Here is a 121,896-nt window from a genome sequence, read left to right as displayed (position 1 = left end):
TTTCGCTGTTTTAACTCTATCAAACCACTTAAATCTGATAAAATACCTTGTCATTCTTTAGTCATTACAAAACGCGCAGTGATACATAACAGATCTTGCTTCACCGAATATGGTTAAAAACAAGTAATTGAGTATCATTATATGTCAATAACATCATGGTGTTTCCAACATTGCGTACATTGTGAATGTTGTACTGTTTTAATAAGGTACCAAGAACGTTAAATGGCTTAATTTGCTTCATCGTCTGAATGGAAAGAAATTAGTAGCACGCATAAAGACCTGATCCTAATGTCAGTAGCACTTAAGCACAACTGGCTTTTATTTGAGCGAAAACATGGCTGGAAACGTGGTCTTTCCTTCGGGCAGTGGGTCGATCGATTACTGGGAAGTCCAAGGGGAATACTCAAATTCGATCGAGGCCCGCTGGCGCAAAAATCATCTTGCGTTTAGCGCTACAGTAATACGCGGACGCGAGGGCCGCGCGCCCATTAATTAACATCTCCATTAGTTTGGGCCCCTCGACGAGGCACCGGCTTTAAAACACTAATACTAAAGAGTGTGCACTAAAATTCGATTCTACGCAGATCGGGCTTGAACTTGATCAACTTAACGTCGTGACAAAAACCGCCAGCGATTGATTCAGGGGACGATCTAATGCCGCAAGCACTTTCTGTGTGTGGAGTTCAGGTTTACAAGAGTGCGATGTTAAGAGGGCTACGTTTTAAAAGTCAATTGTTCGAAAAGCTGTTCCGCGATTTTTTACACAGTGTGAAATTTGGGAATACAAAAGAATGGCGCCGAACATATTTTCTGAGATGTCATCACATTCTTTGTTCAGACATTGTACAGAAAATCCCCACACAAGTATCATTTTGACGTTGTTCATCCGAGGATCAGCCCTGTAGTTTGTCACTTGTCTTTCACTTTCTTGGTGACAATCTTCCTTTTGCACTCGGGACTCTAAAAGGACTTTGTTGCCCCTTTAAACTGACGTACTCTCTGCGTCGCTGTCGCTGAAGTTAGTTCGTGGCAACACGTTTTGCTTGACGCAACCATTCCCCAACACGGATTGCTGCAATAAAGTCATAGAGGGCGGAGGTGGAGCCAAATCGGACAGTTCACTGTCACTAAAATTGTCTTCAGCAATCAGGTTGCGTGCGCACATTTGTCTTTTCCGTGTCTGGATGTCGCCGCTACCAATCGGTTTTCCACTGAAACACACGTCAACCGGTGCTGGAAAATCGGACATCGCAGACGTTGCAACTGTCAGTGACGACATGTCACCGGTAGAGCGCGACGCTTGTGGACAAGAGCAGCTAACTTGGGAAACTGGCGTCACACAATGCGACTCGGTGTAGTTCAAGGCGCAGGAGTGCCGATTTCGACCGAGGGTTGATGATGATCCGTTGGAGAAGATCGTCGGGGGTCTTGGAGACGATCGTGCCTCCGAAAAGATGTTCTCAAGGCTCCTTGGTGCACGTGGATCGTTATCTATTCTATGCTTCTGACGTGAACAACCAACAGGGTGGCCCAACGACGAACCGGCGTCGGACCCTGACGTGGTCGAGCTCACGCAACGCATCTGCTGCCCGTTGAATTTAACTCTTCGCATTCTTTCCTCTTCATAGCTCGCCTGAGACTTCAAACCTCCTGGTGGTTCGTCATTGCTTTCTACGTCCACCGCCACCACGTGACCCAGGGTCGAACACTCGCTCATCGCGACCCGGCGTTTGTGCTCACAGCCATCCACACACTCGAATGCACCTCCATCCACCGTCCCAGTTTCTTCATCTTTACATGTGCCGTAGCTGTACAAATTCAAATTATGCCGATATAACCTTCACGCCTACATTATATATTACAAAAAAGGAATACATCACCACATAAAAGGTTACTGGCATTGCTTACTGATATTGATTGTCGTTTTCGTGCCTCGCGTACAAACTTTTCCTATCTTCTTCATCCCGTGTATTGTTGGACCTGCACATAATCGCGTTGCCGTTGACAACAAAACCGTCTGCGTGCTCTTGTTCGGTGGACAGGCTTGGTGGAGCGAAACTTAACCGGTTCATGTGTATTAACTTCATTTGAATCAGTTTGGTTACCTAGAACGAGAAGAATACCCATTAGGCTTTTAGGCTTGACCTTCCTTTCAACTTCAAGATTTTTTCTGTGTGCTAGACAAAGTGAGGGCATTTTAATTGCCATCTAAGTGGTATTCAATAAAAGTTATTGGATTACAGAAATGTAAAATATTTACTTGGTAAATTTTTACCTTCATTCCCAGGCAAATCACGTTCTTTCCAATGAAAATAGTCGAAGTCGCCGCAAAATTGTGGTTCAGAAGAAGTTCCAAGCGAATAACGCTTGAGCCAATGTTCACCACACACAGACTCCCAATGAGGTATATGAGCATCTTGTGTGGACGCACTTCCTCCTCCTCTTTGCACATCTCGGCCAGCGAGAGCGGCGGAAGAATGATGAGGACGATGTAGCAATAGAAGTAGACGAATCCTTCCACCAGGTAGGGAAGTTGCCCCTGTTCCGCTTCCCACATGGAGGACTGAAGCTCGAGGATGTCCAGAAGATCTATCACAACCCAGAATGCTCGCATCTTGACCTCCTCCAGTTCTCGGAAGCAAGTAATATTCTGTAGGTGGTCTGCTCCTACCAAGAGCAAATAAAGTCCTCCAATGAGAACAGCCTGAAAGAGCGTGAGCATCTTCTTCGCTGGCAGCGAGTACTCGCAGTCCCTGTAGGCGATATTTTCAGGCTGAATGCTTGGACCCACGACGTCCACACGGACTTCCAGGTTGTCGTCGAGCTCTCCGGCTATCGGCATGGCGTCGCCGAGAGGCGCGGCTTTGAGGGGTGCGCTGTTCACGATAAATCCGAGCGAGGAACAATCTTTACGCACGCTCTCCAAAATGAAATACATCTTGATGTCGAGCACGAACACAAAGAGGAACCACTCGATCATTGAACATCCTCGTTTCATTGTACGCACTTCGGTCCCAACCCAGAGAGCAACGTATCTGGTCGAACAAAATGTCGGTTAAAACGGCTCTCATTTATAGAAAATGTTAAAAACCTAACGTTGGAGAAACTGAAGATGCCTTTTTTAGGCGAAATATATTTTTCTCAATAAAATCTATCTGAGCTGTCCACAGATCGCTTTGTGGAATTTAACATATAATTATATCGATACGGTGTGCGATCGACAGCCTGCCAGGGGCCTTTGGTTTTTAAATTTATCCAGTTTTTTCGCATTGCTAACGATATGATTTTGTAAAAGCTAACGATATGATCTAGCCGTTGTGTATTTTGTACAGCTTTGTTGTGTAATGTGCTTAGGGGTACAAGGACAACATGGTAGACAAATCCATGTTTACCTAACCGGAACATCAACTATGCATATATTTTGAAATTGATCGACGCGACGCATTTCGCGAAAAACAAATTGTCATGCAGCGTGTCAAACTGCGTCGGTAGCTGCTTAATTATTCATAGAGCGTGCCGTGCGGTAATCGCTTGCAAGTGGTTGCCTTGCGCAATGACATAACCCCATTCGATCGACCTTCTATACACCACTGGAAGGTTGTTTTGGGTGACTGTATTGTGAAATTACATGAACCTTCAATTTCTTTAATGCTCCGTGTCGGTCTCTGGTCTATACCTATAGCACTTTCTGGTGCACTGTTTTGATAAGAGGCTGACTGTTAAACATTTATATCAGCACGAGCTTGATCTCGCTTCCTTAGGTGCTGCTGATTTGCAGCAGTAGGTATATAAACCTTGTGTTTTGTTGAACTTCCTCCCGCTTTTAATTTGAAGAACTGTTCTTCTGACATGAGGTTACGGAAGAACAGATCTTTAAAATTACAATGCCTGGCATCAAGTATTGCACTATGTTTTTAATTTGGTTGTCGCAAGTGTTGACGTGGTACAAAAATGGCCGCCAATCGATTATCCACAAATAACATCAAAACTAACGTACTCAGCACGACAGGCAAAAGTAAAATGCTTTGTATGGTGCTTTATAAAGACACCTGGCCCACGAGCGAAAACCTAATGGTGATGTTGCGCATGATAACTTAGGTTCGGATTCTACGGTGAGGTAATAGGTTAACATTTGCGGCGAACATGGATGAAGTCGAAATAACGTTGGGAATACGGAACACCGAAGTTTACCTGAGCACAAGCAGGAGGCATACGTCACCGATCAGTAACATGACAAATACGCCAGTCCTTCTGCTGCCGTAGTTCTGCTCTACCAGGTAGCCGTCCAGCACTCCCATGCCCGTCATGATTATCAGCGTGGTCACCACGATGTGGATTTTCCTCGTCAGCGGTTTTTCCTCTTGCGCTAAACGAATTGAACAGCTTGTTATAGACTTTCCCGCACCGGAAACACATTCTTATCCTTTAGGGCGATGGGAAAGGATTTTCGTGTTGCGATTGGCGACGCTCAATCAATAGTGACCGCAACAGCAGCAGTTGGGGTTGGGGGATTAAGTCGGCTTGGGGTGACACACAAATTATACTGGCGGCAAATTTAAGACTTGTCATGTGTGATTGTTATACAAAGTAAATAATTCTTTCGCGCCCTAAAAAATGCATGAATTTGGGCGTTTAAGCGTGATTCAAAGCATTCCGTAGGAAAGGTACAGAATGAGTTGTGTACTACTTGCTTACTTATTCAAGTACCTTGGTGATTCTCCATTTTGACGCTGTGAACAAGCGGCGATGAAAGCTGTTTCATTTAACAGTTAACAAACTATAGTGCTACAATAAATCTGCGCCTAAAGAGACGTAAACGACAAAAAATTTTATATGGTGATATTTCGAGATATTTTTGCATTAAATTATAACAGCTGCTGTTCTCTGTCTGTACACAATATCAAGTTCGCGCTATACTGGGTGTAAGTGATTGTAGGCATCGATTTCAGCAATCGATTTACCAAACTCAATTTTTACGACCCTTCAACCGCTACAGGACAACTCAGAAAAACGTCTGCTTTCCTCCAAACCAAGTTACGTGTCGGCAACCTTGCTACGACAAACATCTTACTGTTAATTTTACTTTGTCCAACATGTGGAACCCTCATCCGAAACGCGCGATACTTCCTTGCAACAGACACCGCCAATTCTATTGACATAACAACTGCAGTTTTTCGATTTGTTGAACACCTTTATTTTGTTGACATCCTTTTCATAAACCTTTCCTCGAGCCTTGCAAAATATGGGGTTTGTTTTTTTGCCTGCCTTGCTGATGTAAAATCCATCAAGACAATTACTTTCTTCGGATCCATTGCAAAACTAATTTATCAAGAGTATCTTTGACGTTGTTTTGGTGTCCCGTCGCCCCTATGGCCCATCGGTCACCGGCCATCAGCGAACGCCAAGAAACGAACCCGACGACGAAAAGAACAGCTTGGCCTTCAAATTAATTATCGATCTTAGTTTGCTCCAATTAGGTTCTAAGCAAACAAACCAGCAAGCGTTGGCGTCGACGCTTTCTTTCCAAACAAGTTAGTTCTAAACATTCAGCGCATGCTCATTTGCAAATGTACGGTTAAATCGGGAAAAGAAGAAAAGTCACAAGAACATTTGGTCGCAAAACACAGAAGGCAATTACGTTTCGGCACAAAGATCAATTGAGCTCAAAGCACAACTTTTCAGCGACAGCTAGGTTTAATCTTTCTTTTGAAGCTCAAAACCGAAGCACAAAACTTTGCATATAAACACTTAGTACGGAACACCCTTGCTTTCAGAACAACCCACATGTTATACCATTCGAGAAACTCTCCTCAATTCCCACTCCACTCAAATACAGTCTCTCGGTCCAGCCTGGCATAAACCTGTCACCACACAATGACTTGTTATCAGGTGTTGAGACCCATCTTGTGCCTCTAAATGCTGCCATCAATTATAAACGAGAGCGGGCGTTTATCGGCTACGCGCGATCGGCCCCAACGGAATGACTGTAGATGTTTTCCAGGGCCTCCGCGATGCGACGATGCGCCCGACCTAATCAATGTGATCAATACGTTACTCCGTCTACGTACATTGCATTGTGAGAAAGCACATATCGCCAAACCGTGAAATGCCTTTAAATTTATTGGCTGCGAATAATCAGTATTTTATGGTCTCCACGTTGATTTTGAATTGTTCGTTTCATTTAATATGCATCAATCTCTACAAGCTTACAAACAGTAAAGTGACGGTATCCGTTTGAACGCAGCCTACTGGGAGAAATTATTTTAAAATGTCAATAAGCGGGGTACATTTTTGTGTAGATAATATGTCGTGTGTTTTATGTAAGCACAGCGGAATCACATTGTAGAATATTGGCAAATTAAGGAGTACGCATTCATCATTTCCGGACGTAAATTGATCATTTATTCTTTCTGGCAGAGGTGTAGACATTTCAAAGTTTTATTAGAACGCAAAACCTTTTCCCAATGCGACAAACTGATTGGAAATTCACATATTACACTGTTCAACACGCAGTAGCCTACAACTAAAATTCACCAAAGAAGGCGGATATGTTGATCGGGATGTAACTCATTACCATACATATATTCCAGTATCATCCCTTTGAAACAAGTGCAAACTGTTCGACCTACAAGGTCTTGTAACATACGTCACAGGTAGCAGTGCTTGTATTGCGTAATGTTTTGCGTGTGTAACATACGTCACAGAAACCAGTGCTTGTATTGCGTAATGTTTTGCGCGCAGCTTTGCACATGTACTGCATAATCCCACAATGTGACCCAAATGATTGAGCCATCGAATATTCTCGAGTAAAGTGATTCATTCAACATCCTGTTTACCACATAAAATGTTCTCCTATGCTTATGTCACATCACACCTATGTTCTTGTATTATATTACTTCAAGCGCCTCATGATATCACGTGACATTATTGACCAATCAGCTCTCATAATGGAGAGCGTTTAAGAGCCCAGGTTAGACCGGTAAATTCATTCTAATCCATTCTAATCCATTCTAATTCTATTTGATTCTACTTGATTTTATCGTATTACTGTTACACTGCTAATATTACTGAGACTCTACAAGCTATTCGCCGGCTTGGGATTTATTCCCATAGCCTGATAATAAACTGTTTATTTGGAATCAGCGGTTTACTGGTGAGAACGAGGCAGAAGCAGATTTAACAATCGAAGAGACTCAATAACCGCTCAGGCCATCGAGACCCTGTTAAATATCTCTGAGACCCTTAGAGTTATTTACAGTCTTATCGGTGCACATTGGATCGACGTTGACTGTAAAGTACCACAAAGTAAAATGATTTGCACTATGGGTCTTAATTCTTTTTCTAACATCGCTTTTGATGTTTCAGAGTAGAGATGATTTTTGTAAACCAATAATTAGCATTGACATAATGTTGTATTTTTTCTCTAAAATGCAAAAATACTTCCACTTTAATTACATTTTAGTGTAAAATTGTCTTTAGTGACATATTAAACATGCCAACATCAGGCTTGCCACCTCAACAGACCATGCTAGCCGTAGTGACTTTTAAGCAAAAAACGTCAAACTTTTTGAATCAGGATAAAATGGCTTCATCAAACTTCTGTAGCCATTATCATTCCTCTGACTCGTATAATAACGAGGATAAATACGAAAGATGATGAAACCCATATCTTAGCCGAGCCCATAACGTAGAGTCACTTGCACTAACATTCTTTTAATTAAAGCGTTACAAACTTATATAACGTATATATATATTTGAGTGTAAGCCGCGCCTTATAAAGTATTTATTTAATCGTTTGTGCGGCTAATTTTAATTAACAACATTTTGTCTGGCGTCACAGGTTTCACTGACTGTTGATTTAAACCCAATCTTGCTCACTAATAACGTCAACAGAGGTTGTAGTTTGTTTGTCCACGTAAAAATTTTAAACGACACATTAGTTTTAACATTTCCCTGCGGTTTACATTGGAGGGCGACTTATATTAAATTTCTAACATCATTACATGCGGCTTTTGATTGAAGGTGGCTTGTGATCTAAATACCGTAATTTGTACTTTTTCATGTAAACAAAAAAAAGGAAAAATGAAAGGTATATTCTCAAGCAAACATACTAAACCCGAGGAAGTGGGATCTAGAGCCTCAAAACCACATCACAGCGAAAACTGTTCATTTTAAACAAACACAAACGAAAGCCTGAGGAGTCAAAACCAAGAGAAGATAAAACCAGTAATGTTAAGAAAAACAGTTTAAAGGATACAGATACATTCAAGCAATAAATAGTATTATATTAAAATATTTGAAATATTGAACTTTCATAACAGTCCTGCCAAGATACAGCTTCTACCGACAAGTATTTAAAATATTATCGATATCTGAAATAGCTCTACTGGTGTTACTAAGGGCGCGAGCAATATCAGCCGGCATCATTGTTCCACTTGCAGTCCACATTTCAGGCATTTTTGTGTTGGCAGAGCAATTTGATGGCATATTACATGTAATATCCAGAAATGAAGAGCCGTCAATCTCTTGGGAATTACTTTGAAATGAGTGTGACTCTTCAAGAGAGTTAAATAGATTGATTTTTTCTAACTCTTTGGATACCATAGACATTTTGTCAGAGGCATACATAGTATCATTGTAGAAAGGCTTGGTATTGCGCTCATCTAGTGAGCCTGCAAGCCATATTACCCAGTCACAAGTTGGTTTAATGTACTTACTCACACTTGCATCACAATGCAACAAATTGAAATTGGTGGAATAAGTGCCATCAGTCATGCGAAGTCGCCATGGCAACTCTTCCAAAACATTTGCCGAAACTTTAAGCTGTTCATATTGATAGTCTGACACAGCAACATGCACTGTAGTACCATCTTTAAATGACACCTGTACACTTCCATTGATAGCAGAGAAAGTGCCCAAATTTGGCAAAGCCACGTCCAAAGTTGGTTGCATAGTTTTTGAATTTATCGCAGTGCCTGTTGAAAACCTAGTTTCCAGTGACAAAGCATCATGCCAACAGGCAGCAGGTTTATTTGTCTCGGCCATGGCTTTGTTTTGCTCAATGTATGAAAGTAGTCTCACTGCTCTTAGAATTGTAGTCTTTAATTCAGGTTGCATTGGAAGGGCAGTGGGGCTGTATGTCCTCTCCAAATCAACTTTGCCACTGGCTTTGCAGAACAGAAAATGTTGGAAGTAAAATTTTGTTGCTGATATAGACTTTAAAATTGTATTATCAGGAAGCCAGACCTCAACACCAGGGTCACCAACATTCTTCATGCAATTTATCCAATACAGGGTACCATTGTTCCAAAGGATTTTTAACCAGTTGTTAGGGATTGTCTGGCACCCTTTTTCGCTTGGTAAAACCAATTCACCATCATTCTGGTTAAATGAATCTTGGTTGGTTCTCCATGAATGTTGGAACTGCTTAGGACAAACACTAGGAAGAGGTCTTGGAGCATGAGAACAGTCTAATGTGTTTTCCAAGTTTGCTGCAGGATCCTTGCCTTGAACCTTTAGGGCTTTATTCAAGGGATACTGCCAACCTGGTGGACAGAACTGGGTGGGGAAAATGTGCTTCAGCCAAATATAATCTCTCCTGTTTCCTTTACTGTCATCTTTTTCCCTTGGTGATTGTTGTGGAGTAGTTGTTCTGCTTGCACATGGACTGATCTTTGCAAGAAAATTGACAAAGCACTGCAAACCATTGTTGGAGAGAATAAAGGTGGCACCATCTTTTTGGCTAGATATTTTGACTGAACCATCACTAGCATGCTCCATTTTAGGGCAGCCATCATCATCAACCCAATAAAAACTAGTAAGGTCCCGGTATAAATGGACTACACCATCATCACTTAGATTTGTGAATTGGGAGGGAATGTACGGCCTTGCAGCAAAAAGATTACGAAGCTTGAGCCCCAGTTCAACTTTCTGCTTTGTCTGACTTGTAGCAAAGCGACACCTTTGTCTAATCACATTATGATGATCGGAAATTCCAGGGCAGCCATCAACTGATTTTATGAATTGATAATTTGCCCCACATGCTGATATTTGCACTGTAGTATGATCCTTGAATTGTATCTCAACGCTATCGTCAGTAAAGATCATAAACTAAACAAAAATATTGTTAGAAATATTACATTTTCTAAACGACAAATGGCTCCCAGTCACCCACCTGCAAAACGTCTTCTCTAGATAGCAATGAATTTACATACTCCATTGAAGGGTCTTAGTTAACACTTTACATACACTGAACGCTGCTAGTTGAATTTTGCTCGACTTTAAACAAACTCCAGGAAAAAAAATTAGACTATCGGCTCAAAAATTTTCGCAAAACTCGAAATCGAAAATACCCGCCAGGCAAGTGCGACAATCCCATGAGCCAAAATAAGTTACAACAAGTTCATAGTTTCTATATTGTGTTAATGCTGGTAAAAAAATAACTCAAGCCCAGGAAAAATACAATAGTCTCGATCAAAATTATCCGAAGTATATAAGCTCGGCAAGTCATTGAACAAAAATACCAGAGCATAACACAGTGCACAAAAAGCAACACGCAAACAGTTTGATAACAATACGCAAACATTGTTCATTGAAGGAACATTTTGGGGAGTAACTGCATTTTATGGACCCAAATCCGCATAATAAACATATTGATAATTATGTTTGATATCTCAAGTAAAGGAATGTAACGTGAGTGTTTCTGTAACTTTTGTAGTGGCAGAAGTGTTGACCACAAAGAGGCATTTTAGTATTTTATTAGGTAAAAATAGTGGTTCTCCAACTGACTTTTTTACATTGGAAATGCTATGATTGTTTTGCAATTATTGTGAGAAAGTTTCAAGACAAAATTGAAAATATTTATTTATTAGTTTCATAATTTTCGTGACACGATTATACAACAAAGGACAGCACGTTAGGTACACGCAATGGGCATTAGTCATTTTGGCAAATCACCATTTATTCCCTGTCATGGTATATGGTAAAAGCAACCGCAGCGCCATTCGCTTGAAACCTCGCGGCCGAAAAATTTCCCTCATTAAGAAGTTGCTTGCGGTTTCTTTTCCGCAGCCGGCATTGGAAGAGCTGCTTGTCGAGTTCAGCCTATCTGGGACCAGATGATATTTCACGATCCGCTTGTGCTCTTCTATCTTTTTCGAACAGTCTGCGAGGTGTAAGCGGATGTTGTACAACACAATAGAACTATATGAGTCCACGGCCGCTTCTCTCGTGTATAAAGAGGCTGTTATAGATGCACGAGCGCTCCAGAGGAGCCTAACAATCCATTAATTACGACCCACCATCAAGCGGGTAACCCTATATTTCCCCAAGTGGATTGCTTAATGGCCAGGAAAGCGCAGCTATTATTAGTTGCATTGCGATTTAGGTGCTTTCGCTGCAAGGAAATTTCGATCCCGTACGTAATGTATTGTTTTTTTTTGCGCTCGAAAGTTTCTGGAGCGAACTGAAAAGCGAAATCAGGACTCGCAGATCAAAACAACTTGAAACTAAGCTTTCGTGTCTAAGCAACTTTGTACACGAAATCGCGCAACTTTCGTACACGGTCCAACATTCACATTTTCGTTCGTGCAGTGATGGTTAGACGGGTAAACGAAACTTCTTCGCTAAACAGACGAAAAGTCATCGAAACAAACCGCTTCCTTCCCACATTCTCGTATTCAAAGCGACCCAAAACACCCAAAGAATTTTTTTTACAAATTACTTCTATTTTTAAGTCGAAGTTTCGTTTGGAAATTTTTGCAACGCTTCTGACATGAAAAAGGAAGCCCACGTTGCAGAGCAATAGCACGCGCAAGTCTATTTTCGTACCTTGTCATAGCTTCACATCCGTTGTATTTTCGAATTAAGGAGCTCTTCTTTTGTTGAGGACAATGCACATTTCACTGAAGGAGCTTCATAAACCATGTTCCACGATACAGTATCTTGATCTCTTCCACCCAATAAAAATGCGCTTTATGATCAGTACACAAACCCTGGTCACAAGATATGTTTATTGAGCCCATGTATGTCGTAAAATTCCCCCATTCTTAATACCACTGCCGGTTGATGCACGGTGATCTCATGGCTTGCAACATGCGCTCTTGCAGCAAACAGCACAGTCTCTTACGCGTGTCGATGCTCACGTATTAATTGCAGTCGAGTGTATTTAACGACGAATAAAATAGTCTGTTTTTTAAACTATATGTCGCGCATAAAGTTAGCAACGGTGGCGAATAGTGACGTTTGTTTTGCAAAACTGAAATAATAAAGCATGTACAAGTATGTATCTGGCACCTCTTGCGAGGTGTATGTACAATTTCATTGTGCGCAGTGTGGCTATAAAGGTAAGTACAATTGAGCACAAGAAGCAGTACTGTAGCGTTCTAAACTGGGCTGCGTGACCGCGCTGGTAATTTCGCTTATAGCATTGTCACATAGAGTCGTCTCTGACGTAATTTCCTGTACACGAGTGACGTGCAGGCCAATAAGCGCCCTTGCTTGGCCTTCGCTTATCGTAGGTCCTCCTGTACTGGCTCTGATTTAAAATTTATTGTCTTTTTCTAAGGAGGAAAGACGATGTGAAAATTCGTTTTACTACATAACCTATAACGTGTCAATCTTTACTACTATTTACGTGTTTCATATAGGAGTGTTATTATCAGTTGAAAATTATGATAAAATTTTCCAAACTAATATTTTAAAAAAAATTTGAATTTTTTTTATGTTTTAAGTCAAGAAAACCAGACAGATGCATTTCATTACATTTTGAAGGAAATGGCGCAGGAAATTAAAACATGCTTTTGAACACACAGGTGTGATCAGATGTATATTTTTTTAATAACAATAACCACTGGAATGTATAGGCATTCGCGACTGCTATGTACCAACTAGGTAGCAGATAATGAGAGCTATATCCCAGTTCGCACAGTCAGCCTTTATGATGATAGAGAAGTGAGGGCATTCCTCAACAAAACGAATCACTGCGAAAACAGCAACGCTCGCTTGTCAGGTAGAGGAAGGAAGCCTGCAATTCGTGCTCGTCGCTCGCCGAATATGATTCTCCCGCGCGCTTCTAACAGTGCATTTGCACACCGGCTAATAGTTGTCTTACACGGGCCTAGCAATGGAGAACTGTCATCGCGACATGTCAGTCAATGCTTGTGCGCACAAGGTACGAAGGAGAAGCAACGCGGCTTCACCAGCATCAGCGAAATCCCTTCCTCGTTGCTCGCCTATACAGTGGCGTCGCATATCTCCCGCTATCCCCGAGACTCTTGCATCAAGCACTCTTGCCCCTTTTGGCGTGTATTTTTTTCTCTCTATCACTCTCTCCTTTTCTCTTACTATCATTCCTTCCTGCTCGCTCAGTACCCGCCTCCCGCTCCGGCCTTTTAATAAATGTGATTAATGCAGCAATCTCGGCTTCGAAAAAATTCGCATTGCGATAGCAGAGATCAGCTTCTTCGCTCATCGCGGAGCATTCTGCATTTACGTACAGGCAGACGAGCTGTCACAGATACAGAAAATATGTAGCATCAACAACAAGACCCCTTTTGGCGGCAGCATGCAGAAGAGGGGACGTTGTCTTGAAACTGTAGTGGTTCAATAACTGTAGAGCGGGAAGAATGTTTATACTACAGTTCAAAGTCGGGGTGTAGACAGGAACCAGCAGCGCTTTACGCGGAAACTCGAACGCACATGCGTGCAAGTAAACGCAATACACTCATGCTCCAGTGACTTGGGTAAAGCAAAACATTTTATAATTTAAAGAATTGTTCTTACATGGGAACAAAAACCACCATTAACATTTCAACTGATTCGATAAGTTTGGGTTATGACAGGAGGTTAAACACAATCCGAATCGTGGGATTCGGATTATTCGCTAAACGTGGATGTCTATACAGTACACGTAAAGTTGCCGCACCAGACAGGGTTTATAAGTTTAGATAGTGGTGAGTCATAACATGGCGGCGGCAACGATTTGTGCCAAATGCCCCATTATGAAGCACGCATTTGCATTGTGTGTACAAAGCAATGCACGAACTGCGTTTAATTCAAAGGCGGGTTTAGATAAAACTGCACGACCTGCTGTTCAGTTAGATTTACACAATCCTGAACGTGGTGCAGAAGTAACAGCAATATGAAAAGGTTTTCTGTGGGAGCAAAAAAATCAGTTTAAAACAGATTATAGACAAAAGTTTGCAACAATGTTGAAGATTCGGTAAAGTGCTTTCAATAAAGGTAAATTAATGTGCTACTACATAGAACAGGATCCACTTTCGCGTATAAGTAGGCCCATCCAACGCGCATTAATGGACGGACCTTATGATGACGTTTTGCCTGAAACTTGGTTAAAGTTTAAACGTCGCTGGGCCCCAAAAGCTTTGCCATAAAGCTTAGGGTCACTGACAGTGCGTTCGGTAAAGTAATAGCCGGATCAATAGCAATTAAATGTTTTTTAGTGCGATGGTTGGTATCGAAAAACTGAATATACTATTGAACATTATTGTTGTTAGTTGTGTTGTAAAACTATAGAGCTCTTTTTAAATCTAACGCAAAAAAGCATCTATTGGGTTTAAAGTAGTGTCCAACTAAAGAGTCAACCATTTGCTTTGCCGGACATATTTAGCTCTGACGTATCACTAACGTTATTTCACATATCAGCAATGAAAACGTAGGTCGTTGTTGCAGTGTCTCGTTACAGGGGCTAGTGAGTTGGCAATTCAGCCCACAGGGCACAACTGCCGTTGTTGATGTTTTGCTGTGAATGCAAGTTTATCATCTGTCAGGGGGTTTGGCCGTTTCCAGGAATTCAACGCGTATAATGGGAAACGATGAATAAATTGTACGCGAAATTCAGCGAAAAACATGCGTGCGCATCGTCGGAATGACAACCAAGACGGAATAAAATCGCCAGTGTGAGTCTGCTTGTAGTGAGAGGAGTCGTAAAGGAAAGTAATCTTGCCCATATTGTTGAGGTCAGAAAAACGGTGAACTGGAAAGTAGAAAAAGTGCCTGTTGAAAACCACTTGGCAAAATGTTAACTGTCACAGGCGTGTGTGTCAATAAGAATGCGTTTTGAATTAATTATCAATTAATTTAAGCCATAAACAAAATTTGATGATGGATTTTTAACCGCAAGTTTTGTTGGTTTACAGAAGGATGAACGCATGTAGCAAAAAAAGAATGCTCAATGAAACCTTTCAAGATCTAAGCGCTTATGTGAATGGCGACAGTGAGATCATGGTACAGCAACCTACCGACCTGCATTACCTACAGAACTACCGCGAAGAGATGACGCTTCCACCATTGGAGAAATCTTTTCTTGGCGTGAGACACTCCAGGATCGATGACCAGTACAATGGACCTTGTCTTGTCCAGGACGATAGCACAGTCCTGTCCTACGATCCTTCCAAGCAAGAGGAAGGAGAACTAGAGCCGTTTTACATCTCATCTAATCAAGTCCAGGAGCAAAATGAAGCCACTCACTATCAGGGCAACATGGTACAGATAAACGGCATCACACAGTCCTGCAATGACTACTACTCGTCAAGTACAATGCACGATCCAACAAACTATGGTCCAATGTCGTTTACTGCCCTCTCGTTCTCCACTTCCAATCTAACCCTATGCTCCTCCACGGCTCCGAACCTTGTAGTCCACGATCGCGTTTTCGAAAATCCCACAACCTCAGCAGCCGCCACCTCAAATTGTAGCCTGACATCCCTCGAGAGTCTCGCGTCCTCCATCTCAACTTCCCCGCTTCTCGATCCGGACTTTTTTCGCTCGAACAAGCAGCGGCGACAACCCGGCGAAGGCGGCCGCGGGAAGCGCAACAAAGGGGCAAGGAGCCGAAGGGGGAAGAAGGGAAGAAAGTCGGAGTCCGGTGAAGACATTAACCTGGAGAAAACACCAGAGGGGGCTATGGGGGCCGACTGCAACAACGGATTGGAGCAAAATATGAAAACTGAGTGCAGAAAAGATGGGAAAACGAGTAAGGGGACCGGGTTTGAAGGACAGGTCGGGCATCAACAAGCATCAGCATTACTCGGTTCACGACGCGCGAGCGCCAGATCAGACGGGCCTGTGTACGCCGATCTCAAACCTACGAAAGGTATTTATACGATTTACCAAATATAGACAACAAAAGTACCGTTTGTCAGTGGTTGCATACAGGTGCTATATTATACTCACGCTGTTTGCAATCCGCTGTAATGGCACAATAACAAACATGCGGTAAACAAGTGATAAACGTGATTTGACCGCGTACGGCATCGGCATCCACCGTCGAATGGAATTTGCATCGTAATCTGAATTCTCTGGGTTGCTGTGTACAGTGTCGTAGTCCTACGTTGAGCAATATGATAGCATTACAAAGTCCCTGTCTAGCTCACGCGGATGCACGTGGCCGTCGGGCTATTTCGCTCTCTCTCGTTTGTTAAGTGAAGCGCGCGCAAACGTGACATGATGCGGGCAATCAATGCATGGGCTCGTGAAAAATGGTAGCTGTTCATCACAGAGGCCCTGCAACCGACTAGTATAAACAGGGTGGGGATGTTAGCTCAACGTAAAAAAAACAGACCCAAAGTTGCAGTCGGGTGCGGGCGTTCGCGGGCAGCGCCCCGGAATGGTTTGAGCAACTCCGGGCTCAAAGAAACAGAGTTATTTGTCAGCAGGGATAAAACGCAAGCTCAGATGTTGAACAGTTTGGGAAGAGCAGCGTTTCATTTATATTGAGAATACATTGTAGGTAAAGTGACTTTGATGGGATTGCGGATATAGAACGCCGGCGAGCGTGTGCCAGAAACGCCGGTGTTCCATCCCGCTCGGTATATATGCCGACGCGCAAAGTCACCTTGCGCGGTTTTTCGCCTATGGAAAAAAATTAACGCCATGTCACTGACTGATGTTGCGGGACCCTGTTGTCGTGTAACCTCCCTTGCGGTATTTATTACACCGCCTACAAGCGAGAGCTTCCGATATTGGGCGCCCTATCGCCATAACAACGCGGGCCCCCAGCTCCTGCAGTTTGCGCCGAGAACAATGACGATGATGTCCGGCTTGCGGATAGCTTTCTTAGTGCTTAGAGCTGGTGTGCATGCTGCACAAATAGGCGTGTGGAAAGCCTCTGGTGCAACCTGCGATACTTCAGTGTTTCGTTGATAAAAACATGACAAGATAGGGTTAGAGTATTCATTGCGTTGAGGAGAGTTGGCTTATATATCGAGTTGATTTCTTAGAGAAGCCAGTCAGGGCCATGTAGCTTTATTGTACGCCATTATACGCAATAGAATGGAGGATGTAAGGTGGTTCTTTTCACGTTCAAGTTATGAGGTACTGTATATGAAATTACGCTGCACCCGCTACAATAACACATGGTATCGGTCAAAGACTGTGGTAGAAGTATCGCTAGTATACGAACGGGATTTTTACTTCCGGCAAGCAAAACTTGGAAGGAGAATAGCTTTGACGTCATATATTTGCGGACCGCCCCCTTCCCCAATTGCTTAGGTCATGTGCGCGTAACTGCACATAGAGTGCGCCAGCTATCGTCACATGCACGTCAAAGCATCCTGTCTCCCATCCGCTTCGAAACAGTTATTAATATTAAGCAACAGGCAACGACCACTAGTCGACAAAAGCTCTTCCTATTATATTAACCTTGTCGGGGAAGGTCACCGCGGTGTTGCATGCAAATTCAGTCGGCAATGGGCAATTGTTCAGTTAGCGTGCTCCGTTTTGATTTGCAGGGCGTGTTCCATTCCAGGTTAAGTCGAAGTTCGAATGGCATAAGTTATTTTTTACAGAGTAAGGAATTTTTGTGATTTACAAGATTGCCGGCACGCGGCATTGAGTAAATATTTAAAAAAATGGTTAAAATTGAAAACTCCATGTCTTGTGCGAAGGAATGTGCACATTTTTTATTTGAAAGTGTCTTAGAATAAAATGTTGTTGTAATAGCAAAAGCGAAATTTAAAACAATTTGAATAAAGCTTCTAATCCACAGGGGGAACGGATAGAACAAGTGGTTTAGTGGTACAAGCAAACGTAACCCAAGTCACCCGGTTTCTCAAAAATGACAAATTAATTTTTAACTAAACGGTCATCTCCACTCTAAATACCGCAAGCAATTTTGCCAGAAAGGAAACAATTGATCATGTTCGCGTTTTGCGTAGATTCGCTGCTTAGGATGCGCATTTGACATTGTTGCGTGCTATTGCACAGAGTTGGGTTACAGATCAGGCTCATCGCCTGTACGTAACGGAGTCATCGCTGTTGTATTATGACTCCCGTACTGAAGTCAGTCCTGTACGTCAAGGAAGCAGGAGTCGCAATATTATTGAGAACTTACCACGCTACTACAGCATATAAGATATCTCGTCTCGCCTTGTGTTCCCTTACTAAAGTTCAGTTCAGGTTCTGTTGTTATTTGGTAAAGTTTTTTTTGCTTAACGATCAGGCGAAATTTCATTTAAGCCTTCAATCTCGGAAAGGTTTGATTTCCTTCAATGGCGAATTTGTTTTTGTACAACCATCGTAAGTGTTACTTTATCTATAGTTAGGCTAAGACATAAGCATGCTGCATCTGGAAATTCAAAATAGCTCTATACCGTGATTTTCCGTTCATGTGCGTTCTTATGACGAGCGAAAACCACTTATTACATTAGCGTGGAGGCTGTCACTGCCAAACTGGTTTAAAACTCCACACACTGTGGGCTGTTTGATCGCGACTCCTTGCGTAAGGTGATACAAATGGTGGCGCAGGAGTTGCCGCAAGGTACACGGGCTATATAGGATTTCCGACCACCGGTCGCCTGTGTTGCCCTCCTATAGTTTTCCCAGTGGCGGTAAAAATGCCTCGTTGTGTGACTGATGGTTAAATCATGATCCACGATACTCTATTCACGTTAGTTCATGTGCGGACACAATTCCTTTCGTTATTCTGTACAAAAGCGCCGCTTGGTGGCGTTCGAGTAAAAAAAATATTATTTGAACAAATAACATCACGTTTTTGCTAAAACATTTAACAAAAGGTGTTTTTTTCGAAATTTTTGTTTGAAACGATCATTCAATTATCCTTGCAGCGCAGTAATGTAAGTTTGGCAAAGAAAGGCGCAGCAACGGCAAAGTTTTACGGCGAAAAGATTCGCGCCACCGATTGTGCTTTCGATCATTTGCCGGGAAAGCGCCATTTCGCTCACTGCGCAATAGAAATTGCTTACGCCCTGAATAGGGATCGCGATTTTCCTGCCATTGTGTTCAACATGGTATGATCCGACTGACATGTGTCTCTTGCTGCAGCGGACTGGACAAGAAACACGCGTATGTTTCCTTCTCTGCTCATGTAAAAAGGAATAGCCGCAAACCTGCTTTCACGGCTAAACTTTAAGCAGCTTGTAAACGTTTTTTCCTGTAAGGGTCAATTTGTAGTGTTTGGCCGATGGATGCAATGTTTATTTAACGGCGGCACGTTCCGCTAGTTGGCAACAAACAAAAGCATTATCCCAAAGAATTTGCATAACTAATAGGCGACAATATTGTGGTGGAAGCAGCCCTGACATGACCCAGGAACACCGCAAAATCGTAAGATGTTCTCGTTTAATCGCGATTAATGAGTAAACTACCCGATCTACCACCGCAAAATCGTCACTCAACGATGGTGGCATGCAACACAGGTAGTTTTCTTAAACTAAACGCAATCACGACTGCTGGCGCTTCGCAAGCCAACGAAACCGACCCACAGAGGGACTCATCTTCTGCAAGCTTCTTCCTGTGCATTTCACCGGAGCTCGTGAGGATGCACACTGTGTTGGCTGCTGTGTATAGTCTAATGCAAGCGCCGCGAGTCCCACGATTTGTTTTCACATAAAAAAGCGCGCTGCGATTATGGCCGACTTTAATTGCGTGTGTGCAGCCTGACACAGAGCTGGTTGAAAGTTGCGCGGGTCTGAAATACTTGTCGTAAACAATATGACAGGGAGATGTGAAATAGAACTACAGAAGGTATTCAAGCATAAGCTGCGTACAACTGTTGAAAACTGTGAAGTGCAATTAGCGCTTTTTCCTCTGAAAAAATCCTGTGAACAGATTTTATTCTTTCAGTGCTGAAGTCGGACGTTTGTTTCGCGTAAACTGTAGTTGTCATAAATTGATCTGCTACCTGTTGTAAGTGACTGACATCTGTCAGTAATCATCTCATGCGACACTGAGCTTCTTGAATTTAAAACGAATGGCATCGCACCTGTATCATCAAAACGGTGAGGCGCCGCCTAAAGTCTTCTGTTTCCCTGGGCCAGAATACGGTAAGATATATTCCTTGGGATGACCAGGAATACAGAATAGAAAGAATAATTGAGACACGCATAGAGTTGTTAATTTTCATGTTCCAGAACTTGCTCGTTTGCATGCGGCTGATATTGTTAAGAATCCGCCGAACCATCATTTGTGTATGCAAATTTGACATAATGGACTCTCGGTGGTAAAAACGTGTCTTCTCGTATGTTACTAAATACTAACCACCCAATTCAAATGTACAAACAATATGTTTACGTTGAAAAGCGTTATAGTCTTTTGCAAGGTCGCTTATATGACTTTCTTCAATGAAAACGTTCAAAAATTACCAAATTACCTATGTACGGCGCAATGTTACACACACACTTTCGAATTTGCAGTCGCTTCTTTCTAGAAACAAAATGGCGGATGTTGTCATCGATACACATGAAGATTCGCCATTTTGATTTCCGCTTGTCTGTTTTCCAGAGACAAGCTAGCTTGACTAATTATAGGCGGGGATATTGATACAGCCTCTTGGTTGTATTGAAAGCCCATTATGTTGTTTGGAAATGTTATTTTGCACACAGTTGCCGGGAAGAAACCGTTTTACGTTTCGCTTTGCCGGGGAAACCACAGCGGTTTTAAATACGTATTACGTATCAGCATGATTAAAAATTAACCTTTAAGAGCACATGAAGTTTTGTTTTGAATTTATAAGAAGAGCTGTTGTGGACCGGACAGGTACCACAAAGTGGAATCTAGTGTGCCTGCTAGTGTAAAAGCTACCACAGTGCCACTGCAACAGCTGCACTGATGAGACCTCACAGGTCGAAACAGTGCGTGTACACACCCTGTCTGCAGCTTACCAATAGCTGTTGTTTTGTTCTACACATAATTGTGTTTTGGAAGAAAAACAGTTTTGTTCATACTTCGTTTTACTTGACATCACATTTATATTACCATAAGAAATTGGAGTTGGGTGTGGTATGTTTTAGGTAATGGTAAATGCTTTGTCTCCACAGCTGCTTGGCGTCAAAGCTGTACGGCAACATTGTCCAGTCCAGGCTCCGATTCGGGTTATTCGGACCACGTGGAGGCGCTGTGGGGTGGGAACAGAGTTAGTTTTCACGGCACCCACCAAAGACTCTCCATGCCACAAACAGACGGGGAACCTAATCAGGTTAGTTAAAACTCGACTGCTTAAATCATAAGCTCGTTTCACTACAGGTGAATAATGTCTAATTAGGTATTTTTAATTCGCGTTTGTATTTATGCGCTTAACTGCCCACCTGCTTACTAACCTTTCTAATTACAAACCGTTCAGTCCAATACAAAGCAAAACGCGCGGCATGCTATTTTAGTCCACTGCGCGAGGCCGAGACGCAGAAATCTGTAATTCGAACTGCGTCAGCAAGTGTCATGTTATCAATGCTGCTGCATCAGTTCAGCTTGTAAATCTACGCGCATCAAATCACTCCTGTAGCTCTGCTGCCAGCTACTATTTTTAGGAAAGAAATTTGAAGCAAAGAAGGGATAGAACAACGCGCAGTTACATAAGAGATTTAAAATCAAAGTTGACCTGAATATTTTCCGCAACTCAAGGGCAACTTAATGGATTTCCATTTTTCCACTGGAAGACGTGTCAAGCTTATGAAATAAGCTTCACAGGATTTATAGCATACCACCTGTTGTGAGTGGGTGAGCAAACACACGAACCGGGCAATACCTGCGTGTATCGACTGGGCCTGTTCCATTGTGTACGCGCACCTTTTCAGTGGCCGTCACTTCCTCTCATTACTTATGGCGTTATGCCCATGCCACGAGACCATACGATAACTTGTCACTAAGTAACCGTTATCTCGCCGTGTCCCACGCTTTCTGTCGATCGGGAGCGAATCTTTTTCCAGAACTGCACCTGTTGTTCGGCTGAGCTGTGCGGTGTCGGGTGTTTTGGGATATAGTTCTAAATTTGATGGCCGATTGCCTGCATCCGTTGGAACTGCACAGGGCTGGCCAACTGCACCACATCGCCATATCTTTAGACCGCTCGACATAATCCGGTTGGCAGAGCTCGGGCCAATTTTGTGGGGGATTATTTTGTATTTACAGCGGTCTAAATGAAACCGATTTCAGGGATTTGCAGGTGGTCGTTGTAAAATAGTTCACATTCCTACTAAAACCCCCGACAAAACCAACCGATAGTGTTGGAACGTAACTAAAAACACGGTGTTGATTTATTGCAAAGAATATTTTCTAAATACCAAAGTAACTTAAAAATTACTTTTTTAACAATAATGCAGATTTCTTTGCTTTGAAAAACCTGCCGCAATTTATAGTGTAGGGCCAAACACAACAGGACGAGTGCAAATACAACGCCCCTTATTAAAAACAATAAAATCAACATAACCGTCAGTGGGGTACAGGATATTGTTTACCACAACAGGAAATTATCGTCGCACGCCAACCGCCGGTAAAACGCATTTGCCAAAGTGCGCAAGCGGCTTCTACGCAACTTCGTGCGTCAGGAGGGCCGGGCGGTTCCGTCCCTAGGCGTGACGCACTACCGGTTCCACGGTCGGTTCCTTAAGCTGTCATGGATGCGATACATCAGGCGCCACCTTAATTGTCGACCGAGAGACTATGGGACAACAGGTGGGGAAGCGACAAATCCGCACTCACATAACAACGATGCGCGGAAACGGAAACTACAGGCGTGACTGGCTGTTAGTGGCCGTGTTAATCCATTATTTGAATCTCCGGTAGCGGACGCAGCTTCGCTAGAGGAAGACTTTTATTGCTCAATGAAAACGTCCCCAACCTGGGGTTAATGGGTTTACCATCGGTGGTTCGCACGTTCTTCATCCCATGGTTGTTTGGGGGTGAATTAAGATGAATTTGACATTTTATGGATGATTCCAACCAACAGAAATTTTGTAATACGCCTGTAGCAAAATTAAGTTTTCGCTTCAAATCACCGCAAAAAAGGCTCAATTTTTATTACCCTACATTCTTTTTTTGGATTACCCTACATTCCGAGAAAACCTGCCTTAAAAACATGGCAATACATTCCAATCGACATTCGATTACTTTCATGTTGTGCACACGTGGCAAATGCCGAATGAACATGACCAGCAAAGATGAAAGAGCTCTGTCCGACTAAACCTCGTTAATCCATACAAACAACACCCGACTGACATCAGTGATGAACTATACATAAAAAGCATTGCTCCGGGAGTCGCTACTAGGCAACTTAATCAAGTCCCTGTCAATCATGTACCTGCGTCGGTGGACAGCAAGCCGTCTTGTACTTCCCGGATTTCTGCAAACGGCTGCGACCCTTAATCGTCTAGGACGGGTGTTGTTGCTACACATAAAACCAAACCAAAATAAATGATACAGGCGATGTCGAGTTACAAGAAACGCGACACGGAATGAAATCCAAGTTAAAAAAGTTAATTCTGATGACACAATCTCTTTGTTGACGACTTGAAATGAATTCTTCGCTTCACAGCACACTCATATAAACCGAAACGATACAGACTGTTAAACAAAAAGACAACTCAAAACAGTAACAAAACATCGATTAATTTTCGCCTGTGAAAAAAAACACTCGTTGATGTTATTGAAAGGGACGTTATATCATCTTTGCAATACAGTTCTCCAGATCGATTGGCAGATAGCTGCAAACAAAAAGCGACATCGATATCATTGTCCTGAACATTTTCCTGTGAATTTTGTTTGTTTATCTTGGCATTTTGTGCAGGCATCCTACTCAGCAACATCTGAGATGACCGGAGGCGAAACTGCTCAACATTTCTACAACTTTGGCGGGAGTGCTGAGTACCCAGACAACCGCCTAGCCACCAGCGCTGCAGCCGTTCCAGAGGTTCACGTGTTTAAGAAGCCCGACGCCGTTCAACCACGCGAACCGAATGCTGGTTCCTTTTCACGAAGCGCCAATACACCTCATCATCATTCTCCCGATGCCAACAAACGGTACTTTGATTTGTCGTTTTAGTCGCCATCACTTCGCCACGAACTTAATCATGTCCATATAGGTTACTGAAAATGCACGTGTTAAGCATCCTAATTTATGACCAATCACAGGAGTTCGCAAATGCAGAAAAACAGGAAGATTATAACAAGCATTTATTTTTTTATTCGACAGGGGAAGTTTAAGTGAAAACAATGAGGTCATCGCCACCTACAGCACCAACAGCAGCACTGCCGGACCGCAGTTTGTTAGTTACGGTGGCTATGCATATCCAACATATGAGGGAGGACAGCATCAGCTTATCCCAGCATCTGTCAGTGAGTTTCAGGCCGAGTTGGCTGTTGCTCATGGCGAGAGCCTTTACACGCAGCTCAACGGCTCTCAAAACCCGGCAGAATTGAAAATGCTTCCCGATGGTCATCCGTACCACCGGAGTTCCACTACGCCCACCGAAAGCCATTCAAACTTGCCATATCTCTACGCAGAGGCGTCGGCGGTTGCACCGAATTTCCCGCAGCACAATATTGCCAACTCTGAACTCCACTCAAACGTGTCTCCAGGCGAGTTCTACAACCGGGAGCACTTCCAGTACCAGCACATGCTTCCTCAGGGAGTGATGCCCCTCGACGGAGCGTCGGCACTTGGCGTACCCAATAGCCAGGGCAAGTTCCCTCATGCAGCAGTCTTCGCCAACCGTCAGTATCGAAACCCGTTAGAGAATATCGCCGAGCGCGCCAAGATGAGGTTGCAGGACAAGGCCTACTTGCACGATGAGGCGATAGCGGTCAACCCGATTATCAATGTGCAGGAGCTCACCGGATACACAGGTAACATGGTTAGATTGTATAGATCAAAAGCCCCACACTTGTCGTTTGTCCAACAAACGGTGCGTCAAATTTATGTAAACGTCAACAGCGCTTTGAAGTTAAGTGACCACAAACTATTGCTCACAAACTGCGAAAGTTGGGCCTTTTAACGAGCCCTGAAAAATGACATTGCTGTATGTGCTTAGTAATTAAATGCTCTTCTGGCAAAAAAGAAAAACTAGTTGGGACGACGTTTCGGTCGTTATCCAACTGACCTTCATCAGGACAAATGAAGTCTAACGCATAACACAGCGATAAATAGTCAGGAGTGAAAAGAACAAAAAAGGGGCGAAAGAAGCACGAAAAAGCTAAAAGAGCGCGAAAAAACGTGGAGGCGGGCACAAAGCATTGACTGTAAGTGCATTTGCAATTATCAAACGAACAAGACCCGCAGAAGCTAAATAGCGTCCAAAAAACCTTCTGGCAGAGCGGAACAGCTGTTTAAGGTCCAATAGTTTCGCATAGATTGAGCGGAGGCTTGCGTTATCGCGGAATCGAAGATGGTTACACGGCAAATATGGGGCGGATGCTATTTGCAAATTTGCGTGAGTTTTCGGGCGAAAGCGCGGACAAAACTTTGAAAATATCCTCCCTCGCTTCTCGATTTGCACCACGACAACCCTCTTCCCATCCAGCTGTCGCTGACGCTTTGGGCGCGGCTCGAGTTGAAACAATTATAGTTTGGGTGCGGTTTGGGGTAAAAGTATGTGATCTTGATTTAAGGAAGTTTGGGTTTACCCTGTTGTGTGAACGGAAACTGGTAGCAATACACAGAAAAGCATGATTTCCAAAGGCATTACAACATTAAGTATTCGACTTTTGTTTGCACAAGTACACCCGTGACACTAGAGCTTACACTACTTGGTTTGTTAGCAATTGCTTTAACATTGTGGTTCGCCTCGGGTAATTTGTATCCAATTTGGTAGCCAGTCGATTGAAATCGACTACAAAATCACCATAAAATACCATAGTCTCTGTAGTGGCTAAATATAGCCAAGACCGTCGCACGTCACCAGCTGCATACTGGTGAGCCCTGATAGATCGAACACTTTGCGTTGTCTGTTTCAAAAAAGTAGACTAAGTCAATACATATGGATTCGTATGAGCGCAAAGCAAAAACTCCCCAGGACATGGAAACACACTTGGTGGAATCCGACATCCGGAGACGTAAAAGACCGATGGAAACCCCCAATGCATTAAAATGAAAATTTTTTGGCGCTTTTGTTTAATAACCGCGCTGTTAAATTCTGATGCCAGAGACGGATTGAGATTTAGTGAAACCGACACCACGGCCGATGACAGGACGAGTAAAGGCTTGAGAGTTGTACAAGCATGTATCGCGCCGCTCGTTTCACCGAAAAACACGGACAAGCTACGCGTGTCAGACGCGCGATTCAAGCTCCTTGCCATTATTTTAAAAGCACAGAGTTCTTATATCTCGGACCGGATGGCTTTAATTGTGGCCTCAATTTACATAGATAATTAAGGCGCTCATTGTTCGACTATTGTCGAATGTCACTTCAGACAACGTATTGTACGTACAGCAGCTCGTAGGCTTGTACTATACAGCTTGCCTTTTTCACATACATTTTTTGCTTATCTTTTCCTGTTGTAAGTTATATTTTATTAAAATTTCAGGCAACGGCCCGATTCAACTGTGGCAGTTTCTGCTTGAGCTCTTGTGCGACCCCACGTGTAAGCATTTGATCAAATGGACCGGAGAAACCTGGCAGTTCAAAATGGAAGAACCGGACGAAGTTGCCAAGTAAGTTGATTTCAAATATTCACTTGTTGCAGTGAGTGTTTTCAAAAAGAAATAAAATTAAAGTTTTAATTTCACTTTGCGACATCGTAAGGTATATCTAATTGTCTTGGAATAATGCAGTTCAGATGAATTCAACCCTTATGTTATATTTAAAACAACAACGTTTCTGTCATCTAGGCGCTGGGGTATGCGCAAGAACAAGCCGAAGATGACGTATGAAAAACTTTCGCGAGGCATTCGATATTACTACGACAAGAACATCATTGTCAAGTGCCCGGCAAGGTGAGATGACAAGTCGCTATCTCGATGCTTAATCACTGATATAGATACACGATTTGAGCTCCTATCGCAAGCGCACAGTTGGAGCGCGTGTAAGGAACGGGTACATTGACTTGTATTGAGGATGTTGCGAGCGCAACTGCTTTTGATGGACACCCAAACTCGCGCGAATTCGCACTTTCGGCCTCGCGAGCCGACTTCCCACATTCGTGTTCTGGGAATTATGTGCAGTGCTGGTTCCCAAGTCTTGCTAATTGTCCATTTGGTGCAATCGCGGCGAATGATAATTGTCACAAAACATATTCTGATCTAATTGATATCAAATCAGAATTTTAAATTTTAAAAGCTCCAGGCGAATTATTTTGCAAGCCTTTGTCTACAAACTGAAGACGAACAACCAAGAAATCTTTTGCAAAAAAAATATACAGAAGTGCCCAAACATAAAACGTTTCAGCAAAACCAACCTCCTGTGGATTACGTGTTTATACTTTATATAACCACGAAGAAAAGAGTTTTTTGTATTTGACAAACATGAATACCTAATTACACTAAGCAAAATGGCGGATGCTTTTGGGAGCGTCAAAAGGATCTTTCTGTGAAATTACAGAATTGCTGACAGACACCATATTTTTTTCCCTCCCTTGCATAACGATTGTTTGGTTTACTCTCATTTTTTCTGTTGTATTCCTCTCAGCAAAGTCATACCAGATTTTGAACCTGAGGAAGCGATATTAAGCTCACAAAAGCTCGTGCAAATGGAGTTTGTTTAACAGTCAGTCTCTTATTAAAACAATGCACCAGCAAGTACTGTAGGTATAGACCAGAGACTGACACAGCGCATTTGCGAAATTAAATTACATACCAGGCGTTTTAATGACATTTAAAACTTTGTTCCAGGCGATACGTATACAAATACGTGAACGATCTGGAGAAAATACTTGGAATCTCATCCACTCAGCTCCACAAGATGCTGGGGATCAAACCTCTTAATGAGGATGGGGAGGAGATCGTGACTAGCGACGTTGAAGTAAAAAGAGAGCCAGATTCCCCCCAACAAAGCTCACAGGGAGGTGGATCACCACAGGTCAACGCCAACACCCCAGGTATAAAAAAAACTAGGGCGCAAAAAGTGATGACAAGATTCAAAATACTCATATGTATTTTAAGTGCGCAATTTTATAGTAAACAACGGCGAAAAGTAGAAACACTGTGGGATATGTCAAGAAACCTTCAAGGTGAATAATATTCCGGGATACGTGAAATGTTGCGGAACACCACCATTTTGATTGGTGCCACTTGCGACATATACGACACTAGCGTAAACATAAACATCCTCATTTTAACAAAAATATTCGTTGAAGGCCGATTTTGTTATGTTGAGTGAATCGAACGATTTATCATTTTGCGCATTCAAGGATGATAAAGGTATCGAGAGAAAAACACTTAATATCGAGAGAAAAACACCAACACTATAAGCAAAGCGACAGGAAAATCATTATGCCAAATAACGTAGACGTTTGTCCGGTGCAGATTCAAATGACCAGGCCCGCCAAAACATACCACTCCATCCCGGTGAAGCAACGCCCACTACAGGATCGGTCGTGACTCGGCCTCTTTCCAACGGCCCATCGCCCACCATGCATTACCACCAAGCTCCCATGGCTCCGCAGCAACAACACCTGACGGGCAATGATACTTCCCCTGTGATAGGACACAACAGCAACACAGCCGCAGTTGTCAACCATTCCATGCCCCAGGTCGAGGCCGGGGTTTACACTTCGCCGCCGACTACACAACAGCATTTAGCAGGTACGGACGAGTGGTGACATGGCCGTTTTCCGGGAAGGAAGCGACTTATTGCTTGTTTCGTTGCTAACTAAACGACCTTGATCAATCGGCCGACGTTTCCCGTTGCGCCACGTGACTCTACATCCCTTGATTAAACAGGCGGTGATCGGAAAGGGTGTGAACGATGGTCTACGAAATGTAAACAAACGCCCCAGGCCATTTGTCGCACGTCTTTATGGGGGTATGATAAATGGATGCCTTGATTGTCTCACGTGCAATGATTGGGGAGTTGCTCTGATTGGTCGACTCACAAATTCGCGCTGATCACAACAACTTTTTATTCGAAGTTAAACCAAACCAATACCAATATCAATACCAATACGATTTTATAACCCCACATACAAATCGGGAAAAGGTAAAATTATAATTAAATAACTTGACAATCATGTTCATTAAGATTCAGTAGTTCAAAAAATTTTAAAACAATGTGAAACCTATAGTTTTAGCCGGACAATTGGACAGGTTCAGTGAATTCATCCAAGTTATAGAATCGGTAGAAAAACCATGCAGTGTTTAATGACAAATATCCGACTGCTTGCCATGTTCGTCCGTTGATAAGAGGAACCTGCCAGTTTACCCCGGTTTAAGCCTTCCCATGCGGATGGATATATCCTACACTTTAACGCGGTGTGGATCGTTATAATCGATTTCTCATTTAGCCTGTGGCACTTTAACGTTTCCCTGGTGTGAAGCTAATCAACTAATAGGCAAATAAGAGTTTGTGCCGGGAATTCATTGAGCAACTATACCTGTTTTGTTGATGTGCATCCAACCCTCTTGTGTTCATGCAGTCTCCACGCATCCCAAAGCGAACTTCGACGAATGGATCGCGGGTATTTCGACCAACTGCAGTATCCGCGGCACTGACGTTATGGAGGGTCAAGAAAAGGTGCAGCAACACCAGCAACAACACGTGGTACAACGCCAGCACTCCATGCCTTGCAGCAGGAGCTCGCCGTTGGTAGAAGTGCACAACTCCAGTGCTACGCCACCTGCCGGCCATGTAGTTCCAGATATGGCAAACCAAGCAGGTCACTACACAGCAATGCAGGGTGTCGACGACGCAGGCGAACTTGTGCAGCTCAGCACCAGTGCCAATAACAACAACAACAACCAAAGTCCGCATTCTTCGAACAGTGTCTTTGACAGAGAAGAAAGAATGGCACAGGAAGGTAGACGTTTTAACACAGGAGTTATCGTTCGACCTGAAGATCGCATGATGTACCATAACGGACGCCTTCCACTTTGCAACGGCCAGCAGCCAGTTTAACACACAGTGCGTGATTTCTAACTACACCGCGGTGCCATATAGTTGTTGGCTGGTTGGGCTCATAAAGCTGCAGTCGTACAAGAAGTGCCACGAAAAAATGTAGACTGGAACTGAGTTCAATGTTTGCCTTGCACCCAGTGAGTACAAACGTACTGCTGGTTATCGGTAACAGTCAATGTGCAATCTTTCTGAGCTACTTGTCTCCTTGTAGGTACCGTTATTTTCCCTTGGTACTACTAATCTGGCCAGATTTCCAATCATAATTTTTTTATGGTTTCACTAGCGTTTTTTCACTTCGTTTTTGGTTTGTTTTTAGTTGAACGCGCGTTGTCTATAGTTCGTCAACATTTTCAAGCGCTGGTTTCTCCTCAAAACGTTTCGTTTCCAGTTTTTAAACACCCTCTTTATTTCTTGTGCAGTGGTTCAGTTGCTATAAAATGCATGGGATGGCGTATATTGTACCACAACCTTATGCCGCCGTTACACATTGTTCTCATAAGTTCAAGCGCCCTGTGCGTGGTTCTTCCGGTGCCAAACGACCACTATTTCCAACCTATTAATTCACACATATAACCACATTGAACACATACGTCCACACATTTGATACAACATGGTTTAAAACACATCTACGACTCACGGTGTTTTGCTTAGCGTCTTACTCGTTGATTTCGCGTGGGTTTTTGTATTTGTTCTTTTCGCGTAATAGGACTTTCCGATTTTCTTCTGTCTTGCCAATCGACAAGTGTCGTAGCCGCTTATACGGTACGTTTTGCGTTGTTCGACTTTTGTACAAAGAAGACTTTTAGGTACGCTTATGCCGACGGAGAAAAATAATACCCCCAAATTGTCGCGCGCAGAATTTCCCGGAATGCGTTCGGCAGCTGGCCCCACGGACCAACAAGCTGGCGATATTTAATGGTTTTTGTTCCGCGGTACGCAGAATGCCTTTTTGCTTTTGCTTTTCTCCATTTTTCGTTTGATGTTTGTACATAGGCGAGCGTTGTAAATTTACATTATCCACGACGGAATACAATGCTTTCAAACGAGATGACTTTGCACTAACTTTCAGATTTGCATATAGAATACCGGATAATACCTCGAGTAATAATACTGATGAACAATTTACAAGAATGTGAAACAAGTTGCTTTACTTGAGCAACATGCGCTGTTCTGCCACAGAGGCAACATAGCTATGGTTTTCCAAAAATATATATCCGTTCTTACAATAAACAGACAGGCCCATACCGAAGAAAACATTGACATGTTTTATTTATTTTCGTTTCGGCAAAAACTCATGCCATTATCAGTTCAAATATGGCTGTTGGTTTGTATGACAAACTTGACATAATATCGGTCATTTTGGTAAAGGCAGACTAACAGGAGAGGTTTGGATTACGAGATCCCCCTTGTCTAGTCTATTGGATGTATTGAGATCTTCACCACATTAAATTTAATTATTCATGAGCGATGCCAGCATCGCATTTCGGCGCCCGGCCGATTTCGCAATGCGTTGCGGTGTATGATTAATTCATGCCGTCAAATTAATTATGGGTGGGGATGATATTGAACCGCAGGCAATTTGGCACCCGGCCGCAAGCAACACTCCCTTGAAACAAACATACCTGTGGATTGCAAATCAGATACAGTTTTAGTCTAAACGAGACGACAAACATAAAGACACTTGGTCTAGTTTATGCCAAAATGGCTTGGTATGTGCAAATTTATTTTTTCGTATATAAGCATATATCATACAGTAAGTTACACCTCGCTATAAGCCAGTAAAAGAGTTTCCATAAACCGTGGTTGCTGACAGTACGCAAAAGTGGTTTGGCTCGTAGACGGCATATGTGCAAAGAGAATACATGACGGTTGAGCAAGAGGAAAATACAGAAAAGGGCGCGGTGGTCGTTTGTTACCGACCGCCGTTTTTCGTCGAATCGGAACAACGTGTTGACTTTCGCACAATCAACGGGCGGTGGCCGCTTTCGACGAAACGAAAGCTTGTTGACAAATAAACGCGCGACCGCAACAGCTGTTGCTGCCATCGTCGTTAAAGTTTCCGTTAAAAAGTTGGCCTCGGCGCACAACAACGCATTAAACTTTCATACACACATCAAATATCGTCCTCATCACTCACAACCGGTGGAAGTTTTCCTCCTTGCCGCTTTGCTCGTCCAAACCTGTTGTAGCCGCCGTTGGCAGACGGTTCAAACGGCGTGTCTTGGTGGTATCCATTCGGTCTGGCGTAGATTGGAGGTAGCTTAACGTAATGCGAGAGCGACGGCGCTACTTGGTAGTGACTGGCGTCACGCAGGTTGGTTAGATGCCGTCGATCGTCCTCAGTCCACGAGTACGAATCCTGTTGTATTTTCGAACGCGGACCCCAGGTTCTCAGGTCGTGTTTGTTGTAATGTTGCTGTTCAAAAAAAAGCACGTAAAATGGACCATTTATAAATACAAATACACAAAAGAGCCATGCGAAAAGCATTTGATTTACATAGCAACATCACTTCTGAATAAAATTTGTTCAACTACGTGGTGTTGCTTTCGTACCTTCGACTCAGTATGCCATTCATTTACGCAGCTTCCCAGTGACAAAGTGGACTCAAGCATTCCGCGGCGCCGAGAAGAAGCCATTTGCCGGTCGCCTGTCACCTCCTTGCCTTGGTGGTTGCTACCGTTTAATACTTGTCGCTGTATGGTCTGCGCATACATTATATGGTTAGTCTTGGGAAAATGAATTCAGTCACTTTAATTGAACCTTATTAGTCGTTTCCCATTCGTCCCTTCCACATCCCAGCACTATGTTGCTTGCTCTGGGGTCGGTTCGCTTGTAGCGCGTGGTGCGTGAGGGCTCCATCTTGCGGGCTGAGCGGCTTGACTCCTTTAGCACAAAATGTCGAGTACGAAATAGGCAAAACTAACAAGGACGACGTTGTTTTGAGAGAATATATTGAGTGAAATTTGACTGATAATTTTCGAAGAGAGCCAAAATAAAATCAAAATGGGAGAAAGTATTTTCAAGATTCAAAGCTTTTTAAACAAATTTAGTTGCTTCATTATCTTCCCTAAATTGTTAAAATACTTTAAAAACAGTTTTTGAATCACAAAACTTACCAAATACTCCATCTCCAGCGAATGATTTTAACTTTTATAACAAAGTTTTCCAAAAATTGAGAAGGTGGATTTGGTCACGACAAGCAATGCTTGACCTGCCCCTCAAAATAACAAAAAACATTAATCGCAAAACTCGTCAGACGACAGCCCAGTGAGTAGTTCTTCCCAGCGAAGAGCACTTCTCGAAATGTTTTTATGAAGCCATGGAATTTGACGTATCGTGCAGAGGTTATGCATAATGCATGGTTTGGAGCCAATAAGCCGGGCGCATGTAAACCTCCCCTCAGCAAAATGATAATAACATTTCTTCACTAAGTAACGGCCTGACTACAGAGGCCTTTTCTCTCTGTTGATAATGCTTTCACAGCATTTGTTTCCACAAAACAAAAACGCACGGTGACTACTTTGCAAAAAACAACAATTCAATTTGCCACATTCCAATCGATTTTTATTTATTCCGCGAAATAGGCAAAGTCGGAAGAGCAAATTGTGTTTCTTAAATAGCTTTTACATCAGTGGTTCTAAACCTTTTTTCCATCATTTTCCAATTTTAATTTAAAGGGAATCCTTTTTTAAATATTACATTTGCGCTATATCTGTTTAACATTTTTGACGGCATTGCACGTCCAAAAAACAAGTGTTCGTCTCACGGTTAACAGGGAACATTAAAGGTTTTTTAATGTTTTGGTGCAGACTTACCCACCTACAACCCTATAACTTCCCCAAAATAGCAATTTTCATAAATTAATACTACAGAAGTGATAAGATCGCATGTTCTGAAGGGTAGTTCCACATTCTACATAACCAGGAACTGGGCAACCAGTTGAGTGGTTCATGGACTGGTTAGCCGGAGGAACGGTTATACTTGTAGCCTACTTAGTTGGGAGAAAGAAAGATGATACGACCCAGGGCATTTGCGCCTACATCACGTGCAAGGGGAACAAGTCGATACAGCATACGCGGTAGCGGAGAATTATCAATTCCGACAGTACCGAAACAAGCCGCTGTATAGCGCCACTCAACGGTTGAAGTAAAATTTGCAGTGGTTCATGCTTCTATCTCTTGTGGACCAAGGGCAGCAACACCATAATGCCTCTTGTGATGTTTTAGAATCGACTACGGGTGTGCATTACGCAGCGTTGTATTACGAGATGATTGTGTCAAGCCAGTCTTCCAAATCTTCTTCTGCTTCATTTGTTTCTGATGAGAGAAAGTGTTGACAAATTATAGCAAAGACAAACTACCGATACAAATATAGTAAACGTACCTTTTGCAGAAGTTGTTACATCTGTTGTTGAGGATGTGTTTTCTGCAGGATTTTCTACTACTTTGCCTATTTCCATTTTTTCTGATACTGGAGATGCAACGTTTTCTGTGGGAACTGAATCAATTACCTTTCAGACTTGGCTCAGTAAAACTCACCATTTGTTTTGGGTTTTCCAGGAATCTCAGTGTTAGATAGTAAATCATCTAGGTCACATTCAAGGTCATCTAGATCACACTTGAGGTCATTTGTAACACTTGAAACTTCACCACCAGGCTTATCCTCAATATGATTAGTAGTGGAGGGTGGCTTGTTATTTATCAATGATGCTGTTTGATTCAGCGGTTCAGGATTTTTATCAGTAGAATTGTCCTGACCAATCATCATTTTCCTATGATGTGTTTCAGTTTGTTTTGTATTTGGCAATTTGAAATCAAAGGCAGTTGAATCCACAAAAACATCTTTCACCATTTCACCTTGGAAATCTTCGCTTGGTATAGATGGATTTTCACCCAAAATTCGCAAGAGACTTGGCTAAAAAAACATGGTTTTGTAGGTTCTGCAAAAACTGTAGTTGTTTTCAGTTAATAAAACTTACATCAAAACCACTGGGATCAAAACCAAAACGTTGGCAGAATGAAAGTTGTGACAATGCAATGGCTATGCTGTTGCAATCAATGGTTAATATATCATCAACATCATCACCAAGTTCCCATTCTCTTTCCTCTTTTAGCTTTAGATGAGACCCGGACTCACCTTAAGTGCCAAAGTGAGATTACAATTAGTTTAATACATTTAAAATAGAATATAAAAACCCACATACATATTGGTGCACTTACTTGCATATGACATGAGAACATTGTAATCTTCGCCGATTTTTGCTGACCCCTGCTCATCTTCCTCATACTTATCCCAGTTTGTCTGCACCTTCCTTTTGGCGTAAGATTTAAGGAGCTCTTCTTGATCAATTGCCTCCTAATCATCAAATTGTATATTATTGTTTACTCACAGAATGTACGTTTGAAAATAATAATGATAGACCTAAACACAGTTCCAAACACACTTTGGAAATGTTACTTAAAAAAAATACTGCAATTTCAAAAATAATTTCATGTAACAAGCAAGCAAAAGTTATTGCTTTAAATGTGAATTAGCCTTTACATCAATAGCATCAAGTCTTATTTTTCTGCACAACTCAAATGTATCATGGATGTCATACGCTTACTGGAGTATTCTGAGTGGAATGTTGCTTTTTCTCAGATGCTTGGTTTTGGCCATCTGAACAAAGAGCATTAGTTTTTTAAAGTGAGCTGCAGACAAGGTCACTGTTTTGATCTAACAGCATTAGTTTTTGTTTGCAGTGGGTGCAAACTATGAGCATATATACAAAATTCCATCGCATTTTCTACATCGATATCGTGTTTTATGCTTTTTGCGGAAGAGCTTGTGAGTGTTTCGAATATAAAAAAATGGCTTCGGATTTCTGACTAATATGGCAAAACGAATTGCTGTATTTATCAACATAACCTTAATCGGTAAAACTTTAGTTTTAGAATACAATTCCGTCAATACTAGAGACTTATCTATTGGAAAAAATAAGCGTGTTTGTAAAACTAAAATGTCAAATTTGGATAAAGCTCTAACTTTTCAAGGTACCTGATTTTGATGAGGATTGAATTCCATGTTTCTTCTTGTATTGAGAACTCTTCTTCTGTTTATGTTGATCAGGTCTCATATTAAATGCCTGACGTCACAGTCCGCAACAAACAAAATGCAAATGCAAATTTTTGGGACTTTCCCTGCCTAACGCGCACGGCGACACGCGACAATGATCACGTAATCATTTTTGTGCAAGCGCCTTGTGTTGGTTGCAGACCAATTATTCTCAATAAGCTATAATAACATACTTTGTGCTAACACTGCTTGTTCAAATACTGGTGTGTTTCTTTAGTTTGTCATTATTTTGTCGAGGAAAATTGGTGGCAAACAAATGTGAAAATATCACCAAACTATCGAGTTTAAATATAGTTTGTCGGGTTCGTCTTTCTGTCAAATGCAGTTGTACTGTCAATATTTTCATTAATTTTACCAACTGAAAAGTTAACTTCAACTTGCATTTAGCTATGACTGATTTAACCTTCCCCACAACTCAAGTTGTTTTTAACTTTCTACGTTCACTTTATTAGAAACATCATGATATCGCATTCACCAGCGTAATATTGGATATAATCACCAGTATGCAGCAACGAACAAACAAACATATGAATACTACAAAGAAATTATATGTATTTACAACAATGTGCCACAATTACAATTTTTTAAGATTCCTCAACTGCCTCCATCTTCTCCACAGAAATCGGCACTTCTTTGGTCTCCTCGGGCGGTGGGAGCGACAGCAGAGGCGCCTTTAGCTTCAGAACGCCCGCGTCGGTGAGGCTTGACGTCAGAGCCTCGACGTTGACGTTGTCTGGAAGTACGATGCTTCTGTGGAACTGACGCCGCGAGTAAGATTGGATATCCTCTTCCTCGTGGTTATCTTCCATCTCTGCATCAATCACCACCTTCTTACCGATCGTCTTCACTTTGATATCGCCCGGTTGGAAGCCATGCACGTGGAAATCGCACGTGAAGGTATTGGGGTCGCTTTCCGCAGCCTTTTCTACCGCCATGGATGTGCCGGATGCATCCTTGTCGCCAAATGCGTTACGAACCTTGTCTTCGTCCAGGAACAAGGGAAGGTGTCGGAGAAACCTTTCCAAGTCAGTAAACGAATCGTTGCCTCGTCTTCGAAGTCCTCCCGGTCTTCCTGGCATGACCATGAACGGGTCAAGCCAGCCTGGCGAATAAGGGTGTCTAATATACTCCCACGACAATGCTCTTGGGTCTGTCATGACTTCACTACAACTGTCAAATTCTCTTACAAACTTCAGTACTTGCCGCAGAAAATAGTATGCGAATAACAGGCAGCGCGCTCATTATATAGCATCAAGTGCGGTAAACACAAGCGATTGGTCACGTACGCATTGTGATTCCGAAAATTCTCGAACTGTACAGAGGTCTCTGGAATGTAAATAGTAAAATTTTGCACTAAAAGTCAAAACAACATTGTTTTTCGAAATAAAAGACATAATGCTATCCTATTTTTTTGATATCTTGTACCAAAGAAACGTTTTCTGCAACCAAAAACACTTGTTTGACACCTGGCGTTTTGAAACTTTGACACGCCGTGTAAGGTGTAACGTGTTATTTCTGATCTCCACACGTCTACTCACGTGACTACCACGTGCGCACACAGAACGAAAACAATTTGCGATAGGTACAAACAAGAACGTTTTATTACTTTCTGTCACAAGAATTATCGGAAAGTTTGCAGAAATAAACTGTGTTTATTTCTTAAGGCAAAATACTACTTCAGTGTCAAGTGGTTTTGCCATTTCTTATATTTCAAAAATTTTGCTGCTATTTTTGCCAGGAATAAGTAAATTGTAATCATACTCCTAGCTTATCTACGTCAACGTGCCAATAAGTAAATATAGCATTCATTGAAGCGACGTTTAGCCTAGTATGCAAAAAAACCTTAGCAGGGTTAACAGTGAATATCTAATTAATTAACAATTGACCAATGAAAACCGAAAAAAATAAATTCAATTATCGCGATCGCCGTTTACCAGTCTTGATATTAGTCATGTTATAAAACGCATTATTTAATTCTTTAGCTTAAAAAAAATCTTAATTTAAAAAATTTTGATACGCCGTGTTTTGTTTTTCACAACGTTGCATCATAGAATTGCCGCAACGATTCTGGAACATTCAGGTTCTTTTGCATTTCAGATTTAAAACGTTTTCCGTCGAGTTCGGGGCCTGTGCAGAAGAACTTTGACATCTGTAGAGTTGTGTTTAAAAAATCATGTCATTCAGACTGCTAACCCCGTTGTACCGCAACTGCCGAAGATTTCCAAGATGGACATCGCGGGAAGTTGGGATTTGGGATCCTGTTGTTGAGATGGAAAGCATGATGCGAAGATTGCCGCGTTTCTTTGATTTCCCCGAGTTCCCACGTATGTACAACGAGCTTGATGGCCGCGGTTGGTCCCAAGATGGATCCCACGGGTCCCTATTCGTCCGCCAAGTGCCCCTGCGAGGGTTTGAACCGGGTGATATCAAAGTTAAAATGGCGGGCAACAAGTTGGTAGTCGAGGCCAAAAAGGAGTTGAAGGAAAAGGGCGGAGATGAAACATTTACCTCGCAGCAGTTTTACTCTTCACTGACTTTGCCCGAAAACGTGGACTTAAAGAAGGTCAGCACCAGCATAAGCGAGGCTGGCAATTTCAAAGTAACTGCCCCACTTCTTCCTGTTGAAGATGTTGTGGAAACTGAAACAGAAATACCAGTTGCCTTTGAACAGGGTAAAAAGGAAGGAGAAAAATAGTTAAGAGGAATAAGTGTTTTTTTGGCTTTCTTGACCTTTCACGTCTGTTGGAAACTGTTGCTGTAAATTTTTGCGTTGTAAAAATGTCTAAAAATTGCTTGTTGGCAACAGTAGTCATCCAGTGGATTAATTTGTTGATTATTAGTAGTATAAGCATGGTTACAATCGGCTTGGACCAAATAAAATAAGTACGCTACTTATTGATACCGAAAGTAATGAAAATTTTTAATTATTCTAGCAATTTTGACTGATTTTGGAGGCTACTATTAATTACATCAAAGTCATGGAGACGTACAGCGAAATGGGTGTCTCTATATCCACACTATAAACAAAATCAAGCACGAAAAAACGAAACATAAGCAAACTCCTTTGAAATTTGCGCATGTATTTTTGCATGTTCTTAAAACTAGGCACAAAAGTATTGAGAACGAAATGACAATCCTCGGTACATGAGGTATCACGACGGCACATGCAACAGTTGCACAACAGCACAGCAATTGTTCGTTTGGGAAGTGTTACACGGCGTGTCAAATTGCGGTATTGCAACGAAGAGAGAAAGGATTTTGGTCACGTTGCCCGAGCTTTTTTTCGCGGATTCTCTCCGCGAACGTGACAGACTGCGCGTATCGTGTAAGAGAGGCTTATTTAAATTTGTGACGTGCTTGGAAAACAAATGTGTGTGTAACATCTAAAACCAAAAGTAAAGATGTTTCTAAACTGATTTTTTTAATACGGTAAAGACAGTTAAGAAATTATTAATCTAAATGTATCATGTTAACATTTTGCTTGGCCTCATAACATTTTGCTTCAAGCAAAAACCGTTGGATTGTTTGTTGCGTGGGCTTTTGGGGACGTATTTATATTTTACCACTACAAGTTTAAAGATTAATTGCATGTGGTAAAGAGGTGGTTTTCTATAAAACTAAGCTGTTTGTAGAGTGTCCGGTGCAAAGCCAAAAAACCCTTATGTATGGCATTAAAAATGAGCTAATGCTTTTGATATGTAACTAAGCAATCGTATGACTTCATGTCGAGTTTTGTCAGTCAAATAGAACTGCACGGGACTGAAAATTAGGTCCAAAATGCACACTTAGATGTATACTGTAGAAAGAGGTATATGCTGGCAGCGCAAAGTACTTCCTCTACAATTGCGGTAGTGCTGCGAGGTTTTCAAACAACTCTTGACAAAACAAGTGGAGCTAAAAAGTTTGGAAATTTTGCTCTGAGGGACAACATGTACAGTGCTAGCTTTTGTATTTACGGGAGATTGGACTTCGGTTACCGGTGACGGATCAACAGCTAATAATGCCACAAACTTGTGGGTTTTTGGTCGTGCTGATTTGAACTTGTGGCAAGTAATTATCACACTTTTTGAACAAGAGACCTATAAGAAATGTCTGCAACTGCAGGTTATCTTGACAATATTGTTTATTATTACTTATATGCCGAGTAAACAAAGTGCTTCGTTGTATGAACGAAATCCTTCATCTTAATTTTTGCATGTTGCAAAGCCAAACAAAGTAATACCTGTGGGCTTATAGGCGCTTTCAGTAAAACATATAGCAAATATACACGGATTTACGACATACTTAATTTACACATTGTTGTTTTTAAGTCCAATATCCTATATACCGGAAAATGGTAACTAAATTAATGCCAACTGTGTAGGTGGAGGCCCTACAAACAATTCTAATTGCAAATGTTTTGGCAAAACCTAATATTGCATGTTTTGCTTATAACACAACCTCTTAACTGGAATATTTAAACTGTGCGTCACCTTGTTTTCACAAAGAACCATGCATAGCCGTTGTACCTCAGGTTCTGTTAGATGTAAGCGTAAATCTGGAAGACTATGTGTGTATAAATTTGTTTGTTTGACAGAAACACGTTTATTAAACGTCACTTAACGTTGGAAATGCTGTTCGAATAAACTCTGCTTAACGGAAAAAATGATGCATTGAAATTATCGTACAACCTAAATTCAATCGTATTTAATGCTTTCGTGTTCAATGTCTTACATAGTCTTCGCTGCAAAATAACGAAGATGCCGATTGTTGTGTTCAGTTTATTTATGTTTGTTTATTTGAACTTTTGGGCGTTGATTAGAAAAATACACCTTGATTAAACACCTTGAGTAGAATGCTGATTGAGGCCGACGTGCAACAAACGAAAAGTACCACGACACAAAAATATGTTCAGCAATATAGATATATTACAGATACGAAACGAGGCAGGTTATTCTGGGTTGTCTGGCTCTTCCGAAACACATCTAGTGACTGGGATGTTGGTTGATTTCTCATCTCCAGGAGGAGGATATGTCTCCAGACGCGGTACCGACACTTTCAGGGCCCCGTTTTCCAAAAATGCTTTCAGTCTCGACACGTCGACATCCTCCGGGAGCTGGAGAGTCCTCCTGTACTCCTGGTGACATCTGGATCCCTCCTCCTCGCACTCCTCCGCTTTCCGAGCTTCCACCACCAACTTGTATCCGATGGTTTTGATGGAGATGTCTCCGGGAGCAAATCCCTGCAACTGAAATTCAAATTTGCGATCGCGGTCTCCATCGGCCCGCCCGCCGTTTTGTGGCACTTCGTGGGTCCGAGTTCGTCTCTTTTCCATCCGATCAGCCAAAACGTGAAAATCCGGCAGTTGCGCAAACAGGACACCATCGAATAGAGATTCGCATGGGTCCACTGCCAACAGGGTGATCGGGTCCCAATCGCTGGTCGAACTGGATGCTGCCGTATCCCTTCGATCACTGCTACGTCCAATCAAGACTCCTGTTTGGGTAACCATTACGATGACCATGTCCAAATTTGCACAAGCCATTAAGACTATGCTTTGGTTTTAGCCAGCCAGTGCTTATGAAACCATGCAGAACGTACGCGAACGTTCCCGGCAATTTTGCGCCACCACTACGTGATCGCAACATGTTGTCGTGTGCACACGGCGTGTCAAAAATGATTACGCGGTGCGAAGATCGTTTTAGCTGTTGACCCGCAGCGCCGCGCTGCGTAAACAAAACAGTCTGACTCCCCATTCGTCACGTTCTCCCCGACCAGTTGAGTTGTTTTGTCGGCAGGTCGTACCGCAGGCCACCACATGTTTTGTATTTCACACAAAAAATATCTTCATTTGGAATACCCGATTGCTGGGCTACGTGTTTTACAAGTACTTACCAAACAAAAAATAAACAAATTTACTGGTTGAAGTATTTATTCCCACGAAAAACATTAGAATACGATAGGTGCAAAATCTGCTTCAAGCACGCCGATAGGAAAATAAGTTTTAAACAGTGGTGAAAGCAGGAGAGAAAGTTGCCATGTTTAAGTGCCCTGAAAAGAACTTGTCTGAAAGTCACGAAAGCATATTTACTTAAAACTAAAGTTGATCATTGTGAAAGCAAAAACAAATGTTTAATGTGTTACAGATTTTTCAAATTTGATGCTATATCTGCTTTGTCATATTTGGGCGTTACAATGAAAATAATTGACCACATGGTTGTACTGCACTAATAAAGATCAATTTAAAATGCATGAAGCAGAAAAAGCATTTATACAAACAATAGAGGAAATTTAAAACTCAGTTGAGGACCAACATTGAACCACCCTTCGCATAAAACCTTTCCTTTAGAATATTTTACCAAACAGAAGAACTAACAACAAAACAAGCATGTAACAGACAATACAGAACTTCGCATAATTACACATCCAGAAACGACTTGAATAATGTACAACGCTTTTTTGAACTTTAAAAACTATTTGTAATTTGTTTACTACAAATATATTTTACCTTCTTATAGGCAAGTTATGATATTTGTAGTATTTAGTGAAAGATAGATTTGGTATTTATTTAAATGTAGTCCTGTGGGTACTTGTATTAAAGTTGAAGTGGTATATACTTGTATGATCATTATGTAATACAGCCTAATAACTGAACACACATTTGAAGAGCTGCAACAACACACAGCACTGTGTTTAAATTGATTTAGTCACAAAACAAGCAGCAAGAACAAAAAAGGCACAAGGTAAAAATAACCCACAATGTGATTGTCAACGCCAATGCAAAAGTGCTGTCCTCCACAAATATTGCTGCACCAAATTGGACAGAGTTATACATGTCACTAAGTTAGTCCTGTATGCTTATTACTGCACTTTCAGAGTTGGATGATGGCTAGAAACTGGTCGTAATGTGTGAAAATCAATGTATTGCATAGGGCACTGATTTTGAAGCTGTAGAAGGTGAGCAAATACAATCTCTATGCCAACAAGGTAACGAGAACTTCACAAGAAAGACCAGAACCATCATGAATTTCCTACAAAATAATAAATCATTTTTGTAAAAGTTGTGGTTTTTATATGCTACGTCCACCAGTTCATCCCTACTTATATTTGGAAATTCATTCATTTAAGTGTTGCATGTTATGTTTGTGCAATATTTATTCAGACTGAAAATGGTAAACTGTAGCGCTATTTTATTTTTAGAGGTGATGTCAAAGGTCACAAAAAACTTTTTGGGCGAGTCAAAAATAATGATAAATTTCATAAATACAAATGTTTGACATGATGTCAAAGGAAAAATATTTCCTTCCCTTTAAATCACCCCAACAAAATTTCCATTCAAGCTGGTGTGAGCCATTCACCCAGTTAAAAAACACTGATCTTAACAATGTTAGGAAGAATACAACTTAATATTACCTCCATCATAAGAAGAGAGCGATTTCAACTCTCTTGGTTGCGGTATTTCCTCTCCACCTTCTGGATCATCCAGTTTGTTATCTTCAGAGTTCTCATTGGACACTCCAGGGACAATTTTTTCATCTTCCTCAATATTATCAGCATTTCGTTTGGCCACATTGTTTAGCCCCAGTTTCTCAGGCTCTTGGGCAACAACAGAGTTGGGTTTTAGTTCATCCTTGGCTGGTTTCGCTTCTTCCACTACCTTTGGTTCCTATCACAATAATAAAAAAACTTTTGTCAAATTTTTTTGGTCATTTGAATGTAGATTTCATTAGCATTTTAGACATACTTGTATACTATTGTGTCTCAATAGCTCAAATGTAAGCAAAAATGTTTGCCATAATAATTTGTTGAGTAGTCAATATATTATTCAAACCTCCACTGCAGACTTCACTTCATGTTGCTGTGGCTGCTCAGGAATTTCAGCTTGCTTTTTCTCTTCTGTTTCTTCTACTTCTTTCTTAACTATTGTGTCTTTGATTTGATCCTTGTTGTTTCCAGGTTGATCAATCTTGTCCAAAGCCTGTTTTTGGAGTTCAACCAGTGGAGCAGCAGGTTGTTTTTGTTCATTGTTCTCGCTGGCAACTGGCTTGGCTTCTTCCACTGCTAGATCTTCTTTCTTTTCTTCATTATTCTCTGATGGCAGTTTGCTTGATGGTTTTTCCACATCATCGTCCTTCTCTTTCTCCTCATTTTCAGTACCTTGCTCATGTTCTTTTTTGTGTTGTTCCTGCAAGGCCAACAGAAGATCATTTTGCTTCTGCAAAATCTCCTTCTGCTTCTCCTGCTGCTCTTTGATCTGCTTTAAAAGCTCCTCCTCCTTTTTCTCCCCAACTCCATCCTTTTGTTTTGGCTCTTCTTCATCTTTGGCAGGCTCTTCTTTGGCAGGCTCTTCTTTGGCAATTTCAGGTTGGTTGCCAACTGGGGGTTTTTGTACGGCAACCTCCTCTTCCTTGTCTGAGACCTGTGACTCTTCCTTGGGGAGGCTTGCAGAGTCTTTCTTACCACCTTCAGGAGGGGCTTCTTTGATTTCAGGCTCTACAGGATCAGGTTCATTTCTGTGTTGCTCTACTTTTGGACTATCTTTTAGATTATCCTGTGGTTTCTCCTCCGGTTTCTCTTCTATTGATTCGTGCTTGTCAACATAAACTGGCTCAATAGGGTTGGCAGGTTCATGCCTATGCTCATCCCGAACTGGTTCAGCAATGTTTTGCTCTTTGGGCAGGGGTGGCAGCTGGTTCACATCTGGCATTGGATTGTCTGGTTTAGCAGCAACACCTTGATGTTGTTCTACACCATTGCCTTGGTGACCATTAATCACATCTGGTTTAACAATGTCTGGCTTTGTGTCTGGCTGTGCTGTCAGATTTTGGTAAGTGCAGACCACCAGTAAAAGGCAGCCAACTGCCAATACAAACCGAGATATGAAAACATCAGCTTTCTGATAAGCTTTGGAGTAAATTATGGCAGGAAATATATAGCATATAAATGAACCCATGGTGGCGCCAGTTATCCCAAGTATTGTTTCAACATTAGGTATAAAAATGGCCACTGTCATTGTTGACAACACAATGCAGAGTGTGATGACTTTAAATGTAAATGGCTCAATGTACGTTTTTGATGGAACGCCATCTGACATCTGTTGCTTGAAGAACAAGGTGTATATACTCTGTCGACATGGAAATATCATCAGAGGAAAACCTATCACCACTGATCCGGCAAATCCAAACTTAATGGCTTCCAACAGAAAGGTATGTGGTAAGTTTTGCAAAACATTACCATGCACAGTGTCCGAAAAGGTTGTATATCCAAAGATTGCAACCAGACAATACACAGATGTTACTATCTTAAGTGCCCCGGACACAATGGACTCCATTCTCATAACTGATGCATCTTCCATGGAATCGTACACCACAAAAAGCTGGCACTGACAGGCATACGCAAGACTGAATATGGGTAAACTCTGAAATATGCCAGCTGGTCTGAACAGTTCTATCTTTGACAGCCACTCGAATGTAAGCAGACCATTGTAAACTGATGTCACAAACATGACAATCACAAAGATACAATAGAAAACCAAGGAAAAGAACCCAATAAACCCCAAAGCAGCCAAACTTTTCATTAACCCAAGAGGTAGGGCTATACACAGGCCACAAAATACCAACACAAATGTTCTTAGTTGAAGCTGGGGTGCTTCAACATAATTGGATAAAATGCCTGTGGCCAAATCACCTATAATTACATAAAATGCAACACATGTCCCAAGCATCAGTCCTATCATACATAATTCCACCGCAAACTTTCCAGAAGGCCCGACGGTGTAGTAGGCTAAGTACTCGTAGGTGCGTCTTCGCTTGACAACTGCAGATGTTATAAGCATACTGCATGATACATACGTGAGCCAGGAGGCCCCCAACAACAGACCAAGACCAAGAATAAGACCGCATTGCTTCATGCAATATGGCATTGCCAGTACACTGACGCCAATGATGCTGTTTACCAGGTTTGCGATTCCTGGGGCGTTCTCTTCCATTTTGAAGCTGTGGTCAATTTGTGGAATTCAGTTTACCGAACAAATGTGAAACCAAAATATTGAATAGATGCAACCGAGCAAAGACAATGTTATCCGCAGCATTCACACTTGGAACAAGACGTGCTCATCTTATAAAAACGTTCTTCCAGCTCATAAACACAACTCTGCGGCAGCCCTATATCGCTATGTGGCTACCTCCGGCCCAATTAAAATCCACGTCTGATCAAACAAATAACCTATTAATAATCGCATGGTTGACTGGGCTTCAAACTTCACACCGATCGGGTCGTGGTGACAAAAATAATGATGCTCACATGAAAACTTGTGTAACTCTGTTAATTATTTAACCTAAGGTTGAAACACCACACTAAAAACTACAAAGAATTAATACAGTGACGAAGTATTTTTTTTATAATTATTTAGCGAGAACAAATCTGCCAGTCACCACTGAGTAACACAGGCTGTAACTCCTGTAGTATTTCTGACATTTCCCTCAGTGCAAATAAATCCTCTTTATGTTAAATGTCAAAAAGAATATGCTTTGTGTGAATATCTTTATAGCCCAATTAAAAGAAAACACGGCATTTCACGTAATTAGAGCTGTCTTGGGACTTTTCACTACACTTCAGCAGGCTATTTTATGCGATTTATTTTTTATGCAGATGTAAATAACTCTAAGGGTCTCAGAGATATTTAACAGGGTCTCGATGGCCTGGGCGGTTATTGAGTCTCTTTGATGGTTAAACCTGCTTCTGCCCCGTTCTATAAAGCACCCACAAGCAAGATCTCTTCCCGAATAATTGTATTCATTTCTGTTATCTTCTTCATTACGACGGTACATTACAACTTTCAATACAACGTCGTTAGGATGCCAGCAAATAGAATGGCGAAAACTAGACTTGACTTGACTGAATTTACGGGTAAAAACTGGGCTCTTTAACGCTCTCCATTATGAGAGCTGATTGGTCAATAATGTCACGTGATATCATGAGGCGCTTGAAGTAATATAATACAAGAACATAGGTGTGATGTGACATAAGCATAGGAGAATATTTTATGTGGTAAACAGGATGTTGAATGAATCACTATACTCGAGAACATTCGATGAATTTATCATATGGGCCGCAGTATGGGATTATGCACTGCATGTGCAAAGCGCTGGCCTTTGTGACGTATGTTACACACGCAAGACATTACGCAATACAAGCACTGTTTTCTGTGACGTATGTTACACAGAACACATGCTAAGAAACAAAGTGATTCGAAGCAACAGCCGCAACGGAATGAAACTAATCAATTTATTTATCTTTGGATGCGCATGTTCGTAGCAAAACCCAGGTTCCGTCCCCGTTTACGTGCAGGGCCGGTGGTTGTAAGCGGTTATATCTGCCATAGGACTGCTGTTTACGAAGTTAAAGAAACTGTAAATGATACTCACAATATTTTCGGCTTCACGCGCCCGCTTCTTGACCCTGAACATGACAAGTGGTTCGATCAAAGTTACAGCACTGGCTGTTAATAAGCTTCACATCATTTTCTGGTCGGAGTTAAATAAAAGTCATCATAGGAAAATTACACCTAGCGCTGCAACAGTTTCGCTGTACAATATTCTGGCTATTTCTTCTGTAGCTGGTTTGCCACACTCTCCACAGGTGTAATATGACTCGTTGCTGCGTGCAATTATTCAAACCAGACATACCACGCATATATCGCTTTTTGCTATTGTAATTTTGTTTAGAAAGGTACAGGAAGGTATGATCGCGTTGCAAAAGAAATGGCACCAAACAAGCTTCATATATGATAAGCTTGTAAATCGTAATGTGTTTGCGGACTTATTCCAGTTCTCGAGGTTGAGAAGTAGGCTACTCTTTCATATCAGTGCTTTGGAACTTAATGAATTGATTAGCTTAAATGACTTAGAGTTGTGACACAATCCCGAGGTTGAGAAGTACTCTTTCGTGAGGATTGATTTTACTGCGCCTTTAAAGAAATTAACCCATGTTGTATTGGTGAAATGAATTGTCACACTCAAAGTGTATGCTGAGGACAAAAGCAGTTTAGTCGTAATAAACCTCGCATTTGGTGGACGTAATTTCCTTTTAATTTCGCAGGCATGTGACTGCGTCACAACTCTAATTCATTTAAGCCAATTAATGCATTTAATTCAGTAGCACCGATGGGTAATTTGTTGTTGCTGCTTTTGAAATCGTTTATCGGACACAATATAAATATCCCTGTTTTCTTTTCTGTTCATACTGTTTAGTTTGCAGAAAAGAAAAGCAGTGCGTGGTCAGATAGGAAACAGCTTGTGGCGTCACGCATGAAGTAGGCATAATATTGCGTTACGCCACCAGGTTAAACGTTATAGTGAATGTACTATTTAGCATTAGAGTTTACAATTACTGGTTGTCCTTTACTGGCTAATTAACTTTAATAAGGTGAGCATAGCTTAGATTCCAGTTTCCTGTTGTCAGCTAAATGTTGAATTACAACCAAAAAAGCCAGCTTATTGTTTCAGTAAACAAGAAAAGTTTTTGTTACAATTTCTATCGCCGCTGTGGGCATGCTGTTGTAATATGGAACTTCGCCTCATGCTGTTATCCATCAGCATCGTTGCAACAGTTGGATGTATTCTTGTTCACATAAATTTAGTAAGGAGGCGTGAGCAGCGGCGAGTATTAATGTAAGTAATGTATAATATGCATCACAGCATCAGCGTGCCGCAACCTCGCCGCCAAACTTGAATATTCGTAAGGTATACGGTCCTGTTAAATTGTTCAAATGAATGGTGGTAATTTTGCACAAACCTAAATGTTACATTATGCAGGCAAAATCGATTTTTCTATTATTTTTCCATACCAGCTGACATCAACCTGAAGCATTTTGTTTCAACCAAATAATTTCGTATCTTAAGCTAATGGTGCTGTCTGGTACCCAGTGGTGGGATTCACATATTTTAGCATCCGCTTCTCTTATTACCAGCATGCCATAGTAACCGCGGGAATACATTTCTCGAAGTGCAACATAGGCCTACACATACGGTTGTTAGCAACCGGTTCGCTCAGGTCATTAAACTCCTTTAGAACAGGTTTGTGCGACCCGGTGCTATCCGGCTGAATCCCACCACGAAAATGCCTAATGAAGGTTACATTCTGCGACTGTTAAGGAACCATATTAGTATCACGCTTATACATAGCGAAACGGACAGTTCGATTATCCTAACAGAAAAAGTCGTCATATGTCATCAAGCGGTGGTTCTTTACGACTGCAACTTTCGAAGAGCCCCAAAAACGATACCCGCATAGAGGAGAGGCGCAAAGTCAAATACTTTCGGGAGCCAATCTTGCCGTTCCGACTTGAGTGCGAAACCTTGGAATGCCAACACAATAAGAGTAGGAAGTAGTTAGAACAATTATGATGTGCTGTGTTGTGTCTTGATCGGTCTTTTATACAACAGCTATAGTTAGATTTATAGACCATCCAATAACGACTGAGTTAATTTGACATCGACTTAATTACAAAGTGCTTTTTGACACGTCACCCACACGCTGAAAATCCTTGACGGCAACAACACATGTAAAAAAACTGGCTTTCAGTTGGGTTGAACATTGAGTCATGATTATGATAAGATGTGTGTTTGTGCTCTGCAGATATCTCGTGGGGAATGGTGGTGTTTATCAAGTCGACTGCTTCCAATTTCTATCGTCGTTCACTTATTCGTCGGACGTGGGGGAAATGGCGCTACGTTGAGGGCGGATTGCTGCGCGTCGTGTTTGTGACCGGAAAACCGGACAGCAAACGGGTCCACGAATTATTAGGGGAAGAAAGTCAAAGAAACAGAGATATTTTGAACTTTGACGGCCCCGATAACTACAGGTAGTAAAACTTTTCATGCCTCGTATACGTTTTTAAAATGGTTGAAAACTATTTTGTTCTCTGGTCTGGAAATCAAGCAGGTTCAGGTTTTATATTAATAATCATTGTCCGAATTACATTATGAAAACAATTACCGCTGGAGTAGATATCTTCATACTTTACCTACACTATATCAGCAAGAGTATGTATGATTTAACTCGCTTTGTAAGTAATTGACATCGGCGCCTTACGAACAATGTCACTTTGCCCTTACCAGGATAATCTGTCTTTAATACAAAAATTAACCTAACAGAAATATCGCCATCAAAACGCTAACAGGAATGCGATGGGCTTCGGAAAACCTACCCGGCCACTATCTCTACACTACGGGCGACGACGACTTCCTTATTGATCTCGGAGCCTTACAAGAAACAGTGTCTCATTTTGTGAACCAGTATGACGTTCACAATCCTCATGGCTTTCCTATCATATGCACATACCAGATGCTCGTCGATTCTCCGGTCGTTCGCAACAACAAAAGCAAGTGGTTTGTAACCGAGAAGGAGTATCGATGGAGTACCTTCCCTCGCTCCTGCCTCGGCGGAATGTACACCACGTCAGTGGGTGTCGCTCGGCTGCTGCTGGAGGCGGCTAGCGGCTATGTGCCTATGCGAGTAGATGACGTTTGGATCACCGGCATCTTGCGAGAGAAGATCCTTATGCCCAGCAGCATGGTGGTGGAACCGAAGCTGGTCGTGGCTAGACACTTCGTCGGCTACCGTGGCAAGCGCTCCAAAAACATACGCGGTTACATGCAGCGTGAGTGGGAAAAAATCTACAATAAGTTTAAGCACAAACAGTTGTGTTCGTGTGCCGAAACATAAAATACCTTGAGCTTTGTCAAATTTTCCTTTGAGGACATTACGAAAGCGTCATTTCAAAGTGTGAAATTATGCCGTTTGTGTGACATACATGAGACGTGCTTAAACCTCGCTGCAAACGAGTTGTTCATTTCTTTATTTATAATTTTATTTCTCTCGATCTACTCCACGATATTCCCTCGCACTAATGTGTTGTTTCTATTGATGTGCTCGACTGGTAATGCGTCCATAAATACTTGTGACGCACTGATTGATCAGTGTCATGACGACTGCTGAAAGCCTGACAACCGTCTAGCGGTGCTGTTTTAAAATAAAGCATCGTAATTTGGATGATTGTTTGACAGTTTCTGGACTGGAAATTTATGTGTGTTTGCGACTTTTGTTTGTTATATCGTTAATCACCGTCACCGGGTTGTTTCCAACGTTGGCCGTCACCAACGCTGATTGACACATATATCCTTTAAAAACGCAGGGCTCGCCATTTTTTTTGCTTTAGACCAAGGTACAAGGGTTTATCATATTGTGCTACTTTTGCAGCCTGGCATACAACAATGTAAACAGTTATGCTCTTCTGGCATAAATTAACGTACTTTATTTGTTACTACGTTTTGTCTGCCATGCAGCTTAATGTATAGTCTTGCGTTGGAAAAGTATCATGTCAGTCAGAAACCGCGGCCACCATGCGGTCTACTAAGGGCACAAGCATAACAAAAAGACATTAAATGCCATTGAAACGGAACGGTGAAGTCAAAAGGCCTCGCGTACAACTGACAACACCCAGTCTCAAGAGCTTAACAGTCTGCGGTGCCATCAATATAATAGTTTGATTTTGAAAATAAAAGGATTTTGGTATTCTTATGGCAGAAATGCGATTGACCAGGAATTGCAAAAGGTTAGCAAAGTTATGCAGCGGGTTTACTCTTTTTTTCTTGTTGGTCTACTGGTTGCAAGCCGGCGCTGATTCGCAACAGAAATTTCATATAATGAGGTTTGTAACAAAATGATAAATAACTAAGAAAAAATGAGGCAAATCGTTGGTAACACAAATATGTTTCTATCCTTTATTCCAAAATTCGGACATTTAATGGATAGCCCACAGGTTTAGTCCGGTAAAAAAGGGCAGTAGATGTGCTGTCTCACATTTAAAATCAACGGCACTACGACTAAACTTTCTGAAAAACGACACATCTTTTTTTATGTAACTGTTCAATACCATGTATGTTATAATGCAATTAGAATTACTACATAACATATATACGTGCTATACTTGGGCTTTTTACAAAGTGCTTTTTGCTGTTCGACAGAAACGTTGCTGGAAACAAATCTACGAGTGGTGAACGTTTTTTTGTTTTTGTTGTTGACATGGCTAACGTTTTTCACATTGTGTAATTTCAAAGGATTCGGAATTGGATACCCAACTACGAAATCAACGACTATGTCAACTGGACTGATACGCCTGTAAACGTAACGGAAGAACCTGTCGCTGTCAACAACAGTAATCTTCCAATAGTATCAAACCGAAGCGAAGACTATATCAATTTGACCTACTTTCATGAGCCAAAGATTCTGTTGGAGGAAAATTGCAACCCTTGCAGGACAAGGAATGGTAAGCGGCCCTGGTTTAACGTCACAGAAATTAAGCTCATTTACACATTGGTGGTTGTCAGTTCCTCTTTCCGGTTCGTCCACCACTGAAATTGAAAAATATGTTTTTGTAGCGATTGGGGCATTGTCATATATAAGTCAAACCAAACATTCATGTAGTAAATGCAGCATGGGTGTTTCTGAAACAGCGTAACAAACGCTTGTTTAAGTTTTGGCAGCATGACTAAATCCTACTCTTCAACCCAACAACTTGGATTGACGTTTAACTTGGTTACGTTGGGAAGTTTATCGGAATGCAACATTTTCAATAACAATAAATGTGTAACTTGTTATTCTGTATGCAGATAGGAATTGGAACCTGGTAGTGTTCGTAAAATCAACGGCTGGCAACTTCCAAAGTCGCAATCTTGTTCGGCGCACTTGGGGTTACTGGAATTTCATACAAACTGGCTTCATGCAGGTTATTTTTGTCATCGGGGCCCCGGATAACCAGATGACAAAAGATTTGCTGCGGGAGGAAGCTTTGAGGAATTCTGACATATTGAACTATAACGGTCCAGACGACTACAGGTATATTACAATAACAAACTGGTTGGTTTGCTGGTTGAAAGACGCACAAAGACTACTGTGTTTTTTTCCCATTCACGCAAGATCGTACACCTGTGGCATACAAAGCAGCTTCGTTGGGCGCGGTATCATTCATAGTCAATGAAGGTAGAAATGATTGTCCGTACCTTCTACCGCGTCTTCCATTTCGGTATTTTAGACGCCTGTAAATATTCCAATATTCCAATAATCATTAGTGGCTCTTTTGTTTCCTTAAAATATAATGATTTTTGTACAAGCCCTATTAACGTGCAGTGCGTTGGTTAAGGATGATGTAGCATTTTTGATAACGAATAAAGAAACATATATGACAACGGCAAATTATCTCATTGTATCAAAACCAAAGCACACATTCTTGTAACTGTAGGCACATAGCAACAAAAACGCTAACGGGAATGCAATGGGCAACAGAAAACCTTCCACATCATTATTTGTACGCGACAGCGGACGATGACTTTCTCGTGAATCTTGGTGTCATGCAAGAAACCATCGAGTCTAACATGAACATCTTTGGCAGCAACGCCACATATATCTTTCCTCTAATATGTCTGTATCGTGTACTTGACAAGGCCAGGCCATTTCGCAATGCAGGAAGCAAGTGGTTCATCTCCAAGGAGGAGTACGGGCCAGAAATCTATCCGAAATCTTGCCTCGGCGGCATGTACGCTACTTCCGTGGGCATGGCTCAAAGGCTCCTAAACATTTCCCGTGATATTGAGCCACTTCGTGTCGACGACGTTTGGATCACGGGAATCTTGCGAGAGAAGCTTTCGATTCCAGAGTCAATGGTAGTGAAAGGTGCGAGCTCCGCAGCCACGCACTATACTGGTTTTGCCAGGAAACAAACCTCGGATTTGCGCAGTTTTATGCGAGAAGATTGGAAGTTAATCTACGGCAAATTCAAACATAAGAAACTGTGCACGTGTGTCGTGTGACCATTATGTCGTCGTTTTTCGTTTCCGTCATGATGTTTTCGTGCTTTTCGGCATTGCTAGACAAACTGCCCACGCGCGTACAGCGTGAGTGGAGCCGACAAGATTTCCGTCCTGAAATGTGAGACACTTGTTGCAAACTGATTATATACGTAGGTTCTTTATACGCCCGAAATTAAAAGATGCAGCCAAAAATTACTTGAATTCTCAAAATTGGCTTCTAAAGCCGCTGGTCTATTGCCAGTGATATGTTCGGAAAGAGCGCCAAATTTAATTTTATTGAACTCATTTAGGAGCTAACTTATGCTTTCCCACTAAAGTGAGGCATCGTATCTTTGAACCTTAAGTCTAGCAACACAAAAAGAAGTAGTAGGTAAATCAGAGTCTGAAGGTATATTGACAGCAGGATTGTTTTCTTCACCTGGCGTGTTTTTGAAACGTGACACTCCTTGTCTTGAACAGGCGGGTGTCGATTTATGCCTTTTTCGCCATTCTAAGTGTTCGACACGGGCGGCGTGAATAAATGTTAAGTTACCGGTGTCAGTATCACGAACCGACCATTAGTATGTACCAAAGTCCACAAATTGAACTATTATGTAACTTAACTAAGCCTGACGTATCGGCTTTTTTCGAAGATTGGACGCCAACGATTTTCCTATCTACATGTAGTTTTTTTGCCGTACATGCTGGTGGTAAAAGTGATTCGAAGGCATTGGTGCCAGTATAGGACGTTTAATTTCAAACCGCAAACAATTTTTGGGGAGAAATTTGTATTTCCGGTCTCTATCAAACCAATAGAGTCATAGTTTACTCTTATGGTAGCGCAACGGCCCCTCCTGATTGTTTCCGTCACGCATGACTTCCAGGAGATCAAATGCGACTTTTTGCATACGAAGAGATAGGAAACTTGCAAACAATTTCGACTTACTTCAAACGTGGGTAGAGTTTCGAGCTGAATTTTTAGTATGTTATAGTTAGTACTATATTAATTCCAATAATTAAAAATATTAAATATTTCCTACCCTTCTTTCCGAGGTACGGCGATGTTTTGTCGAACAGTTTTTTGGACACCATGTGTAAATGGAAGTTTTAAAGTGTAAGCATACCACCTTATGTAATATTTGGTTGAAGTATGTATCAACGTACTGTGTTGAAGTAATAAATCTAGTCACATAATCATGACGTCATTTTACAGGCAGAGATATGGTTATAATGTCTCCTATGCAATTATGTACCATTAATCTTCTTTATGCATTTTTCCACTTATTACCGTTTTCTATTTGACTCTTTTATAAATATTTTGTTGTAAATTGGAGTTTTTGTCCAAAAGTTTGACTTGTCTGATATCCCCCCCCCCCCCCCAAAAAAAAAAAACGGTTTGAATTTGAAGGAAGTTATTTTTGTTAAACTATTGCACATATAACAGATGTATATTTGTTTACTCTAACCATAAAACTTGATTGAATGCTCATGAAAACAGTTGAAAATATGTAATATTTTGTTGAACTAAATACAATTGCCTTTCGTTTTCGCCAAACTGGACCTAAATATTTTAACAATAATTTCTTTACTGGTCTGTTTTTGTCTTTGCAGATCAGTTACAAGTAAAACACAACAAGAATGTGATGTAGATATGTCTTTATTAAAATGCTTCTGAGTACATTTATGTGCAAACACATACATAACATTTTGGTTGGTTTACATGGAAGTATTCCCACTGTCCTTTACTATTTTTCAGCAATCAACATATATTTTGTCAAGACTTAACTTTTTCAAACCCATATTATACACAAAAGTATTGTTTGGTGCTGGAATTTACAGGAAACATTTGCGCTCAGCAGTATGAACATGGTGTTGGTGGGGTATTTACTGATCAACTGATTTTGATAATGTAGTTTATCATAATATCTTCACCTCCATCTTCATCAAGAAACAGAAATCGATACCATCGTTTGTCAACTTTTTATGTCAAAATGACCAGTTTTTGCAAAATAAATATTCCCAAAACACTGCATTACTGCGTGCACAGATACTGTTATTGTACCAGAAAAAACATAACAAGCAAAGTAGTTTATTTGACATAACAGCCATAGTGGTTGATAATATTACTCGATTTAGCCTTCCAACGCTTGCAAACAGCAAAAGCACGCAATTATTTGCACATATTTTGACCCCAAAAGCAGTAGACAGCAAATCGCCGTAAAAAATGATGCGACAAGATTTATTAAAAAAAATCGCATTTTACCCAAATGCATTAAGTAATCGAATTAAGCCTGGTCGTTCTCATGCGTTAGTTACCAGATACGACATTGTTACTATTCGATACGCACGACAACTTTTCTCAAGATGTTTGACACGCATAAAAAAATCAACGCCCCAGTCTGAATAGGCATTGTCTGGGAGAGTTTACGTAGACTACGGCGGTTTAACAGTCAGGGTGTGGTCGTGCGATTCTAAGACATTGATTAAATTCTTGAATTATTGTAATGTTGAATGCACAAGTTGACGTAATGCTTTCTTTGTAGCCTTGGATGGTGCATTTTTAGATAGTCTTTACGAAAACAATTATGGAGATATCACTTTTTGCAACTCAGTTGAGTCAAAAGGCCTTCAGGCTTGTGGCTGTTACATTTTATATTTTTCTGTTGTTGTATCTCTTCCAAGGTTATATGTTGAAAACGAGCATAGCCTTAAAACGGTAAGTAGTTAACAACTACTTAACAACTGCATGACATTAGACGTGGGATATTTTTAAACCGGTAAATACAATTCCCAGTTTGTAGAAATGTTTGTCACAGTAACACAATCAAACTGCGACGGGTTCTTGGTACAAAACAACTGTAATACGTTTTGTAATTACAAGCTTTGTTTTACACATGAATGCTTTGTAGTGTATTTTACGGTCCATTGTTTGGCAGAAACCTAAACCCAGATTCCCAATCGCTGCTTGGAAGAGATACATGGGGCCAGCGACAGCGGCATCCAAAACTTCACGTGGTTTGGCAACCTAAATTGCCTTTTACCTTACCTTGCAACTTAACTCGGTGCAACACAACAAAAGGTAAAATTTAAAACACAACTGTGGACTCGATATACAAAACAGAGTGTGTCGACTACAATCTTATACAATATAGATCACTGTTTTAAAAACTTTAACTATATGTTCTGTTATTGCATAACTGGACTTTTTTTTTCGCTCAGGGTCAATTAGTAAGCTAGTAATTTTCGTAAAATCAAGCCCCGACAACCTCGGACGTCGTGAACTTATCCGTCGCACGTGGGCTTCGTGGGACTACGTCGACGGCGGTTTCATAAACGTGGTTTTTGTTGTGAGCGAAACGCATCACACCAAAATCAACGATCTGCTGTGGGAGGAAAGCTGGAGATATGGGGATCTTCTCGTTTATAAGGGTGGAGATAAATGCCGGTAGCAGGCCATTATATTACGATATAAAAGTCTTGGATTGACACATTTCTTTCTGGTCATTTGCAGTTAAAGTTTATAAAAAGCAGTAAACCATTTTATGTTTTTTGAACAGCGCGGGGGCGATAGCAGGAATGCAATGGGCTTCTAGACATCTTCCAGAAAACTACCATTACGCCTTGGCCAACGACAACGTGCTGGTTGACCTCGGAGCTTTGCAAGAATCCATTGGTGGATATACAAAATTACATCAGGCAGATAAATTTACCAGTTTGAGGGTTATGTGTTTGCAAGACGTGTCAAAAAGAAACTTTACCAATGGCAAAGACTGCAAAGAACAAATGTTACCTTGCTTCGGAATGTACATTGCAACAGTGCAGATTGCGAGACATCTGCTTAATTTACATGAAGTTGAAGACACTTTAGTGACTGATTTTGCCCGCCAAAATCGAAAACGGCCACGAGTTATTATGGTGCAGCCTCCGCAATACGCTGCTCACAGCTTTATCCCCGACCAAGAGGATTTTATGCGTGACGTGTGGTTGCCGATATTCGACAAGTTCAAACATAAGTCATTGTGTGTGTGTAATTATTAGTGCAACATATAACTGTGGCGGATAAAGTTATGCACGCATGTTTCTTAACCTAATTCAAATCTCAACTTTAAAACTCAGACGAAACGAAAGATGCAGATGGAGTTATACTTTGTTGCAGAACTCCCAAAGCCTTCTGGCAACCGGCTCGACGACAGTCTTTTTTTATCGCAACTTGTCATAAATGCCTACTATGATCTGTTCGCACATTATACCCAAATACTCGTTCACTTGAACAGAGGTAGCAGTTGATCGCTCATTCACCAATGGCAACTTGTCGCTCCCATCACCTCCCAGTGCGACTGGCTGCGATCCTACGACTGACGGTGATTCTTCGTGAGGAAATCACCTTTACATGCTGGGCGCCTGACTCGATAACCTTGATAGTTTTATCGGTGCCCATGCCATTTCATTTCCTTGTATATTGTTCTTACGCGTAGTTGCTTTTTTTCGCAAAATAAACATGATTTGATTTGGTCACTGTAATTCCGCCTGATATCGCAACGTGTCTTTCTATTCCAAAAAGTAAGTCTGCTCACGGAGCCATATTAGGAGTCAACATTACCATTGTTTTACGCAAAGCGGTGTTACATTAGATGTAGAAATCAAAATAGATGACACACGTTTAGTCCATTCTTCTAACCCAAAACCAATCTTTAGGGACTTTTTCAGGTGACTCTTTCCTATATGATATCTATTTCAGGCAAAGCGACATATTATACTTGGGCTTTTTACAAAGTGCTTTTTGCTGTTCGACAGAAACGTTGCTGGAAACGTGTTTGTACCAAAATTGTTATGCAAATATACAAGAGATGAACGCTCTTTTGTTTTTGTTGTTGACATGGCTAACGCTCTTCACATTGCGTAATTTCAAATAAAAAATAAATGTAAGCCGTCCTCGATTGCACAAACGGTAGGTTAAAAAAGTTTATAAGCTGTGGCTTACAATCGAGTAAATACGCTACATAAATTTACAAACACAAAAACGTAGTTGCTTCCACAAACAGCACTATAAGCCTCGGCATGATTATGTGCACTTTAGGATTCGGAATTGGATACCCAGCTACGAAATCAACGACTATGTCAACTGGACTGATACGCCCGTAAACGTAACGGAAGAACCTGTCGCTGTCAACAACAGTGAACTTCCAATAGTCTCAAACCGAAGCAAAGACTATGTCAATTTGACCTACTTTCATGAGCCAAGGGCTCTGTTGGAGGAAAATTGCAACCCTTGCAGGACAAGGAATGGTAAGCGGCCCTGGTTTAACGTCACAGAAACTAAGCTCATTTACACACTGGTGGTTGTCAGTTCCTCTTTCCGGGTCGTCCAGCACTGAAATTAAAAAATATGTTTTTGTAGCGATTGCAGCATTGTCATATATAAGTCAAACCAAACATTCATGTATAGTAAATGCAGCATTGATGTTTCTGAAACAGCGTAACAAGCGCTTGTTTAAGTTTTGGCAGCGTGCTTAAATCCTATTCTTCAACCCAACAACTTGGATTGACGTTTAACTTGGTTACGTTGGGAAGTTTATCGGTTGATGTTATTTTCCTGACGACAACAAAGAAACACTGGAGATCTCAAATAAACGAAATTCTTTATACACGCCGTTATGCAACATTTTCAATAATAATGAAGTGTAAAGGTGGCTGTACACAGGATGCGTTTCGGTCCGTTTTCGTCCGTAAGCGCATACGCGCGTAAAAATTCGGTCCGTCGCCTTCCGACGGGGTCTTTACACAGAATGCGTAACGTCCGAAACTTGCGAACCATGCGTTAACGCAAGGCCATCCGACGCGATCAAACATGTTTGATTTTTACGCACGTACGCATGCGATTTTGTTGCTGTGAAAATATACCCATCTTTAATAAAGTGGGTTTTTGTAATATTTATGCATACTTGAAAGGTTAAAATGGTACTTTTAAGATCAACAGTTGATTTTTTACCCTTGTTTGGGATAAATATCTTTTTGAGGCAGTGATTATCAGTAATAATAGCTGTTACAATGGCATAACAACTGGTAGGAATATAGTAAAGAAAAAAACTGATTGAACTTGTCCGTGAAAGACCAGCTTTATATGATATAAAAAATACAAAACATTGTGTCAAAATATATTTTCAAAAATGCATGGGATGCTGTTGGCAAAGCGTGTGGTATAACAGTTAACAAAAATTATAAAACTTCGAAATTTTATTGTTGTACAATTTGTCCAAGCAAAGATAATGTTTTCGCCTGCCTTTGAAAGATAAAAGTGCCAAAGAAAAATGGAGAAACCTAAGAGATACGTATGTACGCAAAAAGAAAGAAGCAGAGACCAAGTGGATCTGGTTACATACCTACACCAACCTGGCCATACTTTTCATCAATGATGTTTTTGGACAATTATACAAAGCATCGCATGCAATATTGTTATTAAACTTATTTGGTTGTATCTGAACTTACTGCATGTTTAGCACTGAGTCTCACATTTTGCAAGAGGACCCAACTTTGACAGCAGAACAACAAGTTTACTCTGCTTTTTGTGAGGCAGCAGACATTGGTAATACAATCAACAGCATGTTAATAAACTGTTAGGACAAGGTCCTGTATTTTTTAGGCATAAGTCCTGATACTTCAGGTAAACAGCCCGAAGTACATGAAATTGGTACACCTGAAAGTTTAGAAACCCCCAAAAAAACGAAATCAACAAGCATTAACTGGTCATTCACCCAGTTCAGTTGGTAAAAAGAGAAGGAGGAAGGCAGCGGGTGTGGATCTATCGGTAATATTATTTAAACCTAGCAAGAGGATATGTAAAATAATTTATATCATTTAATTGCAATGATTTTGCATGGGAACAATTGGGTGAAACTTTGCACACAACCAATGCTTTGATTTCTGAACAACTAAAAAAACCTCAGCATTCCATTATGCCAAAATTATTGAACAAAGATTAGATGCATTGCCAAACAACATTCATAAAGCTTTTGTAGCCATTACTATAATACTGGCAGATTATGACAAAGTTGAGATGCAGGAAACTGCGGAGATTGTATAGCTTTGTATTCATTGTATATATGCAAATATCGAACTGCTTTCAGTTCTTTTTCACATGTTGGACTGCAATTTACTTGAAACACAAGTATTGGTACTGCTCTTTTCATTTCACTGTTCACTTTCTTTAGTATTTTACTGCCAGTGTTCTATTCATCTGTAGTGTTTTTTATTTCCTTCAAATACCTCTTCAATTTGCATTGTTATATATGCCAACATTCAGTATGCATTAACTGTTATTTTATTACAAAAAAAAACAATAAACATAAAAAAGAAAAGCAGTCGGCCTTACTCAAGGGTTGTTCCCTGTGAAACAGGGAAAAAAAATGTTGTAATGCCAAGCAACTTCCCCCTGGCTGCTGCTGAAGTAGTCCTTCAGCAAGTCTCTTATTTGCCTTGCATACAATGAATGGTGGTGAAATGTTTGATGTTGGGAAGACATACAGTTTCCTCTTGTCGTCAAGCTCCCTCAACAAGTTCAACAGTTACTTCATAGGCACCAATGCACTGCATTCCCTAGTTTCCAAAGACTTCTTCAAATTTTTGCTCTGCAACCAGTTATGTAAAACCACAGTAGCCTTAACAACTTGAGTTGCAGTTTCAACGTTTGCCATTATTGTTGATATAAGTATCCGCCATCTTTGAGCAAGGATACCAAAGGAAAATCACTGATCTGCAATTGTATTGTACATGTGCGCAGCAGCAGCAGTCATCGGTCCTTTGTTGACATACGCAACCAAGCGTAAATTCGTACGATAACGGATTCTGTGTACAGTGCCTTTTAACGGATGGTTCGGAACGAAAATTCGGTCCGTTTACGTGCGTAATCTGTCGGTCCGTTTTCGGATGCGATTTACGTACGTTCACGCATTACGCATTCTGTGTACAGCCACCTTAACTTGTTATTTTGTATGCAGATAGGAATTGGAACCTGGTAGTGTTCATAAAATCAACGGCTGGCAACTTCCAAAAACGCAATCTGGTTCGTCGCACTTGGGGTTACTGGAATTTCATACAAACTGGCTTCATGCAGGTTATTTTTGTCATCGGGGCCCCGGATAACCAGATGACAAAAGATTTGCTGCGGGAGGAAGCTTTGAGGAACTCTGACATATTGAACTATAACGGTCCAGACGATTACAGGTATATTACAATAACAAACTGGTTGGTTTGCTGGTTGAAAGACGCACAAAGACTACTGTGTTTTTTTCCCATTCACGCAAGATCGTACACCTGTGGCATACAAAGCAGCTTCGTTGGGCGCGGTATCATTCATAGTCAATGAAGGTAGAAATGATTGTCCGTACCTTCTACCGCGTCTTCCATTTCGGTATTTTAGACGCCTGTTAATATTCCAATAATCATTAGTGGCTGTTTTGTTTCCTTAAAATATAATGATTTTTGTACAAGCCCTATTAACGTGCAGTGCGTTGGTTAAGGATGATGTAGCATTTTTGGAATCGTAATAGCGCATAAAGAAACATATATGAGAACGGCAAATTATCTCATTGTACTAAACCCCAAGCACACATTCTTGTAACTGTAGGCACATAGCAACAAAAACGCTAACGGGAATGCAATGGGCAACAGAAAACCTTCCACATCATTATTTGTACGCGACAGCGGACGATGACTTTCTCGTGAATCTTGGTGTCATGCAAGAAACCATCGAGTCCAACATGAACATCTTTGGCAGCAACGCCACATATATCTTTCCTCTAATATGTCTGTATCGTGTACTTGACAAGGCCAGGCCATTTCGCAATGCAGGAAGCAAGTGGTTCATCTCCAAGGAGGAGTACGGGCCAGAAATCTTGCCTCGGCGGCATGTACGCTACTTCCGTGGGCATGGCTCAAAGGCTCCTAAAAATTTCCCGTGATTTTGAACCACTTCGTGTCGACGACGTTTGGATCACGGGAATCTTGCGAGAGAAGCTTTCGATTCCAGAGTCAATGGTAGTGCAAGGTGCGAGCTACGCAGCCACGCACTATACTGGTTTTGCCAGAAAACAAACCTCGCAATTGCGCAGTTTTTGCGAGAAGATTGGAAGTTAATCTATGGCCAATTCAAACATAAGAAACTGTGCACGTGTGTCGTGTGACCATTATGTCGTCGTTTTTCGTTACCGTCATGACGTTTTCGTGCCTGTGGGCATTGCTAGACTAACTACCCACGCGCGTACAGCGTGAGTGTGTGTGCACCAAAACTGGAGCCGACAAGATTTTCGTCCTGAAATGTAAGACACTTGTTGTAAACTGATTTTATACGTAGGTTCTTTATACGCCCGAAATTAGAAGATTAAAAGATTGAAACGTGACACTCTTTGTCTTTGTCTTGAATACCAGCATTACCTGGGAGAGTTTACGTAGACTACGGCGGTTTAACAGCCAGGTTGCGGTCGTGCGATTCTAAGACATTGAATAAATTATTGTAATGTTGAATGCACAAGTTGACGTTATGCTTTTTTGATAGACTTAGCTGGAGCATTTTCAGATAGCCTGTAGGAAAACAGTTATGGAGATATCAGTTTTTGGAACTCAGTTAAGTCAAAAGGCCCTCAGGCTTGTGGCTGTTACATTTTATATTTTTCTGTTGTTGTATCTCTTCCAAGGTTATATGTTGAAAACGAGCATAGCCTTAAAACGGTAAGTAGTTAACAGTTACTTAACAACTGCATGACATTAGAACTGGGATATTTTTTGAGTAAACCAGTAAATATAACTCCCAGTTGTGTAAAATGTTTGTCACAGTAACACAATCAAACTGCGATGGGTTCTTGGAACAAAACAACTGTAATACGTTTTGTGGTTACAAGCTTTGTTGTACACATGAATGCTTTGTAGTGTATTTTGCGATCCATTGTTTGACAGAAACCTAAACCCAGATTCCCAATCGCTGCTTGGAAGAGATACATGGGGCCAGCGACAGCGGCATCCAAAACTTCACGTGGTTTGGCAACCTAAAGTGCCTTTTACCTTACCTTGCAACTTAACTCGGTGCAACACAACAAAAGGTAAATTTAAACACAACTATATACAAAACAGAGTGTGTCGATTACAATCTTATACAATATAGATCACTGTTTAAAAAACTTTAACTATATGTTTCTGTTATTGCATAACTGGACTGTTTTTTCGCTCAGGGTCAATTAGTAAGCTAGTAATTTTCGTAAAATCAAGCCCCGACAACCTCGGACGTCGTGAACTTATCCGTCGCACGTGGGCTTCGTGGGACTACGTCGATGGCGGTTTCATAAACGTGGTTTTTGTTGTGAGCGAAACGCATCACACCAAAATTAACGATCTGCTGTGGGAGGAAAGCTGGAGATATGGGGATCTTCCCGTTTATAAGGGTGGAGATAAATGCCGGTAGCAGGCCATTATATTACGATATAAAAGTCTTGGATTGACACATTTCTTTCTGGTCATTTGCAGTTAAAGTTTATAAAAAGCAGTAAACCATTTTATGTTTTTTGAACAGCGCGGGGGCGATAGCAGGAATGCAATGGGCTTCTAGACATCTTCCAGAAAACTACCATTACGCCTTGGCCAATGACAACGTGCTGGTTGACCTCGGAGCTTTGCAAGAATCCATTGGTGGATATACAAAATTACATCAGGCAGATAAATTTACCAGTTTGAGGGTTATGTGTTTGCAAGACGTGTCAAAAAGAAACTTTACCAATGGCAAAGACTGCAAAGAACAAATGTTACCTTGCTTCGGAATGTACATTGCAACAGTGCAGATTGCGAGACATCTGCTCAATTTCCATGAAGTTGAAGACACTTTTGTGACTGATTTTGCCCGCCAAAATCGAAAACGGCCACGAGTTATTATGGTGCAGCCTCCGCAATACGCTGCTCACAGCTTTATCCCCGACCAAGAGGATTTTATGCGTGACGTGTGGTTGCCGATATTCGACAAGTTCAAACATAAGTCATTGTGTGTGTGTAATTATTAGTGCAACATATAACTGTGGCGGATAAAGTTATGCACGCATGTTTCTTAACCTAATTCAAATCTCAACTTTAAAACTCAGACGAAACGAAAGATGCAGATGGAGTTATACTTTGTTGCAGAACTCCCAAAGCCTTCTGGCAACCGGCTCGACGACAGTCTTTTTTTATCGCAACTTGTCATAAATGCCTACTATGTCATCTGTTCGCACATTATACCCAAATACTCGTTCCCTTGAACAGAGGTAGCAGTTAATTGCTCAGTCACCATTGGCAGCTTGTCGCAACCCATCACCTCCCAGTGCGACTGCATGGCTGCGATCCTACGACAGACGGTGATTCTTCGTGAGGAAATCACCTTTACATGGGCGCCTGACTCGATAACCTTGATAGTTTTATCGGTGCCCATACCATTTCATTTCCTTGTATATTGTTCTTACGCGTAGTTGCTTTTTTTCGCAAAATAAACATGATTTGATTTGGTCACTGTAATTCCGCCTGATATCGCAACGTGTCTTTCTATTCCAAAAAGTAAGTCTGCTCACGGAGCCATATTAGGAGTCAACATTACCATTGTTTTACGCAAAGCGGTGTTACATTAGATGTAGAAATCAAAATAGATGACACACGTTTAGTCCATTCTTCTAACCCAAAACCAATCTTTAGGGACTTTTTCAGGTGACTCTTTCCTATATGATATCTATTTCAGGCAAAGCGACATATTATACTTGGGCTTTTTACAAAGTGCTTTTTGCTGTTCGACAGAAACGTTGCTGGAAACGTGTTTGTACCAAAATTGTTATGCAAATATACAAGAGATGAACGCTCTTTTGTTTTTGTTGTTGACATGGCTAACGCTCTTCACATTGTGTAATTTCAAATAAAAAATAAATGTAAGCCGTCCTCGATTGTAAGCCGCACAAACGGTAGGTTAAAAAAGTTTATAAGCTGTGGCTTACAATCGAGTAAATACGCTACATAAATTTACAAACACAAAAACGTAGTTGCTTCCACAAACAGCACTATAAGCCTCGGCATGATTATGTGCACTTTAGGATTCGGAATTGGATACCCAGCTACGAAATCAACGACTATGTCAACTGGACTGATACGCCCGTAAACGTAACGGAAGAACCTGTCGCTGTCAACAACAGTGAACTTCCAATAGTCTCAAACCGAAGCAAAGACTATGTCAATTTGACCTACTTTCATGAGCCAAGGGCTCTGTTGGAGGAAAATTGCAACCCTTGCAGGACAAGGAATGGTAAGCGGCCCTGGTTTAACGTCACAGAAATTAAGCTCATTTACACACTGGTGGTTGTCAGTTCCTCTTTCCGGGTCGTCCAGCACTGAAATTAAAAAATATGTTTTTGTAGCGATTGCAGCATTGTCATATATAAGTCAAACCAAACATTCATGTATAGTAAATGCAGCATTGATGTTTCTGAAACAGCGTAACAAGCGCTTGTTTAAGTTTTGGCAGCGTGCTTAAATCCTATTCTTCAACCCAACAACTTGGATTGACGTTTAACTTGGTTACGTTGGGAAGTTTATCGGTTGATGTTATTTTCCTGACGACAACAAAGAAACACTGGAGATCTCAAATAAACGAAATTCTTTATACACGCCGTTATGCAACATTTTCAATAATAATGAAGTGTAACTTGTTATTTTGTATGCAGATAGGAATTGGAACCTGGTAGTGTTCATAAAATCAACGGCTGGCAACTTCCAAAAACGCAATCTGGTTCGTCGCACTTGGGGTTATTGGAATTTCATACAAACTGGCTTCATGAAAACTGAAAATAGGCTTTGACCACCTGGTATCATAATGAATTATGAATCTGACGCTCTTCTGGTGGAGAACAACAAATATACACCTTTTGTTTAAAAAAGATTGTATTTTCTGACGTTTCGCCTGTACGTACGACTAGGCTTCTTCAGAGAATAAAACAAACACAGTAGCGAAGCGAACCAACAGGGCAAAGAAATTGAGCGACGAAAAAACAAAAGGGCGTAACAGCTAAAACACAGCGGGACATAATTCAATGGACAACATCGATCATGGGTCAAACGGCCAAACATGAGAAACAAAAGTCACGAATTGTTACGGGCGAAATTGCGGAACACGGGCGAAAGTACTTTTCCATCGTTCCGATTTAAAACATTCGGTAGCGAATTAATATAATAATTTTCCACAACCAACCGTTTTGCCAAAATTGTTTCTTGTTTTAATACTTTTGCTTCCTTCCAATTGATCCGACCACCGTATCAATTGGAAGGAAGCAAAAGTATTAAAACAAGAAACAATTTTGGCAAAACGGTTGGTTGTGGAAAATTATTATATTAATTCGCTACCGAATGTTTTAAATCGGAACGATGGAAAAGTACTTTCGCCCGTGTTCCGCAATTTCGCCCGTAACAATTCGTGACTTTTGTTTCTCATGTTTGGCCGTTTGACCCATGATCGATGTTGTCCATTGAATTATGTCCCGCTGTGTTTTAGCTGTTACGCCCTTTTGTTTTTTCGTCGCTCAATTTCTTTGCCCTGTTGGTTCGCTTCGCTACTGTGTTTGTTTTATTCTCTGAAGAAGCCTAGTCGTACGTACAGGCGAAACGTCAGAAAATACAATCTTTTTTAAACAAAAGGTGTATATTTGTTGTTCTCCACCAGAAGAGCGTCAGATTCATAATTCAACTGGCTTCATGCAGGTTATTTTTGTCATCGGGGCCCCGGATAACCAGATGACAAAAGATTTGCTGCGGGAGGAAGCTTTGAGGAACTCTGACATATTGAACTATAACGGTCCAGACGATTACAGGTATATTACAATAACAAACTGGTTGGTTTGCTGGTTGAAAGACGCACAAAGACTACTGTGTTTTTTTCCCATTCACGCAAGATCGTACACCTGTGGCATACAAAGCAGCTTCGTTGGGCGCGGTATCATTCATAGTCAATGAAGGTAGAAATGATTGTCCGTACCTTCTACCGCGTCTTCCATTTCGGTATTTTAGACGCCTGTAAATAGTCCAATATTCCAATAATCATTATTGTTCCCTTAAAATATAATGATTTTTGTACAAGCCCTATTAACGTGCAGTGCGTTGGTTAAGGATGATGTAGCATTTTTGGAATCGTAATAGCGCATAAAGAAACATATATGAGAACGGCAAATTATCTCATTGTACTAAACCCCAAGCACACATTCTTGTAACTGTAGGCACATAGCAACAAAAACGCTAACGGGAATGCAATGGGCAACAGAAAACCTTCCACATCATTATTTGTACGCGACAGCGGACGATGACTTTCTCGTGAATCTTGGTGTCATGCAAGAAACCATCGAGTCCAACATGAACATCTTTGGCAGCAACGCCACATATATCTTTCCTCTAATATGTCTGTATCGTGTACTTGACAAGGCCAGGCCATTTCGCAATGCAGGAAGCAAGTGGTTCATCTCCAAGGAGGAGTACGGGCCAGAAATCTTGCCTCGGCGGCATGTACGCTACTTCCGTGGGCATGGCTCAAAGGCTCCTAAAAATTTCCCGTGATTTTGAACCACTTCGTGTCGACGACGTTTGGATCACGGGAATCTTGCGAGAGAAGCTTTCGATTCCAGAGTCAATGGTAGTGCAAGGTGCGAGCTACGCAGCCACGCACTATACTGGTTTTGCCAGAAAACAAACCTCGCAATTGCGCAGTTTTTGCGAGAAGATTGGAAGTTAATCTATGGCCAATTCAAACATAAGAAACTGTGCACGTGTGTCGTGTGACCATTATGTCGTCGTTTTTCGTTACCGTCATGACGTTTTCGTGCCTGTGGGCATTGCTAGACTAACTACCCACGCGCGTACAGCGTGAGTGTGTGTGCACCAAAACTGGAGCCGACAAGATTTTCGTCCTGAAATGTAAGACACTTGTTGTAAACTGATTTTATACGTAGGTTCTTTATACGCCCGAAATTAGAAGATTAAAAGATTGAAACGTGACACTCTTTGTCTTTGTCTTGAATACCAGCATTACCTGGGAGAGTTTACGTAGACTACGGCGGTTTAACAGCCAGGTTGCGGTCGTGCGATTCTAAGACATTGAATAAATTATTGTAATGTTGAATGCACAAGTTGACGTTGTGCTTTTTTGATAGACTTAGCTGGAGCATTTTCAGATAGCCTGTAGGAAAACAGTTATGGAGATATCAGTTTTTGGAACTCAGTTAAGTCAAAAGGCCCTCAGGCTTGTGGCTGTTACATTTTATATTTTTCTGTTGTTGTATCTCTTCCAAGGTTATATGTTGAAAACGAGCATAGCCTTAAAACGGTAAGTAGTTAACAGTTACTTAACAACTGCATGACATTAGAACTGGGATATTTTTTGAGTAAACCAGTAAATATAACTCCCAGTTGTGTAAAATGTTTGTCACAGTAACACAATCAAACTGCGATGGGTTCTTGGAACAAAACAACTGTAATACGTTTTGTGGTTACAAGCTTTGTTGTACACATGAATGCTTTGTAGTGTATTTTGCGATCCATTGTTTGACAGAAACCTAAAACCAGATTCCCAATCGCTGCTTGGAAGAGATACATGGGGCCAGCGACAGCGGCATCCAAAACTTCACGTGGTTTGGCAACCTAAAGTGCCTTTTACCTTACCTTGCAACTTAACTCGGTGCAACACAACAAAAGGTAAAATTTAAACACAACTATACACAAAACAGAGTGTGTCGATTACAATCTTATACAATATAGTTCACTGTTTAAAAAACTTTAACTATATGTTTCTGTTATTGCATAACTGGATTGTTTTTTCGCTCAGGCTCAATTAGTAAGCTAGTAATTTTCGTAAAATCAAGCCCCGACAACCTCGGACGTCGTGAACTTATCCGTCGCACGTGGGCTTCGTGGGACTACGTCGATGGCGGTTTCATAAACGTGGTTTTTGTTGTGAGCGAAACGCATCACACCAAAATCAACGATCTGCTGTGGAAAGAAAGCTGGAGATATGGGGATCTTCTCGTTTATAAGGGTGGAGATAAATGCAGGTAGCAGGCCATTTTATTACGATATATAAGCCTTGGATTGACACATTTCTTTCTGGTCATTTGCAGTTAAAGTTTATAAAAAGCAGTAAACCATTTTATGTTTTTTGAACAGCGCGGGGGCGATAGCAGGAATGCAATGGGCTTCTAGACATCTTCCAGAAAACTACCATTACGCCTTGGCCAACGACAACGTGCTGGTTGACCTCGGAGCTTTGCAAGAATCCATTGTTGGATATACAAAATTACAACAGGCAGATAAATTTACCAGTTTGAGGGTTATGTGCTTGCAAGACGTGTCAAAAAGAAACTTTACCAATGGCAAAGACTGCAAAGAACAAATGTTACCTTGCTTCGGAATGTACATTGCAACAGTGCAGATTGCGAGACATCTGCTTAATTTCCATGAAGTTGAAGACACTTTTGTGACTGATTTTGCCCGCCAAAATCGAAAACGGCCACGAGTTGTGCAGCCTCCGCAATACGCTGCTCACAGCTTTATTACCGACCAAGAGGATTTTATGCGTGACGTGTGGTTGCCGATATTCGACAAGTTTAAACATAAGTCTTTGTGTGTGTGCAATTATTAGTGCAAAATATACTGTGGCGGATAAAGTTATGCACGCATGTTTCTTAACCTAATTCAAATCACAAAAACTCAGACGAAACGAAAGATGCAGATGGAGTTATACTTTCTTGCAGAACTCCCAAAGCCTTCTGGCAACCGGCTCGGCAACAGTCTTTTTTATCGCAAATTTTCATAAATGCCTACTATGTTATCTGTTCGCACATTATACCCAAATACTCGTTCACTTGAACAGAGCAGAGGTAGCAGTCGCTCAGTCATCAATGGTCACTGTAATGCCACCTGATATCGCAACGTGTCTTTCTATTCCAAAAAGTATGTCTGCACACGGAGCCATATTAGGAGTCTACGTTATCATTGTTTTACGCAAAGCGGTGTTACATTACATGTAGAAATCAAAATAGGTGACACACGTTTAGTCCATTCTTCTAACCCAAAACCAATTTTTAGGGACTTTTTCAGGTGACTCTTTCTTAAGTGATATCTATTTCAGGCAAAGCGACATTTGTCGCGTGGGGCGAAAACCACCATTTCTTTTTAAACAGTGTGTCAAATAAAAACAATTTTTAGTCAACAATTTGAATTGGCTTCAACTAAAAAAATTTAAATGATGAATAATTTTATTTATATTTTAGTTTTAGGTACATATCTGTTTAGTGTGTCGCCAGTTCAAAACAAGTTTGCGACATTTGTAGCGCTCTGAAGTAAACAAACCGTTTGGCATTTTGTTCTTTGTGCAGTCTTTGGAAGGTGTCGTCACATTGTTTTATAAACGCGCTTGTGCCAATATGAACTAAAATATTTTTATTAGTCAATAAGGATAGGAAATTAGTGTTAGTCACTGTATGTGATCTTGCAAACATACACTGCTCCGAATGTACAGTTGTGGCGAATTAAAACGACCGAACTTCTGTTACTTCAATGGAAGGAGATAGCAACGGGAGAGTCTCAGCCAAAGACTTTGAAGATGCACAAATAAGCTTTGTGTACGACCGTTGCCCAGTGTGCGACAAAGTTGGAAAGTCCTTGGCATGTTCCAAGTGTCTGCAAAAAGATGAAGACACCAGTTTTCTTACTTTGTACGAGGGCAAAGTCAGAAAGCCTCAAAGTCATTTGGCTCGTCCCATGTTTCTTTTAAGGTAAATACAATACTGGCAGATGCTGGTACTACACCTGAGTTATGTGGTTTACATAATTGACAAAAATATTGCAGAACTGTACAGGAGAACCTACAGAACACTAAGGACATTATAGCTTCTCACCAACAGGAAAGAAAGAGGTAATACACATTAAATATTATATAATGTAGCATGATATGAACATTTTAGCATGCCAATGCTTTTATTTCCCTTTAATAGGTGCAAAAGCTTACTTTGATTTTGCCATACTTTGCAGAATTGAGAGTGTTATTGCATCAACTGTGGAAAAAGCTCATCTCGTAAGTAAACCTGCATTCAAATTTTGGTTTAAAGGTGATTGGAGGTTATTGCCATTGTGCAGAAAAGCTCCATTGCACTGTGCAAGGAAAATATACAACACTTGAAGAAGTTGCTTGTGGCTAGAAAACTAGAGATAGAACATCAGCAGCATACTGTAGTAGAAAGTAAGAAGTCCTTATCATTGTGTCAAAAGCGGCTTTCCAGAATTACAAGCAAAAAAACGAAAATGAAGGATTACATATTTAACAAACAGGTTTGTATTTGTGTTGTTTAGTTCACTCTATATATTGTTTATGCTGAATATAGTGGTAGGAACCCACATGTATATGTGAAGGTTGCCTGGCATGTTGTGTGCTTGCGCACCAGTGTATCTTCCCCACAATATATATACCCCATGAAAGCTCCGTGGCTCTAATGATAGAGCGTTGGGCCTGGTTAGTCCAGGGTCGTGAGTTCAAACCTCACCAGGAGCATTTTTCAGATCACTTCGACTTGTTGGGAAAAAGTGGTTGATCCAGCTAGGCTGCAATGCCTGCGCTACGAAGCCTGTAAACCTAACGTATATATTGATATATGGACATTTCGTAATATAATAATTCATCACTTTTCACTTTATTTAGACAAACATTACCACAGTGTTGTCGAGGCTTGGTCCATTGCAAGAAAACCTGAGGAAAACTCAAGTGGATCACATTGCAATGCTTGGAGAATACATTTTCCCGATTAAAGTGTCAAAACAGATCGAAGCAGTCACATCGTAAGTTTAAATGGAAAGATCTTAACCTCCATTACATTACAAAAGCCTCTTCTTCCCTTTTCTGTTTCAAATTATAGTCTGTATCAACACACTACCGTGGTATAAAAATCTGCTACATTTCAGCATTGATGGACAAGAACAACTTATTTCGGACAAGGATACCATTCTGTTGCAAGAGGAACTGGAGGAGGCAAGAAGAATGTCTTTTGTGCATGGACGATGGGTTGACCAACAGGTTTCAATACAATTTGCTGCTGATTGTACTTGTAGTAACTTTGCAATGTCAAATATCTAAAGAGAAACACACTGAAATGTAATAAGTTTTAATTAAATTTTACCAAAATTCCAAATCTATATTTTGTTAGTGTTACACATGTATAATTGTGTTTTAGTGTATTTTCACCACAAGGTGTTTGTCCAATTTTTTACCAGCATAAATGGACCAGTTACGAGTCCACTGTGACCTATTGCTGGGGTCAACAAGATTTTCCTTAATACTTTATGTGTTTTAGCTAATATATATCATTCAAAACATTAAAAAACTTGTCAGAGATAACAGTGCCAAAAACTAAAAGTAGATCTCCAATAAATTATCATTACAGAACTGTACACCAGTTGCTTTAATTGGCAATTTGTTTCCCTTTTTGTTGGTTTTGACCTCTGTGTGTCCGCAGACTTTACCAAGTTGGCCCGGTGGTCCACTAGTACAGTGTACATTCCTATCTTTGTAGGCTGGTATCAGTGATGTGGTACAAATAGCTGTTGGAACCGATGAAGCCAGTGCACCCTCAGATGGAAACTACGCCCTATATGTGAACTGGCTTGAGGCCAATTACAGACAGGCCGGATCTGACCCGCCCACAGCAAGTACTTCGATGTCCAGTGCTTCAGAGAGTTTTATCGTACAGCACAGAACGCAAAACTCAGCTGTTGCCATTAGCTCTGCATTATGTCATGCCGCCCAGATGGTTCATGTCATTAGAAAATTGCTGTCAGCTCATCTTCCCCATCGTCTACATTTCAGGTAAACATTGGGCGCGCCAAACTGTGGAGAGAGTACTTACGATCTCTTTAGCCGTTGACGTGAGCGAAAAATGTGTTTAATGGGTCTGCGCAAAACAAGTTGAATAATTCTGAAAGAACAACAAAAAATGCAAAAAAGTAATGCAGTTTGAAAACCGAAACGTTCAATGTTTATTTTTTGCGCCAGTGTTTTGAAACGTCAAGAAATTGAAGCCATTTGTTTCAACAGCAATTACTTATGCCTCATTTTTTTAATTTTCTTGTCCTCTTTTTTGTGAAATTATAATAACACGAACGAATACTTCGCAGAACATTTTGCAACCCATCAGTTTCACCTCTAGTCTTCAGCAACACCGTAAAACTCCTCAACAGCAATATCCTGGCGTTGTGCCTACAGCCTGGGTTTTTTTTTTCACCAAAAAAATTATGTCAAATGACCAAAATGCCAGCAAAAATTTAGGTCATTTTCAATTTATTTTGGTCATTTACGATATAATATTTTTATTTTGCCGATATAACAGAAAGAAATAAGGAAACGCATTCTTTATTAACAACAACTTTGCAACATAAACAAACGCAACACAAAAACACAATACTACGCATCGGGTTTATACCTCATTCGTTTCGCGCTACTTGACCATTTCGCATATGCACTGTCGTAGTTAAATTCTTTAAACGATAATGCGTTGAGCCTCAAACGCATAAGGGTGTCGGCGGTGCAACACTGCAAACGGTTTCTTATTGGGGTTTTTAAACGTGTTAACAGGCTAAACCCCCTTTCAACAGTTGCGTTTTCCGCATTAAAAACAAGTAACACATTTGCAATTACTGAAAGATTTGGCCAATCTTCATCCCGCTTAGCAGCTATTTTAAGCACTTTGCGCCAGTCATCTTCTGTTTGGCAATTGCGCATTACTTCAAATTTAAAGTTTGACCATTCTGATTCGATATCATTTTGTTCCAATTTATAAAATGCCGCCAAAGCTCTGATGCTATTATTGCCATATGATAGAATGCCATCAGAGTTCTCCGGAAAATTGTCTGGCACAAAAATTTTTGCGTGGCCAAAGATGGAATCACTTCTCTCTTCAGGAAATCGGTCGTTTAAATTACAAATAATGTCACTGACAAATTTTGCAAGAGATTTTTTTGTTGTGTTGACGTCTGGAACATTTCGAGTACGAGAGGTTGTCAAAGGAATTTTTTTTTCTGCAATCAATTTATCTAATTTGTTGAGTGTCGGCGAAATCTTCAAAGTTCCATCGGCCTCCAGCATCGTTGCTTGTAGTTCCTCTCTGGCGGCTTGAACTTTTTTTCGAAGGTCGAAAGGATGAAGCCCGTGTCTGAAACAATATTATTTGTTTAGAACTTACAGGAGACATAATACTCAATCCGTACCTTTGAAAAGACTTGTTGAGCCGCCCAGTCACCGCTAGTACATCGCACATAGCGGCCAACGTCATCAAAAAAGGCTTGGTTTGTACGTTTCTTGCATGCCCTTCCGCAATTGAACCTGTTGCGGAATCGTGACTTAAATTTTCCAGAAATTGGCAAATGGTTGGCAAGCTTCTCCAAATTTTGTTAACTGCGCCCAGTCTGGAAAGCCATCTTATGTCATGCACCCGTTCAGGAGATACAAAATCCTAAAAAAAAATATTTTGTTAATAAAATATGACATAAAATACTATTTAGCATGTCTTACCTCATTTAGTATTTCTGCCAATTCGCGCAGGGATGCCAGATTTTTGCTGGTGCGCAGAAACGAAATTAACGACCGTAACTGCGCATCTACCGTTGTCACCAGTTCATTTGAACTGTACGCGTCTTTCACGCACAAAGCTTCTCGATGTGGAGCGCAATGAAGCTCAAGCATGAGGGGACAGTGTTGTTTCAACTTCTGCGCAACCCCATTCCTGCATCCCAGCATAGTACTGGCCCCATCGGAAACAAACAACACGCACTTGTCCAATGCCACGTTTCTCTTGCTAAACGATTCTAAAATTGAACTCGTAATCGACGTAGCAGTTGCAGATTGAAGTGGAACCACTTCCCAGTGAAGAGTTTCTAGTGTGAATTGCTTCGAAATGTAATTAACAAATATTAAGGCGGTCTTCTGCTGGGACACATCAGTCGTTTCATCAATTTGCATGGAAAAAAATGGTGCAGACTTTATAACATTTGTGTCAAGTTCGACTTGGCACTGATCCATTGCTTCCAAAAACGTATAAGTTGAAGCATTGGACCGGTGATCATCAGGAATTTTGCAGGAACCTGATGTTGCAACATGAATCTGAGTGCTCGTCAGATCATGCAGTGATGTTGCAAACTGTATCGGGCGTTCATTTTGGACACAAAACAAAACATTCATCATCAGACCTGAAAAAGGAGAAAAACTAATCAACAACAGAACAACAAAGATGTTTATTGTATGAAGCAAATAGTACTTTTTGTATGAGGAGCTGCTCGAACTACCGATCGGCCCAACGTTTCTTCCCAATTGCTGCGCTCATGAGTTGCTGATTGCGCAAACTTGTGCTGCTTGGATTTCTGGTGGTCTTCCAGCTGGGTCACACGCCATCCCCCTGCAGTTCCTTTCGTCCCCTCCGCAAATCTATTTTTCACTTTCGCTTCTCGGCATACATGACAATAAGCAATGGTTGTTTCTTTATCGTAGCGGAGCCAGGAGAAGATGCTAAGCCACGCAAGTCTGAAGAAACGTTTTGCAGACCTAAACAAATATTCAAAATTAAGACAATTTTTGATTATTTAAAACCAGTCCACTTACGTTTTTTGAATGTTTGAACTTTCCCCTGATCCTGATCCCGAACTTTCGGTTGTTTCCGTTTCCACCTCTGCATTTTTTCTACTCTCACTTACTCTACTTGCAGGCTGAGTAAAAAATCCTAGCAACGAGGATTGGCCTGTGCCAGATACAACTTTAGCTCTTTTTCTAGGTTGTTCTTCGCGCTCCATTATTCAGTGAGTTATGTGGTATTGCGATTGTTCAAAAAAAATGTAAGCAACTTTCAGGAGTAGACTTGTTTATATAGGCAATACGCTGCGTTTGTTTAATTTAAAAAAAAACAAAGGAAGGACAATAATCCCTATTGTTACCAAACCATGCAACTGTATCCGTATTCTTATCGCATAAAAGTCGCAAAATCCGCGTCCTGCTGGGTGTTATCGACCGTCGGCCGCTCGAAAACGATTCGCCGAGAATCACAAAAGCGACGTCCGGGGCAACACAAAGGGAATTTTCGCCTAGCGATGAGACGCTCGAATAATCTACCAGTCAATTTCCTTTGGGACATTGTGTCCAAAATGGCTTTTATTTTTTGTGTCATTTCTGAAAAAATTGTGTCAATGACCGACAAATGACACAAAAAAAAAACCCAGCCTACAGCAAGGCGTAGACGGCTTCACGATGAACCCCGTGCAAACATTGCGAAATCTGCAGGTCCTTGTTGAAAAAATACGGAGAGACGGCATAAGGTATATACGTCCTGTTCGATTTCTTCAATTTTTTTCAGGCCTTTAATTTGGGCTGATTTTGATGTCATAATTGGAGGTAATGTTTTTTAAAATTAATGAGGCCACTTTTACTGAAAGCGTATATTTCTAGCTTTGTTTTGTTTGTGCCTGGGTATGAAATGAGGGCACCAGTAAACGTGTTTCTACCTTTGTACATGCTTACAAACGGTAGTTTTTTTGTCGTTTTCTGAGTAAATACTACTGCCTACATGTGACGTGTTCAATACCAGACCGTTCCCAAGTACGCCGTCAATTGACGTAATTCACTACATGGAAGAGACTCTTATTTTAAATGACGTTTCGGACGACGATCTCGACAGTGATAGCGACGGCCAACTCGAGTGGCAATTGTTCCTTGACGACGAATGGGAGACTGTACCCACGGGCGACCCAAGGTTCTACTTTTCTTCATTTTTTAGAATTAATGAAAATTTATGTATAGGTTATTAAAACTGTGGGAAGACTGTTTTCTAGTATAGTGTGAATACTTCTTAGTCAAGGTTACAATGTTATACCGAACTTGTGGACAGGTGTCCATGCATTTATAACTTGCAGATGTTAATTACCATTTAACACGTTTGGTCCACTTTTCACGCCAAGCCCTACTCCCTCTGTTACACTACGTGCCAAACAATTATACCCTGGATAAAACTTAGCGATAGTGTCACCATTTTTAACGACATTACTTCTCTCGTTTGACAGATCTCAAGGCACCGGTCTGCCCGCTTACACATCCACCACTGGACAGTCGAGCCTCATGCAGCAACCCTCTGGTTTAGTTACCAGTGCTCTTAACTGGGCCAAAGGTTGGTGGGGTCAGCCCGGCGACCAACTGCAATGACTGCCTTCCACATGGGATATTTTATCGCTTTTTTATTGTCCTGTCCACACCAGCAATACAACAGCATATAATGTATGTGGTTGTACACACAAGTGCCAAACTACCTGCCAGCAGCGACCAAACGGTAAATTGAAGGTAATGGTCTGATAAGGGATGTACAGTATTCCGAAACCAACATAGAAATTCTTAACCCATAGGACCCCAAGTTTTTCCTCTGTGCGCGCTTTTTGACGAATATGCGTGTTATTTTGAACCAAAGCACCACAGCGGCGCTTGGGAATCGTTTATTTCGTTTGTTTGTACTAAATTTCGCTTGGTCATTGTCCCAGACGTAGTTGTGACGTGTCCCTGCGTCACAAAGCGATTTTTTGCTGTTTGGCTTTTAAAAAATGCTCGTCAATCCGCTTATACAAACTGACCTCTGTGGTCTTTTCGAAAATATGTTCGTACACAGGTGGAGTAAGGCACACAACCCAACTTACCTATGCCCTTATCAATCCTGACTTCACACGACTGGCGTGTTACATATCAGCGGGATTATTGTCAGCTTAGAGTAAACCGAAATATCAGCGCACTGCTTATGTGCGATGACGCAGTTGAAAGTGCTTTACTGCAAGATTTTACGTGGTTTCAAAAGCTTAAGCGAAATTATTTTTTGCAAATATCGACTGCCACGGTCTTCCAAAATCAACCAGCAAACCGAATAATAATTAAAAACCAGGCACACCATCTGGAAATCAACACGTTTCCACAAAATAGGCACACTTACATAGAGACAGCACTCTTGAAAATAAGCATGTATCTTTTAAAGAAGCAAGACATGACAACCCTGCCTACAAGGTTTTGTATTGCAATCGGTATTAACAGTGGAGCCTCTTATTCTTTGCGCGTCAGTCATACGTGTTCATTTACCACACTGTTTCAATAGATATCGTACGGTGCGATCATGTACTGTTCTCGCCGCACTTTTGCATATAAGTACGTCACTATTCCGTTGTTTGTTTCGCTGTAGCGAATAAACCTGACTCTTCAATGTGATCCTTGGTGTAGTCACTGGGTGTTTACCAATACATAGTAAATACCGCTATGTATTCGGGTCTAGCATGCAAAGAGCTGCATAAGTTTGGCCGCATGATAATTTATGTCGTCATAAGTGTTGTATGGCAGTTTTTCTCTAATTAGCCCTTTTTGCCAAGTTACGGAATAACCATACTGCTGGGGAATTGAAGCAATTAAAATGTTGTGACCAATGATAAAGCGCTTATCATATTGTTGCTTTCTAAGCATAAAAAGAACTTCAAAGTATGAGACTTCGTGGAAACAAAATCGTTGTGTATTTAAAAACATTTTCGCGACCAGCAATCTCGTTACACCAGGCGTCACGGTGTTGCAAACCGTGCAAGAACATAAGAACGAGCACACGGGAACTGAAAAGCAAAGAAAAGGCTGCAGCGTGCGGTCGATAGGTCTGCTAGCTTCGCTACATAAACAAAGAAAATGTCTGCAATAACTTGTACAAACAATTGCACGTTGTCGAAATAGATGGCTGTGGAAAAGAGGAAAAGTATAACATTTCAATTAGAGAAAAAACACAAGAAAAGGGACTGAAAATTACAAACTGCAGACAATACAAAAATTAACGCAGGCTGTATCTCAATTAAATATTTTGGAAATTTTTTAATGCTCAAGCAATTGCCAATGGTTTGTGCAATATACGTCACGTCTTGACCTTTGACTTTCTTGAAAATCCGAATCTTGAAACAGACGGACTAGCCCCGCTCTTTTTGCGGGTAACGCTTGCAGAAGCAGGCGCTTTGATCGGTGTATTTCCGTGGCAGGATTTGGGATGTGATTCCACCGTTTCATGAAGGGCACTGTGAATGAAACATTGTTAAGAGCATAAATGAAACAAAATCACCTAAATTTGACTTTAAATGTGGGTTATGTAGACACAAAATAGGTCACAAACACTGAAGCGCATGCTCATAATCATATAATCCAGAAAAAAATACCCAAAAAATCAACAAAAAAATACATTGCGGCTCACAAACCTGGTTTTCGCGTGGCCGTTCGCTGTTTCGATTTTCTCATCACTTCCAGAGCCCTTGCTGTGCGCTGGCGAATTCCCAACCATCACTACATCGGGTTGACGGCGTGGCGAGTCCGCATTGCCTCCGTCTCCTCGTTTAGCCTGCTTTGTGCTACTGGCCCGTTTCACCTTCGGCGTCAAAAGTTTGGAAACGATGCTGTTGGAACGGGAAGGACTGGCTGTTACGTCACCGGAGTCACGCCGTGACTTGGATTCGCTCCTCTTGCTACTGAAGCGTCGCAACCCCGACCACTTCGAACGTTTCTGACCTTCGACACCCAATTTTGCCGGTACCTTTTCACTACCGTGAGAGTTTGGGTCAGCCGAGATGCCGTTCACCCGACCACGGTTGATGTGTCGTGGTTTCTTTAGTTTGGTGGTGGTAAGGTCCACTTCATCCTGTACCTCTTCTCGTGTTATCTGCAGCTCAAGGGTCGGCCGACTGTCTCCCTTTCCTTTCTTCACCAGCGTAAGGTGCGCTCCCTCTTCCGAGGTCGATTTGGTGATAATCACTGGGCGACTTGTGCGGCGCCTGAGTTCGCTGTCTTTGACGACAAGTTTTTTGCTGGGACATGGAGACTCCTGGCGACTTCGCGGCGGGCTCTCGCTTCGGTACTGGGTACTCACGTAGTTCATTTCCAAGCTGTTGGTCGCATAAAGACACACATGCCTATGGGCGGGCTCGCTGGCGTTGCTAAACGCAGCAGACGCCGAGGCGTCCGTGAGACTTTGCGGGCTCTCCACGCTTTCCGTGGAAACAGAGTCATCGCGAGAATAGTAATCGCAGTTCAGCGTTGGCATCTGTGCTATATTGTCGTCGACGATAGGTTCGCCATCTTCTATAGGGCTAAAACCACCGTTCGGCGAGAAACCAGCGCCGCGGTTACAGTCTTCAACCTTCCAAGCCCACACATTATTGTTCCTCGGTGCCGATTCATCGCGACTGCCGTTAACGTTGCTTGCATCTAACACGAGTTCCTCGAGAGTCTTTTCGGCTTCTAGAAGTTTCCTAAGCGCCTCACGGGTCGTCTCGTTATCAGCGCCCTCCATCTGCATGCCTTCCTGAAGGTTCTGCCTCGCCAATGCCCGCTGCTGCTCAACTGTGCCTCTCTGACGTTTGGTGTGCTTCACCTCTTGCGCGAACTTGCGCCGAGAAACGGGCACTAGCGGGTTCAGCGATGTCAGGGTCAAGCAATAAAAGTTAATATCCACCGCGTCATCGCCGTCCGAGTCAGCCTCCGGCACCGGGTCGCCAGCATCATTGCCCGCTCCGCGCCAATCACCATCATCCACGTTGACAAGCATGCTGTCTGGTCGTACATCCATCTTCTGATTCATTGCCACTTGCATGTTCACGTACTGGTGATGGGCCTTAGCTGCTGACTTTTTGCGCTCTCTGTTGACGTCGTTGTCGCATCCGTCCGGCTCCTGCCTGCGATCGCCCGCCCTGGGATAATTCTCATTCAATTGAACGTCAGCGATGCAGTGATTAACGACAATTTTATTCTTCTCCTCGTCACAGTGGAAAACATCATCTAAACTTGATGCATGATCGTAAACGCGCGGCGACTTGTCCTCGTTCGACCCCGGGCGCGGACAGTGATTTACGAGAGAATAATCGGTGTCGCGGGAGCGCGGGTGAGAAATTGACCGATCCGTTACATTGTCGCACTTTGTCGCGCGGCGTGCCTCCGGGCCGTTCTTCTGTGTGTCTCCGACGTTTGAGGGCGCATTTTTTCCGGAGCGCGGTGGCTTAGTCGGTTTGGGGGAGCCCCCGGCTCTGCCGACGCCGTTCGCTGTCTTCGACCCTCGGTGTGATTTTGGATGTTCGACCGAGTGTTGCCCTACTCCGGGCGAAGGTATCTTGGATGCAGCCTTTGCGCCCGACGGTTGGTGCAACCTCTGAATGGGCTTAACTCGCGCTTCGGGAATATTGTAACGCAGAACTTCGCCGGCCGTGGGACTGGCGAGACTCGCTTGATGTTGCCTTGGTAATGGCACGGGCGGTTTGGAGATTGGGACCGACTCTGGAGGACCCTCGTTGTCGGTCAACTCCCGATCGCTCATCGGAACGCCATTTCCGTTCACGTATATCACGGTGTCGCATGAGAGTTCGCTGCCAGACGTGCATTCCATGCCCGAACTGCGGATATAAGTTAGTTGCTATCAACAAGGCAAGAACGGCAATCTTGCGTTTCAGAATGAAGCGACAAGTTTGTTTAAAGTTTTGTCCGATTTGCCAAGATTTGTTTTGGAGAATTTAACTGAGTGGATTTGATTATTTTGTGATAATTCCCGAACACAAGAGTGTCTTTTGTGCAAATACGATTCATAGCCTCCAATAATGTAGGATTCTGATAACAAGATGTGATCTTACACAATACCATCATTACGTCTTTTTTACAAATTATATAGCTTTTGGTTTGAATCCGGCACGTTTAAACAACAACAAATTAGGAGGCTAATCTCCCAAAGGTCGTAAACCAATCGTAAAACGTATCTCGCCTTCTTGTCTGCTATTGTGACGTAACAATACATACCTGGAGCCGATCAGGCTGTCTTCGTCACGTGTTCTATGACGCATGTGCTTGGGATGATGGATCCTTGTACCGACCCCAATCGCGCTAGTGCCGTTACCGCTCGGGCCCTGCAATTAACGGCAACGAGATGTAAACACAGGGCAGCTGGGTGGTGGAGAAGAATGCTCGGCAACAAATGATTTTTTTGAGAAACGCATTAGCCATAATTGATTTGAGTTGGAACTGGTTTGGAAGTTGAAACGTTGCCCCCTTGAAGGTTCACGTTTTTGCGTGCATTTTTTTCCTTTTTTTTCCCCATTTTTTTCCATATTATACTCTATGTATAGAGAATTAATATTGAACCTTATCAAGGTGAGTTTAAAGTACGAATGAATAATTACAGCATCTCTAACATACACATACAAACAATTTACAAGACAAACCTTGTTTTTCTTTCGCACAACTCTGTGAATGCGGGAGGCAAGCTGGATAGTTGCCATGGTGTCCGCGAAGTGAGTGACGTCACGTGAAACGTGAGCAAGCATCACAGCCCGGCAGTTGATGTTGCCGAGGGCGTCGCGCAGTACGCAAGTTAACTTGCTCTGTCTAGAAATTAAATACCAAAAATTTAAGCCATTCGAACACCAAAAGTATTTTAAATGGGCGTAAGAAACGGGTCATATTTTTATGGCGATGCTGATGTATTACAAACATCAGATGAGTTTAAAGAATGCTTTAGCCCTCTTAAAACATGCCCAGTACAAATACATGGCCAATGAAAATATCCAGCAACGAAAATACCGTTGTTTATGTGGTATGCAGTGGAATCGAGCAAGTATTACTTTGTCAACCGTATTAAATCAGCATGAATTTTTCTGAAGCATTGCGGAGATAATTGTATGATCAACACAACCACGAGCAAGATACCTCAAGCTGATCTTGACCGGGCCTTACCTGAAAGGGACGTGCTTCGAATTGTTGACAATTGCCATGATCACGTGACCGAGAGAGGAGAACGACAGGGCGAGCGAACCCGGGGTTTTGATCAGGTTTTTCTCACAGCTTCCCAGGTCGATGAAGTGAAGGCGGCTGCGCACCGTAGATCCTATGAAAGACGAACATAAATATTTATTTGTATGAGCTGCAAAAGATGGCCGCTGAAATTCATATTATTGGCTCTATGCATATAAATATTAATGTAGTCAGACGGAGCAAATCAGGTTAAATACAATGTAATGGAAGGGTCTGCGCGGGTTTTTTTTGTGTCATTTGTCTGTCATTGACATAATTTTTTTAGATATGTCACAAAAAATAAAAGTCATTTCGGACACAATGTCCTAAAGGAAATTGGCTGGTAGATTATTCAAGTTGCTTACATTTTTGCGAACGTAAGTATTATACCGTAAATGACCAAAATAAATTGAAAATGTCCTAAATTTTCGCTGACATTTCGGTAATTTGACAGAAATTTTTTAGTGAAAAAAAACCCCAGGGTCTGCGTATTTGCGGCTGCATGTGTGCGCGGTCAATGATTGTTCAAGCGTTTTTAACCACAGTTAGATAACCACAAATTAACATGTACCGTCGCCGTGTTTATCCGCCTTATACTGGGTGAGGTTGATTGTAAACACAACATGCGAATGACGTCTTCCCTCGGCCGTGTTTCTTGAGCCTGAGCAGCTTCTTGAGGCCAAGGCGGCATCCAGGAGGTAAGCAGCACGCTCCGAAGTGTTTGCACGTATTTCACATCTGTTTTCAATCTGCGCAAATAATGCAGTTATTTTCTAATCACTTAGATTTCTAAATCAGACTTCGCGAAACGGAAGTGCACCCGATACGGCAAACCAGGGTTCATTTTAGTCTTGAGGGCTCAATTAATGTTAAAGCGGCCATGAACAACATTGTTTTCCTTAAAATTCAGGGATTCATATTCCGGAAAATCTTGGTCCTCGCAATCTCATGTGAACTCCGAAACAATTTCCTTGCGTAGACTCATTTTCTACCTCTCAAGGGCATTGAGTTAGAGACAAACAACATTCAATCTAACGCGAAAAACTTATGTAATGTGTAATGCTGAATGGTTATGACAAACACATATTTTAATGGCACATGATAGTGTTTGTTCGGAGATTCTTACATGGGGACTTAACAAACTTGTTGTGATTGAAATGGATATACTGCATATTTTCGGAAGGTTTCGACAAGTTAGCGGTGCTTTTATTTCCGAAAAAGTGCAACACATAACGCTGAGAACCCAGATTTTATGTCTCACCTGTGTTCCCATTAATGCGTCTTCCGTAATCGTGAGTGGTGCGGGCGGTGGGTCTGAAAAACACCATTTGTCATTGCCATGCAAGTATTCCCGACTATAAGTAATTACACACCATAAGACACGAAGACATACCGTTGCTATATGCGGCGAGCAAGTCCCTTAGCTTTTCCGACGTTCCGTAAACTTCAATCGCCGACAGTGAAACAGAAAATCGATTGCCTTGTTGTTCTTGCAGTTCCCGCACGCAGCGGAACAGCCACGAGATGGCGCACGGGATCACGCCCAGGTCTTGGCTTTTGTTGTCGCTGCCAGAAAGAACGAAGGTCTTTCCTGCCGATGCGAACAGATGGGTAATTTTTACAGGAAAGGCAGTTAAATGCGCACAATACATATTTTACAACCCGTGTTCATCGTTAAACACATGGATACCACATTGTGTCACGAAGATCAAAGTTGCGGAAATGTCGTCTTAAGGCTTGTGATTTTAAATGCTATGTTTGCATACACATATTTCTGCAAAACTACCTTGTAATAAGAATGATCAATTTGTTTCATCCAGTTTGCTAAACGAAAAAATCTTTAGCTTGTAATTAAGTTGTTATTGGACATTTTGCATTGCATCCGGGAATTTCCGCGCCCTTTTACTCGTGAGGAAGGCGGCCAATAAAACGAAATAAGTGAAATTTACAGACGCACTGCAACTGAAACCTTTCACCAACGCTCGTCGAAATACGTCCTACACGGTCAACATTTAATATTTTCTTCCTGGAAATCAACCTTTTTCCAACGCTACTTGTTATGTACGTGACATAAGCGGAAAATTCACATAAAAGTTAAAATATAAATATCCTCTTTCAATTTGAATAAGAACTGAAGATGATTTTTAGCGAAACATGTATTCTCTGCAATAAACTGCGTTTGACACGAGGATATTTATATTGTAATTTTCTAATTTTCATTACTAACGTATGCGCGTTAAATACCGATTTTACGTCCTTGGTTTGTGGGAAATGTCGCAATTTCGTTGAATTTTCTATCATTGTAATGAGGAACCTTAACTCGGGACAAGCGCTTGTTGTGGAAATCCATGTGAACGGTAAAAGGTCTAAAAGCTGTGCCTTTTATTTGTTTGTTTGTGGTGGCGACAAATGTTTTGAAATTCCCGGGGCGCGGCGTTCTTTTTAGCGACATCCTCTGTGATTCATACCTAGACTGGCTTGTCCATAACAGAACACGGTTCCATCAGCTCCGTTCAGCACAGCCTGAATAACGTCGACCAAACTTGCAGAACAGATTTCGCTCTGAAAACGATTAATGAGTGGTATATTACAAATATATATCTAGTGTATTTGTTATTAGTATACGCGTACCTGCTGTACAATATTTTTACATTATATCTCTGTATGTATCTTTACTGCATGTTAGAATGGATAAAACAGGTTAAAAACGTCCGTTTATTGACATATCTAGCATCATATACTATTTTTAAAGTTCAATCATGCACAACACTGTAACATAAATCTCTCCAAACATTTTAGAAATTAACAAGATTCCTTTCATACGAATTGTACCTGGGTTGTTTCATGAGTGAAAACCGAATCGAATGCGTAAACTTTTGCAGCTGCCAGGTTACCGCTCCTCCCTCCAGTGGCAGGATCGGGCGGGGAAAAGACGCTCACGTGCTTACGGTTTCCTTCCACTCGCAGAAATTCGTCATTGGGAGAATTTCGACCCGAGTCTTTTTCGTCGCCCGTAATCCGAAGCATGATCTTGACCTAAAGTAGAATAAATTTGCAGCGTGATTTAAAGTATTTTATTCCTCGCTAGGGTCGCCCAACCAGACACTGCGAGAGGAAAGTGCATCACGCAAGTCCATGCGATTCTAGGGGGCCCTGAATAGCAAAAGTGAACCCACGGACACCATTATTAAAAAAGCGATTTTGACTCGTATAGTATATATATATATAACTTTATTTGCAAGTGGATAAAAAAAAACTCGTCGGATTTCATCCAAACGCACCACGTTTTCTTAATCTATGCATGCGTTAGATTTGTTATATTTCAAAACAGTTGTGTGTTTTAAACTTGGAATGTTGAAGGTTTTCTGTCTCAGTGTCCCATGTGACAAAATTAGGAGGAAAAAGGCACGGAATAATATTTGCGCCAGCAAAGCAACAGTTTTTATGAGAAGTATTAGCATATGGCATATGCAAAGAGCCGCACGTTTATTTGCACACGCATTCATCCGTTTTTGTCTCCTTCATCCCCAGTCGTTAAATACGATGAATATTTTATGAGTTCCATCCACGCCCGTCGGCTTCCATCCCAGCAAGGCTTGTAGCCCGGGTTAAGCCTTCGGCGCTTGTAGTTAAACCCAGTATACAACACCGTTCCATAACATTTTGTAGTGTGCGTGCAACACCACTTTGCATCAGATAATTACTGCAGTTTTAAACTGAAATGATGCAATGTGCTTGTTGTATATACTGCGGTTTGTTTCACATGAGAAAGGGTTGTGCGCTCGGTAATGCAATGTTGGCTTGAAACAGATTACCTTCGGCTCCTGTCATTAGCCGGGACCCTGCGGAGCATTCGGTCTTATTAGTTCATGCGAATTATCACCAATTAGTTCCACATATTCTGCACGTCGACCCCTTGTGACCTACAAACTGGTTATTATACTCATATACCTTGTAACGAACATGCAGTGCCCTTTGTAAATGCTTTGTGACGTGATTGCTGACCATTCCTGTAATTCGTTGCCGCAGAAAATTTGTATGTTGATATTTTTTAACCATCGGGAATGTGGGGATGCACAAGGGCTGTTTTGTTTTTACACGTCTTTGGAGCATTATTGTGGGTTTTTGTAAAGAACTTATTAACCATTTATCACATGTCCATAGAGCAAACTTCCGGGATAACAGTTACATAGAAGACCATGACAACAAATTCTGTCACCGGCCATCACCGGCCTTGTGGTTCTACATCGAACAACGGCACCATTCCAAATTCGGCAGATCAAATTTTCAAACCTAATTCCGGATTAATTAATTAACACGACAGCGAACCTGCAACAGGTCCTCTGTCCTGTCCACTCGTCCCAATTGGCATTTCATAATTTTACTCAATAAGCGTCGCTCGTTCGCCGATACAGACATATGGCGGCGAGTATATTGTTCGTTCTCTACGATCGATAGCTGCACCGGTACATGGACAAAGGGAGTTTAATCTCCGTCTGTGGTCGACGGCCAATAAATTCAAGGCTCTGACTTGCTGATTGGCCTGTTCCTTCCGACCGTTTTACGGCCCGCCTGGAGCGACGGTGAACTTAGCGTATTGGGAAGACCTGATTCTCGGAACTTGGACCAATGCAGGTTGGCACGCGAGGTTTATTTTAGGCCACTGCAATTGCTTTTTTTTAACCGTTCAATGCGTACAGAAATATACGAGAAGAAGCAAAATTGTTCGATGTGTTTCAAAATTTCCTACGCGTCATGTAATATTTGTATAAACGCTTTTGCAGCAAAAACTCGTCAAATGGAATCATAGACCGCACGTATGAACGATTACGGTGGCCAATGAATTGGCAGAAGGCTGCACCCGGCACACAATCGTTATTCGTCCCACACAAAGCGGCTTCCACCCCAAACAAAAAGAAGGTCGCTTTAAAATTCCGTGGCTCATTTGTTGGCGACGCACGCGAGCTCCTTTTCCTGCGTCAAAACACCTTAACTTTTCCTACTTTTCGTCGCTCTTGGGTCGCACGGGTCAGAGGAACCGATAAAAGTTTAATTCCGGAAATAAAAACTTTACGACGCTCATGCGAGTTATTCTTTTTCAATGACTACGGTGGGGGCAAATCAACAGATAGTTCTAGAAACGTGGTTTGCTTTCGAAAGGCAGATATCGCCCGCTGCTATTAAAATATATCAGTCGCGCTGAGCGATAAAAGTTGGTGCCACCCAGGTGTTCCAACTCCAAGACAAAGGACGTCAATCACACGCTTATGTACTTAACTTCACTCGAAAGGCCAGTCGTGGCTCTTTCTTTAATACGGAGTGCAATAGTCGAACAATTGGAAACGTAAACAACGTGGAGGAATCGGTTGACAAATGCGACTTGGTGTTTACGCTACCTATGTGACTCACAATAATTCCACAAGTGGTATTAGATGGTATTCTGCGATTAAGCGTGACGACAAATTATTATTGTTGTTGACTTCACCTTCGAAAGTCAAGGTCTGTTCTGATGTCGATGCAATTTTATCGACTGTTCTCATTTATAATACCAATGCAATAAAATAAACGAAATTAAATGTACCAAAAGCAAGCGAATCGCACGCGAAGGACGGTCCACAATTTACGAACCTTCCCATAAGCAAAAAATGAGCATTTCTAACTGGGAGAAAATTGGCAACGTCACTGCATATTAACAGATGCGAAGTCGTAGTTGAAGATGTTTGAAACTAGTTTGTAGCCAACTGTACCACGTGTCACGTTTACTGGCCCTTAAACAGGTCATGCGTAAAAGAAAGCACCTGTTTAACCCGCGAGTTTTGAAGTAATGGAAACCGCCTTCTTACTCATATTATAAATCAAGTTCATACATGCGTTTCGTTGTAAAATAAATATGCAACTGCTTGCGGTACCCAAAGCTTAAAAGGCGTGACGAAAGACTCCACGCGCATTCTCGGTAGTAACGATAAGAACATCCATATATCGAGTCAGTTCGACGGCAGACGCGGGTATGAGGGCTTTTTCCCAAGGCGCTACGTTACTATCGACCCCACACTCGTTGTGACAGATTGCCATCGCTCGGGCGCGAGGTCTTGAAACGAAACAAATTTCCTGTCGTCTCGCAGGAAAAGCAATAGCCCGGTCGTAAACCCGTCGGGTCTCGTCAACGAACGACCTTGCCCGACTGGCGAGATTTCCGTGGAAGTTGGCTGCCTTACGAACATCTACATGTATGTCGATGAGATGCCACAGCAATTTTCCATACCAATAGTGATTTGTGTTTCACTTTTTCCCACGACGTCTTTGAAATGTTCGGCTTCAGAAGAACTTACTGGAGTCTCGGTGAAATTACCGTAGTTTAAGGGTCTTTACGCCCCGTTGTTTCGCGTGTTTATATGACAACAAATGCAGCGAGGTCCGGGAGCCGACAGGTGCGCGCTCAATGACGTTTCATCGTTCTGTCGCGCGTTTTCCTGCTTTCACTCGCGACACCATTACTCAAGCGTTGTTTTCACTACACCTAACTCAACCGCTCGTTGGACCACGTCTAATGGGTTACACGACGGATAATGGTTTTTCGGCTAAACAGAGCTGTCAAGTTTTGTCAACTGGTTAGCAACAATTCAATTTCTTATACTCTCCACGCATCAATAGCTTGCAAACTCAAAACGAAAAATGGTTCTCGTATTTTTATGGATTTACCAAAAAGCAGTAGTATCTGTTAACCACATCATGCAAAAGTATCTTTCTAGTCCGGTGATTCCCAAAATTTTTGGTCGGAATCCGAAACGTCTCAACCGCCAGGTAAACATCAACGATTTTTCACCTACGTCGTCATGTTTTGCCTTTGTTCTTGTGCGCCTGTTGCTCAAAGGCTTAACGAACATATTATGCGTGTTTTTGCCTAAACCAAGATGGCTGTCTTAATCTAACCAAAAACAACACCAACCTTTCCAAGCCCAGGGTGGTCCTTCCTTCGACCAGCACCGTTTTCATTGCTCGTTAATCCCTTTATCAGACTTGGTGGAATTGGTGGGGGTGCCTTCTTGAGCAGTCCACAGTAGTTGGTCAAAAACGTCCGTCTCTGTCGCATCTTGTCCTCGCTGAATGTTACGCGGGAGCTATTGTGTTGTTGCCTCTGCGGGACTTGCGACCCTTGCTGTTGTTGCTTTTTCCTACAGGGCTTGGTTGGGGAAGTACCCACAGCGTGACTTGAGTGGACTCCGTTTCTTGTTGTAACTTGTGGACTACAATGAGAAAACAAACCGGTTTACGACGAAACTTCAATACAAGTCAGTCGACTGTATGCTATCTTATGGTGAGTATACATCATACGTGAATGGTGTTTATAGGTATCGCTCGCTTAGCGGTGTATAGAATCTTAGTCGTCCCACCCCTTGTCGGAAAAGTAAATATCACACCCCAAGCCGCTTTGACCCGGATTGAAAAGTGCCGCTTGGAGTACACCTGCGTATCGAAAGGGAGTCGACCCAGGCCTTCATAACGCTTTCATGCACCATTACACAAACGCATAGCGAGCTCATCAAACATCTGGCGATGCTTCTCATATCTGAGAATCACCGGCACTAATGGATGCGAGGGGACACGGCCCCTTGACACTCAATTCTTGCCACCTACGTGCTGCGCTTCAAATAGTACGGTAAGCTCCGTGGCCGACAACCGGCGTAATACGGTTTCGCAAACACGCGTACTATAATTGAACCCGACAAACGGGCAAAGTTGGGACCTCGTGCGGGAAAAGAAACAACGTAAGGCCGTGAAGTAAATCTTGATGCCCAGGTGCAAGCATCAGCCTTTGGAAGAGATTCCCACGCCTTAAGGAGTGACTTCGAGATGACTTGTGGCAGTTTGATGGCTTTGCAGGCGGCGTAGCTCAATAAACGCCCGCTCGCCGTACTTGCTGGTACATGAATTATTAAGAACTGCTCAGCGCACCGAGCACAGAATCCCACACAGTTAAAACAGACAAAACCTTGCCATTGCAGAATCAATTATGCGCAGACACGGGACGAGCAAAAAGTCGTTCTAATCCCAAGAATTAACTTTTTTTCTATCAATTGAAGAATCGGTGTTGTTGTTGTTGCAAGGTCCGAGGGCATAGCTCGCTATCCAGTATTGACGTTGGAATTTGCCATTTGGACGCACAAAGGAACTCTTTTCCAAAAGCCATCATTATGCCGAACCACCCAGAACGACAAATTGCACCGCACGGATGCTAGATAACATGCTATCAAAACTGGCCTCTGTCATAGAGAGTTGCAGTATTCTGTTTTCGTCAATGGTTTAATTTGTCGCTTTTACATTGCTTGAAAAAAAGCAACACAGTACATTCATTGGTTTACATGTTGCGTATACTTACCACGGTAAGCCGGATCTACGGTGCATAGTCGTTTTATATCCCAAAGTGTCAAGTTGTTTATTTCATAGCTCACGTATAATCCAATGACGAAACATGTCAAAGCCAAAGTATTCCGAACATAAAGCTGGGCTGCACGTGCCGGAACACAGCAGGCCTATAAAACGAGACTACAGGCAGTAACAAAGCTGCACTATCTGCGTGAAATGTAACGACTTTACTCTTTGCGCAACTGCCTGTCAGCATCGGCGGCGAGACAAAAGTAAATACGACCCTAACACACACAGGCCATTACACCAAGAATTTTACAGTCTGACGCACTTGGCCTGCCCTGTTTTTCAATGTGGAATTCCACTTGTATCACATGATTTTATACCAGGTGCCACTTTCGGTGACAAGGTTACTGCGAAAAGAAATGACAGGCTGACTTGATTCTACTGCAACGTAGCAAGTGGGGCTCTTTCTGAATTTTAGCCTGTTTTTGTTCCAAAAACAAATGCGAATTATATTGCGATCAAAGCAGAAAATAACTGTTGATACTTCACATCAATTTGCCCATGATGACTTACCTAATGACTTAATACTGTTTACAACAGATACACACACATACGCGACTAGACATTCATACTGGACTGCGAACTCCGATCTTACGTGTTCTGCCTTCATAAGCAAGGCTACATTGATTTGGAATAGGCCGCGGACACTTGTCACCAGAGCGCGGACATGTACCTTTCTCTGCTCCGACGCGGTCATCGATCTGCAAATTCCAATATGTCAATCCACCAGCGTGCATCAATTATGCATTCGAGGCTTCGCTAATCCAGCGTTTGTGACCGCGCGAAGCAATAGACGCCCTCGCTTACAACAGACGACTGGTCGATGGGTTGGCCAGGGCGACGGTTTGCACATGTTGTCTGGAAGATTACCGTGTCAAACTTTTGGCATGTGATTATCAGTATCTTTGTGTTGCCGTACCTTTACAGCGACAATGTCCGTCATTTACGTATCAACAATTTGTTTTGCTGCTAGTTCTATATTTAGTCAACCAAAGGAAAATGTTACAGCCGTTAGTTCAAACACGCGAATTGCTACGCGGTTTTGTGCATTTTGCATGTAGGGGAAGTGGCCCCCTGAATACACAAAATCAAAATTGTTGAGGGCGATCGTAAACCGGAATTCGTCGTCCTGGCTGTTTGGTACAAATAAAAGTTAATTATTGACCATAAAAAAAGGTTCGCGGCAAACATAGTTAGAAGAAAAGTACCATTTTGACAGCTTTATCTTTAGGAAAAAAATATTTAGAAAACAATTTTTTAAAACACTGGGATTTGAACCAAGGATATCCTGACCACGAATCCCGACCAGGTTTTCTTCTTGGTATATGGGTCGGGCGCTTGGCCAATGCTGCCAATTACCCGCCAACCAATGTTTTATTTGTTATTTTTTGACTTCTAGTGTATGCAACATAAAATAAATTTGCCGTTTGGTGTCGCTAAAGGACTATAACTTTGTTTTGTCTCGGGTGTATTATTTCTATTTGTTTGTTTATCTCCCTGTAACTTGTTGGGACTTGGGAGTACCAAGTAATCGGTCAATTGTTCGCCGTTATTCAACTAGAAGTTGTGTAACTGTGGTGAAAACTTGTACAAAAACAGTGTAATTTGTATCAGAAATATTTTTTGTCTCTAACATTCAAACAGTTGAGTGGTGGGTTTCGTGCTGGTTAACCGTCCCTTGTTGTTCTTCATTACCTCATAAAGTCATAACAAATGGAGGATCAAAAGCCGGACGAAACTCCTTCATTGGAAACAGCTATACTGGGCCCCGACGGGCTGGAGCATTTTAAAATTGACAAAAATGGAAAAGTTAAGGTGAGTATGTCATGGAAATTACATTTAACAATCAGCTTTGAAGGGAGTTCCGATAATGGTCAATTCTTAATTTTTGTTTAGCTGTAAATATATGCTTATGTATTCTGACTTAGAGAGACTTGACAGTACTATTACCTGATTTGGCCTTGATATTGTGAATGTTAAACAAAGGGAGTTGAAACTGTTTGTGTCTCTGGTCATGCCCATTTAAACTACAGTGTTTTAAGTCTTAGATGAATAGATATTTGTATTTTTTATCAGCCATGTTCATACATAAACAGTGTTCTGTTCAGTTCCTACGTAAAAAATTTTCAAGGTTCCCAGAAGATTAATTCACTGCAGTGATGGAATTTTGGAAGAATATAGTACTGATGAAGAGGAAGAAGTAGATGGACCACCACCCCCTCCAGTTGACGTGGTAAAACTTTGATGATTATTAATTTATTGGACACACAGTTGTGTCAGTTGGGTTAATATAGGATTACAATAGACTGTCTGTGTTTATGTTTGACTTATACCCTAATTTATACTCATTTAAACTAATAATATGTGTTTTTGTTTAGTCAAAGTTAACCTGGCCTGGATACTTCTGGTACTACACTGTACAATCAGCTTTCAGTGGACTTGCTGGTAAGTTAATTGGTAATTATTTAGATGCCAAGTTAAAATGTTATAATTAACACCATTGTACCTTTGAACATTTTAGTTTTTACAAATATGTTTTTTTTTGTCAAGTTTGTGAGTTACGTTATTGGTTAAACCTGTTGTATGTTTGTTTTTAACTTGTAAGTGCAGTGTAATATCCAAACTTTCATATGTATATATAATGTAGTGTGTGATTACCTTGGAGAAAAGTTAGCCTATTTCTTTGGAATTACGAGTCCCAAATATCAGTATGCGATTGACGAAATCAAACGTATGGAAGAGGAGGAAATCGAGGACGCTGAGCTTGAAGCAGAGGAGAGAGCAGCTGAAGAGGATTTTGTGAGAAGGGCAACAAGGTTCCTAAATATTTATTATTTACAAATTTTACATGTTGCAATATCATAAACATTGATGTATAGTTACATTTTCTTTCCAGTAATACTGAAATATAATGGCCCTAAAATTACAACAATATGTTAATGTTTGTGTTCTTTGTATGGCGGTCAGTGCAGAAATTGGGTTGATTTATTAAAAAAACACTGGCTCTAGCTTAATTTTGTTGGCCTTTCAGAGCTCAAAACTCTGCAACAGTTGAATGTGGTGAACCTGCACAAATTGATGTCACCACAGACACTCGGCAGTAGGAGTGATGAGTAATGTTGTTCCTGTTTGAAGTACCTCCTATATTTGCAATATTTAACTTGCTGGAAAGAGCAGTATCTGACACCAGCTTCATTGAAAACAACAACAATACTGTATAGTACAAAAACTTGTTTTTTATTTATTTACTGCCTGTAACATTAAGGGTGGTTATTCTAAAACAAGTGATTCCCAACCTGTGGTTTGTCTTATTAAAATTGTGTACATTTTGTTTATTTTTAAAAAAATAAATGATGGGTTCTAAACTTGTATTTTATTTTTTAAAGAAATGAACAACTGTGCTTGTTACACAACAGCTTCAAGTATATTTTTTGTGGGTGATTTAATGAAAGAGTGACTATAAAAAGGTTAAGAGCCACTGATCTAAAAAAAGAGAGGGATTTTGTGTTAAAGGGTACTGCAATGTTGTGTTTTTGGGTGTGACAATTCCACACTGTATACAAGAGTTTATCAATGTTTGTGTTGCTTTCTTTGATTGATGTATTGTTTTTTCTTTGCATCGTACTTCTGCAACTTGGCTTCAATATTTCTATATACAAATACACAAGCTTATGTATAACATGACATATTTATGAAACTCTTTTTCCTGTTATTGTCTTTGCAAAATATTTTGTCAGTAACTGTTCTGAATTCTGTTTACTGTGGGGTGCTAAAATGTTCATTTTTATTTTTTTTTAAATTTTTATTGATTCCCTTACTTGTGCAAATTTTCCTTACATGGACACTATATTCAAACAATGGTAGATCACGTTCTTGTGATGTTGAGTTATACAAGCACAGTGTTGTAAAAACAATCTTTTTTTGTGAGCTTGTATTTTAAACACTGACTTTATGTGGTGATGTAAGCTTTCGGAGTAACCTTATTGTTTATTGCTGAGATACATGTACGAAATACGGAGTAAAAAGCATGGAGTTGCCTAAATATTGTCTGCAAGTTGGAGTAATTTTGTCTTGTCTCACTGAGACCGACGTAATGTTCCATCAGCAGTATTTGTGGATAAAGAGTTCCGATATAGTTTCTGAGAAAATACGGAGCATCATCTGAGTATTGCGCTTGCGTCATAACGAAGGCTAGCGCCTTTAAATTGTGTGTGTAGTAGAATTAGTCACGACGTTCAGATATTGCAGCGTATAATCATAAGTCTTACAAAAGGCTGACCTAAACTGTTATTTGTTCTGAATTGAAGCTCTGGGGAGATTTTGTCTTGGACTAACGTTTTGTTGAGAAACGTTAGGCGAACAGCATCTGGAGAGCAACTTTTCGCAGTGTAGTTGGGTGACTGCTTATCGTTAATAAGGTTTCCAATAGAAACTGATCGAAATGTGATTTGATATGCCGGATGAATGACCAAAGAAATACCGACTATTTGAGTGGTTTTTCGATTGACGGACTATTAGTTCCTACCATTTTTTCCATTACGTGACACATCATTGAGGATTAAAATGATATGAAGAGTAGTCGTGTTGGAACGAAAAAAATCGTTGTTTATTTTTCCGTGAGACGTCGGTAGAGAGCATCGACAAGGACGCCATGACGTCACAAAGCCTGCGCTTGGTGTTTGCCTTTGTCGTTTCGTTTCTGTTGATTTTGATCGCCAGCACGTAGCACGTTTGAGATAGAGCTTGTGGGTTTTGGCAAACCGTAGTTTCGCCAGGAAAAGCAAAGCAAATCAAATCAAATGTATTTTGCGCAGAAAGCAACTTCGCAGGTGAACAGTTTATAACAGCTCAAATTGGCATGGGCACCGATAAAACCATAAAGGTTGTCAATCAGGCCCACGTTTAAGGTGATTTCCTCACGGAGAATCACCGTCAGTCGTAGGATCGCAGCAACATTTTGATTGAAAATTATTAGTGCATACTCATTTGGTTGAACAGCTCAAAAACGGATAGATTTCAATGTGTCGTGTACCATTCTTCAAATGTGCACATTTGCGTGTTTGGATCAACGCGTCAGTCGCATGTACCTGGCCGTTCTGTTGTTCAGGGTTTAAGTGCAAATATTTGGTAAGAACGCGAGCGCTTCATGACAAAGCAGTATGAGTGCACTAGTACAATTGCTCTGATCTGACTACAACTTTGTAACGCACCTGCCCGATCGCAAACGTAATCTAAAGTCGGTTACAATTTACAGGGTGGTGTGCAACTTATTCTTATTCTGGTTACTGCTAAGAAACATATTCTGGTTACTGCTAAAGAAAAGCATTTGAATGGACTACATAAAATAACAAGCAGAAATGGATTTTGGTTCAAGTCACGTTTATGCTGGTTCTGCAGATACTTACTACTCCAGGTATTTAGAAGTTTATGGTTTATCATTTGTCAGTTTAATAAACAATATTGTTGAACATATTCTTTACTTTAGTGTTCCTAAAGGGGCTGAAAGTCACAACACTTCAGGTAATATTTTATTTCTTCATAACTAATCATCACTCTAATATTTATTTAAACAATTTGCAAAACTGTAAAATAGAATTTGGATAACATTTACAAAGTTGCATTGCCTTCACTTGTCGTTCTTCAAACCTCTGTGTTGTCATACATACCAATAAGCATTGAGTTTCAACCTTTTAGCCCAGTCAGACTTTAGTAACACATGTTATAATGTGTATTTATACAGTTCAGCAACCCAAGGAGGCATTGTATGATCCAATTTATGAATCGATTGATCGGACATCTATACAAAGGTAGATATGCTTTCCTGTTACTTTGATAAACAACATATGCTTCTTCTTTTTTTGATCACAAGTGGTTTTTATAAAATCTGTGGCTTACATCGACAATGCTATAATTTTCACCATTTGATCTGTATTTTATTTTTTGCAAGTGCTTTTTTCTGTGTTATTTCTGCAATTTGTTTTCAGGGACAGAAAAAGCCAAGCCAAGCCCCAAATTCCTAAAAAACCTTCAGTATATGGCAGTCAATCTTTATCGGACAAGCTTCGAAAAGTATGTTGTTACACGATCAATTGCCTGTAGTGCCTAGGGTAACAATACCAGGAAAATTGTTTACTTTCTCACTCAGTTAATCTGCTCAACACCATTAATCAGACATTATGTTGTGCATGTGGGTATTCCCCTCATAGCAAACCACTCTCTCTCTTTCCTTTCTGGGCACAGTGCCAAACACACATATCATTGTTTGTCTTTCGCTTTGTGGTGGTCCCAACTCTTTGATTTTCTCAGCTTGGTAAAGTAATGTGAAACCCCTGATACTGCCTTTGTGGTTCAAATATGTTGCCCTTGTGCACCCTTGCCCTTTTTAAAACATTGGAATAAAAACTAGCTAACAGGACCTTTTCTACTGTTAGTAAATACCTGAAAATTTTTTTTTATACATATTTCAATATTTGTTTTGTTTTTACTCCAGGTTTGAAGGTCAAAAAATAACTTTATATTAACAAAATATTAATTCAGTGATATATTTTCTGCAGGCTTTAGATGAAAGAGAAAAGCAAATTAAAACTCCCAACCCTAGTGCAACTGCCATCCAAAATGGGCAAGCAGAGCAACTACATAGTGTAAGCAGTGGTCCTCCACTGCCCCCAAGAAAAACCCTGCCCCCTGGACAAACAACTACAGCAGACAAATCTAATTCCAATAATGAACCTATTTATGTACCACGGCCTGCAAGTAAAGGTGCGCCCACAGCTAACATACCTACACTGCGACCTCCACCTTCTTCCTTTAAGCGAAGACTGCCCTTGCCACCATCCGACACTGCTGTAACACCCAGTCAAAACTCTGACGATACTCCTGTAAAGGCGAAGACTGCATCCAAGTCACTTTCAAAACCTGAAGAAGAGGTTCCATGGGATGCCATTGCTGCTCCGCCGAAAGCCGCTGTGCCAAATCCTTATGAAATGAACAATGGCAAAAGTCACCAGAAGTTATACCCAGAATTACCAGAACCTGATGCCACACCTGTAAGTTTGGATACACCAAGCATTGTTCCCACTGCACCACAGCTAACTGGAAGTCTGGTAAGGCGTGATGCAGAGTTTCCTCAGGACAGCGTGCAGTCACCGGTAGTGGTTGAAAATGGCAATGCAGAAAATTTCCATTCTGCTGAACCTAATTTGCAAACTGAGCTTGCAGTGGTATGTTGTGAAAATAGTTTTTAACATTTTAATTTAACTTGCATGTGCTTGGGTGACTTGGTTAATAGTTGTTGGTGTAAACCTATCAAGGAATTCCTGGTTTGTACACATTTGTTTTGCACACGCTTAATTGTTTTGTATCACTAAATTTGCATGATCGCAACCCCTATGTTTTTTGTTTGTTATAAAGTGGTTAACTTGTCTATTTTCCAGAACCCTATGATCAGGGCATCAGCTCCACACCTATCTCAGAGCATGATTAAAAGGGACATGCAGAGAGAAAGTCCAACAACAGTGAAAAGGTGTGGTGTCGTAACGATCGCATCAGCTGATTTTACTTTGACGTATTTTTACACTGTATCTAAATTATTTTTTATTTACAGTGCACCTTCTCCAGAGTCTGTATATTCTTCTGCTGATACTAATGTTGTGTGCGTTAAACTTGGCATCATTGGTGAAACTTCTGGGAGTACATTGTGCAACACACCTCCTGTGCTTTGTAACTCCTGTTTGGCATCAAGCACTAATTTTTCTGAGGTAAAAATTAGTTGTGACCTCTTTATTCTAAACATAACTAGCTGGTTTGCCAACTATGTTATAATATACTAAAATGTTTTCTTTGTGAGCGATTATACTATGCATTAAAACATGTGTTTTGTGTGTTGCAGGAATGGGTATGCAAATTCTGTGGCACGAAAAACCTGACAGATTGTCCCCAAGTGCCATTTGAATCAGCACATGACATAACATATGTTTTGCGGCATGCCGAGCAACCCCAAGCCGTTGAAGACCCACTTGTGATTCTCTGTATTGACACTTCGGGAAGCATGTGCGTCACATCCAAGGTAGTTCATTGCTGACATTGGTAGGGCAGTAACCATTCTGGTGTATTTTAACATCTTTTATATTATTGTTTTAGATTGAAGCTGCTTCAGGGTCACTGTTTGTGTCTAGGCTACAGGTAGGCTTACATGCAGAATTAGTTTACTTGTTTATTATCGTCATCAAAAATGCTTTTCCTTTTATTTGTGAAACATTTCTCAATTTATTGTCTTGGCATAGAACAACCAACTGTTTTCCACCATAAATACCAATGTACATTTTACTTGAGATTTTCCAAAGAAAAATACAGGAAACTTGACATTTTGCTTGTTTTAAGGGAGTCCAATATGCCATCTATGAACAGCTCAACAGAATTTCCCTCTCCAATCCCAATGCCAGGGTAGCACTGGTAACCTTCAGTAACATTGTAAGTTTTCTTAACTAGCCTCTTTTCTGTAATAATAACGAAAGTTTTTGTTTTAAAAGTCTTGTGTTTCTGTGCATGAGTTTGTTTTGCAATGAAATTGCGTTTTCCGGTTTCTGGTATCAAGGCTTGACTAATAAAAAGATACACTAAAAATCTATGTTTTTTGTTTCCTGAAATACGTAACAGCCAATCCTGTGGTGTGTATTTAAAACAGCATTTGGGTTCAAATTAAACTGTTGCCTTCAGCGTGGGTTAGAAATCTGACAAACTAGGTCAAGCACCAGGGGAACATTGATTTCTCTGTTGCGTGCAAAACCGTACGTTTTCAGTTGCATGCGCAGTAAAAATATTTGGCATTTTTCAGGTTCAGGTTTTAGGCGACGGCTCGGCGGGGCAGCAGTTTTCCCTCACCGATATGCAGTTGTACGATTACGACTATCTTCACCACGTTGGTTCGACCGTCCCTTTGCCGGGACCTATCTCGATGACGAGAGGCCAACTTGACAACGCCGTCTCCAAGTACAGTATATTTCGTTTTGCTTTCACTTAGGAAATACTCGAAGCAAAACCTATTTGAATATCATAAGCATTCAGATCAAAGGGGAACCGAAACCACTATCTGCACGATTAAGGACTGTATCCGAAATTCATTTGTTCGAATCACGTTTTTCGAGGCCTTTTTGTATTTGAATTTTAAATTGTTTTGAGGATGTAAGTACAGGAAGCTTAAACGCTAATCGCGGAAGGGAATATTTATAAAGGACGGAAGCTTGCCGCCCTTGGATGTATTTAAGTATTTTCGCCTATAGAACGTGTGGTCGTCACCACTTTTGAAATTGTAGCAAACGCTTATTATTTTGTCCAGCCTCAAGGAATCTGGCGGAACAGCGCTTGGACCGGCTTTGCTGATTTCAACGGCACTTGCTTCTCAAAAGCCCGGCTCTCAGGTAGGACATATTTAAATATACCAAATATCCGAAGTGCGTGATTTTTTGTCTATTATGCCACGTCATAGGCCGTTGTGTTGTTTATTTTGGTTTGCAGTAATTGTGTGGATTGTGTTTCATTCATATCAATATCCACTCTCTCATTATTTCCAATAGTCTCTATCCCACGCAGGACCATTCTGCATTCAGTATGACGTCTAGCGTATTACGTTATTGCGGAAGTATTTCGTCCGGTTTATCCAGTTTTACCTGGTTGGTATTTTGAAGTCTTGTTGATAACTAGGTCACCGGTCGGGGCTGCTGGAAGAAAACTGGGGATTTAGTATCGTTCTCTTTTCCTACAGCCCCAAACAAATCCCTATTTATAGTTTTGTGTCTACCAGCGTCATAGAAAGACGACCTTGAAATAGTTTAAGAGCTTGTGGCCACAGCGTCATGGATGAATGACTCTCACACAACGACCTAGATCACATGACTTTTGCCCACCTGCTGTAACAACATCGGTCACGTACCTCTATTCGACACGGTTTCGCCCGTGCGATTACAAATTGAAGGTTGTTATGGCGACCGTGTGAAGGCTTTTTAAACTTGTTCATGGACACTTGGCATGTTTATTAATGCTTTGTCTTCACAGTGTTCGGAAGTTAGTTATTATATCGGGGTGTTTCCGTCGTCACCACTTCACCTGTTATATCACCTGACTCGATATGACAACAGATAGACGGCTCTGGTGATTTGTCACCACTACTCGTTTATGTGCGTCATGTGTGACGTCATTCTGAAAAAACTGGCTTCAACCTGTTGAAAGCGTTAAATAGTGTACACAGGCGAAGCATATATTTAGTATTTTTTTGATAATTTGGTGCACATGATGATAACACTCTTTGAAGTAAGTGAAAGTGAGTTTTACAGACATGCCGAAAATGACAAAATCACCACTTTTGGTAATTATGTAAGGTGTCAAATGCACTCCTGTGTTGATAGTCTTGTGCGACCGGTCGTACCTCATCACTCATATACGACTACTGTCTGTGCTTGACCCGCGCAGCCGCGCACCTGATAGCATATCCTCCTCTCCCAGCATACGACCATGCGAACACGATTTGGTTGTCTTTATTTATCTGACAAATAAATGCGTTAAAATGAAACTGTTGGGAGCGTGTGAGTCACGTTTACCTGCCTGTACGTCTCAGCCAGCCCCATTAATACCGCCAGCACCTTAACGTGATAAATGTTAGCGCTATTGCTTATGTACAGGTGATCGTGTGTACGGATGGAAGGGCGAACGTGGGCATTGGAAGCTTGGAGACGGAGAGCGACTACCAACTTTGTCATCACTTCTACAATCAAACCGCCGAACTAGCCTCCAAATCTGGGTACGATATATTTGTTGCTTGTTCGTCATTTACCGCCAAAAACTTGCTGCTGGAAGTTATAAAAAACCCAATTGCGCTCTATCGTTAGATTTGGGAAATATGTAATATTTGTTGCACAGGCTATAATAAAGATGGGGGTTATACCATTCTTATGTTTACATATATTAAAGATATAGCATTTTTGCAAATAGTTAAAATAACGCATTAACAGAATGGCATTTCGCTTTCCCTGTTACGTTTTCAGGCCGACCCACGCCTGATGGCTGTATCGCAGGACATAACCCCGCTAACCTTAGTGGTAGTATGGGTTTAACGAGTTACTTACGTACTTTGAATGCATTCGCGTGTCACGTTTTACTTGCAAACCCTGACTACAAATTTTGTAAGGAGGTAACGACAACAGCGCTGCGATAATTTCGTTGCGCGTAATCCCTAATCACTACTTCGTCTGTTACCTCTTTAATGAAAGACTTTTGGGATGGTTCTGTGATGGCAGCAAGCATGTGCAGCCACTTAACATGCACTATTGACTATTGTTTTTTATTATGTATTAGCTTGGTTAGTCCACGTTAGTGCCGCGTTGGTTGGCTAACAAACCGTAACCTCTATACTCGTTTTCAACGCAGAGTGATCGTGTCCATCCTGAGTATTGCTGGTACGGATTGTCGGTTGGTGGAATTAGGCAAAGTCGCCCACAAGACGTCGGGAAAGGTGGGATGGATGCGCTTTTTACTTTAATGAAATTTAATTCGCGAACGCAAATTCCCTGGTCATTACTATAGACTTAAATAACGATATACACAAAGGAGAGTAAGTATAGGCGTCCGAACGAGGTTATTGCTGCAAACCGCTACGCTGGGCGCTGTAATTACCGCAATAACTTTTCATCAGGATAGGTTCTTTGTGGGGCTCTGTTCGCTGTATGAAGTAGAAATTGCGTGCCTATTTTATTACACTGATGATTTATTGAATTTCAGTAGCGGCGCTTCCTTAGAAAAGGCTCGTGTTGATTTTCCTTGACTTCCTCTACCTTGCGTAAGCTTGACGATGCCCTCCTAGTTAATCTTGTATACAAAACGATTTACAAGCGCTTTAAAATTTATACCTGAGTGGACATTGATCAGAGAAAGAAACACAACGCTCTCCGTCTGTACTTTTGCGGGATTTGCAAGACTTACTTATAATAAAGGCATTGCATACTTAGTATTGGGAAAGTCCAAGCAAATGTTTCCAAGCTGGTCAATTTTGTAGCCTACAACTTAAAAGCTACAGCGATAAAACCACCAGCGCAACGGGGAAATCATTAACAGGTATACCGCAAGGTTGTTTGCTTTTCCTTGACAGTAAAGATTAAGCAACTTTTGTGAACATTGCACTGGAAGATGTTGTGAGAGAAGACCCAGCGATCATTTAACATTTGTCCGTTACGTTAAATATATAACATGAGTTATGATATAGTTTGCGCACGTCGCTCCACACTTAAAATGTAGAAAACTTGAGGGTAATATTTTGCACATATCGTGAGGGTAATGTTGTAACTTAGCGTAATACGTTATTTTGAACACGAATGCTTTTGTTAAAGTGCTAGAAGTAGAATAAAACTGACATTTAAAAGAGAACCAATTGACCTCATATTATACTTTTAAATGTACAAGTATAATGTATTGGCTTTAAAAATTATCTTCGCCATTAGGAAAACAAAAAGCCAATTGTTTCAACTCTTACAGTAACTGCTAAGATGTTGTTTCGCAACTGTTTTTTTTCCTTAAAATTTTACATAACCATAATACATGCTTCTCGTGTTGTACTTTTTAGTAGCTGGTCACAAAAAAAATCTTTTTTTTTATTCTTATTATTGAAAAACGACGCTAAAGGCGTACAATTGAAGAAAAGGCTAAGCAAGAAGGCAAAAAAATACAACAAGGGTTAAACATAATGGCGAGAAATCGGCACAAGAAGTTCACAGAAAATCTTTCAGCTCGTTAGCTGCTTTGGGCCTGCGTGCGCACCACCTAGCGGAAAACGCTCGACAACATTGCGAAATCGCGCAAAATTGTTGTCATCGCTTTCGTAATCGTGCACTAAAAATAAAACATTTCAACGTCGTTGAGACATTTTTATTTTGTTTGACAACATAAATATTGTACTTGTCAGTACAAGTTGCCTGTGTTTAAATGTCATTGTTCAACCATAAACGAATGGTTATCACCCATAGTATAGTCCCGTTAAAGAGCAATAAAGCAAATCGTGATGATCGAGCTGTGCAGACGGTGATACTACCCAGGCATCTCATGTCTCACCAGTGCAGCTTTTGACTAACCCCGCTGGCCGGACTCGATTCGGTTCGTGCTTGCCCACGTGGGCGAGTCCCAGTGTAACAGGATACAATACACCCACAAACAAAACAAACGCAGTTGCATTGTGCGTTGAAGGATATTTGGAGGCGTAGAAATTGACAGCACTGGTCAAACTGTTTAAGCAAAAAATAGAGTGCTTTTCAATATATTTAGCATGCGAACCTTAAAAATGCCAACGCAATATTTGTTATGTGGAAGTAACGAATATGTTGTTTCCTGCTGAGTAAAATTTTTAAGTCAATCTTACTCAGCAACTATAGATACGGTATCGATCGACTGCCTACCAGGGTGGTTTGGTTCGCCGATCCTGTGTAGTACATTGTTTTTCATCAGCATGCTGTTTCCCGTCTTCTTCATGTGACAACTCAAACAAACTTTTGCGTACGACCCGTAAACAATGTACTACACAAACACATAAAATAAGTGTTGTGTTAATCTCCGTCAGCCATATGTCGTGTATTGAACCAACCATTGTCACGGCACGTGTGTTTGCTATGGCTGTTATGCTTTTGTGTGTTAAGGTGAGCATTGTGGAAGCGAACAGGATCTCGGAAGAGTTTAACGACATCCTCACCGATACGGTTCTTGCCACCAACGTTTCGATTGATCTTGTCACGCACAAGCAGCTGTACGTATGTCTTTCATTATTGGTTAATTTGTTGTTCGAATATTTGAAAGGTTTTTTTACAACCTTCTTGAATATGTTCATACGCATTTTTTGAGTATACTAAAAAGTGAGAGTGAATATGGGAAAATAAATTAGTTAAGTGTGGTACAGGATGGTTTGTTGCTAATGCTGCCAGGTCCAATAACGACCGAAACGTCCTCCAAACAAGTAGTTTTTTTGTCAGAGGAGCCTTGAACTATTGAGTGGTACAGGATGTATTAGGTCGAATGCATTGGACTCTATATATGAGACAACAGAAAATTGCATAAAGTTTTGGCTTGTACCCACAGCAAAGCAACAGGTTTGACCCTTAGGTGCAGTTTATTACGCTTTTGTGAGAACAACAACGTAGATACGTTAGTCAAGTCATATGAATTAAATCAAAACTGTAAATAAAACGTTGCACAAAAGAACATACACTCACAATGAATTTTTAACGAAGTCCTGATTTCTGCAGCTACTTCAGCAACACAGAGGGAGCGGTTGGAAGCACAATTGCTCAGTTCGTTGGAAACACAACGAACGATTCGGAAATATCTTTTCGCTACGGAATAAAGAGGGAAGGAGGTGCGCGTTGTTGTGTTTTGTTTGTATTGTCGTGTAACACGATGTCTTGTTGCCATTGGAATCAAATACATGCTTTATGTTATGCATTGTAAACCAGGTAACCAAAGCGATCTTAGCAGAGTGTAAGCGTTTCAAAATATTATTTGACGTAGCTTTCTGTATAAAACTTGATGATATTTCAGTAAAATTTTAATGTACTCTTACGTAGAATGGCGTGTAGCCAAAACGCCGCCTTTTTCTTTAAAATATTTAAACGCGCATAACTTTCAGAATTTGAAAACGTGTCTCCACCAACTGTGGCGCCTTTCCAACTGAAGATAATCTATCGACCGCCAGATGGCAGTGTGCGCATGCGCGTCATCTCCCAGATGCGACCTGTCACTGAAAGTAGAGAAGTTGCTGAAATCGACATGAACCTGGGCGTCGTTGGTAAGCGACTGTCAATTTTCATTTTGTGGTATATTTTTTTTTTACAAAGCTTTTCTGCAACGATGTAAAATTAGTTTGTGTAGAAGTGGAATGTGAAACATGCTGCATAGATTAGTGTGATTTAAAAAAATTGGTTTGGCTGACATCAATCCATAATCTGCTATTATTGCTGACTGAACGACTTTCATTACTCTCTTTGTTTAAAAAACATGGAATTCTGTACAACATATTGTGTGAATAAATCCATTGCCGTATAGTATCCGCAAACCTAGCGCTAATTTACATACTTGTCTTGATTAATGTGCATTTTATGTAAGTACAGATATTAGTCTTAAAATTGTAAGTTCTCTTTTTCCCCACACGTAACCCAATTACATTCTCAAAAGAAAAACTGGTTTAAAGTAAAACAACAGAAAGAAGGGTCCAAAATTACCCACAAAACGTGATTGACGATCAGCGTCAGTGTGATCTTTAAAATCTTACGGAAACATTAACTTCGCCATTCTGACGTGCTTATTCAAATATAAATTTAAACTTCAAACAGAATGAAGCAAAGCACAAATTCTAGGGGCAGTGATGGTAATGACATTGACACACATACCCACTTTGATGTTTTCACAGGAGCTTATGCGAGTCAATCTGCCGCCAAACTTGCCCTGGATGGTGAAGTGGGTTACGCGCGACAAGTCACCAATGCCCACAAGCAATTGCTTTTCCGCGGCATGTAAGTAGACCCGTACACACAATACATTTCACCGTCGTTCGACGATACTGCTGTCACGGAACGTGCCTTTATCATTTGCACCCTGTTGTTTTCAAATACAGTATACACCACAGTCACAAAATCGTTCGAGGTCCCATTCTATTGTCGTTACCTAAATCACCTGCCACTGTAGTTTTATGTGATTTGCGAAACCGCGTAACAGGCGATGTTCGTTTTTTCGTATATACTGTGTTTTCGTTTTTTCGACCATCAAAGCATGTTATTACGCAAAATAGTTTTGTGCGTTTCAGTGTTAACATCTTTCGTTGCCACTTCACTTGGTCAAGCTTGCCCTTTTCCGGCACAAAAATGTTTAATTTTTGGCACGTATTTCTACCTTACTCCCGCAGCAATTGGCGCTGGAGGTACAGTAATGTTTTGATGCAACAATGACTTTACTGTTGCTGAAGACAACAAGATAACTTAAGTCTTACTACGAAGATTTTACTTTTAAACCTAACATGATGCCAATTTTATTCTGTTAGGAGTCTGAAATCACAGACTGGATCGATCGCTAACCCCGAGCAGGAGGAGAAAATCTACGAACACGTGAGAAGCAAAATCGACGACATCGGCAAGGAGCTGGCCAAGGTAGTTGATCATAAACCCAGCGACTTAATGTTTGACACACCTCTTCGTGAACAACCACTGTAATATGAGTGTATTGATTTATCCATTGAGAAAAACAGCTCCTTCTGCGCTAATATAAAATTTTATCAATTTCTGAAATGTACATTAAAACGTAGGTCGAGGTCAGTTCGTCCACCGAGGACTTGTCGTCTCCCGAACCTTTCCCTTGCGAGGTTGAAGTGTACCAGGAATTCGGGAACTCACCCGCGTCGCCTCGCCCGGCGAATGTAGGTTCTGCTTTGGGTTTGTTTCTTGCGTATAGTACTATTGTAGCTTTATCATAAAAGGAACGATTATCATTCTTTTTTATCATACCTGGACTTAAAGTAATGAAAAAAGCAAAAAGAAACTACAGCACTTAATTCTGAAATAAAACCTGCCACAAACGCCACTTTGTTTGGTTATTGCTATGTAGCGTTTGCAATCACAATTCCAGTGTAGTAGTCATCGTAGCTTTACCGTGGCCACATCACAACTATCAATATGTTTCAACATCTTCGACAACCTCACAGGTTCCTCCCGCTCTCCCGCCAAGAGGAAGAAGTCAGTCCCACGCGCCACCAAGCGGCAAACTAACTAAAGTGCAGTCACTCGAGTCGATGCTCGCCAGGCTGCCATCGATACCCAAGGGCCCAATCGGCAAAAAGAAAAAGGTGGTTGTTAGTTCTTGTATAAGGACAATGCTTAAATGCAAACAAATTGGATTTAAATACTTAATTGGCTCGCCACAAAGTAAGTCCAGTTGACCATTCGCTTTAGCCCACGATATCTTGTGATCGAAACGTCTGAATATATTGGTTAAAGCCGCACAACAGACATGGCTTTCTATTTTGAACAGTATTCGCTAGAGGTCGCTGTTTCGCAATATGTATCTGGTTCTTTGCGTTGATTTCTATGCCCTATGCGGCCAAGCGTGAGCGATTTGCAAGCTTCAGGGCCGGATTAACGTTGCGGTACTTCTTTCTTATCGCGAAGCTTGATGTTGCATTTTGTTGTTAGTATTGTACACCTTAACTTCAGTTTAGCTGGATAAGCGGAATTTTAAACACTTGAGCGAATACGCGTATTTTGCGGTTCCTGCGATTTGTAGTCGCGTTTATTCCAGCGCAACTGTGTTTATGAACGAACATTACCACCAACACCAGTTCAGTTTTGACGATCTTTTAATGCCGCAAATGATTTTATTAAAAAGTCCAAATTTGCGTTTGTTATTTCGGCAACTTTCTGTCGGTGATTTCCAAACCAGAAACCTCGCGTTGGGGGTTCCTTTTCGCCTGAAACAACAAACAGAGGCAGTGGTGGAGGAGCCTGGTTTCTTCATTGGTCCATACTATTGTTTTATTGTCTTGGTTCGCCCAGGTTTTTGACGTAAATCCGCCTAAATCTTTTGATTGAAGGCAGGTTGACTTTGCATTGTTGACCAATGACTGTGTTTCGTTCTTAAGATGTTGTAATACCGAGTGTTGGTGGGAAATATAGACAGGAGAAAGAACTTTTTTGAACGGCCAATTTTGCGCCCATTAGTTAACATTGTATTCTGCGTGAGTTGACTTTTAATCCATGACGTTTCCGGTTATTTTTGGTCGCACGAACGTCAAACACCAGGCGTGGTTACGAGCGAGACCCGAATTTATTTTTGGCATAGTGACGTTCTGCGTCACCCCCGAAACGTCAGAGTCATTCGACGGATGCCACCGCACCCATTTTCCATGTCCCGTCGTCCGAATTTCGATTCGTCAAACGCATGTGTTGAGCTTCGTGTCTCCTCAACGGTTTACTGGTAACTAAGATGCCCGTTTCTCGATAGCGAGAGACAGAACCGCCGACTTTTAACGCTTGGCCGGCCTTCTTTACCGCAGCAAATGGAAATCGCCTTTGTTCGTTAGGCTGGCGGAAAGCACGAAGTTGGAACGATTCAGCATTGCGGCTTCGCGGTTGATATCCCTCACAAAACCTGGTTGTTTTTGTTTGGTCCACGACCTTATCAAGTTGTTTTTTTAACGACAAATGGATGGTCTTTGAGCTTGCGTTTGTGTCGGTATATAACGCGTTTGTCTTTTTGAACTGATGTCTTTTTGTATGTTGGTTTACAAGATTTCTTGCTTTATTGGATGCAACAAGCGTGTCGCACCAGTAAATACAACAATACATTTTTGGATAGCGATAAGTTTATCGATATGCGCAAAAGTAACTTTGATTGATTTGATGACTTGGTACGACCCTAGGCCCATTCTTTTACTCTCGCCAAACGCAAGTCAAGGTGACATTCTCCATTCATCAACAAATTGTCACTTTTTACAGAAAACGTTTCTCCGTTTTTAACCACATGCTTCTCACGTGCCATGATGAATCCCTCAAACAAGCAGTATCAGCCTATTCGCGCAGGCGTTACTGATTGGTAATCGTTGTCATTCAGCCTTAATGCGGAACACAATGCTGCTCTGGTTTAGGAACGGTCAAATCAAAGCCACAGTCCTAATAACGCGATGACGTCACTTGTTTCTAAAGGTCAAGATGTTCCACTTGATCGCGTCCAGTGCTGCATCATTGTAAAAGCTCGCCCGCACCTAAAAAACACGTATCCATCACAATAACGAAAACTCGTTCCTTTTGTCCACGAAAATGGAAACAAAAAACCTTGTGGGTAATTTGTCTACAGTTTTACGCATCAGTGGCTTCGTTTATTTCGGTCACGGGTGGCTGGTTTTCTCAATGCATTTATCACCTGGTGCGATCTCGTTACTCTGAACCAACATTTGAGAAGATACTCCACCTTATAATTGCTATCAACTTCCCTTATTTAATTCAAAATTACCTATGTGTGACGCTTTGTCGTGAAGTGTTTCATTATTTAGCTTAGCCTATTGGTTCGTTTACAATTTCTCGCGTTCGGGACCTTCATGTGTATTTGAACTCAAGTTCAGAGTGAAGATGTTCGGTACAACTGTACAGTGTAACTATTTCCTACGAATGTTGGGAAACGCTTCGTCAATTGTGCAAAATGGGTTCCTGTCCAACTCTATTTATCCCGAAATATTACCACAAACTTCGTGTAGTTTTTCTGTCTTTTCATACAGCAAGTATTGTTGGTAGTTTTCTATCAGTTTCTAAGTGAAGATGCTCAGTACATTTCGTGTACAGCGACCTTTTGTCACGTATGCTAAGGAACGCTCCATTGTTGCATAAATGCGGGCCAGTTTTTTAGAAGATAATGTCAACGCATTCACGTTAAAATACCCTTTAACCGCTTCAACTTACCCCATGTTATTGGACACAACAGAGCGACGCTGAAATGCGTTTAAACTTGTCTTTGAACACGCCTTGATATGGAAAACTTTAATAGAATCTGGTCTGTAGTTTAACACAAAGGCAATGTAGTGGTTAGATTGTGTGTTCGTATTATCCATAAACTTCGGTGATTATGGCCCGTTTAGGAAGATAAATCCCAACACCAAGCGTTTGAATGCGGCCGCGGCCCAAATGGACCGTTCAGCTACAGAGCATTGCAATGGAGATGTCACACCTAACTGGACCTCAAGCCAAGCGTGACGGAAATTTTGCTTGGAAGCGAAAACGTGAGGCGGGTAAACGTAGACTCTTCAAACTTTTTGCGCGTCACACCAAGGTTGCAAAAATCGACTGCGAAGCAGTTTGTTATGGTCCATTGAAGTTCGTCGTAAGCGCATGGACATCGAACACCAGATTTTGCTGTTCTGTGCAATTTCAACTGTAATGTGTAGCGGCGCATGAGGGTTCAAGTTACCCTGTGTTGTGGATTTGAGAGCACGATGTAACTCCTGGTAAGACTCCCACCGTATCCACCAGCCCATGATCAGGGCAGTTATCCATGAATAGTTGGATATAATGGTTGAAAAACAGCAAAAGCTTTTTATGTGAGTTGTAAAACGATCGTGATGCACTTTATGAGGAGTACCCCTGTTCTAGCAACGGCAAATCAAATTTCAATTCCTTTTTTTCCGAATGCGGCAAACGGGGTGGACATTTCGCAAGTTACCACCAAAGATGCCAAAACTACTCTCTCGACCCGGACGGAAACTACTCTCGTGTAATGTTTTTGCGTTGCGATCATTCCGTATCGCCAAACCGGCGACTTTGCCGACGAACGCATACCTGTCTGGTTTCGTAATGCTTCGACACGCTCGTACGTGAGCAACGCATGTAGGGTATTATGGGTTTGAATCATGTGTTGATCTGGGTTGGGGAGAAACACAGTTCGTTCAGTTAGGGTTTTAGTCTTAGTCATGTAAAGGTCGATCGTTTTTTGAATCTTTTTTTCTAAAGGTAACCGAAAAAAATCTTTTGTGTTATTTTTATTGCCCTATAACAGTGATTCCCAACCTTTTTGTGTGCGTTCCACTTGGAGGTAAAACAATTTCAACGCGTACCACTTGGTTGAGTGTTACAAAGTAACCTTATAGGGGATAAAATAACATTTTGAGATCACTTACGATTTTTTAAATTCGAACTACATCCGTAAATTACGGAAAGGTACTCGCGTACCACCTGGAATGCCGTCACGTACCACCGGTGGGGGAAACGCTGCCCTGTAGATTCAATGCAAATGCTTGTTATTCACAATACATTTTTTTTAAATTATCAAGACAAAAGCAATGATTTGTTTCAGTACATCTTTTCTCGATCTGTTTAACTGATTAGGGTCGAACAATAATAACACACATGTCCTCACCTTACTAACCCCGTTTAAACTAAGCGACCACAAAAAATGCTGGTGATCAATACATATCGTATAACTTGTATCCAAGGGTTTGTTCATACAAGCTACGTCTCCAGTACACAGCATAGTGCAGCGTCATCCTGTGTATCCTTAAAGTGAAAACAAACTTTAAATAAATCAATTCAATAGTATAAGGTTGCAAGAGAAATGTGTATTGCATTATCACGTTTTTTGAAAGCCACACCGCTGTTGTTCAGTCCAGGCACGGAGGTGTGGCCTTGATTTTATTAATTTCACGCTCAAGTAATTCACATATTTTTTATATGTGTCACGTATTTTTTAACGAATAGGTGTTGATGGCAATTTGTTACTCTCGCCTCATAACCATTATACCAAACATATCAGGACGAGGTCACGTCGCATGGACCTCTCCTATTTGGCGGTGAAATATACCGATGTGTTTACCCAAAACTTCTATGAACCCGCTGTGGTTTTAGCATGGATTTCGGGTTCCATATCGAACAATTGTCTGTTTGTGTTCCGCTATCGCATTTCCAGATTTCATAATAGGAGCAAAAACTTACTTAACCTAAACAAAAATGAGTCGTACCACAGTACCAACGATCCGCAAATGTCGTTCAAAAGCACATGACAACGAAACTGTTCAAGGGGAAAAGAAGATGAACGTACATAAATTCGTCGGTGACTCTGGGCCAGTTGCTTTTGTAACCCGATCTGTTCCATACTATGGTTTGTTCGCCGGGACGACAAACCGCATTCCCCCAAACCCAAGCCTCGCGAAACGCTTCGTTATTCATGCAAGAAAAACGTGCCATTTGTTTGGAATTGTCTGTTTGTTCGTTGCTGAAAACGTACTGAAATTCAAACAAGTCCAACATTTAGTTCGGTATCTCTATAGTTTTGTGGTATACTAGTTTTCATTCTTGTTGGGAAAGAAACCATTTATGCGAGTGACTCACAGGCGTATTCGACTCTCTCCCATCATTTCTGCTGCTTTTAACAACATACTGTAAAAGTCAACAACACCTTTTTCGATAAAACAGCCCGAAATTGCTTGTAACTTGTTGTTTTCTGTATTTTTTGTTCAAAAACTGTATCGCGTTGTTATTTGGTTTTTAAGAACTTACTAAGGTGTGTAAAATCAGAAGCGTGGACACAAAGTTGTTCTAGTAACATTTAAAATTGAATTGAAGGTTAACTTGTGTCACGTGAAAGAAGTATTGCTGGTTAGGTGGATTTCATGAAGTAAAAACATTTTATTGCTAAGGTGTGGAACCACTTAATTGTGCACAGGCGTTTTACGTAATTTTTTTGTTATGATTTTCGCGCCATCGGTATATTATTCCACAATCCCTCTCAAGTACATCAGCGCAACTATTGTATGTTACCAATTATCTTGGAGTGCGACCTTTGCGGCAAAGCCCACCGACTTTACGCAGGCGTTAATTTCTGACGAGATTTCGAAACCGAAAGATGACGGTGTCGTGTCGTCTGTTATCCCACCAGTAAGCGCCACATCTTCCGCATTCCGACGTGGTATTGCATTTCACCGTGCCCCATTTGCCGAACCCTCCGCATTCTTTCGACGTTCCTATCGTAGATATGCAGTTAACTCTGGTTATACTCAATTCAACGCTAAAAAAGGCAACTTCGGGATGGATTATTGTGTTTATGGAGACGTTTTTTTTTTGTCTCATGGCCGGCGATTTGATGTTGCCATGGTTTCGACCTCGGTTGTTACGACATTTACCTCACGTGACTGCAAATTGTATCAGGTTAACTTTTGAAGTAATGGTGGTTAAGGTACGTGACGAAAAGGTCACAAAAAGTTTTGGAATAAACCTTTCCCAAAGCAAGAGTACATGACGAAAAGGTCACAAAAAATACACTTTTGAAATTGAAATGACGTAAAAATCTACATTCTTCTCTGCCCGTGGGATGTTCTTGCAATAACTAACGTAAGAAGTAAACAAAAACCCAACGTTTTCCATTGCTCGCAGAACAAGAAGAAAGTGGCCGAGCAATACAGGGACGAAACTGCACAGAAGATGTTCAGCTTTTCCAAAGCAACCAGCAGCCGAATGGTCGGAATCGCCGAGTAGATATGACGTCACTAGGTGTGGCCCGGCGGTCACGCGACTTGAGCACATGAGCCCCTGGATCCATTCACAGGCGACTTTAAAACCCAAAGCCGTATTCCCTTTTGGGGCGCAACCCAACATGCGGGACCAAATCCCACAGCTAATAAACTATAACGTGATTGATAAATGCGACCAACAAAAAGAGAAGTTTCCTATTTTGTTTTTTTTTGCTCTTCTGTCGCTCGCCACTGAAATTGTCCTTCGGCTTATTTATTTTGTGGATTTGTTTCGCTGTACTCAGATGTCTGACACTTGTACAAAGTGTGCTCGAGTTTATAAGTTTTGCTTGTGTTGATTTTGCACTCACTGCAGAAAGGTTTCAAAGTTCAAAACTTCGGCGATATCATATTTGTTTGTTGATGATAATTTATGCAAAATCCGTTAGACAACCGATGTTTTTAAGTATACAAAATACCCGAGTGTAGGGAGGAACCACCCCAATAATGCTTACTAACGTGTTTCTGTGTAGTTTTTCAGCAATACATTTTTGCACCTATTCAAGACAATACCTTGAATCTTGCACCTCTCTCAATTGCTGCGATATGTAGCCCACCTAACGAAAAACGCCGTCGCCAAACTGTCGTATATTCCAAAGTAGGTACTGCATAACTTTAACATCTGCTTAGAAAGTACATTAAAAGTACTGACATTGCGCTTTGTCCTAATCTCTAGTACGCCTTGCAAGTAACGACCAACAAGCGTATTCGATGTTTTGTTGTATCTGATGTTACTGTTATAACCCAAGTACATTTGTGCCACATCTTGCATGTTTCTGTATAGAGAGCGTTTCCATTACGACGGACATTTATCGCTATGAATGTATGTAAAGCTTTGGTAAATACGTTGAACGTACATTAGCCGTAGCAGTAGAGGCCTACTGCGTGTGCTTTGGCGAAAAGTGGCAGAAAAAAGCTGTCTATGAAATTTTAAGTTATTTGCCCAAATCTCTGAAATTGGCGATAGTGATCATTTTTTCTGTTTTTTTTTCGCGCTTGTTTAACAGTTAACCTGGAAATCCACCATTGTGTACTTCTTTTCTGTTGAACTTTCAGGAAAAAACTTCACGCACTTCCGCACATGTTGCTTGTGTGTCCGCTTTCCTGAACGCGATTAAACACCTTAAAACAACGTGCTGTGATTTGTCAAAAAATAGAAGAACTACTTGGAGTTTCCATAGTTGGCATTTAAAAACTAATCGTTTTCTTTGTATAAAAATGTAATTTTCAATCCTGGAAATAAAGTCTTGTTTACGAAAGTGGAATGCCCCACTTAAAAGGAAAACTCTAGTGCCTCGTTCAGTAATTCGGTTTTAGGGGATTAAATGCGTACACAGACACGAAGGGTGTTTGTTATGCAGCGCTGTGTGTCAGCCGCATGCCGACGGATGTGTAGATAGGTTCTGGTTTATCGTGCGTCTCATACTGTGGCTGGTTTCTCTCAGAGGTGGAATAACAACAGACACTTCTCCACAGACATGCAACTATCTTGTGTCCAATAGATTTTAATGGAATCGTTCATTTGCAGTCCTCCAAATACCGCAAGTGTTCAACTATGTTTAAATGATAAAACTTTTTTGTCTCATTGGTTCTTTTTTGGTGACTAATAACGACCTTCTGCCAGCTAAACAGCCGAGCAAGACCAGCAGTCTTTCGTGACTGTGCAGTCGCCGTAAACCGTTGAGCACCAAACTGTTGACTCCAGGTCTCATTGCTCACACATAACAAACCCTGTTACCAACGAAAGTGGCGGGCAGTACAGAATGATCTGCAATGATGTGGCAATAAAAGTTTTAAAATTTGCTGCAGAATCAAAACCAGGTCGCAATCGGGCCACACGTGAGATGCACAATGGGCCCCCAAGCGGGGCGCTTACGTCAACGGCCCGTTTGTTACAATACCGTGATGAAATCGTGGTATGCTTGTCGTGATTTAAGAGGAAAATAAAATGTGGACATGCTTCGCAGTGCGGAACACCCGTGCTTGAGAAAACATTCGATTATTTTGGTTTGAATGTCATCTGTTTGGGTTAGTGAGGTAACTGTTTTCGCAAAGAAATATGTCCTTGTCCATTTCCCGGCGTTCATGTTGAGGTTAATATACTTGACTGTCAAGGGAGAGTGACAGCTTAAGAAAGGGTGACGCCTATGAATGGTAATGCTTACACAAAAGCAATATTTATTGACAATGGCCCATTTGCCGGTCGCTATATCAATGCTTGTAACACAAAAGCTGACGGCCGACTGAAAAGGATGCGAGGTACATAATAACGAGTGGCAGAATATCTACCTTAGCTAGTTGAGATTTAAAGTACTCAAAAAGTTCAAAAAGTAGGATATGCAGGTTACGAAAATGGTATTTATCAGTTTTTCTAGAGTTTTGTTTGCTTCGTAATAACTTGGGCGAAAAGTCCCGAAGAAAGGTAATTGCAGTAACGCTTATGTCAACTTTGTTTTCATGAGCTTTTATCTCAAGGAAACCCCGCCCGCGTCCTGTTTATCGTAACTCACTTATCAACAGCTGTGTGTAGTCCCCGTTGGACTTTCCGATTGCGACTGAAAAAAAGGTTGCTGCTCTTGGCTTGCTATAAAACGCGGCACAGCTAAAAATATGTGACATTTTCTATTCTTTTAGCCCAGCTGAGGAGACTCAGACTGGTTGGGGTTGCTCCGGAAATTAGCAATCAAATATTCGTTTTGACATGTCACCACAAGAAGCCATAATTTTGCTTAGTCAGTAATGTTGTTGCTGACCTTGGGGAAATTACCTGGGACCGGATATCCCTGCCGCCAAATACGGTGATTAATTTTGTTTATAAAAGGATTTTTGTAAAGAAGGTCCTTAAGCTGCCTTTCCCAGCGTCACTTATCCACGTAACAGTATTTTCACTATTTTTTGCGGTCGCGTAAAACTTTGGCGCGAGAGTTGAAGTTGTCATTGCGTCGAAATAGCCACTACTTTCCAAATACGAATCCCTGTTTTATTTATTTAACTAACTTACTTGTAGCATGAGGTTGTTCAAATTTCGTGGCATCCTAGACTAATCATTAATCGTAAAAATTGCGCTATGCAAATCTATTGAAACAAAATTGTCGAATGCGAAAAGAATCGAAAAATTAAAAAAGGACGATAGTTTACGCATTCAAAGGGTTGTACCTAGGGTCGTCCCCGCACTCACACCAAATCATACTTCAACAACCAGGCGAAACAAAAAGAGCAAACTTTTACCGCGATAAAATATGTTGAGAACCGACAGCTCCAATGCTTTGTGCAACCATTTTGCGTCTTCTGTTTCTTAAGACAATTTTTTCGTATTTTTTATTATTTTATTAATCGACTTTTACGACACCTTTAATCATTCCAATTCCCGCATTTCCATATGCGCAGGTTTAGCGTAATTGTTGTATCACACTAAACATGAAACACGTCACGATTGTGTTTATATTCGTTCTTTTGTAAACTGCATCACAACGAATGAACGTCACGACGTACCCACGCACCGTGTTCCTTTCTATGTCGTGGGCTGAAAGGGAACCGATACAGTTGGCTTCCCACAAGCTATTTAGGCGCACGTCACGGAACAGCAATAAAGATAAAAACTGGTGACCAAAAGGCCAAAAAACAAACCTTGAACCATGATTTTTTTTGGCAAATGGAATAATAACATAAACAGCCAACCAAGCGCTTTTTAAACCCAAATCAAAAACTTTTAGTCAGTTATTTTTCTATGTAGGAGTTATTTGAGGAATATGTGTTTCAAAAAATAACACTGAAATGTAGTGTAGATAGCGATAAAGTAAAGGTTTCCTCGTCTATCTTTCGCAATTTTTAATGTCAAATACGCACGCATGTATTCCCGCCCCGGTCACGTTTTCTCATTTGTTTTATAGAAAAGAAAAACCAGCGCGGGGTATCGCGGGTTCAAGGTTTTAAATAGTTGTTATAAATTGCCATTGGGCCATGTCCGCAAAATAGCAGCATCACAAACTTTTGGAGACTAGAAACGTTTTTGCAAGGCTGGCTCTCCACGCTTAGTCGGCGAAGCGAAGGAGGTGCGACTGAAAAAGGGACCCCTCTTAGTTTAATTTACCGGGTTGCTCGTTTTTTCGCATCAGCGCTTGGGGTTCTACACTCGAAAGGCCGGGCCAACACCCAAATTGCAGGGGACTGAATGCGCCGAGGTTGTCCAAAATATTTCAGTCACAAAAGAACAACACGGAAACTCCATCGAAAAACGCAGGAAATATTTCTTGAGTTTTTAGATTTAGATCTTGAAAAAAAGAAAAAAAAAGTTAATTTTAGGTTGCCCTGAAAAGTTGAGTTTGTACAGACTGATGAAGTAGAGGCGAGTTTAAAGCACACAATTTATATTTCTTTCAATCAGAAAATTTAATTTGTTCTTGAATGTTTTTCAAAAAAGTGTTGGTTTTTATTTTGGTATTAATGAGAGGCAAAGGTTAGCGCTTATATTTGCTTGGTAGCCAGTCATCATGTATTCATGCACTGACTGGCCTATAAACGAACAATTATACTTTTTTCTTTAACTTTGTGGCGTTAAGAAACATCAAATAACAATTGTATAGTCAAAAGTGGTTACAGTGTAAATTGGTCGATACTTGGCATTTTTATTGCCTATCGTTTCTGACATGCATTGAAAATACTGTTAGCTTATAGTACGACAGACTATCAAAGTTTGTAGTAGTAAGTGCATGTATTTTTTAAGTGCATGTATAAGAAAAAACGCGGGAAAAACTCCTGACTTCGAAAACTGTTGGACGTATGACCAAGTCATATAATAACCATTATTCACCAAACCATATAATTTACATAGATTCCGAAAATTTCTGACAACTGGAAGTTTTATCCAAAGAGAAATGTTAAGTCTTTGATCTTCATTGAATCGTTGCGCTTTAGCGACAACTAGCGGCGAAGGTTTTTTGAACTTTAGAAACAACTCATGTTATAGGAACTCGTTCAAGTTTGGCAAACTGAAAAAGTGCGATTCAATGTTAACATGTTACATTTTATCCTGAGCATCCCATTTTGAACTTTTAAAGGGCGGTGTGCATTCTTAGGGTGCGGTCGATTTGTTGAAAGGGCGCTTTTTGTCACCGACCACAGATGGAATACTGGAAGTTATAGAATTAACGTATTTTTATCCGGTTGTTTTTGTCAGTTGATTTAGTCCTGATTATATGTTAAATTCCACAAAGCGATCTGTGGACAGCCTCTTATGGTGGGTGTTTATTGAGAAAAATATATTTCGCGTAAAAAAGACATCATCCGTTTCTCCGACTTATTTAAATAGAATTTATCCAGCATATACGGTGTGCGATCGGTGGTCTGCCAGGGACCTTTGGTTTTTAAATTGATCCATTTTTTTCATTCCTTAATCACATTGATTTAGTCCTTGTCAGTTTTATTATACCTGCTTTCAGCATAATTTGGCTTATTTTCCGACACGCGTCAATAGTATGCAATTGTGCCTTACAGAAAACCCAGGTAAATTATTAACTTAACAGCCTATTTGTCACCGGATACGGAGTTTCCCGCGATGAAGGGGCAACAAGCACTGTTCATACTACTGAGCATTTGTACGGCTTTTGCAGCCGGGCAGATTACCAACCCATCGTTTGCTGGATATAATTCTACGAGTAAGTGATTGGGAAATTGGTATTGGTTGCCGACAAGATGTTGCCATTTCAGCGGAATACACATTTTTTACTCCTGTTGATCTTTTTTTATGGAACTGTATTAAATCTAAATTTAGTTTTTGTGGTGAAGATATCGACTATATAGAAATGAAAAGTTCAATAACAGTCAGTGACAAGCAGTAACTGTTTCTATTACGTTTCCATTAATCCTAACTTACCTTCTCTGCAGCATCGTTTACATGCGTAAACAAACCAAGCAGTTTGGAGGTCATCCACATCACAGACCAATGCGGTACGATAGTTTCACCGTGCTGGCCGGCGAACTATGCTATGGAAATCACCGAAGGATTTTTTATATGGAACTTCAACGTTTCAAATCAAATAGGTGGTTTATCTGTGTGTAACACTGTTGGTGCTCAATTGAATATGCGAATGTCTTTTGTACGTTAACTGTTATTTTCAATAAACTTTTTCTATTGCATCAGCAATACGACTTACACCGATTACCTTTGAAACGAACACTATAAACGGAGTGCTATACTTTGGAAGGAGCGTTTCTGTTATTGTGACGGGAACCAACACCCTGGGTGTTACAAGGTAATTGGAAAGTTTAAATTAACTGATATATCAACACTGTTT

General features: G+C 41.2%; 19 protein-coding genes and 2 pseudogenes across 29 annotated transcripts in view; 12 read left to right on the top strand and 9 right to left on the bottom strand.

Annotated features, from left to right (window-relative positions):
• Window positions 1–982: 982 nt before the first annotated feature.
• LOC145890016 (uncharacterized) lies at window positions 983–4,723 on the bottom strand. Its single transcript, XM_082981060.1, has 5 exons — window positions 4,708–4,723; window positions 4,192–4,366; window positions 2,276–3,035; window positions 1,909–2,105; window positions 983–1,808 (listed from the first exon to the last, which is right to left on the bottom strand). The coding sequence occupies exons 1-5, from the start codon at window positions 4,721–4,723 to the stop codon at window positions 983–985; spliced, it is 1,974 nt and encodes a 657-aa protein (XP_082837186.1).
• Window positions 4,724–8,257: 3,534 nt separating this feature from the next.
• LOC145889507 (uncharacterized protein C5orf34 homolog) lies at window positions 8,258–10,291 on the bottom strand. The gene is made up of 2 exons (XM_082980470.1): window positions 10,175–10,291; window positions 8,258–10,110 (listed from the first exon to the last, which is right to left on the bottom strand). Exons 1-2 carry the CDS (start codon window positions 10,217–10,219, stop codon window positions 8,341–8,343), a joined length of 1,815 nt encoding a protein of 604 aa, XP_082836596.1. The 5' UTR covers window positions 10,220–10,291; the 3' UTR covers window positions 8,258–8,340.
• Window positions 10,292–14,885: 4,594 nt separating this feature from the next.
• Window positions 14,886–31,333, top strand: LOC145888952 (uncharacterized). Its single transcript, XM_082979821.1, has 10 exons — window positions 14,886–14,978; window positions 15,159–16,114; window positions 21,297–21,454; window positions 24,038–24,270; window positions 24,443–25,095; window positions 26,773–26,899; window positions 27,077–27,181; window positions 28,076–28,281; window positions 28,709–28,987; window positions 29,818–31,333. Exons 2-10 carry the CDS (start codon window positions 15,163–15,165, stop codon window positions 30,294–30,296), a joined length of 3,192 nt encoding a protein of 1,063 aa, XP_082835947.1. The 5' UTR covers window positions 14,886–14,978; window positions 15,159–15,162; the 3' UTR covers window positions 30,297–31,333.
• Window positions 31,334–32,409: 1,076 nt separating this feature from the next.
• Window positions 32,410–33,425, bottom strand: LOC145889806 (uncharacterized). Its single transcript, XM_082980842.1, has 4 exons — window positions 33,414–33,425; window positions 33,058–33,180; window positions 32,850–32,999; window positions 32,410–32,712 (listed from the first exon to the last, which is right to left on the bottom strand). The coding sequence occupies exons 1-4, from the start codon at window positions 33,423–33,425 to the stop codon at window positions 32,410–32,412; spliced, it is 588 nt and encodes a 195-aa protein (XP_082836968.1).
• Window positions 33,426–34,137: 712 nt separating this feature from the next.
• On the bottom strand, window positions 34,138–36,462 carry LOC145889461 (uncharacterized). 3 transcript variants are annotated; one of them, XM_082980418.1, is made up of 7 exons: window positions 36,334–36,462; window positions 35,903–35,955; window positions 35,517–35,652; window positions 35,276–35,433; window positions 34,836–35,211; window positions 34,681–34,794; window positions 34,138–34,613 (listed from the first exon to the last, which is right to left on the bottom strand). In XM_082980418.1, the coding sequence occupies exons 1-7, from the start codon at window positions 36,410–36,412 to the stop codon at window positions 34,558–34,560; spliced, it is 972 nt and encodes a 323-aa protein (XP_082836544.1). In that variant the 5' UTR covers window positions 36,413–36,462; the 3' UTR covers window positions 34,138–34,557. The 3 variants fall into 3 exon arrangements, with proteins under 3 accessions (XP_082836544.1, XP_082836545.1, XP_082836546.1); XM_082980419.1 differs by having other exon boundaries at window positions 34,681–34,785; XM_082980420.1 differs by having other exon boundaries at window positions 34,681–34,767.
• A 369-nt stretch (window positions 36,463–36,831) lies between these two features.
• Window positions 36,832–37,657, bottom strand: LOC145889556 (protein lethal(2)essential for life-like). Its single transcript, XM_082980534.1, has one exon. It carries the CDS (start codon window positions 37,566–37,568, stop codon window positions 36,996–36,998), a length of 573 nt encoding a protein of 190 aa, XP_082836660.1. The 5' UTR covers window positions 37,569–37,657; the 3' UTR covers window positions 36,832–36,995.
• Window positions 37,658–38,502: 845 nt separating this feature from the next.
• Window positions 38,503–39,112, top strand: LOC145888858 (body wall muscle protein HR-29-like). Its single transcript, XM_082979726.1, has one exon. It carries the CDS (start codon window positions 38,585–38,587, stop codon window positions 39,104–39,106), a length of 522 nt encoding a protein of 173 aa, XP_082835852.1. The 5' UTR covers window positions 38,503–38,584; the 3' UTR covers window positions 39,107–39,112.
• A 2,215-nt stretch (window positions 39,113–41,327) lies between these two features.
• Window positions 41,328–42,190, bottom strand: LOC145888857 (uncharacterized). The gene has a single exon (XM_082979725.1). It carries the CDS (start codon window positions 41,933–41,935, stop codon window positions 41,342–41,344), a length of 594 nt encoding a protein of 197 aa, XP_082835851.1. The 5' UTR covers window positions 41,936–42,190; the 3' UTR covers window positions 41,328–41,341.
• A 120-nt stretch (window positions 42,191–42,310) lies between these two features.
• LOC145888560 (putative sodium-coupled neutral amino acid transporter 10) lies at window positions 42,311–46,651 on the bottom strand. Its single transcript, XM_082979334.1, has 3 exons — window positions 44,222–46,651; window positions 43,804–44,056; window positions 42,311–43,421 (listed from the first exon to the last, which is right to left on the bottom strand). The coding sequence occupies exons 1-3, from the start codon at window positions 46,376–46,378 to the stop codon at window positions 43,411–43,413; spliced, it is 2,421 nt and encodes an 806-aa protein (XP_082835460.1). The 5' UTR covers window positions 46,379–46,651; the 3' UTR covers window positions 42,311–43,410.
• Window positions 46,652–48,723: 2,072 nt separating this feature from the next.
• On the top strand, window positions 48,724–51,770 carry LOC145889539 (beta-1,3-galactosyltransferase 5-like). Of its 3 annotated transcripts, XM_082980514.1 has the most exons (5): window positions 48,724–48,816; window positions 48,897–49,061; window positions 49,604–49,770; window positions 50,029–50,254; window positions 50,547–51,770. In XM_082980514.1, the coding sequence occupies exons 2-5, from the start codon at window positions 48,955–48,957 to the stop codon at window positions 51,115–51,117; spliced, it is 1,071 nt and encodes a 356-aa protein (XP_082836640.1). In that variant the 5' UTR covers window positions 48,724–48,816; window positions 48,897–48,954; the 3' UTR covers window positions 51,118–51,770. The 3 variants fall into 3 exon arrangements, with proteins under 3 accessions (XP_082836640.1, XP_082836642.1, XP_082836641.1); XM_082980516.1 differs by lacking the exon at window positions 48,724–48,816 and having other exon boundaries at window positions 48,896–49,029; XM_082980515.1 differs by lacking the exon at window positions 48,724–48,816 and having other exon boundaries at window positions 48,936–49,061; window positions 49,587–49,770.
• Window positions 51,771–52,075: 305 nt separating this feature from the next.
• On the top strand, window positions 52,076–54,674 carry LOC145890015 (beta-1,3-galactosyltransferase 5-like; the record flags this gene model as incomplete). Its single annotated transcript, XM_082981059.1, has 5 exons — window positions 52,076–52,102; window positions 52,419–52,447; window positions 52,512–52,720; window positions 53,064–53,289; window positions 53,693–54,674. Coding segments are annotated over 5 exons (1,059 nt in total), but the record flags the coding sequence as incomplete, so codon positions are not given.
• Window positions 54,675–56,786: 2,112 nt separating this feature from the next.
• LOC145889569 (uncharacterized) lies at window positions 56,787–58,707 on the top strand. The gene is made up of 4 exons (XM_082980548.1): window positions 56,787–56,955; window positions 57,176–57,318; window positions 57,459–57,684; window positions 57,797–58,707. Exons 1-4 carry the CDS (start codon window positions 56,825–56,827, stop codon window positions 58,275–58,277), a joined length of 981 nt encoding a protein of 326 aa, XP_082836674.1. The 5' UTR covers window positions 56,787–56,824; the 3' UTR covers window positions 58,278–58,707.
• Window positions 58,708–61,721: 3,014 nt separating this feature from the next.
• On the top strand, window positions 61,722–63,551 carry LOC145890014 (beta-1,3-galactosyltransferase 5-like; annotated as a pseudogene).
• On the top strand, window positions 63,493–69,207 carry LOC145890013 (uncharacterized; annotated as a pseudogene). Its single transcript, XR_014399543.1, has 9 exons — window positions 63,493–63,553; window positions 63,790–63,962; window positions 64,188–64,330; window positions 64,460–64,685; window positions 64,798–65,259; window positions 66,329–66,537; window positions 66,956–67,055; window positions 67,970–68,095; window positions 68,498–69,207. The product of XR_014399543.1 is annotated as an uncharacterized LOC145890013 (transcript).
• Window positions 69,208–69,421: 214 nt separating this feature from the next.
• LOC145890012 (uncharacterized) lies at window positions 69,422–70,908 on the top strand. The gene is made up of 4 exons (XM_082981058.1): window positions 69,422–69,597; window positions 69,823–69,965; window positions 70,096–70,321; window positions 70,434–70,908. Exons 1-4 carry the CDS (start codon window positions 69,467–69,469, stop codon window positions 70,906–70,908), a joined length of 975 nt encoding a protein of 324 aa, XP_082837184.1. The 5' UTR covers window positions 69,422–69,466.
• An 808-nt stretch (window positions 70,909–71,716) lies between these two features.
• LOC145889153 (beclin 1-associated autophagy-related key regulator-like) lies at window positions 71,717–79,533 on the top strand. The gene is made up of 11 exons (XM_082980035.1): window positions 71,717–72,043; window positions 72,118–72,183; window positions 72,300–72,342; window positions 72,405–72,596; window positions 72,964–73,100; window positions 73,224–73,335; window positions 73,832–74,124; window positions 74,433–74,525; window positions 77,520–77,615; window positions 77,885–78,049; window positions 78,357–79,533. The coding sequence occupies exons 1-11, from the start codon at window positions 71,826–71,828 to the stop codon at window positions 78,493–78,495; spliced, it is 1,554 nt and encodes a 517-aa protein (XP_082836161.1). The 5' UTR covers window positions 71,717–71,825; the 3' UTR covers window positions 78,496–79,533.
• LOC145889154 (zinc finger protein 862-like) lies at window positions 74,595–76,884 on the bottom strand. The gene is made up of 2 exons (XM_082980036.1): window positions 76,568–76,884; window positions 74,595–76,499 (listed from the first exon to the last, which is right to left on the bottom strand). The coding sequence occupies exon 2, from the start codon at window positions 76,492–76,494 to the stop codon at window positions 75,808–75,810; it is 687 nt and encodes a 228-aa protein (XP_082836162.1). The 5' UTR covers window positions 76,495–76,499; window positions 76,568–76,884; the 3' UTR covers window positions 74,595–75,807.
• Window positions 79,534–79,854: 321 nt separating the features above from the next.
• On the bottom strand, window positions 79,855–92,684 carry LOC145888434 (uncharacterized). Its single transcript, XM_082979180.1, has 12 exons — window positions 92,492–92,684; window positions 91,061–91,358; window positions 86,947–87,150; window positions 86,583–86,676; window positions 85,508–85,705; window positions 85,376–85,428; window positions 84,686–84,863; window positions 84,058–84,208; window positions 83,547–83,709; window positions 83,125–83,231; window positions 80,547–82,727; window positions 79,855–80,369 (listed from the first exon to the last, which is right to left on the bottom strand). Exons 1-12 carry the CDS (start codon window positions 92,515–92,517, stop codon window positions 80,213–80,215), a joined length of 3,810 nt encoding a protein of 1,269 aa, XP_082835306.1. The 5' UTR covers window positions 92,518–92,684; the 3' UTR covers window positions 79,855–80,212.
• A 1,359-nt stretch (window positions 92,685–94,043) lies between these two features.
• LOC145888435 (protein FAM177A-like) lies at window positions 94,044–96,557 on the top strand. The gene is made up of 5 exons (XM_082979181.1): window positions 94,044–94,359; window positions 94,676–94,777; window positions 94,923–94,989; window positions 95,192–95,360; window positions 95,576–96,557. The coding sequence occupies exons 1-5, from the start codon at window positions 94,258–94,260 to the stop codon at window positions 95,646–95,648; spliced, it is 513 nt and encodes a 170-aa protein (XP_082835307.1). The 5' UTR covers window positions 94,044–94,257; the 3' UTR covers window positions 95,649–96,557.
• Window positions 96,558–97,802: 1,245 nt separating this feature from the next.
• On the top strand, window positions 97,803–116,729 carry LOC145888464 (uncharacterized). Of its 3 annotated transcripts, none has more exons than XM_082979214.1 (22): window positions 97,803–97,957; window positions 98,030–98,064; window positions 98,285–98,351; window positions 98,529–98,613; window positions 99,099–99,647; window positions 99,978–100,066; window positions 100,148–100,301; window positions 100,433–100,609; window positions 100,684–100,725; window positions 100,924–101,013; window positions 101,378–101,532; window positions 101,879–101,960; window positions 103,218–103,336; window positions 103,963–104,047; window positions 106,215–106,321; window positions 106,818–106,927; window positions 107,198–107,356; window positions 107,978–108,080; window positions 108,605–108,710; window positions 108,866–108,976; window positions 109,262–109,402; window positions 115,467–116,729. In XM_082979214.1, exons 1-22 carry the CDS (start codon window positions 97,902–97,904, stop codon window positions 115,566–115,568), a joined length of 2,724 nt encoding a protein of 907 aa, XP_082835340.1. In that variant the 5' UTR covers window positions 97,803–97,901; the 3' UTR covers window positions 115,569–116,729. The 3 variants fall into 3 exon arrangements, with proteins under 3 accessions (XP_082835340.1, XP_082835339.1, XP_082835338.1); XM_082979213.1 differs by having other exon boundaries at window positions 99,099–99,761; XM_082979212.1 differs by having other exon boundaries at window positions 99,099–99,764.
• Window positions 116,730–121,077: 4,348 nt separating this feature from the next.
• Window positions 121,078–121,896, top strand: part of LOC145888601 (uncharacterized) — a 15,880-nt gene continuing 15,061 nt past the window's right edge. For 3 of the 4 annotated variants that reach the window (XM_082979385.1, XM_082979384.1, XM_082979382.1), the window contains exons 1-3: window positions 121,078–121,257; window positions 121,487–121,642; window positions 121,743–121,854. In XM_082979385.1, the coding sequence (XP_082835511.1) occupies window positions 121,158–121,257; window positions 121,487–121,642; window positions 121,743–121,854 (368 nt within the window). In that variant the 5' untranslated portion in view covers window positions 121,078–121,157. Of the gene's footprint in view, window positions 121,258–121,486; window positions 121,646–121,742; window positions 121,855–121,896 lie in introns of all 4 variants that reach the window. The other variant, XM_082979383.1, reaches the window with a different exon arrangement.

Source organism: Ascidia mentula, chromosome 2 (assembly GCF_947561715.1).
Source record: "Ascidia mentula chromosome 2, kaAscMent1.1, whole genome shotgun sequence".
Lineage (NCBI taxonomy): Eukaryota > Metazoa > Chordata > Ascidiacea > Phlebobranchia > Ascidiidae > Ascidia > Ascidia mentula.
This window is presented reverse-complemented; position numbering and strand designations above follow the sequence as displayed.

Bases quoted from the DNA above. Each gene is read 5' to 3' on its own strand.
- LOC145890016 (XM_082981060.1), bottom strand. The intron at 3,036-4,191 runs GTAAACTTCGGT...TTGTTCGACCAG, and splicing joins TGCCTCCTGCTTGTGCTCAG to ATACGTTGCTCTCTGGGTTG. The intron at 1,809-1,908 runs GTAAGCAATGCC...GAATTTGTACAG, and splicing joins GAAAACGACAATCAATATCA to CTACGGCACATGTAAAGATG.
- LOC145889507 (XM_082980470.1), bottom strand. From the start codon at position 10,219: ATGGAGTATGTAAATTCATTGCTATCTAGAGAAGACGTTTTGCAG. The intron at 10,111-10,174 runs GTGGGTGACTGG...ATTTTTGTTTAG, and splicing joins CTAGAGAAGACGTTTTGCAG to TTTATGATCTTTACTGACGA.
- LOC145888952 (XM_082979821.1), top strand. From the start codon at position 15,163: ATGAACGCATGTAGCAAAAAAAGAATGCTCAATGAAACCTTTCAAGAT. The intron at 16,115-21,296 runs GTATTTATACGA...TTGTCTCCACAG, and splicing joins CGATCTCAAACCTACGAAAG to CTGCTTGGCGTCAAAGCTGT. The intron at 28,282-28,708 runs GTATAAAAAAAA...TGTCCGGTGCAG, and splicing joins GGTCAACGCCAACACCCCAG to ATTCAAATGACCAGGCCCGC.
- LOC145889806 (XM_082980842.1), bottom strand. The intron at 33,000-33,057 runs GTTCAATTAAAG...ATGTATGCGCAG, and splicing joins AATGGGAAACGACTAATAAG to ACCATACAGCGACAAGTATT. The intron at 32,713-32,849 runs GTACGAAAGCAA...TTTTTTGAACAG, and splicing joins AATGGCATACTGAGTCGAAG to CAACATTACAACAAACACGA.
- LOC145889461 (XM_082980418.1), bottom strand. From the start codon at position 36,412: ATGAGACCTGATCAACATAAACAGAAGAAGAGTTCTCAATACAAGAAG. The intron at 35,653-35,902 runs GTAAGCGTATGA...TTTGATGATTAG, and splicing joins ATTCCACTCAGAATACTCCA to GAGGCAATTGATCAAGAAGA. The intron at 35,212-35,275 runs GTAAGTTTTATT...ATGTTTTTTTAG, and splicing joins TTGATCCCAGTGGTTTTGAT to CCAAGTCTCTTGCGAATTTT.
- LOC145889556 (XM_082980534.1), bottom strand. From the start codon at position 37,568: ATGACAGACCCAAGAGCATTGTCGTGGGAGTATATTAGACACCCTTAT.
- LOC145888858 (XM_082979726.1), top strand. From the start codon at position 38,585: ATGTCATTCAGACTGCTAACCCCGTTGTACCGCAACTGCCGAAGATTT.
- LOC145888857 (XM_082979725.1), bottom strand. From the start codon at position 41,935: ATGGCTTGTGCAAATTTGGACATGGTCATCGTAATGGTTACCCAAACA.
- LOC145888560 (XM_082979334.1), bottom strand. From the start codon at position 46,378: ATGGAAGAGAACGCCCCAGGAATCGCAAACCTGGTAAACAGCATCATT. The intron at 44,057-44,221 runs GTTTGAATAATA...TTATTGTGATAG, and splicing joins AAGTGAAGTCTGCAGTGGAG to GAACCAAAGGTAGTGGAAGA.
- LOC145889539 (XM_082980514.1), top strand. From the start codon at position 48,955: ATGGAACTTCGCCTCATGCTGTTATCCATCAGCATCGTTGCAACAGTT. The intron at 49,062-49,603 runs GTAAGTAATGTA...TTATCCTAACAG, and splicing joins GAGCAGCGGCGAGTATTAAT to AAAAAGTCGTCATATGTCAT. The intron at 50,255-50,546 runs GTAGTAAAACTT...TTAACCTAACAG, and splicing joins GACGGCCCCGATAACTACAG to AAATATCGCCATCAAAACGC.
- LOC145889569 (XM_082980548.1), top strand. From the start codon at position 56,825: ATGGAGATATCACTTTTTGCAACTCAGTTGAGTCAAAAGGCCTTCAGG. The intron at 56,956-57,175 runs GTAAGTAGTTAA...ATTGTTTGGCAG, and splicing joins ACGAGCATAGCCTTAAAACG to AAACCTAAACCCAGATTCCC. The intron at 57,685-57,796 runs GTAGCAGGCCAT...TTTTTTGAACAG, and splicing joins AAGGGTGGAGATAAATGCCG to CGCGGGGGCGATAGCAGGAA.
- LOC145890012 (XM_082981058.1), top strand. From the start codon at position 69,467: ATGGAGATATCAGTTTTTGGAACTCAGTTAAGTCAAAAGGCCCTCAGG. The intron at 69,598-69,822 runs GTAAGTAGTTAA...ATTGTTTGACAG, and splicing joins ACGAGCATAGCCTTAAAACG to AAACCTAAAACCAGATTCCC. The intron at 69,966-70,095 runs GTAAAATTTAAA...TTTTTCGCTCAG, and splicing joins TCGGTGCAACACAACAAAAG to GCTCAATTAGTAAGCTAGTA.
- LOC145889153 (XM_082980035.1), top strand. From the start codon at position 71,826: ATGGAAGGAGATAGCAACGGGAGAGTCTCAGCCAAAGACTTTGAAGAT. The intron at 73,336-73,831 runs GTTTCAATACAA...CTATCTTTGTAG, and splicing joins GACGATGGGTTGACCAACAG to GCTGGTATCAGTGATGTGGT. The intron at 77,616-77,884 runs GTATATACGTCC...GTTCAATACCAG, and splicing joins ATACGGAGAGACGGCATAAG to ACCGTTCCCAAGTACGCCGT.
- LOC145889154 (XM_082980036.1), bottom strand. From the start codon at position 76,494: ATGATGAATGTTTTGTTTTGTGTCCAAAATGAACGCCCGATACAGTTT.
- LOC145888434 (XM_082979180.1), bottom strand. From the start codon at position 92,517: ATGCACCGTAGATCCGGCTTACCGTG. The intron at 84,864-85,375 runs GTGAGACATAAA...TTATTTGCGCAG, and splicing joins ACGCATTAATGGGAACACAG to ATTGAAAACAGATGTGAAAT. The intron at 84,209-84,685 runs GTACATGTTAAT...CGTCTTTCATAG, and splicing joins GGCGGATAAACACGGCGACG to GATCTACGGTGCGCAGCCGC.
- LOC145888435 (XM_082979181.1), top strand. From the start codon at position 94,258: ATGGAGGATCAAAAGCCGGACGAAACTCCTTCATTGGAAACAGCTATA. The intron at 94,990-95,191 runs GTAAGTTAATTG...TATATAATGTAG, and splicing joins AGCTTTCAGTGGACTTGCTG to TGTGTGATTACCTTGGAGAA. The intron at 95,361-95,575 runs GTTCCTAAATAT...TTGGCCTTTCAG, and splicing joins TTTGTGAGAAGGGCAACAAG to AGCTCAAAACTCTGCAACAG.
- LOC145888464 (XM_082979212.1), top strand. From the start codon at position 97,902: ATGGATTTTGGTTCAAGTCACGTTTATGCTGGTTCTGCAGATACTTAC. The intron at 98,352-98,528 runs GTAGATATGCTT...ATTTGTTTTCAG, and splicing joins GATCGGACATCTATACAAAG to GGACAGAAAAAGCCAAGCCA. The intron at 98,614-99,098 runs GTATGTTGTTAC...TATTTTCTGCAG, and splicing joins TATCGGACAAGCTTCGAAAA to GCTTTAGATGAAAGAGAAAA.